At 42.2% G+C, this 124,984-nt stretch overlaps 19 protein-coding genes, 1 non-coding gene and 1 pseudogene across 24 annotated transcripts; 12 read left to right on the top strand and 9 right to left on the bottom strand.

Annotated features, from left to right (window-relative positions):
* Window positions 1–11,637: 11,637 nt before the first annotated feature.
* On the bottom strand, window positions 11,638–12,706 carry LOC112349032 (probable LRR receptor-like serine/threonine-protein kinase RFK1). The gene is made up of 4 exons (XM_024682614.1): window positions 12,445–12,706; window positions 12,281–12,341; window positions 11,949–12,087; window positions 11,638–11,895 (listed from the first exon to the last, which is right to left on the bottom strand). The coding sequence occupies exons 1-4, from the start codon at window positions 12,704–12,706 to the stop codon at window positions 11,638–11,640; spliced, it is 720 nt and encodes a 239-aa protein (XP_024538382.1).
* On the bottom strand, window positions 12,566–14,006 carry LOC112349086. The gene is made up of 2 exons (XM_024682815.1): window positions 12,724–14,006; window positions 12,566–12,658 (listed from the first exon to the last, which is right to left on the bottom strand). The coding sequence occupies exon 1, from the start codon at window positions 13,992–13,994 to the stop codon at window positions 13,071–13,073; it is 924 nt and encodes a 307-aa protein (XP_024538583.1). The 5' UTR covers window positions 13,995–14,006; the 3' UTR covers window positions 12,566–12,658; window positions 12,724–13,070.
* Window positions 14,007–38,714: 24,708 nt separating this feature from the next.
* On the bottom strand, window positions 38,715–41,272 carry LOC112349033 (pentatricopeptide repeat-containing protein At4g02750-like). Its single transcript, XM_024682615.1, has 2 exons — window positions 39,907–41,272; window positions 38,715–39,425 (listed from the first exon to the last, which is right to left on the bottom strand). The coding sequence occupies exons 1-2, from the start codon at window positions 40,956–40,958 to the stop codon at window positions 38,717–38,719; spliced, it is 1,761 nt and encodes a 586-aa protein (XP_024538383.1). The 5' UTR covers window positions 40,959–41,272; the 3' UTR covers window positions 38,715–38,716.
* Window positions 41,273–41,317: 45 nt separating this feature from the next.
* Window positions 41,318–42,364, top strand: LOC9657531 (disulfide-bond oxidoreductase YfcG). The gene is made up of 4 exons (XM_002977670.2): window positions 41,318–41,398; window positions 41,458–41,599; window positions 41,660–41,814; window positions 41,987–42,364. The coding sequence occupies exons 1-4, from the start codon at window positions 41,354–41,356 to the stop codon at window positions 42,290–42,292; spliced, it is 648 nt and encodes a 215-aa protein (XP_002977716.1). The 5' UTR covers window positions 41,318–41,353; the 3' UTR covers window positions 42,293–42,364.
* A 2,533-nt stretch (window positions 42,365–44,897) lies between these two features.
* Window positions 44,898–45,756, bottom strand: LOC112349034. Its single transcript, XM_024682616.1, has 2 exons — window positions 45,043–45,756; window positions 44,898–44,989 (listed from the first exon to the last, which is right to left on the bottom strand). The coding sequence occupies exon 1, from the start codon at window positions 45,754–45,756 to the stop codon at window positions 45,049–45,051; it is 708 nt and encodes a 235-aa protein (XP_024538384.1). The 3' UTR covers window positions 44,898–44,989; window positions 45,043–45,048.
* Window positions 45,757–46,093: 337 nt separating this feature from the next.
* Window positions 46,094–47,154, bottom strand: LOC9656809 (disulfide-bond oxidoreductase YfcG). Its single transcript, XM_002977833.2, has 4 exons — window positions 47,058–47,154; window positions 46,857–46,998; window positions 46,642–46,796; window positions 46,094–46,469 (listed from the first exon to the last, which is right to left on the bottom strand). The coding sequence occupies exons 1-4, from the start codon at window positions 47,100–47,102 to the stop codon at window positions 46,164–46,166; spliced, it is 648 nt and encodes a 215-aa protein (XP_002977879.1). The 5' UTR covers window positions 47,103–47,154; the 3' UTR covers window positions 46,094–46,163.
* Window positions 47,155–47,223: 69 nt separating this feature from the next.
* On the top strand, window positions 47,224–49,094 carry LOC112349035 (pentatricopeptide repeat-containing protein At2g22070-like). Its single transcript, XM_024682617.1, has 3 exons — window positions 47,224–48,072; window positions 48,205–48,442; window positions 48,556–49,094. The coding sequence occupies exons 1-3, from the start codon at window positions 47,224–47,226 to the stop codon at window positions 49,092–49,094; spliced, it is 1,626 nt and encodes a 541-aa protein (XP_024538385.1).
* Window positions 49,095–55,928: 6,834 nt separating this feature from the next.
* LOC112349036 (pentatricopeptide repeat-containing protein At4g02750-like) lies at window positions 55,929–58,645 on the bottom strand. The gene is made up of 3 exons (XM_024682618.1): window positions 57,800–58,645; window positions 56,122–57,667; window positions 55,929–56,008 (listed from the first exon to the last, which is right to left on the bottom strand). The coding sequence occupies exons 1-3, from the start codon at window positions 58,643–58,645 to the stop codon at window positions 55,929–55,931; spliced, it is 2,472 nt and encodes an 823-aa protein (XP_024538386.1).
* A 57-nt stretch (window positions 58,646–58,702) lies between these two features.
* Window positions 58,703–59,792, top strand: LOC9657533 (disulfide-bond oxidoreductase YfcG). The gene is made up of 4 exons (XM_002977673.2): window positions 58,703–58,801; window positions 58,861–59,002; window positions 59,063–59,217; window positions 59,390–59,792. Exons 1-4 carry the CDS (start codon window positions 58,757–58,759, stop codon window positions 59,693–59,695), a joined length of 648 nt encoding a protein of 215 aa, XP_002977719.1. The 5' UTR covers window positions 58,703–58,756; the 3' UTR covers window positions 59,696–59,792.
* A 9,435-nt stretch (window positions 59,793–69,227) lies between these two features.
* On the bottom strand, window positions 69,228–71,542 carry LOC9656812 (pentatricopeptide repeat-containing protein At4g02750; the record flags this gene model as incomplete). The annotated part of the gene is made up of 2 exons (XM_002977835.2): window positions 69,228–71,430; window positions 71,484–71,542. Coding segments are annotated over 2 exons (2,190 nt in total), but the record flags the coding sequence as incomplete, so codon positions are not given.
* A 27-nt stretch (window positions 71,543–71,569) lies between these two features.
* On the top strand, window positions 71,570–72,246 carry LOC9657534 (mitochondrial pyruvate carrier 1). The gene is made up of 4 exons (XM_002977675.2): window positions 71,570–71,749; window positions 71,821–71,875; window positions 71,938–72,070; window positions 72,138–72,246. The coding sequence occupies exons 1-4, from the start codon at window positions 71,627–71,629 to the stop codon at window positions 72,199–72,201; spliced, it is 375 nt and encodes a 124-aa protein (XP_002977721.2). The 5' UTR covers window positions 71,570–71,626; the 3' UTR covers window positions 72,202–72,246.
* Window positions 72,247–72,318: 72 nt separating this feature from the next.
* On the top strand, window positions 72,319–75,262 carry LOC9656813 (calcium-dependent protein kinase 1). Its single transcript, XM_002977676.2, has 8 exons — window positions 72,319–73,280; window positions 73,458–73,601; window positions 73,664–73,816; window positions 73,874–73,989; window positions 74,044–74,211; window positions 74,274–74,401; window positions 74,456–74,555; window positions 74,609–75,262. The coding sequence occupies exons 1-8, from the start codon at window positions 72,539–72,541 to the stop codon at window positions 74,735–74,737; spliced, it is 1,680 nt and encodes a 559-aa protein (XP_002977722.1). The 5' UTR covers window positions 72,319–72,538; the 3' UTR covers window positions 74,738–75,262.
* LOC9656814 (general transcription factor IIF subunit 2) lies at window positions 74,745–76,086 on the bottom strand. The gene is made up of 6 exons (XM_002977836.2): window positions 75,857–76,086; window positions 75,678–75,774; window positions 75,421–75,551; window positions 75,292–75,363; window positions 75,069–75,227; window positions 74,745–75,003 (listed from the first exon to the last, which is right to left on the bottom strand). The coding sequence occupies exons 1-6, from the start codon at window positions 76,073–76,075 to the stop codon at window positions 74,869–74,871; spliced, it is 813 nt and encodes a 270-aa protein (XP_002977882.2). The 5' UTR covers window positions 76,076–76,086; the 3' UTR covers window positions 74,745–74,868.
* A 1,173-nt stretch (window positions 76,087–77,259) lies between these two features.
* LOC112349037 (pentatricopeptide repeat-containing protein At1g62260, mitochondrial-like) lies at window positions 77,260–78,449 on the top strand. The gene is made up of 2 exons (XM_024682619.1): window positions 77,260–78,261; window positions 78,315–78,449. The coding sequence occupies exons 1-2, from the start codon at window positions 77,260–77,262 to the stop codon at window positions 78,345–78,347; spliced, it is 1,035 nt and encodes a 344-aa protein (XP_024538387.1). The 3' UTR covers window positions 78,348–78,449.
* On the top strand, window positions 78,370–79,134 carry LOC9657535 (pentatricopeptide repeat-containing protein At4g18840). Its single transcript, XM_002977677.2, has one exon. The coding sequence runs from the start codon at window positions 78,370–78,372 to the stop codon at window positions 79,132–79,134; it is 765 nt and encodes a 254-aa protein (XP_002977723.2).
* Window positions 79,126–80,204, top strand: LOC9656815 (vacuolar protein sorting-associated protein 2 homolog 1). The gene is made up of 5 exons (XM_002977678.2): window positions 79,126–79,226; window positions 79,278–79,408; window positions 79,493–79,597; window positions 79,653–79,913; window positions 79,978–80,204. The coding sequence occupies exons 1-5, from the start codon at window positions 79,190–79,192 to the stop codon at window positions 80,122–80,124; spliced, it is 681 nt and encodes a 226-aa protein (XP_002977724.1). The 5' UTR covers window positions 79,126–79,189; the 3' UTR covers window positions 80,125–80,204.
* Window positions 80,205–80,217: 13 nt separating this feature from the next.
* LOC112349090 (chromatin modification-related protein eaf-1-like) lies at window positions 80,218–84,388 on the top strand. Of its 4 annotated transcripts, none has more exons than XM_024682829.1 (11): window positions 80,218–80,486; window positions 80,548–80,608; window positions 80,662–80,810; window positions 80,872–80,952; window positions 81,008–81,169; window positions 81,217–81,315; window positions 81,379–82,019; window positions 82,069–82,301; window positions 82,354–82,529; window positions 82,587–82,625; window positions 82,682–84,388. In XM_024682829.1, exons 1-11 carry the CDS (start codon window positions 80,340–80,342, stop codon window positions 84,305–84,307), a joined length of 3,414 nt encoding a protein of 1,137 aa, XP_024538597.1. In that variant the 5' UTR covers window positions 80,218–80,339; the 3' UTR covers window positions 84,308–84,388. The 4 variants fall into 4 exon arrangements, with proteins under 4 accessions (XP_024538597.1, XP_024538598.1, XP_024538600.1 ...); XM_024682830.1 differs by having other exon boundaries at window positions 82,069–82,289; window positions 82,342–82,529; XM_024682832.1 differs by having other exon boundaries at window positions 80,569–80,608.
* LOC9656816 (autophagy-related protein 18b) lies at window positions 84,384–86,213 on the top strand. 2 transcript variants are annotated; one of them, XM_024682833.1, is made up of 11 exons: window positions 84,384–84,460; window positions 84,519–84,592; window positions 84,651–84,724; window positions 84,799–84,905; window positions 84,954–85,045; window positions 85,108–85,220; window positions 85,287–85,406; window positions 85,458–85,606; window positions 85,687–85,806; window positions 85,880–85,939; window positions 85,994–86,213. In XM_024682833.1, exons 1-11 carry the CDS (start codon window positions 84,411–84,413, stop codon window positions 86,136–86,138), a joined length of 1,104 nt encoding a protein of 367 aa, XP_024538601.1. In that variant the 5' UTR covers window positions 84,384–84,410; the 3' UTR covers window positions 86,139–86,213. The 2 variants fall into 2 exon arrangements, with proteins under 2 accessions (XP_024538601.1, XP_024538602.1); XM_024682834.1 differs by having other exon boundaries at window positions 86,043–86,128.
* Window positions 86,214–100,968: 14,755 nt separating this feature from the next.
* Window positions 100,969–102,714, top strand: LOC112349038 (annotated as a pseudogene).
* A 12,538-nt stretch (window positions 102,715–115,252) lies between these two features.
* TRNAR-CCG lies at window positions 115,253–115,325 on the top strand. The gene has a single exon. It is a non-coding gene; the product is annotated as a tRNA-Arg (tRNA).
* A 3,443-nt stretch (window positions 115,326–118,768) lies between these two features.
* On the bottom strand, window positions 118,769–119,311 carry LOC9656818 (pentatricopeptide repeat-containing protein At1g09900). Its single transcript, XM_024682621.1, has one exon. The coding sequence runs from the start codon at window positions 119,309–119,311 to the stop codon at window positions 118,769–118,771; it is 543 nt and encodes a 180-aa protein (XP_024538389.1).
* Between the last annotated feature and the right edge of the window lie 5,673 nt (window positions 119,312–124,984).

Consider the following 124,984-nt stretch of genomic DNA (forward strand, 5'->3'; position numbering starts at 1 on the left):
CTAAGTGTAAGCCAATAACATAAATTTCTCATTATTGTGTGAAGTATATTTGACTAAATAACAATTTAAGATTTCCTTTCTTCACATATATTGACCAATTTCTCAAATAGCTTGGGTGAAAATTAATGATAGGTCCAGTATAACTAATCTTTTGCCACTGTTGAAGTAAAAGAAAATATTTTAAAAAAACTTGTTGACATATAATTTTCAACACCCACAATCATATTAGTGATATAATCCCTTTTTTTTTTTTTGTAGAAAATCAATTTTTTTGTCAATGCATACTTGAATCTAAACCACCATCAATGAAACAACTCTAAAAAAATTCACAATATTCACACTTTGTGAGAAATGCATCAATTTAACTAAGTTATAGGATTACCTCTTTATCTAAAATGCACACCTACAAAAGTTGATATGCCCCTATATATAGATGATATAAAACCCTCCTAAATAAAATCCCAAACTTGTTAGTAAGATTTTGATAAATTATTGTAAATAAACAGTTCTCTTTTAATAGAATTAAGAATATTGAGAGAAAGGCTAGTCTATTGTAATTACCCTATAGCTAAAGATTCACCATGCATATGCAATGCTAAACCTAATTTGGCTTTATTGGCCTAATGAATAATATCAAAGTCATAGATAGATATATATTAGAGGATCAACAATACCTATGTTGCTAAAATAAGCATTAACAATATTTCAAACTCAAAAGATCAATTTAGAGAAAATTATATGATAAGGATTAACATTGTCAAGATGTATCCTATCAAGTGGGAGATCAAGTGTGGCTATCTTCTCGAAACTTGAATATTAAGGGATTTTTGTCTCGGAAGCTATTACCAAATATATTAAGCTCTATCAGGTATTGAAACAAATTGGTAATATATCTTATTAGTTAGATATTCCATAAAAGATGTCTAGACTTCATGATATATTTTATGTCAATTTATTGGCCCTTTATCATGAGGATCTTGGCCGCTCTAAGGATGTCCGTTTAGCTCTAGATGTTGTTGATGGTGAACCTGAATATGAAGTGGAAGTTGTTTTGGATACAGGTTTAAACATGTCAAACGTCGAGAGTATCTTGTTAAATGGAAGGGTTGCCCAACATGTGAATCTACTTGGGAACCCCTTAGTAACCTTATGCATGCTTGTGAGCTTGTCACGGAGTATGAGAATCGTAATAAAAAGTAGTTTTTGTAAACTTTGTAATAAATCTTGCAAATCAATAAAGTAATATATTTCTATAAAATCAAAAGTTCCATTTCTCTTGTTCATTTGTTTTTGGGTCAATTTTGGCAGGTTGATTTTTGGCACTTCGGTACATGGGTACAATCCATAATTATGGGGAACTATTATAGACTGATCATAAATCCCTACCTCTCTCTCATTGACTCATTTTTGAAAGGGGCGTAGTCATGTAAATAACTTTATCTGCCAACTTATAATAATTGTTTAAATCTTCTAAACAGAATTGATTTTTTGCTCATGGGAGTCAAGTCTCTGGCTCCCTCCTTATGTCCCTGCAAGTAGGGATGTATTATTCCTTTGTAAGTTGAGTGATACTCAGAGCAATAAGGATGTCTAACTCAATTAGTCATTTCCTTGTCAGTGATGGCTGGAGGGTGTTTAAATCTTAATGTCTTTGGACATAGAGGAGAGATAAATCTATAACTCATTTAAATCAGTGTGTTTCTTACATAATCTGCTTTCCGTTAATTTTCAGAGTTGTTTCTTTGATGGTTTGTTAGACTTAGGTATGCATCAATAAGGACATCGATCTTCCCTAAAGGGGGGGAGAGTGTTGTAAATGTGACTTCAAGTATAAAAGGAAACTTGTTGACTAGTCCTTATAGACACTCTCTTTACTGCTATGATGATAGGAAGTTGGTATTGCTGGTTCTTTTTATTAACCCCTTTTATCCAAGTGTTAGTAAACTAGAGTTAGCATCTATACTTGGCCAAATGAGCATAAGGAAGGAATTCTTAAGTGCCTATTTAGCGTAGTTTATTAGTTTTCTTTTGCTCTATCTTGCACTGGCTTAGCAAAAAACCCTCATATATTGAGTTTAATCCCTCAATATTGCTACATGATAGCTTATTATGTTTGCTAAACATCCTCGCTATCATGCCTTATGTGTTAGTTCCATTCCAGATCTATATGCTACTTATAGTAAGTATCTAGATTTGTCCAAAAAGTATATCTATGGAATGTAAAGATTGTCTTGAACCCTATGGTGTTACTCATACTCCTAGATTTGCAATCTAGCACTATTCCATATTTAATAAGTTTTCACGCTTGTCCCAGAAACTAACTCTTGGTACTAAGGGAGGCTAGGGGTGAAAGCCCAAAGCAAGGCTTGGTTTGTTTCCGCTCTGCCTTTGCCATCTCCCAGCAATCCGCCTCTATCCTTCGCTAGAACTGAGAAAAAGGCTCTGATACCAAATTATAAGCCTTAAATTTTTTCCTTTCCAATTTGCCAATTTACCTCGTCTATCCGACCAACACTACCTTGGTTTTTGCTAAGTTCCCTCGCCAAGGTTCCCACCTATTGTATCAGCTCCTACTTGGTCCTACTTGGTTTTAGCTACTCATTGCACAAGCAACGGAGCATTAGCCATCCATCCATAGATTCCCAAATTTCTCCTAATCCCCCTCCCTGGGTTAGACTGGACTTAAGGTTTGGCTACACTCCCTGCAAGCACAAGCAGCCAAGCACACCAAGCCTCCAGGTTCCTAACATCCCTTAGTACAACAAGACTTGATCATGGGACCCTCTAAATCCCAAGCCTTGGGTGCAACACTTGCTTTGGGATGCTAAGGCGAAACACCGTGGCTTAACAGCCCGGTATGGGTACCTCTACCCCCCCACTTCCATCTCGAAGGGAAGGCCCAAGCCCTTAGAAAGGGCGAGGACCAATGAACCACAAGGTACTCAAGTGGCACACCACTCCACATGAGTCGGGAGCACTGCAGTCGGTTTCCCTTTTGGGAGTGGGAGCTACTCTTGAGCACTTCCTTGGGTGGTCCCTCCGGCACTACCCGAGTCTATGCTCACTCCCACCCAAAGTCCCTCGACCCCAGTCTCAACCTCAAGTCAATTTGGAAGCACCACTGAAGAGTTCTTTCAAGACTGGTTCCTAGACCTCACTATCCCTACTATACTTTTGGAACCCCCTACAGCCCCCCCCCTCGGGAGACGCATGCTTTGGGCTTTCACCCCTTGACCTGTATTAGTACTCGGACTCGGTCTTGGACTTGATCTTGGACCCAACTTCGGACTCAGTCTCGGACTCAATCTCGAACCCGATCTCGGATCTCGAACTCGGTCTCGAACTCAGCCTCGAACTCGGTCTCCAAGTCAGCCTCGAACTCGAACCTGGACTCTATCTCGAACTCGGTCTTAGAGTTAGTCTTGGACTTGATCTCAGACTCGGTCCCATCCGATGAACTCTTTGTCATTTTGGTCATGCTTTCGGGGATCCTTTAGCCTACAACACCTTGGGGAGTTGATTCCTTACACTTACATGCCGATCATTGTTCTGTGTCCGGCTTGGGTCTAAGCCCAAGTTCCACACCATGCTAGTTGATGGAGTACCTATATCCTCACGTTAAGCCACTAGTATGCTAAAATTGAGCCAAATTCTATTTGGCTCCATTTTACATGTTTGTCCTAGAATTGAGATGCTAGATGCTCTAGAAGTGTTTCTACATTGCTTCGTGCTCTTGTCCCTTCACTCCTTGGGTTGAATGCTATACCATAGTCCCACAGTGGTGTAAGTGATTAAATTTTCCATTTTACTTTATTCATTTAACCACACCTTTGACCATTTGGAGGAATCCCACTCATGAACTCCATAAGTCTTATTCTTGACTTGGGGATATGCTAGCCTTTTGAATGATATATATACTACTTCACTCTTACACTTAGTTTAAGTGCTCCACATATCTAATCCCATAACTAACACCCAAAGGTATTATTGATATATAAAGCCATGGTTATTCACCCTTGTCACATTGGTAGTCCAAGACAACTTGCATCACAATCTCGTCTCTCAAAGACTAAGCTATCTGTCTATGAGTGATCATCCTTTGACCACACCTTAGCACCCTTAGGGTGCCTGGAAACATGGGAAACACCCTTCCCTAATATCCCTTCTTTGGTCCCCATTAACTCCTTCATCCATGGCTGTGTTTGCCAACCCCACTATTGGGTCAAGGCATAAAGGCCCAACCACTAAGTCCCACTATCCTCTGGGAGTTCCTCACCATATGATTATATTCTTGGTCACTACACTAAAGGATTATTCGTCAGTTTGGGATTTTTGGATGACATTTTGAAACATTATAGCTCTACATGTGCCTTGTGGGTACTTTTCCCACCTTCCACCCTTAGATGCCCTAGCCATGTGGCTAAAGTGAGGTTTTGAGGAGCCACGCTAAGTATCCAAGTAAGTAGTGCCACCCACACTTGGATTGGGAGTATTGACCATTTAATCTCCCGAGGGAGCTAGAGCTAACTCTTAAATACTTCACTAAGTTACCTCACTTATCTATCCATATTCACTCTAGTTGTGGACTCCTTAGTGGTTATATCATCACTCAATATATGGGTATAGGCTTCATTGGTCACACTCAACTTTTCTGGCTAAATTGACTCTACTGGAGTCTTCCCCCTACTATACTTTTGGAGCTCACTAAACCCCTCAGGGTTTGGAAGACGATTGCTTTGGGCTTTCACCCTCGGACTTGGACTCAAATTTAGACTCGGTCTCAGACTTGGTCTCAAACTCAGTTTCGAACTCGGTCTTGGACTCGGTCTTAGCCTCAATCTTGATCTTAGTCTTGGTCTCGGTCTCGGTCTCAGTCTCTTTCTCGGCCTTGACGTCAGACTCCATCTCGAGTCCATCTTGGATTTGACATCAAACTCCATCTCAAATCCATCTCAAGCTCTTCTTGGGTCCATCTTGGACTCCATTTTGGGTCCATCTCAAACTCCATCTCAGGTTCATCTCAAACTCTATCTCGGTTATGGGCCATTCATCCATGAGTGGTCATCCCTTAACCACACCTTAGCACCCTTAGGGTGCTTCAAGACATGGGGAACACCCTTCTTTAATATCCCTTCTTCTGTCCCCACCAAATCCCTCTTTATCCACAGCTATGCTTGCCAACACCGCCATTAAGTCAAGGCTTAAAGGTTCGACCACTAAATCCCACTATCCTTTGGGGCTTCCTCACCATGTAACTATATCCTTGGTCACTACATTAGAGGATTATTTCTCTTCCTTTCCACAATCTGGGATTTTATGATGACATTTTGAAACACCGTACCTCTACATGAGCCTTGTGGGTACTCTTCCCACTTTCCACCCTTAAATGCCCTAGCCATGTGGCTAGAGTGAGGTTCGAAGGAGCCACACTAGGTATCCAAGTAGGTAGTGCCATCCATATTTGGATTGGGAGCATCAACTATTTGATCTCCTAAGGGAGCTAGAGTTAGCTCTTGAACACTTCACCATGCTACCCCACTTGTCTATCCATATTCACTTTAGCCTTAGACTCCTTAGTGATTATATCATCACCCAACATGTGGGTATAACCTTTACTGGTCACACTCAACTTTCCTAGCCAAACTGACTCCACTAGAGTCCTTCCCCTACTATACTTTTAAAGCTCACCAAACCCCCTAAGGTCTGAAAGACGATTTTTTTGGGCTTTCACCCTCGGACTCGGACTCAGATTTAGACTTGGACTTGGTCTTGTACTTGGTCTCAGACTCGGTCTTGAACTCGGTCTTTGTCTTGGTCTTGGTCTTGATCTTGGTCTCAGTCTCGGTCTTAATCTCTTTCTCAGCCTCAACCTCGAATTCCATCTTGGGTCCATCTCAGACTCAACCTCAAACTCCATCTCGGATCCATCTTGGACTCCATCTCAGGTCCATCTCGAACTCCATTTTGGGTCTATCTCAAGTCCATTTTGGATCCATATCAAACTCTATCTCGAACTCCATCTCAAGTCCATATCGGACTCCATCTCGGACTCTATCTTGGATCCATCTCAAGTCTATATTGGATTCTATCTCAAACTCCATCTTGGACTCCATCTCAGACTCCTTTCTAATATTTCTATATGTCACGACATTCGTTATATGTCAATCTTTTTTGTGTCCCTTTTTAGAGACTCATTCACTGATTGTTCCATGCTCATCCCTCGAGCACTTCATTTAGAGTTTCACTCCTACTTTTGACTTTCTAAGTCAAAGCCTTTAGTTTAAACATGTTATGCTTATTAAACTTCTATTTTGACCACTATTATATGGCCTTTATGGTTTAGAAGTTTATATTTCACAACTATAGACAAAATTCAATGTCCTCATTGAACAATAAACCATTTTATAAAGTAACCCTATCATGGATTACCACTTTTCATCCTTGACACCCAGCTAATATTTGTCAATGGTTCAACATTGAAGGCTTACTATGCTTTGCCCATCCTCTAAGGAGCATAATCTCTCCAACTTAGAGACTCATTAAACCACATATACTGGTCCTTCCCCTTTTATTCGTTTAAGTCATGCTTAACTCATTAGAGACACCTTCTCTATTTCATTTTTACTACTTATTTAGGAGTAGTCTCAACCTTTATCAACATAAGCCACTCTAGAACTCTAATATTGACATCTTATATCAATTTTCTAGGTGTGTTTGACACTTTGCATTGTATTGTTTATGCAAATCCCACTTCCCCACTTAGGAAGTTCTTTACTAAAGGGCACCATCATTTTCTCTTTTATTTCATGCCATTCTTAACACTAAATTTCATTTATCCATAATTTGTGTTAAATTTATTCATATCCCTATCATTTAGCTACTTTACCACTCCATCTTTATTAAAGTTTTCACCTTTGCTAAATTGGAGCATTTGAGAATTCATTTTTGGAAACATATTTCTTTTCCCACAATCTATTAGCCTTTACCACGTGGGTGTTCCTTGTCTAACTTATCATTTAGATTCCTTCCAATGATTTCCATGGTCCATTTTTGGCCACTAGTCTTTTGCTTCTATCCTTTGTTGCACCACATAACATAAAATCACTACCTCCATCCTTAAAATATCTTTTCGATTCTATAGCAAAAACTCTATTTTGCCAAGTCCAAAGGGTGTTCACCCATAGTAAGTCTCTTTAGTATTCTTTTGTTGTAAGTTTTATCCACAGCCCAACTTTATTTTATAGGTCTTTCCTAAAGACTATTTTTTTGGACTCACCATACCATTGCATTAGCATAACTCATTTTCTTGAGGTGTCCTTCTCACTTGGTCACCTTGACTTAGTTATACCATTACTAATAGTTCAAATCAACATTTTGAACTAAGAATTTTATTCTTTAACCAAACAAGGATTTTATCCTAGTTTAACCACAAGATCACTTAGTAATCTCACTTTAACATCTTAACAAATTTGCCAATATACCATGTTTTCACATTAAGAAATCTAATTGTGTATCATGACTTTGAGGCATCCCCCACTTGGTGGTAGGCCCAAGTTAGTCTCTTTATTGAGAGTCTATGACCATTGAAAAATAAGTATTCTCATATTCTAAACCATCACGATGCCCTAGTGAGTTGAGACTCGAACCCAAGCACTAAAAGGTTGAGACTTCAACCCAACCTCCATATATGCATCTACGAATAACATCACTTAGGATGCCTAACATGACTCCCCATGCTAATGCACTAATTTATACCCAAAATACGGTACAGATCACTCTCTAAGAACTTAGCTCCTCTAATTTGCCAAGTCCTCTCACTTAACAAATTTGTGATTATGTATGAATTCCTTAATATTTAGCCCCATAGGCCACCTTTTTTTAAGTTAACACCTTCAATTAAGGTCTTCGTTTTTCTGACTTGCCAATCTTGCTTAGCAAGCACTTGACTAGCATAACATAGTTCTATATATAAGCGTGAAAGTCTTTAAATACCAACTTTTGTTCAAAGCCATATTTTTTAACACTCAGGAGCTACCTCCCCAACTTTGATAGCATCACCTCATGGCAAACTTCAAGACCACACTTCTGTTGCACCACTCTAATTTCACACAATCCGATAAATTATGTAAACTTGTCTTTTTAAGCACCAACCTACCCAAAATTGTCTTTTGGGAACATTGAAGGGACTCTATCCTTTAGTTTGTTAAAACCTCTCTTTTTGCAAGCTTTTTCATTGCTATATAGTCTAATATAGATATTTCCATACTTTAGATTTTATATGGCATCACAGTTGCCAATAGCAACACCTTCGAGCACCCACTTGAATCTCCACTTTTAACTTGCATATGCCTTTCGATTTCTATGGTTTTGTTTTATCCCCTTATTACTTACTTTCAACCTTACACATTTCCTTCGGTTATTTTTCCTTTAAGCTAGGAGAATAATTTTGCACTTTTTATCATGCTTTAGCAATTATTCTTAGGGATGAACCTACCCGATGGTCTAAGGAGTGATTCCTCAATTCGAATATACTCACGTTATAATCCTATATATTAAAATTAACTTTGCTATTTATGAGCCTTTGTGTGCCCATTATTAGCTTATCCAAAAAAAATTTTGGCTTTGTCTAATTTTGGATAAATAGACTTCTTTTGTCTCTAGCTTTTTGCAACTTTAGATATTAAATAACATTAAACACTAAATTTGCTTTCTTTCGGGAACACCTTTGCCATGACTTTAGTATGGCATATTCTACCATCAATAAAATATTCATTATTCTCATACTTGGATTTTATGATCTTCCCCATCCTTTGTAGGGTATAACACACTTCAGTCCAAATGCTTTCACAAATCTTTTAAGACCATTCTTTAACCCCACTTGAGTTATAGCTTTTGGACTTTGCTAATCTAATAATTAGTAAGGTTTTACTTTGAATTGTCAACTCACTAGAATACAACTTTTTATATTCATACTCTACTCATAAAGATCATTTTTACAAGTGTTACTCTAACACTTAATTATTCTTTGTTCCATGTGGACTACCTCTACCCCTTAAGACTATCTATCCATATGATAAGAATACCGACTTATCCTCTAAGTACACCCCGAACTCCTTGGGTTGTTCCAATATGTATTAAAGATAGCCTTGGCTACCATTTTAAGGATTTGTGTTCTCATCTGTATTTATCCTACAGTCACTAACTTTAGTCTCAATTCTTAAGAACTATCCTCAAGTGTATGGAGATAATCTTATGACTCTTTTATCGTTCAGAGTTTTCATCATTCCCGTGATCCCAATTGTAGTTGTATCCCACAACCACATTATCTAGTTTGCTAAGTCAAACACTTTTATAAATCACATTTTCAACTCTTTGAGGAAAACTTTGTACTATTCTCAAAATCCTAAAGTCATTCCTTTGTTGGCCCCTTTCTATCCACCGCATTGCCTATATGTTCACAAATGAACTAAAATAGAGAGTTATGCCTTCTTGACATGCTACTCCTTGAGGATAGGCCTACACTTGGGACATCTTGATGCCAATACAAGTGGTGATATACTTAAATACCAATAAAAGTTGGATTAAGGAATAGTTCCAATACCAAATTGTAAACAATAAAATTTTCTATTTTACTTTAAGCACTTAACCACATCTTTAACAATTTAGAGAAGTTTCACTCACGAACTCCATAAGTTTTATTTCTGACTTGGGAATATGCTAGCCCTGTGAATGATATCTTTGCCACTTAGCCCTTGCACTTGGTCTAGATGCTCCACATGTCCAATCCCATGATCGACATCCAAAGGTACCACTAACATATCAACTTGTTATGCTAAAGCCATGGCCATTCACCCCTATTACATCAGTAGTCAAAAACCACATGCATCACAGTCCCATTTCTCAAAGACTGGGCCATCTGTCCATGAGTGGTCATCCTTTGACCACACTTTAGCACCCTTAGGGTGCTTCAAGACATGAAGAACACCTTTCCCCAATATCCCTTCTTCCATCCCCACCAAGTCCTTTTTCATTCATGGCTATGCTCGCTAACACCGCCATTGAGTCAAGGCTCAAACACCTGACCACTAAGTCCTATTGGCCTTTGGGATTTCCTCACCATGTGACCATATCCTTGGTCATTACATCAGAGGACTATTCCTCTTCTTTTTCATAATCTGAGACTTTGGGATGACATTTTGAAACACTGTAGCTCTATGCAAGCTTCATAGGTACTCTCCCCACCTTCTACCCTTAGGTGCTCTAGCCATGTGGCTAGAGTGAGGTTGGATTAGGAACATTGACCATTTGATCTCTTAGGGGAGCTAGAATTAGCTTTTGAACACTTCATCAAGCTACCCTGCTTGTCTGTCTGTATTCACTTTAGTCTTGGACTCCTTAGTGGTTATATTATCACCAAATACATGGGTATAACCTTCTTTAGTCACACTAGCTTTTCCTAGCTAAATTAGCTCTACTGAAGTCTTCCCCTTATTATACTCTTGGAGCTCACCAAACCCCCCAAGGTTTGGGAGACGATTATTTTAGGCTTTCACCCTCGAACTCGAACTCAACCTTAGGTTCATCTCAAACTCAACCTCGAACTCCTTCCTGACACTTCCCTCATCCCTTGAGCACTTCATTTAGAGTTTCACTCCCACTCAAGCTTTCACCTTTGGATTTGAACTCAATCTTGTACTCAACCTCAGGTCTATCTCAAACTCGACCTCGGACTCCTTCTTGACACTTCCCTCATCCCTTAAACACTTCATTTAGAGTTTCACTCCCACTCTCAACTTTTTAAGTTGCCTTTATCCCTTAAGCACTTCCTTCATCCCTTGAGCACTTCATTTAAAGTTTCACTCCTACTCTCAAGTTTTTAAGTTGCCATTATCCCTTGAGCACTTCCTTCATCCCTTGAGCACTTCAATTAGAGTTTCACTCCCACTCTCAACTTTTTAAGTTGAAGCCTTTGGTCCAAACATGTTACGTTTATTGGACTTTCACTTCATTTTTCTTAAAAATTTATATCTCAAGATGGATTCCTTTCATTGTATAGACTAACTATTTCATGTGAAGCAATTAGTCATCCATCTATACTATAGTCTTATAATAGATACCTAATATATACGATTTTAAATTTAGGAAAAGGAATATACTTTGCTCAAAGGTATATTATATTTTAAATAACCACTAATCAATGAAAATTGACCATTTACTCCTATATTACATATAACATAGTTTATCTCTTTCCCCTTAAACCAACTAGAAAAAAAGTAATTGCTTAATAAGAGAGCCTTTAGTAGTTATTTTATTCCACATGTTTCTAAGGATTCATAGTGACAATATATTTAAATCTCATCCTATAATCACATACACTACAAAAATGATAAAAGACATTTTTAGAAAAGTGTATAAACTTTATCTAACTCAATTATTTAAGCCTCTTTTTCAAATAGTATCATATAGTTTCATCAAGTTGAAGAGTTGAGCTTGTTTTTATTAAATGTTTCATAATGACTTTTTAATGCACCTTAAATATTGACTTCTTATTCATTTCAAAATATTAACTGGATTTTTTATCCATTTCAAGTATTTAATTACCTTTTGCACTTTTGTTTCAATAAAGGGAAAAACAACCTAACTGATGCTGGTCTGCTCAGAGTTTTGCCTTAAATCACAGAGGAAGCCAGGCTTTGAGATGGTGCCACTGATGTCCATGTCACCCATGAGCATCCCCACCACTTTATACATCACTGGGCGCTTGTTTTGACTGGCTTGTGTGCAGTGGAGAGCAACTGTGAACACTCGCTTGATCTCGTGAATCTCTCGCTCACCCACCTCCAGTCTCTTGTCAATGATCTCTTGGAGATTGCCACTTTGGAATGCATTCCATGCCTGTGGTGATCACACAAATCTAGAAGATCTAAACTTTAAAACCACATACTCACCCATTCGAGCAAGAAAAACTCGCTGAAGTCCATGTTTTTTCTTCCACTTATGATCTCAAGAACAAGAATCCCAAACGAATAGACGTCGGCCTTCACGGTGAGCTGACCATAGAGAGCATACTCTGGAGCTAGATAGCCACTAAAGATGGAAAAGTTAAAACAATTAGATAGAGAATTGGTGGAATAACTCACGCTGTTCCTGCTGCTCGTGTGCTGATATAGCTTCGACTTTGCTGGATCAGTCTTGCCAATCCAAAGTCCGAGATCTTTGGCTTGAGATCGCTGGCTAGAAGAATGTTGAGGGCTTTGATATCTCTGTGTACGATGGTTACCTGCGATGTTTCTCCGTGCAAGTATGCCAAACCTTGGGCAACACCCACACAAATGTTGTATCTGGCAGTCCAATCTAGCTGCAAATCATTCCGCACTGAAATGGAAGAAACTCTAGTCAATAACTCTTCATGATTTCTTAAAAGATCTCTTTAGAGTTGCTAACCAAACAAGGCGTCCGAGAGGTTCCCATTCTCGACGAGCTCGCAGACGATGAGCTTGTGTTCTTTCTCGGAGCAAAACCCGAAAAGCCTGACAACGTTTTTGTGTTGGAGCAGGCAAATCGTGGACACCTCATTCTCGAAATCCAGCCTCGCTTTCTCCGATAGATCGGAGCTTGTCAAGTATTTCACCGCAACAACGTGACTGTCTATAACTCCCTGAGTGTGTGTATCAACAATGGAGTTTTTCTCGGTAAGAAAGACCATCGAATTTAGACGAATACCTTGTATACACTCGCAAATCCGCCGGTGCCAATCAAGTTCTCCTTGTGAAATCCTTTCGTAGCCTCCTGGAGCTCTTCGTACGAGTATTTCTTCGCCTTGCTACCGGGTGGTAGCCAGTTCAATGCTTCCCCACCAGCTCTTATACTGCGCGTTCTTCGTCGCAAAATCACCACGACAATTGCCACTCCAACAACGAGCGACACCGCTCCCAAGAAAAATCCAAGAATCTTTGATCGTTTGTTGGACGAGCTTGAGCTCGTTCCATTCGGCAAAGGCAGCGAAACTGGACTGATCGTCGTGCCATTTCTCCCAATTGAAGATGGATCTGCACAACAAAGGTATGATCTCATCGTAAGCTCTTCAAAAGCTCGCCTTTGAAAGTGTTTGAACTCCACACAGGCATGGGACTCTTCATATTGCTGATGGCGTAGATCACCATGTTTCGATCTTTCTGCATCGCAAACAAGGACGCATTCGTGGAGTTGTTCGTCCCAAATCTCGCTAACACAGTCCCGTTTCGATCATACACGCCCAGCGTCGCCGTCTCCTCGAGAACAAGCTCGCACTCCCGTCCACTCCCCTTCGTTCTCGACTGCCACAAGACCTCGTTGCTCGAACTGTCGCTAAACACCGCATTGCAATCCTCTCCCATCTCCAGAACGTACTCGGGCCTTCTCATGGATTTAATCCGGCAGCCCGGGTAGAGCCTGTCGAAAGCACTGAAGCTCAATCGCGTCCCCTCGTAGCCGTAGCAGTAGCCGATACTATCCGTGGTGTTTTCGATCCGGAGAGACGAGCACGATCCATTGGATCCTCGCAAGTTCATCCCCTGGATGTAGTATCCGGCTTGGAACTGGCCTTGCGTGACATAGGCGGCTCCATAGCTGCGGTTCATGAGACTTTGAAGATCCGGCAAGAGAGCCGTGAATCCTTCGCGAAGCTTGCTGCCACTGCTACCAAAATGTGGGCTAAAGCCGGGGCCGCAGTGGTCGACGTTGTAGAAGTAGAGATTGAGAACCAACGAGAGATTGGATTCCGGGAGAAACAAGGTGTCGCCAATGGCCTGGCCCCGGAAGTATGGATCCGTGGCTCCATCGTAGACGAGCTGGGCAGGGATTGTGGTGATGAGGGCTAAGAACCTGGCGTGGAGCTCGTTGCTGGCGGCATCGGTGAGGGTGTGATCGTCGTCTTGGGTGTGCATGAGGAGCTTCCCAGCGGCTAGAAAGTTTGCTCCAAGGATCATCAAGAGGGTCAGGAATAGCATAATCATGACAATAGCTGATCTGATCGATGGCTAGTTTGCATAATCCAGCCCCCCTCCCCTGTTTGCCCCAGCCAGAAGGAGCACCCAGCTCGCAACATCCTCCGGATTCAAGCTTCTGGTTGCACTTGATCAGCTCCAAGAGTGCTTGCTGCTAGCGAATATAACCGGGGAGACAGGAAACGCATTTGTGGTTCAAACTATGTTATTAGCTGAATATGCTCCCTGGCACACGAAGTCTTGTCCAACACGGAAATAAAGATGGCACGAAGTGTGTACCTCAAACTCTCCGCAGAGCGCACGAGAAAGAGAGGGGCCAGCTGGAGCATTCCATCTGTTTGATTTTCTTTGTTTTTTTTTACGGTCTAACGAGCGTATTGAGCTCTCTTTCGTGTTTCTCTGTCCACGAGCGGAAAGACTGGTGGAGATCGATCCAAAGAACTTGCGCTTTGCCTCCCTGCACGCGATTCCAAGTCATGGTCGCGTCAACAAAGCTAGTCGCAGAGGGCATTTACAGTCTCATCTTGACACAATGCCGCACCGGAACACAATGATACAAGCGGCTGCTGAGAAGGTGTTCGCCAAAAGTGGTAGACTGCATATACCACGGCCAGACATTTGGAAAGAGTCAAAACACGTTGTTGGCGTTGAGGCATACATTATGATGGAAATATTCTTAAGATAAAAACCCTGTTTGATGAAAGGGATATAATTTCATACACAACATGGAACGCTATACTCGTGGGATATGCTGAGAATCAAAAGCTAGAGGTGTTTTTAATTGCATGCCACAATGAAATCTGGTGTGGACAATAAGGATCTCTGCATATGCCAAGGCCAAGTGTAACACAAATGCCATGAGCTTGTTTGAAGTGGGATATAACTTGCTGTTCTTAACACAACTCTAAACTGTAAAGAGATTTGGAAAAGGCAAAAGAATTCTTTGACAAGATGCCGGTGCAGCATTTGTCCTAAAAAATATTTAATACTAGCAATTGCTCAGCAAATGTTGCGTGGTTGACAAATTTGATGCCATTTCAAGAGGTTTGCTAAGCTTAGCTATGTTTACTGTTTGATCAACTTCACAATTGAAAAACATTCTTTTGACCAAATGTGTTATTTGTAATCATAAAATAGTAATGCATTTACCATACTTGATTGTTGTCTAAACTCCTCAAATCCAAATTTCCTATGTTGGAATTTATGAATTTTTCCCATAAGCATTACATAAGCTAGATTAGATCACTATTAAGTTGCATTCCTCCATTTTGAATGCAAAGAGCCCAAAGAATACTTCCAAGTCCATCTTTGATGCAGGTGTTGCTACTTGCTCCACAGCCCATTAGAGAGGTTCCTCTTGGGATGAGCTGGGAACCATTATACTGCAATGAGAGTTGCACTCAAGAAGCAATAGGATGAAAACTGTACCTCTGCCATTAGTAGCATAATAGCATGTTGCCATAACCAAAATGGCACACCACCCAATGCACACCACTCAATGCTAGCTTTGTTGTGGTGTGCACTTCAAACTCATAACTGCAGGTCAAAGGTGGCTGAGTTAATAGCTTTGTGGAATCATGGTTGGATTTGGAATTGTGCCATATATTGGTCAGTCTACTTAAGAATTTTAGCATAGATTGTATTCACAATGTAAAAGTGTTGATTATGTGGTATAAGATTGCCTTGAAGGGGGGTTGTGAGCACTTGAACACGAAGTTGTTTAGGTGATTTACACCTTGATAGAGCAACATAAAGTTGACTATGTGTGAAAATAAGTTGAAGGAGGTAAATGCCAACACGATCATGATCGAAATTTTGGCCTTAAGCTTTAGAAATAGTTAAGCAATAACCCACACGAACTAAGAATTCTCTTCAGGACATCTTAAAAGGGATTTCAAGATCAGAAGGTGTAAAGGTAATACATAGAATAAAAACTCGTAATCCCTTGAATTGTCTTATGATAATTTCACAATCCAAAATGTTTTGAGATGCTTGAATGAGAATGAGGTGAGTGTGAAGATATACTCCTAAGAAGAATCAAAATCACATTTTGTTTTAGAATTAATTTGTGTGGTGTAGTCTCGATAGGGTGATTGAATTTAAAAATTCAATTGAGAACTCTTCAGGCTGATCTAAGTCAATTGTGTCAATGCTCAAGTAAATAAATGCTCAAGACTACGTAGTAGTCTTCCAACAATGTCATTATTTATTCTAAATATGTCATCATTGAGTGGGGTGAGAATAACCTTTGATGCAACTGTGTAAGTCTTTATAATATCATCGGTATTTGGGAAAACAAAGTTTATAACAAGTGTAGAGATAGATTATTCATGTGGTATTTTGATAATATCTGGTGGGAGATATGGCAACTACAAATTACTATCACCATTGCCAAGTTTGAGATGCCATTCAGAAAAATAAAGATTACTTGAATGTATGTTCTTTATTAGTGTTAGTGTTGTAGAGAGTGACTATAATCTATTTATTTTAACTGAGCTTGAAATAATAGAAGTTCTATAGCCATAGGGAACAATAAAAAGGGTTTGACAAAAGTCAACACTTGTAACCATTATAATGCCTCCAAATAGTACATTTGAGATGCTTTAAAAATTTATCAACTGCAGAAAAAGCATGTGTGTGGACCATATTAATTTCATCCCATATGAAAATATTTTCTTGTTAATGGTTTTTCTAGCAATACTATTAATTGTTAAAGTAGAAATAGAAGTTTCATTGAAAGGAACAGAAAGCTTAAAAGTTATATGTGTCATTTAACCATATTTTAGCAAAATGCCTGCAATTCTAGTTCATGCCATATTGATTACTTTTTATTTTTTTAATTGTAATGTTGTAATGATGGTATTAAGTAGAAAAGTTTCCCAGTACCACTAGATGTAGCAAAAAAGAAACATTGATGATGGTTAGTGTCATAATGAATTCAAAAATATAACGTTGTTCATGATTGAATTGATTTATGTTTGCATTGATTTGGTTTTGTGATGGATTAGAGATTTATGTATTAAGCATGTGTTCGACAATGGGAGTAAGAGTTGGGAGTGGTAAACAAAAATCACAATTAGATTTATTCTGTAGTTGGAATTTTTAGTTAATATTGAGTAAAGCAATATCAAAATAGTTTATATAATTTCTAGCATAATCCTTAAATATATCAATTTGAATTGATTCTATAATAGATTTGGATCTTTTAGTGAATAATACAAACAAATAAAAAATAATAATTGTCTTAATTGGGATGGCATTTTAAAAGTAGAAGCTTCTTATATACAATATTGCCATTTTGAATCATCTGTTAGAAGTTCTATTGCCATAGCTACTTGTTTAAAAAAGGAGAAAATAACACCTTTGACAATATGTATATATCCTCAAATGATATAACACCTTTTTTATGGAATAATAAAATGGTACAACTCACTATTAGAAGAAGATATAGAATACATTCTTGGTATGAATTTAGCTTTTCATTGGCATAATTGCCATTTATGAAAGGATTTATTATATATATAGTATAATGGAATTTGAGCATATGTGTATTACCTTGCATTAGTATCTTGCATGTTTAAATTGAACCATTGTGTAAGCATTATTCTATTTTGAGTGGTTCTTTCTAGTGCTTTTTTTTCATGACCTGGTATGAAATAGACATTTTAAAAATTAGGTAAATGAACTAGAAAGCATATAATAGTTAGTGATTTATCATGCATATGAAACTTAAATATATGCCACATGGCTTTGGGAGCATAAATATATCAAACATTGACAAAACTTGAGATTTCGTCCCAATTTAAAGTTCCTCATTGGTCAAATGTAGTTAGGAATTCTAATGTCACATAGTCATAACCTTTGTATACATATTAAAATAAATACTTAATACTTTTAATAGAAGCACAAATTTCTACATTGAGGTGTGCTTTATATTTCTTACAAAGGTATTTATTATAAAGAACAACTCATCTATTATCAATAGTACAACCATTTTTTATGAAAGTGCGTATATTATTGAGTCGGTAGTAATAAGGATAACCATCAATACAATAAATGGTTTCAACATTAAATTCTTTTAGATAATTCTTAGAGCATTTGTTATTTTCCATGCAAGGGCTTCTAGAATTTATATTACCATATGGACCATATATCATATAATTTGTAATTATGTTATGCAATTCTGGTTTTAGCAGTGGGTGTGGCAACTGTGCAGTGGTAAATTTGTCAACCGAGTCATGGTTTCTTATCTTGTCTTTGCTTAATAATATTGCTAAGAAATGACAATGAGGCAAACCTCTTTTCTGGAATTTAATAACATAAACATATGCAATGCACTTCCTAAAAATTCCTTTGATACTTATGTCATGTAGAAATTCTTTAAGTTTTAAGTTGAAAACTCTTGAAATAAGATCAGGTCAATCCTCAAGTGATTTATTGGATTGTAAATTTTACACAATTTCAAGCCACTTTGGGTTGCGTGTAAATGTAATAAATAAGTCAGATTTTCCAAAATATGTAACAATAGCAATAGCATTTTGATAATATTGTTGCATTGCTCATAGGCTATTAGAAAATACAGAAGGTAAAATTATAACTTTTCTAGACTGAACGTTATTAGTAGCACCTCTATTGCTAATATAGTCCATAAGACCTATGTAGCAATCCACTTTTAAATATTTTTGATGAGTGCTAAAGAAAGTAAAGTTGCTAGGTTCAACTTTTACATAAGCATCAACCATAAATTGTTAAATAAACTTCCCAACATGTAACAAAGGAAAGAGTTGCCAATGCTATTTTGTTGAGATAATTAATATACATAGTATTGGAGTAACGTTACATTGGACTCATTGTGGTAGATTTTTTCATGCTAACCTTTATCACCAAATGGTAAAAGTAAAGGATAAACTATAGAATCACAATTTTCATTAAGAATAGATTTTTTTTTTGGCTGTGAGTTTTATGGATGTATGTGTATTTCTTTGTCAAGAGATGGCTCACCCTCATCAATAGCAAAAGCAACAGCAACATCATTAGTTTGTGGCAAGTCATAATAATGTAAATTAGTACTTTCACTTCTAACAATCATATAAACATCATGTTTCGGAATTCCATTGCAAATTGAGCGACGTTGTTCTTGTGATTCAAGATTATACATCATTTGAAAAGCTTTTGCATATGGGTTTATTGGTCTTAGCAAGTGATCTAATTGTAATAACAAATTAGGACCACAATTTGTGTTGAATGGGTTTTGCTTTCTAATATTTGTACCCTCAAATGTGTCAAGCATGTAAAGTTTTTCATATGATGGTGGCACTTTAGCAGCAAGATATGCTAAAGCAATACTTTGATATATTTAACCATGTATTTTAAAGCAATATGGGCCTTTACCACTTAAATTATTAACATTAGCACCCATTGATGCAAAAGCTAAAGCACTATTAAAATTTCTTATGTTAATTTTAAAGTTGAAGTTTTTATTTTCATTAAAAAGCATACGCAATATAATAGGTAAAGATACAAGTTGGGGAAGGGAAACCTTTCCATTTTAGCAGCACATTGATCTTGACTCATTTTCAAAATGTAATGCACTACAAAAGACACATATGGATGACATATTTCCAATATTAAACATATATATTATATGGTCATTATAATTCTTTTGATGTGCTAATTTGTAGATAGTGTAACTATGATGATTGCATGCATTTGTATTACTTTCATTAGCATTTTCAAGGTCTATATTTGTATGACCTTCATCAGCATATGCTATATTTGTATTAGCATCATCAAGATTTAAAGTAATTTTTGCATGTTAAATTAGTTTCTTCATTACCATATGCAAGGTTGTTGTAAATATGAATATATGTGCTAGTGTCAATAGTTGGAGGTAATTGGTGACATATGCCTCTTAGTACTCTGCGAAGCCAAGGTATATTTGCTAGGGAGGAAGTTTTATTTGATAAATGAAATGAAATAACCTATTTAGTGCAAATTTAATCTTAAGGCAAGAAGTAGATGCGAGTGATGCATCAATCTAAAAGAAAATCAAAACACTTATCTTATAAGTTTTAGAGATTCTAAGTAAAAGCCAGAACTCGCATTCTTACACTAGAAAAAAAATAAAAATAAAAATAATCGAAGATTATACAGTGAGAGCACAATCTATATACACCTTAAGCTATAAACAAAAGAGACTAATCTACTAGCACACCTTTTCCAAGGCATGGTGAGCACTCAAAAAGCCTCTCATGCTTTTTAGAATACAATGACACTTGAGCTATGAGAGGTGAGTGGGCTTTGCAAGTTTGAGAACTCACATTGGGCTTGTTCTCTCTTGTAGAAGGATAGGGACTGCAAACTCTCTGATGGTTCTAGCCATGAAGGCTGGCTCTAGCTCCAACTTTGCTGCTTAGTGGCAACCATAGGGGGGTTCTGTAGGGGTTGTTGCCAAATGTATAGTAGGGATAGTGGATAGGTTAGGCATGACCTAAAGTGTAATTTAGGTCTTGTTTGTATGCTTATCTTTGTTTTGCATCTGGTATGAGTTTAAGCCCAAGCTCTATACCATACTAGCTGGTGGAATACCCATATCCTCACGCTAAGCCACCAGTATGCTGATATAGCACTAAACTTGGTTTAGCTTCATTTTATATATTGCTTTTGGCATTGGATGTTAGATGCTTTAGGACTATTCCAACATTGCTTTCTACTCCCATCCCTTTGCTCCTTGGGCTGAACACTCAAGAGTCACTCTGTGCTTCAGTTTTTTTATGTTAATACCTATACTATAGCTTTGTCTATTAGGATGTTGTGTACCATATGAATCCATCTCGTGATTTTCACTTTAGTTTTGGATGAGTGTTGATTATGTATGGCTAGCCTCTTTGATTATGCTTGAAGTTGTTGGCTATACGTATTAATGGGCTTATTGGAGTTGAATTCGATTCGAGTAGTTATTTTGTCCATACTTATCCATGTTTCTATATATTATACCTAGTGTGTTACCTTCTTGTTAAACAAGGGGGTTCCAAATGTATATTAGGGATAGTGGGTAGGTTGGGCATGGCTAACCAATCTAAAGCATAATTTAGGTCCTATTTGCATGCCTATCTTTGTTTTGCATCTAGCTTGGGTCTAAGCCCAAGCTCCATACCATATTAGCTAGTGTAATACCTATATCCTTGCATTAGGCTTCCAGTATACTAAAATACTGCCAAACTCCATTTGGCTCTATTTTGCATGCTAGCTTTGGCATTGGGATGTTAGATGCTTTAGGACTATTCCAACATCATTTTGTGCTCCTATCCCTTTGCTCCTTGGGCTGAATGCTCAAGAATCACTTCGTGCTCCAATTCCTTCACTCCTTGGTTGCAAACTCAAGAGTTAGACATAAATCCCTAAGCCTCAAAGTTGGTAGTGGTTGATGTAAAAGTCTAACAAGTATAATATGTTTGGACCAAAAACTTCAACTCAAAAAGTTGAGAGTGAGAGTGGAACTTAAAAAAAAATGCTCGAGGAATGAACATAAAGTGATCAATGAATGAGTCTCTAAAAAGGGACACAAAAAGGACCGATACATAGCAAATGTCATGACATATGGAAGTGTCAAGACCGAGTCCGAGATGTAATTCAAGAAGGAGTCCAAAAAGAAATCTAAGATAGAATCTGAAATGCAAAATGACCAAGAGGAACATATAAGGCCAAGAGCTAGTAATAAAAGGATTGAACTAAATCATAGTAAGGATAGTGGATAGGTCAAGTATGGCTAACCAACCTAAGGCATAGTCTATGTCCTGCTTGCATGTCTATCTTTGTTCTGCATTTAGCTTAAGTCTAAGCCCAAACTCCATACCATGCTAGTTGGTGGAGTATTTATATCCTCACGTTAAGCCATTGGTATGCTGAAATAGCACGAAACTCTATTTGGCTCCATTTTGTATATTGTTTTTTGCATTGGAATGTTAGATGCTCTATTGCTCTGAGGAATAAAAACCCTGATTGAAGGTGTCGACTTCAAAAAGAGCAGCCCATGGGGCTAAGCATGGAGGAGTCCATGTATGATCATAAGCTGATCAACTAATTTGTCAAGTGAAAGGACTTGGAAACTCAAAGGAACTAACTATCTAATTTATGATCTATAGTGTGTATTGGGTATAAGTTGGTGCACCAGCATAGGGAGTCATGCCAAGCATTCTGGGTGATGCCATCCATAAATGCATATACAAAAGTTGGGTTTGAATTCTAACTCTGTAGTGCTTTAGTTTGAGTTCTAACATACTAGGGCGTAGTGATGGTTTGGAATATAAGGACACTCATCTTTCAATGGTTATAGACTTTTAGTAAGGAAGCAGGGGATGTCCTAGAATCATGATGCATAATTAAAGTGTTTAGTGTAAAAGTTTGGCATATTTAATTTGAACACTCTGGTGCAAGTGGCACTGAGGACGTGGTGAATAAGATGGGGACACCCAATCTCAATTGCCATAAACTCTTAGCCAAAAGGTGTCGCGAATGTGACTTCAGGTATCGAAAGTTACTTGTCAGCTAGTCCTTACGGACACTCTTACCTTACTACCACGATGGCAGGAGGTCGGTATTGCTGGACCCTTTATCAGTCTCCGCCTAAGCTAGTTGAGAAACTGGTCCTCGCGTGTGCACTTGACCAGATGAGCATAAGGACGGAATTCCTACGTGCTATTTGTCAAGCATACTTGACCTGGTTAGAGAAACTCATTCGTTGACTTGCACTTGCTAGTGTTGGGAACCCCCGCGATATTGAGTTTGGTCCCTCAATATCGCTAGAAGATAGCTTACCGTGTCTGCCAAACACCCTCGCTATCATGCCCTTTGTGTTGGTCTCATTTCGGTCCCAAATGCTATTTATGGAAAGTGTCTAGATTTGCTCATTTGGCATATCTACGGAATGTAGAGATCGGCCTGAACACAATGGTGTTCGTCCCGTGTCCAAATTCGCAATCTAGCGCCATTCTATATTTAGTAAGTTTCGAGCTTGTCCCAGAGACTAACTCCTGGTACTAAGGGAGGCTTGGGGTGAAAGCCCAAAGCGTGTGTTCCTCAACGGGGGGGGATATGGGGGGTTCCAAATGTATAGTAGGGATAGTGGGTAGGTCGGGCATGGCTGACCAACCTGAGGCATAGTCTAGCTCCCACTTGCATGCCTGTCCTTGTTCTGCGTCCGGCTTGGGTCTAAGCCCAAGTTCCATTCCATGCTAGCTGGTGGAGTACCCATGTCCTCACGTTAAGCCACCAGTATGCCGAAATAGCGCCAGACTCCGTTTGGCTCCGTTTTGCGTGCTGGTCCTGGCATTGGGATGCTGGTTACTCTAGGACTGTTCCAAGTTGCTCCGGGCTCCTGTCCCTTCGCTCCTTGGGCTTTATGCTCGGGAGTTGCTCCGTGGTTCGGTTCCATCACTCCTTGGCTCCATGCTTGGGAGTTTGGCACCGTTCCTTTGTTCAGTGGCCCAAGGCCCTGAACCTTGGGTTCCTAAGTACACGTGGCATGGACACGTGGCATGTGACACGTGGCATCCGTCACGTGGCACAAAGAGGGTTTAGGTTCCGCTTCGTGGTGTTATCCTATGGTAAATCACCATAGGATAAAGGGTCAAAACCACGTGCGCTACATTTGGTATCAGAGAATATGTCTCAGCGAGTACTATACAATGAGATTGGGCAACTAGTCTTGTTGCATACGCAGAGATGAAATGATGATCCGAGTGGGTACACGTCTGGGTGCAAAGGCTTCGCAATCGTTCATTGGGTATAGATTTGGTTACCTTGTTGTACCATATTTTGTGAGTTTGAGCTTGGGCTCACAAGAGGGATTAAGTTGTTCCGTTCGCACGAGTTTAAGCTTGGGCTCGTGAGTGAGGCACATTAGCAACTTGAGGTTACACTTTGAGTTGGCAGGATTAATGTTAGCCTATCAGTGGTTCCATGAGTTGTTCCTTGTACCATGGGTTTAAGTAAACTTTCCCTGGGTTTGCTATGAGTGGCAAATAGGCTGGTCCGTAGTTGTTTAGCACGGCACTAGTGGATCCTTCCTAGGCATGGTTACAAGTGGATCAATCAAGATTGTAGGGATAAGTCTATTGATTTCAAGTAATTGTTGCTGTGCTCTCTCATAAACTTTTCTTGGATTGGACTGAAGGCAGTGCGAAAGCAAGCTTGAGGTTTAGTCAAAGATGAGACCGAAAAGAGAGTCATCGGGGACGAAGGATCAAACACGTAAATCATCTTCTCTTCTTGGAGAGATGATTTGCAACGAGGTGTGACTCATTGCTCGTATTCACATTATGCAATCAAGAGTCCCTATCTTGATGCATGTTGATTATGATGGTCTTACAAGTGGTGAGTCGTGGGATGAATAGCGGTGAAGCGCTAAACCATTTTGTCTAGGCTTGCTATTGGAAGACTTGGGTTGCAATGCTCAATTCTTTTCTGGGGAACCTTGCTATTGCTCCTTGAGTAGCTTGGTGTTGGACTAGTTTTGAGTTTGGTTGGAAAAAGAGTGGCATGAGCTTGTCCGTGTTGTGAACAAAAGTTAGTGGTGTTGGGTGTTGTAAATCTCTATCGGTGGAGTGTGGCATTTGTGTTGCATTTTGTCGAATTGAGTTGGCACTTGATAGTCACTTAAACCTTTGTAGTAGTGACATGGGCATTGCTCGTAGTGTTGCTTGATTGATGATCAAGTCATTGTGATACTTATATCATATCCATGTGAGAGTGAGCAATGTGTTTACGAAGTTGCTTAGGTAAACGATGATCAATCCCAAAGTGGTTGATGGTGAAGCTAGTCTACTTGTATGATGTAGCATTGTAGTAGCTTTGACTAAATTCTTAATGGTGGTCCATTATGCTAAGCTTAAGTTAGTTCCTTGTTCCTTGAGGATTTGCCCATGAGGTGTTGGGAAAGGTTATAGCATTCATTTGCTATGGCTTATTGGATGATCTGTTAGCACTTGGAGTAGATTGTTGGATGGAGAAAGTGTGTAGTTGAGGCATTGACATCATTAGTACTTGTGTTAGTGGAAGTGGCATTGTTGTTCAAGTGATGAGGAATTTTCCTTAAAGCTTGATTTTCCATGTCATTTTTCTTGTTAGTGTTTTGGCTTTACATTGGATCTTGAAGATGGTTGAAGAGAGTGTTAATGCAATGTGGATATCTAAAGATGTGGTCTTCGTGATCAAGCCTTGGATATTCACTTTGCATTTTGCGGATGTCGGTGTAGATATCAGAAAAATGGGCAAAAAGATGTTCGATGCTTAAACATGCTATTAGGTTTTGAGAATTTGTGTTGAGGTGAACTTATGTGAAATTGTTAGTAGGAGGAAGCTGGTTGAGTCTTGGAAGTTTGTATTTCTAGACTAAGAGTCATTCTTTCTCTAGGATGGAAATTTTTCCACAAATTTTCTTAGGCTTTTCCAATGGCTGATCTATTGATCACTTTGTCCGAAAACCATTCCGTTTTTGTAAGCCGATACAAACTAGTGAAGGGGTTGGAGTTGACTTCGGTTAGCTTAAACCTTAGTAGGTAGTTGTATGATGCAACCCGAAAGGGATGTTGACTTTTGGGGCTAAAGCAATTGAGTTGGATAGAGTCTGGAGTTGGTGTAGAAAAGTGGTTGTTGCACTTTTCTAAGAAAGGTGACCCTTGTGCCTTTCTTTTGTAGCGTTATGCTTGGTGGTAGGTTGCACCCTGCATTTCGTTAGACTCTATAAGAGTAGTGAGCTCTCACTGATCTTGACTTAGTCTTGGTAGCCCTGCGCCTTGGCTGAGGATGGTGATGTCCAACTTAGTTGTTTGAGGTTGAGATGTTAATACCCGTACTATAGCTTTGTTTATGAGGAGGTTGTGTACCGATATGAATCCTTCTCATGGTCTTCACTTTAGTTTCGACTTAGTGTTGATCATGTGTAGCTAGCCTCTTCAAGGCATGCTCAGAGCTATTGACTAAATGTGTTGGTGAGCTTATTGCGGTTGAGTTGGATTCGAGTGGTCATTTAGTTTGTGCTTGTCTATGAACCTTTATCTCGTCCATGAGGTATTACGTTCATGTTGGACAAGTATATGACTCGATGGCATAAGTTTAGTGTTTGGGTCTCGTGAAAGCAAGTTGAGAAAGTGATAGTTAGTTGCTTTGCGACTAATGGTTGCTTGTAGACTTTATCAAGGACTGTTAGACACTTGCTTCGCTTAATGAAGATTTAGTAGTGATGGGTTTACTTTACCGGATGGTGTTGCAGAGGATCGTGTCATTTGACTTACATGGGTTTTCTATGTTGGCATGTCGACTCTACCTCTGTTGATATTATTTGGTTGCGTTTAGTTCATAATGTTGGATTTCATTGAGTCTTGGACGTGGTGATGCACTCCTTGAGGAAGTGTTATCTGTACCTGAGTAATGTTGAAGAACTAGTCTCGGATACTGACTAAAGTATCTTTGACTTTAGTTAGCTTGGTTGCAAGAGAGTTTTGAGAGGTGATTCACTCTTACTTTCTTTTAGCTTTGTTCTGATGTTGATGGCATTGAGGTGATGCCTTGTCATTGATATTATTGATGTTGAGATTCAGGTGAGATGATATATCTATCCTTAGGATTGATATTGAGTTTCATTGTTCTCGATGAAGATAGTGTTGATGATTTGGCTATAGCTTTGTGTTATTAGCATTTGTGCATTTGCTAGTTAGCAACTATATTGACGTTCAAATGAACTGAGTGGCAAGTTTGAGTTAGTTGTGTTCTAGACGAGATTATTTAGTAGAGGTTGGGCTTTAGCTTTTCCTTGAAAAGTGATTCAGTCGTGAACTATGCTAACTCTACAAGTGGAAGAGTCAGTGATCGATATTGGAAAGTTTGAATCCTTATTGGATTTGAGTTGGAATATATCAATCATTGATGAATCTTCTTGTGCTTGTTATGAAGTGAGTTACGTCTTGCTATAGATGGATTCATGGAGGATCATTTGGTGATCACTTGTTGAGCATAGCTTTGTTATGCTTAGCTTTTGGATTGATGCAGATATGCTCTTCATTAGCTTTGGCATTATGAAGTTTAGCTTATGGATGTGTTGAGGAGGATATTGTGGGTTACACCATGATTTCTTCTTTAGCATTGAAGTTAGTTCATGCAAGACTTATGATCATTGTTAGGCAAGATTTAGCTATAGACTTCTTCAAGATTTTGGTTCTTTGAGTTTTATGCTCATTATGCCATTTGCTAGAAGTTGTTGGGGAAGGCATTTTGGCTCATTAGCTTCAATGTTGAAGTTGGCTTTTGCATGTAGCAATCATTGGTGATGATTGACTACCATTTAGGATAATTGATTATTCTTGTCAAAAGGTTTTGTTTGATTATTGTTGGTATAGAATGATTTGCCGTTCTTCGGGATGGTAGATTGTTTCTTCGACGATGATTATGCATCTCCTCATTGGTGGGATGATTGATGTTCTTTCATGATAGTTAGTTATTCTCTTTGATAGCTTATGGCTTTTCGCAATACCACATGTTCTTTGTGGTTTGCTCTAGATTGGTTTTTTGGGTTTGAGATATCAATAGGATGTTGCTGACACTTGCTTGAGCAACTTTGGTTCCTTGGTATTATTGATCGAGATCTATTCGGATTGGCTTTTATGATAGTTGGCATGAATGGGTGTTTGTTGGTCTTACCACATTCATTCTATTGTGTTGATTGTTGCTTGAGCTAGTTTTAATAGATTGGGATGTTCTTTCTTTTGGGTGATACATTCGCGAGCATTTTGCTTGTCAGTCAATAATACCTTGTGTTCTTTGAGTTATCTTTAGTCAGTTGTTTGGCATACTATCTGCCATCTTTAGTAGTTAAGTTTCATCATTAAATTTCCTTGATGATATACTTACTATTGAATTTTGTTGGATGGTAATTCCTATGTTTACCATTTATAATGATCTTGGTGGTTCTTATACTCTACTATTGGTTTATCGGATGATACTTTACTTGGAATACTTTTGTGTTCTAATCTAAGATATATTCACTGATAATTAAAACTCTAAGATATCATTGTCTTTGACTTTGATATTGTCCATCTCTTGATCTTTGAGTTTGGGCCAGTAATGGGCAAACTGGCTTCGGCACTTCGTGTGCATGTTGAAATCTCTAGTCATGGGGTAGCTACTGTCGACTGGTCACATAACCCGCCTCTTTGTCGATGTTCCTTATTCCGTTGAAAGGGCGTGACCATGTAAACAACTCTAACTGCCTGTTTACAGTAGTCTATCTAAACCTTACCGACGGGTTTGGTTTCTTTGCTCAGGAGGGTTGGGGCCTCTGGTTCCTCTCTCTATGTCTCTGCGGGTAGGGCATATCACACTTTTGTAAGCTGGGTGACTCCCAGAGTAGCAAGGGTGGCTAACTCCGTTGGTCATTTCCTTGTCGGCGACAGCCGGAAGGTGTCTGAGTGGGTAGTGCATCCGCGTTAGACAAAGAGGTTGTCTCCTAACTCATTTAAGTTGGTGCATTTCTCACATAGTGTGAGTACCGTGAACTTTTTCTGGAGTTGTTTCCTTGGCGGTATTCTAGACTCGAGTGTGCATCGACGAGGACGTCGATCTTCCCTAGGGGGGGAGAGTGTCGCGAATGTGACTTCAGGTATCGAAAGTTACCTGTCGGCTAGTCCTTACGGACACTCTTACCTTACTGCCACGATGGCAGGAGGTCGGTATTGCTGGACCCTTTATCAGTCTCCGCCTAAGCTAGTTGAGAAACTGGTCCTCGCGTGTGCACTTGACCAGATGAGCATAAGGACGGAATTCCTACGTGCTATTTGTCAAGCATACTTGACCTGGTTAGAGAAACTCATTCGTTGACTTGCACTTGCTAGTGTTGGGAACCCCCGCGATATTGAGCTTGGTCCCTCAATATCGCTAGAAGATAGCTTACCGTGTCTGCCAAACACCCTCGCTATCATGCCTTTTGTGTTGGTCTCATTTCGGTCCCAAATGCTATTTATGGAAAGTGTCTAGATTTGCTCATTTGGCATATCTACGGAATGTAGAGATCGGCCTGAACACAATGGTGTTCGTCCCGTGTCCAAATTCGCAATCTAGCGCCATTCCATATTTAGTAAGTTTCGAGCTTGTCCCAGAGACTAACTCCTGGTACTAAGGGAGGCTTGGGGTGAAAGCCCAAAGCGTGTGTTCCTCAAAGGGGGGGGGGCTATGGGGGGTTCCAAATGTATAGTAGGGATAGTGGGTAGGTCGGGCATGGCCGACCAACCTGAGGCATAGTCTAGCTCCCGCTTGCGTGCCTGTCCTTGTTCTGCGTCCGGCTTGGGTCTAAGCCCAAGTTCCATTCCATGCTAGCTGGTGGAGTACCCATGTCCTCACGTTAGGCCACCGGTATGCCGAAATAGCGCCAGACTCCGTTTGGCTCCGTTTTGCGTGCTGGTCCTGGCATTGGGATGCTGGTTACTCTAGGACTGTTCCAAGTCGCTCCGGGCTCCTGTCCCTTTGCTCCTTGGGCTTTATGCTCGGGAGTTGCTCCATGGTTGGATTCCATCACTCCTTGGCTCCATGCTTGGGAGTTTGGCACCGTTCCTTTGTTCAGTGGCCCAAGGCCCTGAACCTTGGGTTCCTAAGTACACGTGGCATGGACACATGGCATGTGACACATGGCATCTGTCACGTGGCACAAAGAGGGTTTAGGTTCCGCTTCGTGGTGTTATCCTATGGTAAATCACCATAGGATAAATGGTCAAAACCACGTGCACTACAAAAGGGTTGGATTAGGTGCACTGCCAAGTGTGGGGGATGCCCTTGGGGTCGTAATCAATAACTTAAAGGTCTAGTAGATATAGTATTTATTAGTAAGCCCATTAAGATGCTTATGTGGGATTACTAAGTAATAATCAAGGATAAGCTCCTTAGTAGATTAAGGAATGGTGTTCCTAATTCAAAGTGTTAATTTAAACTATTAGTAATGGTGAAACTTGGTCAAGGTAATTAAATAAATAGAAATGAGTTGTGACAATGCAATGGTATTGTGAGTCTAAAAAAGTAATCTCTAAAAAAAGATCTATAGGATGGTCACAAAGTAGGGTTATAGATAGAGCCCCTAACAGAAAATGGTAAAAGAGACTTATTAAAAGTGAACACTCTCTAGATTTGGCAAAGTAAAACCTTTGCTATGGAGCTGAAAGGATACCTCAAGAATAGAAATACTAATCTTATATTGCTTTGTGTAAAGATCAAAGGATAAAAGCAAAAAACTAGTGGCCTAGAATGGGCTATGGAAATTATTGAAAAAAATCCAAATGATAAATTAGACGAGGAACACTTATGTCGTGGATGCTAATGGATTGTGGGAAAGGAAATATGTTTTTAAGGATGAATTTCCCAAATGCTCCAATATGGTGAAAGTGAAAACTCAAAGAAATAAAGTTGTAAGGTAACTAAATATTAGGGCTATAGAAGGCCCTAACACAAATATGGATAATTGGAACTTAATGCATACATGAAATAAAAAAAAGGATGATAGTGCCCTCAAATAAAGAACTTTCTAGGATGGAGAAGTGGAGTTTACATAATATGTGCAATACAAGGTGTCGAAGGCACTGAGAAAATTAACTCGAGAAGTTAATATCAAAGTTCTAAAGTATGATGGTGATATTGATAGAGGTAGAAATTACTTTGGAATAAGTAATAAGATTGAGATATAGAAAAGTGTTTGTAACAGATTTAGCAAAAACTAAATAAACAAAAGAAGAGAACCACCACATGTGATTTAATGAGACTCTAAATTGGAGAGATTATGCTCCTTAAAGGATGGGTAAGGCATGGTGAACCTTTGGTGTCAAACCATTAAAGAATATTGGTTTGGTGCTAAAGATGAAAATAATAATCCGTGACAAGGTTATTTTATATGGTTTATTATTCGATAATGACATCAAACTTCATCTATGGGTGGTAAAGTTTTGAGACACAAATCTTTAAGCCCAAAAGTGGAGCCAAAAGTGTGCCACATAGTAGTGGTTGATATAGAAGTCTAACAAGCATAACATGTTTAGACTAAAAGCTCTAACTTGGAAAATCAAGAGTGGGAGTGGAACTCTGAACAAAGTGCTTAAAGAATAAGCATAAAACAATCAGTGAATGAATCTTTAAAAAAAGATATAAAAATACAAGTGTTATGATACATGGAAGTGTCAAGATTGAGTCTAAAGAGTCTGAGATGGAATTCGAGAAGGAATTCGAGATGGAGTTTGAGATGGAGTCTGAAAAAGAGTCCAAGATGGAATTCAAGAAGGAATTCGAGAAGGAGTTCGAGATGGAGTCTAAAATGAAGTCCGAAAAGGAGCCCAAAATGGAGTCTGAGAAGGAGTCCAAAATGGAATTCAAAAAAGAATCCAAGTTAAAGTCCGAGAAAGAGTCAAAGATGGAGTCTGAGAAGGAGTCCAAGATGGAGTCCGAGAAGGAGTCCAAGTTAGAGTTCGAAAAGGAGTCAAAGATGAAGTTCGAGAAAGAGTCTAAGATGGAGTTCGAGAAGGAGTCCAAGTTGGAGTTCGAGAAGGAATCCAAGGAGTCTGAGATGGAATCCAAGATGGAGTTTGAAAAAGAGTCTGAGATAGAGTGAGAGAAGGAGTCTGAGATGGAGTCCAGGATGGAGTCTGAGACCGGGATCGAGACTGAAACCAAGACCAAAATTAAGACCAAGACTGAGACCGGGACCAAGATGGAGATCAATACTGAGACCAAGACTAAGGTTGAGACTAAGATTGAGTCTGAGTACATAGGTTTCACTTCAATGTTTAGAGTGATGTATCAACTCTTCCCATAGTTATACTTGTATTGTGGATTATTGATAGCTAATTGGTGGTGGATGACAATACATAAGACTTTGAAAAGGGTGATAAAACATGCCTTAGATGCTACATATGGTGAGATCTTGATGTTTCAGATCCTCGTGTCCAAGATGCAACTCGATTGCCCTTGCACATTTGCTTTGCTCCATAGGTTTGGAACGAGTGCATAAATATAGCACACATCACCACTCCACTATAGGTAGTGTTCGCTAAACTCTATGTGGAGTGTGTTACATAATAATATATATGGCTAGTGTATCCTTGGGACAATGTAGGTTGGCACTAGGTATATGCATCACACACTCTTTGTAAAATTGGAGACAATTACCAATAATTTATGCACAGGCTTTTACCATTGTATGATATCCACCACAATGCCTACTAGCACTCAGTTTGTGGACATCATAAAAGACATTTGTGACTTTGCAGCAAGTTAGTCTCACCCTTTAAAAATCATCACATCTTTCATATTTGCTTACAAGCACTCGGTGGTGAAGATGAGTATGGTTCTGTGCTTTTTTTAAGGTAGTAGTGATTATACTTCATCACTTTGTGGTCTTTGCTAGCGGCCCAATAGATTGCTATTAAGGTCTTCCCTTATCAAACCACCATTACCACCACATATGGAGCCAAGATGAAGATCTGCTCCTCTACCGTATGAGAGGTTCATTGTGATATGGAGCAATTTTGTGTACAAGATAAAATATGTAATCACCCCTCTTTAAATGGTTTGACATAAAAGTCTATTTTAAATATATAATATAAAAATAGATATATCATGAACTATTCACAACTTCAAGTAGCATCCTGCCTGCTTCCAGTTCCAAAAGTCATATGGTATTACTCCAAGGACATAAAGGAAGGGTGCTTGGGATGCTCATTCAACCTCTAGCATGTATGTGTGGTAAACATAGTATGTTTACTAGGTTGATGTTATGGTAGGCATGTGGGGATAGAGAAAAATGCAACACTTGAGTCTAGGGCTTTATGTCTGATCATCATACTCCGAGGAACTAGGATGAGAAACATGGGCAATTGAAAGGGCTTGATCGATTTGGTTTGCAAGCTATTTGCATTGTGGAATATTATGTTTCTTTTGTGCATTTTTGCTTGCAGCTGCACAAAGTGGATAGATCATTGGATTTAATTGTGCTAAAAAATTCGAATAACCACTTTAGTGGGGTTTGGAAGGAAATTACATAAATTTTTTAGGTGTAAATTTGCTTTTTCTCTCTTTGCTGTGTGGATAAGAAGAGTTTATCTGGGTGAGAAATTGTTACTTTATGTGACTCGTTGAGAACAAAATACTGTAGATTTTATTTTTCTTTTTCACAATTTTTTATGAGCAGCCAGCTTTATTTTGTAATGTGCTTGGAGCTCCATGCTAGATAGGGTATAAGCAGTAAAAAGTAAGGGAAGAGCAGAAAATCCCCGGGATTTCCTCCCACGATCTGCTCTGAAGATCATACAAGGGTAAAAACATACCCTCCTTACACTTAATGAACTTAATTATAAAAATTCTTACAATTAAATTCTCTAGCTTAATTGTAATTGGCAGGATCTTTAAATTATGCAGTTAGATTTAGCCTAATTAAATGGTCCATTAATGGAATTATGCGGAAAGACACATTAGGCAATTAGCCCCATTAAACTACTTTAATTTTAACTTAATGTAGGTTCTATTTCAATTTAATTTTCTTGGAACACAATTCAGTGTCAATTAAAAAGGCTAGAACAAAAGCCAGCGAGGCTTTCAGATCAAAATAACTTTCGAGCTGGACCTAATAGATTTATCAATTTCCAGTTAGGACACCTTATATGTTAGCACTTCAATTCTCTACTTAAAGCTTTTTCTTCCTAGGCCTTATTTCATAGTACTTATATCTATATCATGGCTTTTCCCATAATCAAAGGTGTTTTTCCATGTCATATAAATAAACATTTCCATCATCTTCAGCCATCAATACCAACTTACTGTGTCTGTTCTTCAGTGCAAATCTCCATACCTCTTTCACCGAACTGAAAATGTATAATCCACTTGATCTTAAAGATAAGTAACAACCTTCACCTCTTCCATTTGTGTCTGCCACCCACAATACAACATGAACTTCATAAAAAACCAGATTGCAATCTTTTTGCATAATCAGTTTAAAAATTCCGTTTGGTGATATGATTGTATTACCTTCCATTATGTAATTTCCAAATGCTTGTGATTCTTCAAAAATGGAACTCATAATGCTTGAACTATATACCTAGCAATCAACATCACCATCATATACAAATTGACTCTGTAAGTTCAAAGGAGAAGGAAAGGTTTTATTTTGGATTGATGAAGGAATTCGATATCTTGAACGTTTGGAATATTCCAGTGATACATGTCTAAAAGTTCCAATTACAGTTCCAAAGTTTCTTATAGAACCATCTTGAATAACAGCAGCTGCAAGACCCATAAGAAGTCCTTTAATTAGATCACCCCAAACATACCCTAGGACACGATAAGCACGACAAACACGACAGTTCCATGGGCATCCTAATGATTGTGAAAAAATTGAAAATGTATATTGTATAGTTGTTAGCGGAACTGTGTTCGACCAACTACCAACACGTTGAGGACCATCTGGTATAGTTTGAATTACAGAATCAACGTGTTGACGAAATGATTCAATGCCTTCAACACTGATCCCTAATGGATCTGCAACATAATTAATGGTTTGACAATAGAAAATATATCATTATTACAAAGGAAAATATTGTGATTATTTTCACTTCAAACAAATTATCAATATAATTAATATCCAGCCTAACCCTCTATGTATATACAAACGTTGATGACAAGAAAATTCATATGCTGGGAGCATAGTCGATTTCTTAGCCATCAAGAAGTGACGGAGTCTGAGATTTGAGCTTTGTTCAACCTGAAATAAAGGTTCTGATCTGAAAAAACACATTCATCTTATTTTTGTCCTGTATTTGTTTCAAATATTTGACTCAGCTAGTCCATCTGATTTGTTTTATACTTTTGTTAAAACCTAAATTATAACAATAAGCTAAATTAATAATAACTTTAATGAGAATTAAAGGCACTAACTGCAGCTACAAAAAACTAGCCTAAACAAACTCGTGTTCGCTGTTGGAACGAGTGCTAATACGTATGTGTCATCGCAGCCCCATTGCAGCTCAAAATCCCATGCTCTTGAGCGACCAATCCCTATTCGCTTCTTCTTCCTTGCACAATCCTGCCTGCTGCTTCTGAATTTGAATGCGAAGGAGATGAAGCTAGCAGCAGCTAACAAGTGAGGAGGCACTCATCGCAACGCCCTGCAGTGTGCCTTGGCACTTCTTAACAAAGTACTTGTTTATGAGGTCTTTGGTTTGATGCGGAGTCTCGTTAGTTAAGAGGTTTAGCTAGAGAGATACATTTAGAAGCAAAACAAATTACATTCTGCAAAATGTTAATCGATCTCAAAAGTTTGCCACATGGAATATTTCACCGAATCCGGAGCGTTTATCCCCAAAATGGATGTAAAACAATCCACTGTCACCATAGCTCTCACCGTGTGAATTTAGCAAAGTCCATAGCCGCTCCTTCCACTTGAAGCCGACAACAAGAAGACAATGCTTGAACTCTTGCTCGTAGTCTCCAACATACACGTAGTTGTTATCCAAACTGTCTCGTCCCCAATCACGGCACTTCACAGCAGTTACTGCAGGCCCACGGTGAGTCAACCAGCTGGCAAACGCAAGGATCGCAGACTCATCAACAAGATTACCAATGTCCACTCCCATATTGGCCACCCTTTTGAGCCGAAACTTCTCAGGGTCCCCATACAACCACTTGTCATAAGCGATCTCCAACCTCGACCGGTTACGTGCCTGATACTGCCGGTAGTTTGCAGCCCTGGGAACTCCAACGTTGGTAAGGAAGTCCAAGCAAGCTCCGGGAGATCCGCCCTCACAAGAAACTGTAAAGCCAATGGAGCCGAGGAACTTAGTCTTCAAGCTGTCTTTAGCCTCAAAGCCTGGCTCACAAAAGTCATTACAAAACTGGATGCTTAACAACTCATTATGCCCTGCGATTTTTATCAGACTTTCCATCAGGCCAATCGAACAAATCACCCAACAATCCCGCAGCCCCAATGTAGTTTTCCAGTTGATAGATGGCGCTGCAACTGCCACGTCAACCGATGAGTCAGCCACCAGAAGCATGAGACTAATGGATCCAAAAATGCAAGTTGGATTATCATTTTTGCATCAGTGGTGTCCTTGTTGTTGTGGTGATTCCGCTCACTGGCCTTGCCTTCTTCTTTTCTGCGGCCATTCAAGGTCTCTGATTATGGTTGCCTTCATTGCATGTGTGATGCCATCACAACTCCATGTATTTCAGGTAATTGGCGAGGGATGAGGTTGTCTCCTTGATTGCGAGGATTATATGTGTTTCCTGTCCTAGTCGATCTGGGGCAAGATTTGTACTTTGAGCCCTTACTTTTTACTGCTCACACCCTATTTAGCATGGAGCTCAGCTACGTCAAGGATCCCACATTACAAAAAGCTGGCTGCCCATAAACAAATGCGAAAAAGAAAAATAAAGTCTGACAGTATTTTGCTTCAGTAACCCAATTTAGCTAAGAGACACAAAAAGGCAAATTACACCTAAAACATCTATGCAATTTCCCTCTAGTCCCAGCTAAAGTGGTTGCCATTCAAATGTTCTAGCACTATTAAATTTAGTGATCTATCCACTGTGAAAAATGCACAAAAGAAACATAAATATTCTATAGTGCAAAGAGCTTGCAAACCAAATTGATCAAGACCTTTCAACTTGTCTCGGTTTCCAAATATGATGATCAGACATAAAGCCCTAGACTTGTGTGCTGTCACATTTTTCTATTTCCCCACATGTCCAATAACAGTTTCAGATTCTCATTAGCAGATTTATTTTTTTAGAAAAAATAAATATTTTATAGAAAATTAAATATAAAATATTAATGGATATTTCCTAATTATCCATAAGCTCTATATTATTTTATAACTTACATATGTTATTATACTTACACTATAGTTAAATCAAATATAATTTAAACATATACATATATATACATATACATATATACATATATACAATTAAACTTAGTTTTAGTTTAGGGAATACGTAATAAAAATATTGGGGAGAAAATAATACTTTAAATTACCAAGAAATGAATGAAATATTTAGATCAGGCTTTCATGAAATTTTGATGTGTATTAATACATCTATTGAATATAATTCAAATGATATCTATTATGATTTTCAAGCAATAGATTTTGGTAGAGGCTCTAATAGTAAAGGATAAAATGGTATATTTCATGGTTATCAAATAAGAGATAGTTTAAAACATTTAATATGTTTAGAAAACATATGTATATTGCAGGTTCTAGTTTATTTAGTGTTACTGGTCTACATTATTCCTTTGCATATAATGCTTTTTATTGGTGGAATAATTCAACAACTTTAAATTCTTTACAAGAAAAAATTAGATATATTGAATCAAATAACCTAAATTGCTACATAAAATTAACAACTTTATATGGTGGATTTCCTAATAATTTTCTCATGACAGATTCTTTACTTGTATCTCCAAATGGTAAAAATATTTTATTATTAAGATCAAATTGTAAACTTGAGCTTTATTCTGGAAAAATCTCTATATGAGTATCCCCAAATAAAGAAGAATATTATAGTTTATGTAAGCTAATACTTCAAATTGATGGAAATTTAGTTTTATATAATGAAAAGAAAAAGGTAGTCTGGTCCATTAATAAATATTGTAAGCATTCATATTGTTTACAAATTACATATTTAACTATACAAGATGATTGTAATATTGTTATATACAATGGAAGGGTACCAAATTATCCTTGGTGGGATTCAAAAACTTATAAACATCCATATTGTATAAATAATTATAGATTTATTTTAAATTTATAATAATAATAATAATCATTATGATAAGATTTATTAATATTTAATTTTAAGCTTATAGGGAAATGACTAATAGGGAAAAAAGGAAAACTATTCTTAGTATCCCTATTGCCAAATCTTATTACCCATTCCTTATATGAGAACCTACTATAACTTGTATTCATGCCTCACCTAAAATAAGCAACTTCAAAATTAGTATTGAGGTCAATTAAATATTCTTAGTTGGAATAGGATGATATATTACATTTTTTATGTAAAATAAAAAATTGAATTTAAAAAGGTTAATATACTCCTTTTGGAGCTAATTAACAGTCATATCATCATGATGAACTAAAAGTATTTATCTACATAGAGAAGTAGAGTTAAAATAAACATGATAGAGTGACTCACTCTATTCAGTGTTTCATTGTCTTTTTAACTTCTGATGCAGAAATGTTTAAGCTGTCTGGTTGTTGGAGAAGCTCCTCTAGCACCCAGATCAAGCTCCATTGAAACACCTCTGCCACTTTCAAGCGGATATGGCCCTGCAGCTCCGGCGTACTGATTCCCAGCCTGGAGATACGCGATGACGGGATCCTCGGAATTTCGCATTTGTCCTGTCTCTCGCCAAGTCTGGTGTTGGGCTTTAGCTGCCATGGTGGTTGTGGGGAATTTTTATGGATACATAGACTACCGCCAACATCTTGGTTGCTCTTGACCACCTTAAGCTGCCACTGCCAGTAGAGTTTGCACGGGACATGGAGCGTGATCGAGCAAGAATGGGAGATCAAGCTTGGCAGACAGGAAGATCATCGTCAAGGCCATCGTCCAGAGAGGTCTGGAAATCATCTCGAGGTGAGCAGGCGCTCATCGCAGGAGCCGCATCGCATGCGATTCTTCAGTTTGAATTTAAGTTTTGCTAAAATATACTACGAAATTCTAGGTATATCCACTATCGTTAGACCTTTACTTATTTTTCTGGAGAGAATCTCTTGGACTCTTGCAGCTTTCCCTCGCTCTCCTAGGACGCTGTAAACATTAGAAAGCAGCACATAAGGCCCAGCTTCGTCACAGCCCGGCATGTCAATTATCAAATCACCAATGCTCGAGGCTCTAGTGAGATCGCCATGTATGCAACAGGCATTCAAGAGTGCCGTCCAGCTGCTAGAATCCGGCAAAAACGGCATGCACTTGATCAATTCCTGTGCAGCTTCCAACCTCCCAGATCGGCCCAGCAGATCGATCAAGCACCCAAAATGCTCGCAGATTGGATCAATCATGAAGTCCACTTGCATCGAGAGAAAGTAGCCTCGAGCGGTCTCCACAAGCCCCGCGTGGCTGCAAGCTGATATGGCGGCCACAAACGTCACGGCATCCGGTATGAAACCCTGCTGCTGCATGAGCCCAAAGCACGTCAAGGCTGACATGTTATGCCCATTCTGGGCATATGCCGTTATCATGGCGCTCCAGGCTTTGTGCGCATGCCATGAAAGATCGTGGTAGCCTCGGATATGTTGCCACATTTCCCGTAGACGTTTACAAGCCCAGTGGCGACGCTCACGTCGGAGAGGAATCCACTCTCGAGGATCATCGCGTGGAGAGCTCTCGTCTCTCGCAGCGATGAAATCCCTAAGAGGGCTTCCAGTGCACCAACAAAGGTGAAGTTATTCGCATGAAAGCCATCCAAGTTGAGAGTTCTGTAAAGCAGCCATGCGTCGCTGTAGTGGCCATTTTGGGCAAATGCGAGAATCATCGTGTTCCATGACACGATGTTCTTCTCTTGCATCTTGTCAAAGATACACTTTGCTTGCTCCAGCTTGAGAACCTGGGCATATCCCAGCATCATTGTGTTGTTTGAGACAACATCCCGGTCTGGCATTGTCGAAAGCATCTTCTCGGCGTCATCTATGAGCCCGTTTTGGACGTTCATGGTTATCATCAGGTTGAAAGAGACTGTATTTTTTTCCTTCATTTGTGAGAACATCCTCTTGGCTGCCTCAAGATGCCCGTTTTGAGTATACGCATAGAGCATAGAGTTGCATAGCATGACATCGTGTTGATCCGCATTGTCAAACACAAGTTTGGCGCTGTCCAGATTCTGGCACCTCGCCATTGCCACTAATGCGGTAGCAATCGCAACTTGGTGTGTAAACTCCATTTCCTCGACAATTGAGAGGACCATTCTTCCCAGATCGGTGTTTCCGATGTTAGAACAGCAAGAAGTGTCACTCGGTTTGGACGAAGTCCCTCGACATCCATTCTCATCAGCAGCTTGATGGAATTCTCTCCACGCCCGTTTTGGGCATTTGCAAAGATGATGGTGTTCCAAGATATCAGATTCGGCAGCGGCATTCGATGGAACAAGTCCGTGGCTTCCTCCAAATCCCCGCTCTGGCCAAACGCCGCAATCAGCGTGTTCCACGTAGAAGCGTTTTGCATGGGCATAAAATCAAACATTGCTCCTGCTTCATAAATCCGTCCACCCTGCACGAAAGCCGCCAACATTGCATTCCACGTAACATCGTTTCGCTGTGGCGCCCGTTCAAATATTTCTCTCGCTTCTTCAAGATGCCCATTCTGGGCATATGCTGCAACCATTGTCGTCCACGACACGACATTCTTTTGCGGCATTTTGTCAAAGATCTCAGTGGCTTTCTCGACCCGACCAAACTTCCCGTACATGCTAACGCAGGCAGTGGCCACGGAGACATGCGCCATGAGGCCCAAATCAACGACATCATCATGGAGCTGTCGCCCCGTCACCTGGCAGCCGACAGTGGAACAGCAATTTATGCTGCTGATGAATGTTATGTTGTCGAGCTGAAGGCCCTCCAAATCCATGTTTCTGAGCATCTCAAGATCCTCGTAACAATACCCAGCTTGGGCATATGCTGTGATCATCGCGTTCCATGAAATCCTATCCTTTTCGGGAATTTCATCGAAGATTTCTTTCGCTAGCGAGACTTCCCCGGTGGATGCATAAGAGTAAATCATGGCAGTCCACGACACATCTGTTCTTCCAGGCATCAGATCAAAGAGATTCCTTGCGCCGTAAAGATGCCCGTTTTGGGCAAGTGCGCCAAGCATGATGTTGTATGAGAAAACGTTCCTGGGACGAATTCTCGCAAAGAGACTCCTTGCTTCGTCCAATCCACCGCAAGCGCCAAACATCCTCACGGCTAGATTGTTGAGGACCAGCTCTGAGTTGTATCGATCGCGTAGGATCAAGGCATGGATCCGCCGTGCCGCGGCGAGGCATCTGGCGGCGCTGCATTGAGCTAGGAGCGAGCTGTAGAGGGTGAAATCTCCTCGGATCTCGCGGATTTTTGGATTTTTGGTCGAGGGATTTTTGGAGCTGGGTCTTTGCGAGATCTGGCACCGATTGATCCTTGGAAGAGAGGTGGATCCCGAGAGAAGGAAATCGTTGCTGCGGGTTTCTCTTCTTCTTCGAGCCAAGAACAAGGATCATTCAAAGGATTCGTTGAAACTTTGACTCTAACACGTGGCAGTTTGACTGTGAGATGTGGACTTAAGATGAAGCCTAGCGGAAGAACAACACCGCGGCTATGGCGATCCAGCTCTACAGCCTTGCCACTCCAAATGGCAGGAAGGTATTGATCACAGCCAAGGATTTTCTCTTGTTTGATCGGAGTTTGATCTAAACGATCAGGTGAGCATTGCGCTCGAAGAAATGGGGCTTGACTACGAGCCGCACACAATTAACATCCGAAACAACGAGCAGTTCCATCCGGACTTCGTTGCCATCAATCCCAACTCCAAAATCCCCGCAATCGTCGATCCAAATGGCCCAGGTTTGCTGCTCTTTTGATCGCTTGTCTTTTCGATCTTTCTAATTTGGATTCGCTATCCAGATGGAAAACCCATGAATGTCTTCGAGAGTGGAGCGATTCTTCTCTATCTGGCGGAGAAGACGGGCAAGTTCATCTCGCAAGATCCCAGGCTAAAGTGGGAGACAATCCAGTGGGTCTTCTTCCAAATGGCAGGCGTTGGCCCAATGTCCGGCCAGGTTAGAGAAACTTGTGAATTCCTAGATTTCATGGATCATCGTTGTGTTCTTCGTTGATGCATGGGTTTTGTTCTCGTATCTTGGTGTTCTTGGTGTTCTTGGCCTTGTTTATCTTGTTTGGGATTTTGTTCTTCATGTTCTTGAGCTCTCATTTGTTTCTTTCTTTCATTAGTTTGGGCACTTCTACTTCCATGCCAGGGATAAGTGCGATCATCCATACCCCCTGGAGCGTTACTCCACCGAGGTGAAGCGCCTGATGGGAGTGCTGGAGAAGCGGCTTGAAGGGCGAGAGTTTTTGATAGATGGCGGCTACTCCATCGCAGACATGGCCACTTTCCCATGGATCTACTGTATCGAGGTTTCCTACAAGGGGGCGGAGGTCATAGGCCTCGAGAACTTCCCAAACGTCATGGCTTGGAAGGAGCGTTGCATGGAACGCCCGGCCACTGCCAAAGGTATGAAAGTGTGTAAGTTCTAAATAGTAACTAGAATAATTTGAAGGTGTTCTGTTTAATACTAAGAATTTAATCAATAATTGTCCAATACTAAAGTATGTTAAATAATATTCAGTAAGTACTAACTCCCATATTGCTAAAACTGATGCAAATCATCATGCCAGCCATTGCCCTACGTGATTTTTAGTTTGCATATGTCTACCATCTTTAATAATGGAGTTGGATAACAGAGGAAAAGCTCCTGTCGAGATATGTTTTTCTTCCACAAAAAGGAAGAACAATAAATCTGGCCTATCGCAATTGGAGCAAAGGATCTCAAGCAAGCAATAAAAGTGTTTACTGTGCCACCTCTAAATCAAAAAGGAAATATTAAAAATCTCAACTCAAAGCTAAGGAAGAAAAAGGAAAATCGGGTCCATATGCTGTTTTGATAATCTTGTGGTGCCCAATTGGAAGCATGAGATTGATGGATGCAAAAATGTAAGTTGGATTATCATTTTGTATTAGTGGTGTCTTCGTTGTTGCTGCGATTCCACTCATTGGCCTTGCCTTCTTCTTTTCCACGGCCATTTGTGTATTTCCTGTCACAACTCCATATATTTCAGGTAATTGGCGAGGGATGAGATTGTCTCCTTGATTGCAAAGATTATATGTGTTTCATGTCCTGGGAGTGGCTAAATCTAACAGCCTAATTTAACGAAATTTTCTTCCCGCCAATTACAATTAAGCTAGAGAATTTAATTGTAAAAATTCTTATAATTAAGTTCATTAAGTGTAAGGAGGGTATGTTTTTACCCTTGTATGATCTTCAGGGATCTTCTGCTCTTATCTGGAAGAGTGATTCGAATTCTCGCGAAAGATTTGAATATCGGCTGCGGCGGACGGGAAGATCTATGTTGCGACGAGAACAGGAACGCGCTCAAGAGCTGCAAGAGACTCGATCCAGCTCGCAACGAGTGGGAGGCTATGGCGGATTTAGGTCAAGAACGCAGGGGAATCGTGATGAATTGCAGCCAGTTTGCGGTTATGAGCGGATAGAACGGATTCGCAAGGCGAGTTCAGTTCCAGCTCCGAAAGTTTTGACGGTGATTCCTCATGGCAGATTGGCAAGGGATCTGCAAGCGGGGCAGTGTATTGCTTCCCTGTCACTAGGAAGATCATCTCTGCTTGCCTTGGTAGTGAGCGATTGCAGCAGGAGATTGTTGCTGTGGTTCAAGATCAAGGCGGGGAGTGTGTTACAAGCCGGATTGTAAAGATTCCTGAAATCTACTTAACTTGGTTAGGCAATTAGTCCCATTAATCTAATATTTAACTTAATAGTAAGTGAGACTCCTCATTAGTCAAATCATAACTGTTTCCTAGTTTAAAGCTAACGAGTGATCAGGTAATTTAATGAACGAGTGGGAAGACACTATAAATTAATTAGTTAAATTAGACTAATGGTGGATAGTTTAGGTCCTAAAGCAGGTTAAGCATTTAAATAATACTGCAAATTAGCATGTTCCTCTTAAAAAATAGAATATGCTAATCGTCACTAGGGTTCATCTAGTGATTTGCTCACAGCTAGCATCTTCTTTGAAATTGAGAACCCAGGAAATTGTAAGAGATCCTGCTTGTCTGAACTTAATAATGTGATCAAGTTTATTTATACAGTAAAACAACAACTGAGCTGGATTTCCTCCCAGAGTCCCATTGGCGGCTTTGCTGTGCCTGAATGGGAATCTACTGCACAAAGAGTGTGATTTATTCCTATGATTAATATTGAGCACTACAGATTGAGCGGCGAGGAAGAAGAAACTGAAGATCATGACGATCTTACTAACAATTTCATCCATAAATAATTATTGATGATTTTCATGCATTCATCAGAAAAATAAAAAAAGAGGATCGCTTTCACTCCATTTTAGGTATATATATAATTTTATTGGACCCTAGTGATATCAAAGACTATGTGGCGATGGCTAGTGCAGGTAAGAGTTAGGATCTAATAGATCCTTGCTTAAACAATAACCTTGCTTATCTTTGGAAAGAGGTGAGATAGGATCATGATGCTCATCACTGGCATGCTCAACCATGTCATCACCATGGGTTGCAGACTTGTTCCCACAGATCTCATGCTGCTACTGATGAAACCATCTAGTTTGCATCGCCAAGAGGGCAGTGCCAACTTGGCACGATTATGGGCCCCGACGTGTTATTGCCTGGGTGCGACAAGTGGAGATAATTTTGAAGTACAAAAACACCGGCACTCAAGTATGAAACTGGACGATTCCGTTTCTAATTTTCCGAAGAATGTTTTTTTTCGTGGTGGACAATTCGTCCACTCGCAGACTTTTTTGAGTTAGGCCAGGATCGATTCACACTTCAAACTTAAATCACCAACTTAAAAGCATATACTCACAGCATAGACCATTTCTGATCGATAAACCTAACAGGTCTTCTTTTAAGTCTTTTTTTATTTGCCCTTGTATTTGCTACCCCTTAACCTTATACATATTGTTTTTTCTTTGTGAATTTGCCCAATGAATAAACGAACTGCAGAACTTTGCCGAGTGATGAATTTTGCCGAACTGCAGAACTTCACTGCTGCAGTGCACTATCTAGTCAAATCCTAAGAGTAGGCATCCATTTGGGAATAGGGGGAGCTGTAATTTCAAGATTTCAAGCTTACGTTTTACAAAATGATTTGTTTTGTGTGCTTTTATATGAGCAGCGCAAGACTATCAAAACAGCATACAGATAGATTAAAGCCAAAAAACAAACCAGCACAAACCTTGTATCACGTCTCTTGCACTAGAGGAACTAGTATAAATTCCCCCACTCCATTTCTTCGGTTGCGGGACTCCTCCCTTCGGAGCTTAAAGTAGAAACTAAAGGCGGGATCAAACAGAGTCCAAAAGGTTCTATCATATCCAATCAGTAATGCACAGCTTGGGATGCGATCAAGGTCATACATCCCGCCGTAAAGCGGCTGTGGATTATATCCCAGTTTTCGAACCAGGGATGCATCTTCCATCCACACCAAGCTGCGACGATCTGTGCATCGAATGCTTGTCACCACCGGATGCTTGGCAACCATTTCCAAAAGCAACGCTTCACTGGCCTTGTGGATCCTCACTATGGATCCCGGCATACCTTCCAAAGCTGCCCTTTCCTCATCCAAAACTATTAACTCTGAGCTGGTTGAGGATGATATTTTGGATACGAGCAATCTTTCACCAATCTTGGCCTGAATGGCTGCACAGAGCAAGATTGAGTCCAGCCAAGAGACATTGCTCATCTCGACGGCCGAAAAGCAAGTTTGGACGAGGTCGCTCCAGTCGACCCTGCTGCTTGAAATGAAGTCGCCACCACTAACAATTCTCACCTGATCCATGCGCTTTACCCGCGAGAGAAACTCTTCCTCGTCGCGCCACTTAGAGCCGCGGATATTCACCCTCTCCGGGAGTATGACACCCGCTTTTGGCCGTGACGAAAACACTCCCATACTGCGCTATTAGGGATTAGGGATTAACCATTTAAAAGCCCTAACCCTAAATTTGTCCTGCTGCCTCGTCATCGTCGGCCGTGTTTTAGACTAGGAATTGCAGAGCGCGGAGGCGCTCTACGAGTAGCGCCGGCGGCCGCTGATGCAGATCTTGCGTCGGTAGGCTTGGTAGGCGCCTCGTTAGGCGATGTGGTGGCTGACTCATTAGGTGACGTGGCGCCTGCTCGCCAGGCGACGTAGTTGGGCACCAGCATATAGATAGATAAAATAGAATACTTTCCAGATTTTCCTTTTTCTTCTCTTAGCTTGAGATTTCTTATATTTCCTTCTAGGTTTGGAGGTGCCACACTAAACAGTTAAATTCTTATCATAGAACACCTTTAAATTATTCTAGTTATACACACTATTTAGAACTTACACACTTTCATACCTTTGGCAGTGGCCGGGCGTTCCATGCAACGCTCCTTCCAAGCCATGACGCTTGGGAAGTTCTCGAGGCCTATGACCTCCGCCCCCTTGTAGAAAACCTCGATACAGTAGATCCATGGGAAGGTGGCCATGTCCGCGATGGAGTAGCCGCCATCTATCAAAAACTCTCGCCCTTCGAGCCGCTTCTCCAGCACTCCCATCAGGCGCTTCACCTCGGTGGAGTAACGCTCCAGGGGGTATGGATGATCGCACTTATCCTTGGCATAGACGTAGAAGTGCCCAAACTAATGAAAGAAAGAAACAAATGAGAGCTCAAGAACATGAAGAACAAAATCCCAAACAAGATAAACAAGGCCAAGAACACCAAGAACACCAAGATACAAGAACAAAACCCATGCATCAACGAAGAACACAACGATGATCCATGAAATCTAGGAATTCACAAGTTTCTCTAACCTGGCCGGCCATTGGGCCAACGCCTGCCATTTGGAAGAAGACCCACTGGATTGTCTCCCACTTGAGCCTGGGATCTTGCGAGATGAACTTGCCCGTCTTCTCCGCCAGATAGAGAAGAATCGCTCCACTCTCGAAGACATTCATGGGTTTTCCATCTGGATAGCGAATCCAAATTAGAAAGATCGAAAAGACAAGCGATCAAAAGAGCAGCAAACCTGGGCCATTTGGATCGACGATTGCGGGGATTTTGGAGTTGGGATTGATGGCAACGAAGTCCGGATGGAACTGCTCGTTGTTTCGGATGTTAAATGTGTGCGGCTCGTAGTCAAGCCCCATTTCTTCGAGCGCAATGCTCACCTGATCGTTTAGATCAAACTCCGATCAAACAAGAGAAAATCCTTGGCTGTGATCAATACCTTCATGCCATTTGGAGTGGCAAGGCTGTAGAGCTGGATCGCCATAGCCGCGATGTGGTTCTTCCCCTAGGGTTTATCTTACATCCTTGACTTTTATCCACGTGGCGCGCACCTCACGGTCAAACTGCCACGTGTTAGAGTAAAAGTTTCACAACGAATCTTTTGAATGATCTTTGTTCTTGGCTCGAAGAAGAAGAGAAACCCACCGCAACGATTTCCTTCTCTCGGGATCCATCTCTCTTCCAAGGATCAATCGGTGCCAGATCTCGCAAAGACCCAGCTCCAAAAATCCCTCGACCAGCTCGAGAGCCGCGAGATCCGAGGAGATTTCACCCTCTACAGCTCGCTCTTAGCTCAATGCAGCGCCGCCAGATGCCTCGCCGCGGCACGGCGGATCCATGCCTTGATCCTACGCGATCGATACAACTCAGAGCTGGTCATCAACAATATAGCCGTGAGGATGTTTGGCGCTTGCGGTGGATTGGACGAAGCAAGGAGTCTCTTCGCGAGAATTCGTCCCAGGAACGTTTTCTCGTACAACATCATGCTTGGCGCACTTTCCCAAAACGGGCATATTTACGACGCAAGGAATCTCTTTGATCTGATGCCTGGAAGAACAGATGTGTCGTGGACTACCATGATTTCCTCTTATACATCCACCGGGGAAGTCTCTCAAGCGAAAGAAATCTTCGATGAAATTCCCGAAAAGGATAGGATTTCATGGAACGCGATGATCACAGCATATGCCCAAGCTGGGTATTGTTACGAGGCCCTTGAGATGCTCAGAAACATGGATTTGGAGGGCCTCCAGCCCGACAACATAACATTCATCAGCAGCATAAATTGCTGTTCCACTGTCGGCTGCCAGGTGACGGGGCGACAGCTCCATGATGATGTCGTTGATTTGGGCCTCATGGCGCATGTCTCCGTGGCCACTGCCTGCGTTAGCATGTACGGGAAGTTTGGTCGGGTCGAGAAAGCCACTGAGATCTTTGACAAAATCCCGCAAAGGAATGTCGTGTCGTGGACGACAATGGTTGCAGCATATGCCCAGAATGGGCATCTTGAAGAAGCGAGAGAAATATTCGAGCGGGCGTCTCAACGAAACGATGTTACGTGGAATGCGATGCTGGCGGCTTTTGTGCAGGGTGGACAGCTCTATAACGCAAGAGTAATGTTTGATTGTATGCCCATGCAGAACGCTTCTACGTGGAACACGCTGATTGCGGCGTTTGGCCAGAGAGGGGATTTGGAGGAAGCCACGGACTTGTTCCATCGAATGCCGCTGCCGAATCTGATATCTTGGAACACCATCATCTTTGCAAATGCCCATAACGGGCGTGGAGAGAATTCCATCAAGCTGCTGATGAGACAATGTTTGCGAGGTGCCAGAATCTGGACAGCGCCAAACTTGTGTTTGACAATGCGGATCAACACGATGTCATGCTATGCAACTCTATGCTCTATGCGTATACTCAAAACGGGCATCTTGAGGCAGCCAAGAGGATGTTCTCACAAATGAAGGAAAAAAATACAGTCTCTTTCAACCTGATGATAACCATGAACGTCCAAAACGGGCTCATAGATGACGCCGAGAAGATGCTTTCGACAATGCCAGACCGGGATGTTGTCTCAAACAACACAATGATGCTGGGCTATGCCCAGGTTCTCAAGCTGGAGCAAGCAAAGTGTATCTTTGACAAGATGCAAGAGAAGAACATCGTGTCATGGAACACGATGATTCTCGCATTTGCCCAAAATGGCCACTACAGCGACGCATGGCTGCTTTACAGAACTCTCAACTTGGATGGCTTTCATGCGAATAACTTCACCTTTGTTGGTGCACTGGAAGCCCTCTTAGGGATTTCATCGCTGCAAGAGACGAGAGCTCTCCACGCGATGATCCTCGAGAGTGGATTCCTCTCCGACGTGAGCGTCGCCACTGGGCTTGTGAACGTCTACGGAAAATGTGGCAACATATCCGAGGCTACCAGGATCTTTCATGGCATGCCCTGGTATCCTGGAGCGCCATGGTAACGGCATATGCCCAGAATGGGCATAACATGTCAGCCTTGACGTGCTTTGGGCTCATGCAGCAGCAGGGTTTCGTACCGGATGCCGTGACGTTTGTGGCCGCCATATCAGCTTGCAGCCACGCGGGGCTTGTGGAGGCCGCTCGAGGCTACTTTCTCTCGATGCAAGTGGACTTCATGATTGATCCAATCTGCGAGCATTTTGGGTGCTTGATTGATCTGCTGGGCCGTTCTGGGAAGCTGGAATCTACGCAGGAGTTGATCAAGTGCATGCCGTTTTTGCCGGATTCTCGCAGCTGGACGGCACTCTTGAATGCCTGTTGCATACATGGCGATCTCACTAGAGCCTCGAGCATTGGTGATTTGATAATTGAGATGCCGGGATGTGACGAAGCTGGGCCTTATGTGCTGCTTTCTAATGTTTACAGCGTCCTAGGAGAGCGAGGGAAAGCTTCAAGAGTCCAAGAGATTCTGTCCAGAAAAATAAATAAAGGTCTAATGATAGTGGATATACCTAGAATCTCGTAGTATATTCAATAAATTGCTATGCGTTGCATGTAGCTACGCTTAGTTTGCTTTAATACTAGTGTTATTATTACTTATTAATCCAATTGATCAAATCAAGTTTATAATTATAAGCATGTTTGTAATTTATATATACAAGATTAATTTTATTGCATATCAACTGTTAGATGGTAGAATAAAAAAGAATATACTAGAAAAGGTTTAAGAAAGTTTATAAATTATAAACATGTTTATAAATTATAAATACAAGATTAATCTAAATGAATAACAACCGTTAGATGGTAAAATATCCTAGAATATTCAAGAATATTCTAAATATATCCACTACCATCCCAGTTCCCTATAAATTTGCTTAAGCAAACCAAAAATAGTTAGACAAGTTTTCTTTTTAGCAAAACTTCCTTCAAACTAAATTCAAACTGAAGAATCGCAATGCGATGCAGCTCCTGCGATGAGCGCCTGCTCACCTCGAGATGATTTCCAGACCTCTCTGGACGATGGCCTTGACGATGATTTTCCTGTCTGCCAAGCTTGATCTCCCATTCTTTCTCGATCACGCTCCATGCTGCGTCCTTGTCCCGTGCAAATTCCACTAGAAGTTTCATGTAAGCCAGTGGCAGTGGGAGCTTAAGGTACCAAGACGTTGGCGGTAGTCTATGTATCCATAAAAATTCCCCATAACCACCATGGCAACTAGACGTGGCGAGAGACAGGACAAATGCGAAATTCCGAGGATCCCGTCATCACGTATCTCCAGGCTGGGAATCGGTGCTAGAGGAGCTTCTCCAGCAACTGCCTCGAACAGACAGCTTAAACATTAATAAGGGCGTCCTCCACATCAGAAGTTAAAAAGACAATGAAACACTGAATAGAGGGAGTTGACATTACCGGAATTTATGATGGATCCTCGACCATCTGGGACTTTTTATTATAGGATTTAAATCATTATCACATCACGATCTTGTATAAGAGTTTCATCAAGGAAAACGATGCAATCAGGGCCTCTTTCCCAAAATATTGCAAGAGAAACACCAAAACGATCATCAAGAACAGTTTCATGAAGAAATTCCATGCAGTCTGGGCTCCTTTTCCCAACATTTGCAAGAGAAACACTGACACGATCGCCAACAACTTCATCAGCTCCAACAGCAACACAAAGAACACCTTCCGGATTTCCAAGACGGCAATTTCCATGAAAACCCTTGAGAGTCAGAGGGTTTATATGCAAGAGAACAACCTTTTCGCCACCTTTTTCCATACAAAAACCTTAATGAATCTTCCTGGACAATCCATGTGCATCCAGGTGGCAGTGAAGCTTGAAACCTCAGATCTCACCTAAACGCAAAATCGATCAGTAACCTCCTTGGCAAGAGCCCTTTCAAACGCCTTCTTGATAACTAATGTGTTTAGCATCATAAAGTTTATTTGCTTCATATAAAAGATAGATAGAATTACTAATTCTGTATGTATCTTGCAATAGTTTCCCTGATTGTGAGGCCTAATTACTCCAAATCAAATATTCTGCAACTGACAAGCAACAACGGAGGATCATTTGGATGATGTAAATTAGACCTTATTATTATTTTTGTGAGGGTCTAGAGCTTTTGTTACAAATGTGTGTTTCTATTTAGGCTAATTATGAATGCAAGACCTTCACTGAGAAGATGTATTTATAACATGGCGCCGCACTTCACAATACAGCATCCAGGGAGTGCAATGCTGCGCTTTGAAAACCATAGGTTTAATTGTGCCGTGAAAAATCACTTTGTCTAATGGTGACTGACATGAAACGAAGTACTTCATGCTTGACTGAGCGCATGAATCTATCCACATGTTTATAGGCCTATCTTATCTTCAGTGACCAACGATGAGGACTTTGGGCAAGCACAGTGCGCTCACGTGATCGACCAACGCCAGAGATTACGAGTGAGACTTACAGTCTGGATGTTTAGCCAGGGGTGCAATGGCGCATTTTGAAAGAAAACGAAACAAAATATCAATCCCTCGATTTGTATCGTTACCGCCTTGTTCGGATATTCTATGGCATATTTTTTAACCACCCTTGCTTTTTAAAGGAAGAGCCCTAAAGGCACTTTATTCATTTTAGAGGAAGAGCCCTAAAGGCACTTTATTTCCTTTAACATAAGGATTCATTATTTTAAAGGAAGAACCCTAAAGGCGCTTTCCTTACATTTGTCTCAGGGTTTTGGCTATGGTGCTCCACACCGCGGTGATGCTCCGCCTCGCCCACGTGCCAAGGGCGGCACCGATTCTTTCACACCATTCCTTCCCTAGGATGTGTTGCGCTCGGATCCGCTGACAATGCTTGCTTCGATGCTCCTCCAGCGGGCACACGGCATTCCCTCCGCGGCGATCTCCACCATAGCTCCTGTCCGGATTGGAGATCTAGAGCCGGAATCGCGCGCGGTGGGGCGTGTTCTTCATGGATTTCTGGCCGCGGACGCGCTCATGATCGACGGCAGCGTCCAGGTACTCACAATGCTCGAGGATTCCAGCGGTGAATCGGTGCTGCTCGCGATCAAGCATCCGGTGGTGAGCAATGCCTCGGAGGTGGAGGTCCGGGCGAAATTTCCTCGGGGGTCAAGGAGCCGACGCTGGTGCGGCCGCTGGACGATATGGGCGCGATCACGGCGATGGTCTCGGGGTTTCTCGGCGATTCAGGGCTGGATCCGAGGTCCTACTGGTCCATCGCGCTTGACAATCCCGCGAACGTCGAGGTGCTCTCTTTCCTTGGCGAGGATTTCCTCCATGGACTTCAAGGTATGGGCCCCGCGAGGATCAGGATGGAAGGGAACAAGCTCTTCAAAGACGAGAGCTTTGAGGCTGCTGCTCAAGCCTATGGCTAGTGGCGCCGGCCAGGACGATCGCCAGAATCGGGTTCTAGCTCTCTCCAACCAAGCCGAGTGCTACCTCAAGCTGGGGTGATTTGAGGCTTGCGTCAGTGCTGCCAGTGCCGCTCTTGAGATGGATCCCAGCCATCTCAAGAGTGTGTATCGCAAGGCGTTGGTTTTGCTCAAGCTTCATCTCTACGACTGGTCGTGCCAGCTCTTGAGAGATTTCGCTGGGACAGACCAAACCATCGACCAGCTATTCGAAAAGTCCCAGAAACTTGCCAGGCAAAGCCGGGACAGCAGCAGCGTCGCTCAGGAGATTTCCAACTCTTGTTGCCCGTGGAGCGATTCCAACAGCGAGACCAAAGCGCCAGAGCTTGCCGATTACGTTGGCCCGGTGTGAAGATGTGTGAAGACCCGGCTTGCGACCGAGACGCTGCTGCTCGGCTGCTTGAGATGGCCATGAAATCTCCACGGGTATACAAGCAGCTTCTCAGCCTCGTTTGCGAGGTGGCGGGCGACGAGCGAGAAGTCCCCGGCATGGAAACCTTCCGGCCGAACTGGACAACTGCCGAGGATTGGCCGATTTGCAGCACTGACAGCAGCGGCAGAGAAGCACTAGAAGGCATTGAAGTGAAGCGAACCTTTGAGATCGTCACCAAGGCATCCTACCATCCGAGCTCCTCGCGCGGCTTCGTCTACCTCGCAACATGGATCCTGCCGACCATTCCTGCGTTCCAAACGTCTGCAAAACGGACCTTGGAAAGGTGACCTGCTAGGTCGCGGCCCGAGATATCGATGCTGGAGAAGAGCTCGTTCTCTGCTACATCAATGGTGGCCATCCTTACAGGCGCAAGAGGCTGGGTTTCGCGTGCGACTGCAAGAAGTGCTACCTGGAGACGCTGCTGGACAAGGATCTCGCGGAGGTGAACGGCTACTACAGGGACTTCGCCGAGGCAAACTTCGAGTTCAGGCTCAAGGGGGAGGCCGACCCGATCGAGATGGCGAAGACGCTGGAGACAGTTCTCGCGAGCAGGCTCAAGGACGAGGAGGAGCGACAGTGCTTGCGAGCGATTCACTGGTCGCTCTCCTTCTATTACCAGAGGCTGCAGAGTGGGGAGGCGGTGGTGGTGCCTGACGTCCCGGCGGCGGAGGTGGTGATGGAGGCCATGGAAAGGTTCACGACGGCCAGCGACGCAAATCTGGCATACATGATTTCTCTGGCGAAGTTTGCACGGGACAAGGACGCGGCAAGGAGCGTGATGGAAAGAGCGTGGGAGAGCAGGCTTGGGAGACAGGAGGATCATCGCATTGTCGAGGCTTTTGTCGAGAGAGGTCTCGAGATTCTTGGAGCTTGGGGGTGGGCTTGAGTTTCCCGTTTCTTCTTTTTCTTAATATGTTTAGGGAGGAGGTGAAAGTTTGGGATTTAAGGGGTTTTATGATGTTGTACCACAAATTTAAAGGCTTTGTGTGTTTAATTGTTTGGGCATATGGGGATTAAAAGAGAATTTAAGAATTTGTGAAGAGTGAATTTGTTATAAATAGCTAAACCTAAATAGGATTAAGCAAGAGTTGTATAAAAAATATGCCATCCGAACAAGGCGGTAACGATACAAATCGAGGGATTGATATTTTGTTTCGTTTTCTTTCAAAATGCGCCATTGCACCCCTGGCTAAACATCCAGACTGTGAAGGACCACCTATTAGACGTGTGCCGTCAAGTGTTCAAGGGGAGCGTGAGATTCGCAACATACCACACAGGTCTAAATCCACAAGCTAAAGGTCGTTTCTCCAGTGGAGTGGCACTGGATGCTTGAAGCGGCAGCTCTTGAAAGTACTACAACTCGGCTGTAAGTCTCACTCGTAATCTCTCGCGTTTTTATCACGTTGGAGCGCACTGTGCTTGCCCAACGTCCTCATCGTCAAGAAAGTAACAAGGTGGCGAATGGTCGCTGAAGATAAGATAGGCCTATAAACATGTAACTGCTTTGGGATAGATTTATGCGCTCAATCAAGCATGAAGTACTCTGTTTCATGTCAGTCACCATTATACAAAGTGATTTTTCACGGCACAATTAAACCTATGGTTTTCAAAGCGTAAGAACGTTGTCAGCATTGCACTCCCTGGATGCTGTATTGTGAAGTGCGGCGCCATGTTATAAATACTTCTTCTCAGTGAATCGACAAAGGTCTTGCATCCATAATTAGCCTAAATAGAAACACACATTAACAAAAGCTCTCCCTCACAAAAATAATAATAAGGTCTAATTTACATCATCCAGATGAACAGCATCCTCCTTTGTTGCTTGTCAGTTACAGAATATTTGATTTGGAGTAATTAGGCCTCACAATCAGGGAAACTATTGCAAGATACATATAGAATTAGTAATTCTATCCATCTTTTATATGAAGCAAATCAACTTTATAGAAACGCATTAGAAGCTCCACATGCTAAACACATTAGTTATCAAGAAGGCGTTTGAAAAGGCTCTTGCCAAGGCGAGAGCGGAGCAACTTGCCAGGGATTGCAAATTCATCCAGGTTACTGATCGATTTTGCGTTTAGGTGAGATCTGAGGTTTCAAGCTTCACTGCCACCTGGATGCAGATTGTCCAGGAAGATTCATTAAGGTTTTTGTATGGAAAATGGTGGCGAAAAGGTTGTTCTCTTGTATATAAACCCTCTGACTCTCAAGGATTTTCAGGGAAATGGGTGCCGTCTTGGAAATCCGGAAGATGTTCTTTGTGTTCCTGTTGGAGCTGATGAAGTTGTTGGCGATCGTGTCAGTGTTTCTCTTGCAAATGTTGGGGAAAGGAGCCCGGACTGCATGGAATTTCTTCATGAAACTGTTCTTGATGATCGTGTTGGTGTTTCTCTTGCAATATTTTGGGAAAGAGGCCCTGATTGCATCGTTTTCCTTGATGAAACTCTTATACAAGATCCTGATGTGATAATGATTTAAATCCTATAATAAAAAGTCCTAGAGCAATTCTGCATATTCAAGGGAGTAAGTTATATGTTGGCTCGCCATGTCCAGATGTGGTCGAGGATCCATCATAAATGTCAACTCACTCTATTCAGTGTTTCATTGTCTTTTTAACTTCTGATGCGGAAATGTTTAAGCTGTCTGGTTGCTGGAGAAGCTCCTCTAGCACCCGGATCAAGCTCCATTGAAACACCTCTGCAACTTTCAAGCGGATATGACCCTGCAGCTCCGGCATACTGATTCCCAGCCTGGAGATACGCGATGACGGGATCCTCGGAATTTCGCATTTGTCCTGTCTCTCGCTGTTGGGCATGGTGGTTATGGGGAATTTTTATGGATACATAGACTACCGCCAACGTCTTGGTTGCTCTTGACCACCTTAAGCTCCCACTGCCACTGGCTTACATGAAACTTCTAGTGGAGTTTGCACGGGACAAGGACGCAGCATGGAGCGTGATCGAGCAAGAATGGGAGATCAAGCTTGGCAGACAGGAAGATCATCGTCCAGAGAGGTCTGGAAATCATCTCCAGGTGAGCAGGTGCTCATCGCAGGAGCTGCATCGCATTGCGATTCTTCAGTTTGAATTTAAGTTTTGCCAAAAAGAAAACTTGTGTAACTATTTTTGACTAATAAAAATATACTACGAAATTCTACACTATCATTAGACCTTTATTTATTTTTCTGGAGAGAATCTCTTGGACTCTTGCAGCTTTCCCTCGCTCTCCTAGGACGCTGTAAACATTAGAAAGCAGCACATAAGGCCCAGCTTCGTCACATCCCGGCATCTCAATTATCAAATCACCAATGCTCGAGGCTCTAGTGAGATCGCCATGTATGCAACAGGCATTCAAGAGTGCCGTCCAGCTGCTAGAATCCGGCAAAAACGGCATGCACTTGATCAACTCCTGCGCAGATTCCAGCTTCCCAGATCGGCCCAGCAGATCGATCAAGCACCCAAAATGCTCGCAGATTGGATCAATCATGAAGTCCACTTGCATCGAGAGAAAGTAGCCTCGAGCGGCCTCCACAAGCCCCGCGTGGCTGCAAGCTGATATGGCGGCCACAAACGTCACGGCATCCGGTACGAAACCCTGCTGCTGCATGAGCCCAAAGCACGTCAAGGCTGACATGTTATGCCCATTCTGGGCATATGCCGTTATCATGGCGCTCCAGGATACCATGCTCTTTGTGGGCATGCCATGAAAGATCCTGGTAGCCTCGGATATGTTGCCACATTTTCCGTAGACGTTCACAAGCCCAGTGGCGACGCTCACGTCGGAGAGGAATCCACTCTCGAGGATCATCGCGTGGAGAGCTCTCGTCTCTCGCAGCGATGAAATCCCTAAGAGGGCTTCCAGTGCACCAACAAAGGTGAAGTTATTCGCATGAAAGCCATCCAAGTTGAGAGTTCTGTAAAGCAGCCATGCGTCGCTGTAGTGGCCATTTTGGGCAAATGCGAGAATCATCGTGTTCCATGACACGATGTTCTTCTCTTGCATCTTGTCAAAGATACACTTTGCTTGCTCCAGCTTGAGAACCTGGGCATAGCCCAGCATCATTGTGTTGTTTGAGACAACATCCCGGTCTGGCATTGTCGAAAGCATCTTCTCGGCGTCATCTATGAGCCCGTTTTGGACGTTCATGGTTATCATCAGGTTGAAAGAGACTGTATTTTTTTCCTTCATTTGTGAGAACATCCTCTTGGCTGCCTCAAGATGCCCGTTTTGAGTATACGCATAGAGCATAGAGTTGCATAGCATGACATCGTGTTGATCCGCATTGTCAAACACAAGTTTGGCGCTGTCCAGATTCTGGCACCTCGCAAACATTGCCACTAATGCGGTAGCAATCGCAACTTGGTGTGTAAACTCCATTTCCTCGACAATTGAGAGGACCATTCTTCCCAGATCGGTGTTTCCGATGTTAGAACAGGCATCAATGACCGCAAGAAGTGTCACTCGGTTTGGACGAAGTCCCTCGACATCCATTCTCATCAGCAGCTTGATGGAATTCTCTCCACGCCCGTTTTGGGCATTTGCAAAGATGATGGTGTTCCAAGATATCAGATTCGGCAGCGGCATTCGATGGAACAAGTCCGTGGCTTCCTCCAAATCCCCTCTCTGGCCAAACGCCGCAATCAGCGTGTTCCACGTAGAAGCGTTCTGCATGGGCATATAATCAAACATTACTCTTGCGTTATAGAGCTGTCCACCCTGCACAAAAGCCGCCAGCATCGCATTCCACGTAACATCGTTTCGTTGAGACGCCCGGTCGAATATTTCTCTCGCTTCTTCAAGATGCCCATTCTGGGCATATGCTGCAACCATTGTCGTCCACGACACGACATTCCTTTGCGGCATTTTGTCAAAGATCTCAGTGGCTTTCTCGAGCCGACCAAACTTCCCGTACATGCTAACGCAGGCAGTGGCCACGGAGACATGCGCCATGAGGCCCAAATCAACGACATCATCATGGAGCTGTCGCCCCGTCACCTGGCAGCCGACAGTGGAACAGCAATTTATGCTGCTGATGAATGTTATGTTGTCGGGCTGGAGGCCCTCCAAATCCATGTTTCTGAGCATCTCAAGGGCCTCGTAACAATACCCAGCTTGGGCATATGCTGTGATCATCGCGTTCCATGAAATCCTATCCTTTTCGGGAATTTCATCGAAGATTTCTTTCGCTAGCGAGACTTCCCCGGTGGATGCATAAGAGGAAATCATTGCAGTCCACGACACATCTGTTCTTCCAGGCATCAGATCAAAGAGATTCCTTGCGTCGTAAAGATGCCGGTTTTGGGCAAGTGCGCCAAGCATGATGTTGTACGAGAAAACGTTCCTGGGACGAATTCTCGCGAAGAGACTCCTTGCTTCGTCCAATCCACCGCAAGCGCCAAACATCCTCACGACTAGATTGTTGATGACCAGCTCTGAGTTGTATCGATCGCGTAGGATCAAGGCATGGATCCGCCGTGCCGCGGCGAGGCATCTGGCGGCGCTGCATTGAGCTAGGAGCGAGCTGTAGAGGGTGAAATCTCCTCGGACCTCGCGGCTCTCGAGCTGGTCGAGGGATTTTTGGAGCTGGGTCTTTGCGAGATCTGGCACCGATTGATCCTTGGAAGAGAGATGGATCCCGAGAGAAGGAAATCGTTGCTGCGGGTTTCTCTTCTTCGAGCCAAGAACAAGGATCATTCAAAGGTTCCGTTGAAACTTTGACTCTAACACGTGGCAGTTTGACTGTGAGATGTGGACTAAAAATCAAGGATTTAAGATGAACCCTAGCGGAAGAACAACACCGCGACTATGGCGATCCAGCTCTACAGCCTTGCCACTCCAAATGGCATTAAGGTATTGATCACAGCCAAGGATTTTCTCTTGTTTGATCGGAGTTTGATCTAAACGATCAGGTGAGCATTGCGCTCGAAGAAATGGGGCTTGACTACGAGCCGCACACAATTAACATCCGAAACAACGAGCAGTTCCATCCGGACTTCGTTGCCATCAATCCCAACTCCAAAATCCCCGCAATCGTCGATCCAAATGGCCCAGGTTTGCTGCTCTTTTGATCGCTTGTCTTTTCGATCTTTCTAATTTGGATTCGCTATCCAGATGGAAAACCCATGAATGTCTTCGAGAGTGGAGCGATTCTTCTCTATCTGGCGGAGAAGACGGGCAAGTTCATCTCGCAAGATCCCAGGCTCAAGTGGGAGACAATCCAGTGGGTCTTCTTCCAAATGGCAGGCGTTGGCCCAATGGCCGGCCAGGTTAGAGAAACTTGTGAATTCCTAGATTTCATGGATCATCGTTGTGTTCTTCGTTGATGCATGGGTTTTGTTCTTGGATCTTGGTGTTCTTGGTGTTCTTGGCCTTGTTTATCTTGTTTGGGATTTTGTTCTTCATGTTCTTGAGCTCTCATTTGTTTCTTTCTTTCGTTAGTTTGGGCACTTCTACGTCTATGCCAAGGATAAGTGCGATCATCCATACCCCCTGGAGCGTTACTCCACCGAGGTGAAGCGCCTGATGGGAGTGCTGGAGAAGCGGCTTGATGGGCGAGAGTTTTTGATAGATGGCGGCTACTCCATCGCGGACATGGCCACTTTCCCATGGATCTACTGTATCGAGGTTTATTACAAGGGGGCGGAGGTCATAGGCCTCGAGAACTTCCCAAACGTCATGGCTTGGAAGGAGCGTTGCATGGAACGCCCGGCCACTGCCAAAGGTATGAAAGTGTGTAAGTTCTAAGTAGTGTGTAAAATATAACTAGAATAATTTAAAGGTGTTCTATGATAAGAATTTAATGACCCAAACCTAAAAGGAAATATAAGAAATCTCAAGCTAAGATCTATATGCTGTTCAAGCTAAGATTTTATCTATCTATATGCTGTTTTGATAGTCTTGTGGTGCCCAACTGGAAGCATGAGACTAATGGATCGAAAAATGCAAGTTGAATTATCATTTTTGCATCAGTGGTGTCCTTGTTGTTGTGGTGATTCTGCTCACTGGCCTTGCCTTCTTCTTTTTTGCGGCCATTCAAGGTCTCTGATTATGGTTGCCTTATACATGTATTTGCCATCAGAACTCCATGCATTTCAGGTAATTGGCGAGGGATGAGGTTGTCTCCTTGATTGCGAGGTTTATATGTGTTTCCTGTCCTAGTTGATGTCTGGGGCAAGATTTGCACTTTGAGCCCTTACTTTTTACTGCTCACACCCTATTTAGCATGGAGCTCCACTGCATCAAGGATCCCACATTACAAAATAAAGCTGGCTGCCCATAAACAAATGCGAAAAAGAAAAATAAAGTCTAATGGTATTTTGCTTCACACAAAGTAACCCATTTAGCTAAGAGACACAAAAAGGCAAATTACACCTAAAAAATCTATGCAATTTCCCTCTAGTCCCAGCTAAAGTGGTTGCCATTCAAATGTTCTAGCACAATTAAATCTAGTGATCTATCTATAGTGCAAAGAGCTTGCAAACCAAATTGATCAAGACCTTTCAACTTGTCTCAGTTTTCAAATAAGATGATCAGACATAAAGCCCTAGATTCGTGTCCTGTCACATTTTTCTATTTCCCCACATGTCCAATAACAGTTTCAGATTCTCATTAGCAGATTTCTTTTAAAAATAAATAAATAAATAAATAAATAAATAAATATATTATAGAAAATTAAATATAAAATATTAATGGATATTTCTAAACTATTCATAAGCTCTATAGGATTGGCCTGCTCGATGTCATGCCGAACCTCATAAACTTGTGGTCCAACTTGCTGCAACACCCGATACAGTCCTTTCCACTGTGCAATAAGCCCCTTAAATAAACCATGTACCGTAAGATGGGAAAAATAGACTATCCACTTTATACTCTGTTGGTGGACGATGATAAGAGTTATACCGCCATTGTTGTCCCACTTGTATGCGGCCTAAGTGTTTGGCAAATTCTGCTCGGACAAGTGGAAGAATGCTCATCAAATACTAATCCCCATGATCTAGCATCCACAACTCGTGGCAATTGCGAAGGTAAACCCAGCTCCGTTGGTAATATTGGATCATGACCATATAAGAGTTTATATGGTGAAGGACCAACAGAACTCTGCACCCCTGTGATATATACATACCGAAGAGACGACAAATAACCATCCCAATCCGAATGCTGAAAGTTCACATACTTCATAATCATCCCCTTGAATGTTTGAACGAGCCGTTTCACCAGACCGTCTGATTATGGATGATAATCACTCGTGAAAGTGTGGCGTATCCCCAACCGAGACATCAAGACATGAAATGCCTTAGCCATAAATGCGGGATTATTATCCGAAAGAATTCGCTCTGGACAAGAATGCTGAAACACCACTCGATTGAGGAGGAAGTATCTAACAGCAGTTGCAGAGGCACTAGCAAGAGCACCAACTTCCACCCAACGAGTCAAGTAGTCAGAAGCAATAATAACATACTCATTGCCAGCAGTTGATTGTGGAAAATGTCCCATAAGATCAAACGTCACCAACTCAAATGGACGGGAAACTGCAATTGACTCCAACCGTCCTTCTGCAGCCTGAGGGGGAGTATTACGAGTTTGGCTCCAAACGCAGCTACGCACATACCGGATAATATCATGTCGCATCTCCGGCCAATAGAAAGACCTGCACAACTTCTCGGTTATACGACAATGTCCCATATGCCCATCTAGAATAGGAGAATCATGGTAGGCATGGAGAAACCGTGGAATAAAGATAGAAGGCACCACCAGCCATAAATGATTATCAGGATCTGTCCACATAAAATAAAGAAAGCCATCTTCAAGGCGATATTGAGAATGTAAATGCCAGAAAGGCAAGTCATTAGCAAGTGATGCAGGATTCTCAAACCCATTTCGAAGCCTTCGAATCCATGGCTCAATCTTTTGAACCTCGCGAGCCTCATCAAGAGAAGGTAGATCTTGCTCTGCACCTTGTGGACACTGAATGTCAAGTACAGCAACCGCCGACAGCACAGAATCCTGGTCTAGAAAATCCACAGAGGCTGGAACAACAAGCTCATCAGAAACATGAGAAGAGAATGGAGAAGGAAGAGGAGATTGAGAAAGAGCATCAGCATCAGTCATAGAACTCCCTGGGCGATAAACAACATCAAAATTATATATCTGAAGCTTCAAAACCCATTGAGCAGTACGACTAACCAAGTTCTTCCACTTCAATAATGAAGTAACAACAACATGATCACCTTCAAGTAACGTTCGAGAACCATGTAGATATGCATGAAGTTTCTCAAAACCGCAAACTGCTGCTAAACACTCATTCTCTATCGTGGAGTAGTTCATTTCCGTTGGTTGTAATGTACGGTTTATATACGCAATGGGATGGCATTGACCAGGCACACTCGAGCTCCCTTGCATCAACACACCTCCAAGGCCAATGTTAGAAGCATCGACGCGCAAAATAAAAGGTCGAGTGTAGTCAGGATATGCCAAAACCAGAGGAGTCGTCAACAGGTTTTTGAGATCCCCAAACACCCGCTCACAATCCAGAGACTAGATGAAAGATGATGTTGATGACTTCAGCAATGCTCGCAACGGTGCAGTGCAATTAGAAAGATGATCCACAAAATGACCGAGATACTTCACCTTGCCCAAGAAGCGCTGCACATCATTCACACACTTTGGAGTAGGGAACTTTAGAATAGCCACAAGTTTGTTAGGATCAACTTGCAAACCCTCACAAGAAATATGGTATCCAAGATAAGTTGTATCCTTAGACCCAAACACGCATTTCGACTACTTCAATTTTAAACCAACGTCGCGTAGTCAATCCAACACTTTACAAACATCACAAACGTGCTCCTCCCACATCCCCTCCGAGTGAATCAAAACATCATCAATGAAGTCAGCAGTCACCTCCGGCATATTGCAAAAAACCTTGTCCATCATCCACTGGAAAGTTGCTAGAGCATTGTTCAAACCAAACGGCATACTAAGAACTTGTATAAACCAAATGGTGTACGAAAAGCAGTCTTAGGAATATCTTCTTTGGCCATCGGTACTTGCCAGTACCCAAAAACAAGATCTAGCTTGGTGAACCAACGACTTCGGCCCAGACGATCTAAGACATCAGCAGTGTGAGGAAGAGGGTACACATCTGGGATCGTCACTTCGTTTAATGGACGATACTCAATGCAGAAACGAATACTCCCATCAAGCTTCGTCACAAGATGAGGTTCACATGCCCAATGACTCTGTGACTTCTGAATAACACCCTTCTCCAACATCTCCTTGGCATTTGCACGTAAAATCTAGATTTCCTTGGGTGACCGACGACGAACAAGAACCTTGATTGGACGAGCATCCCCGGTTGGAATTGGATGACATGTGGCAATCTTGGCTCCAGACGAGAGGTCAAATTCAAAGAGATCAGAATACTCCTTCATGAGCTGATCCACCATTGCAACACAACGATTGTCGAAGGGATCGGAAAAGAGAAGAGCAGAACAAGATGGAAACATAGGAGGAAATAATGGGGGAATAAAAGTAATGGAAGCGGATGTAGAAATAGAGGGACAAAGAGGTACAGAAGTGAGAGGAATGAATGAAACATAAGGAAGTATGAGACAAAGGGGAGAAGCTTCAAAATCACACTTGGCATGATTACGCTACAACCAATCCATACCAAGAATGAGGTCAAAAGTTTGACTCGGCACCACGTGCAATGATTGCAACTCAAGCTCGAGATCGCCCACATGCACAACCAGGTCCACCTCATCCCGTGCACATGCATGTGTACGGCCGTTGCCATAAAAACTGGTTTGAAAACTAGTTTTGCCGCAGGACGCAAGTGTAAACGGCAATGTGTGGCAACAGGTTGAGCAATAGAAGATAAACTCAAACCTGTATCAACCAAAATGGAGAAAATAATAGGAGACCTCTTGTTATAAAAACAAGCTTGGAAAGTAAACATTGGATGAACTGGTGCCGAGTGAACCCCTTGATGATACTCCCGAAAGAAAGATGGAGGGGTCACTGACTTATTCGCGCAAGGTCCCTCCGTTACTCGCACGACTCCTCATTTTTCAAATGTATCTCGGTGTCCAAACCATCCACTGCAGCAGCGCCAACGGGATGTTGCTGACACCAAGGTCGCCACCTAGGAAATGGAGGTCGCTAATCCGGAAACCGCCGACAACTCCGATAAGTATGACCAACTTCATCACACGCCCAACAGTGAACATCATAGCCATGACCTCATCCTCGACCTTATCCTTGGACGCGAGCAGCAGCAGCATCAACCTCCATTGGAACAGGACCATCACCCATAGGAAGGGGAGCTGAAGGACAGGCAGCAAGAAGTGGAAGATGCGACGTCTCATAACGTTGTGCCAAGCGAAGAGCGTCATCAAGGGTGGCGGGAGCAAGTGCATGCACAAGTTCGACAAGATCTTGACAAAGTGCTGGCCACAACATTCCTAGCTTGATCCGTTCTGACATATTTGGCTCCGCACGAAGCAAAAGACTTCGGAAACAAACGCCAAATTGCATCACCGACTCAGACGGCCCTTGGCGAAGACGATGCAATTGTTGGAAGGCATCATCACAGCCGTCAGCATATCCGAAGGCGTGTTTGAAGATGTCCAAAAGAACACTCCAATCCCCACGAGTGGCCGTGCTCAGACCATTGTACCATTGCAATGCCATCCCTTGGAGACACGTGGGAAACTCACACAAACATCGAGCATCATCCCAAGAATGATATGTGGCAATCACTGTGAAGTGATCGAACCAATGGTACATATCATCCCCAAGATTCCCGCAAAAAAACTCCGGCCGAACGCGAGGATTAGCACCAAGAGCAGGAGGAGTTGTACCACGTGCTGTGAACGCTGCCATCAACTGAGTTTGGTTGTTCAATTGCAAGCACATAGCATCAAGCAATTGTACCAACTACTGCTCCAAAGTCAAAGGAGGAGATTGCTGATCTGCCATAAAGACGGATGAAGAAAGAGCAAAAAAAGAGAAATGACAAAAAGTTAGAAGAAAATGGTAGATCTAGACAATGCAAAAAGTTAAATCTAAACCAAAATCCCAAATCTAAGCACTCCTCAGGGACAATCAAAGGTGCCCCTCACCTCCACTAATGTGAGTGTTTAGAATATGGAAAGGGAATACAGAAATGTGCATATCAATTAACCCAAACATCCTAGTTTATATACAGGATCGAGTGGTCCAGATTGAAACCAATCCGACGGCTACCAAAATCCCATTACAGTAATATTAGTATACGGCATTGTAGCTGTACACTTGGCCCTCACACCTTCAAATTGATGGAAATTTAGTTTTATATAATGAAAAGAAAAAGGTAGTGTGGTCCATTAATAAATATTGTAAGCATTTATATTGTTTACAAATTACATATTTAACTATACAAGATGATTGTGATATTGTTACATACAATGAAAGGGTACCAAATTATCCTTGGTGGGATTCAAAAATTTATAAACATCCATATTGTATAAATAATTAATAGATTTATTTTAAATTTATAATAATAATAATGATTATGATAGGATTTATTAATATTTAATTTTAAGCTTATAGGGAAGAGACTAATAGGGAAAAAGGGAAAAATAATCTTAGTATCCCTATTGCCATATCTTATTACCCATTCCTTATATGAGAACCTTAATTGATTATACTATAACTTGTATTCATGCCTCACCTAAAATAAGCAACTTCAAAACTAGTATTGAGGTCAATTAAACATCCTTAGTTGGAATAGGATGATATATTACATTTTTTATGTAATATAAAAAATTGAAATTAAAAAGGTTAATATACTCCTTTCTGAGCTAATTAACAATGATGAACTAGAAGAGTTTATCTACATTAAAAAATGATAAGAAATAGAGTTAAAATAAACATGATAGAGTGAGTCTAGGGCATGATGAGGTTATAAATTGTAATGTATATAATTATAGAATGAGGTTTGGATATACTATCATTGTTGATGTTTAAAATTTTAGGGGATAAATGAGGATAAAATAACCACTAATAGCTTTCTTATTAAATAATTACCCTTTTTCTAATTTACTTTGTTTATTCGACCATATTTATTTTAACTTTAATTAAGTTTCATTACCAAAGTTCACATACCTTGCTTTTTAAAAGAAGAACCCTAATGGCACTTTATTCATTTTAAAGGAAGAGCCCTAAAGGCACTTTATTTCTTTTAACATAAGGATTCATTATTTTAAAGGAAAAACCATAAAGGCGCTTTCCTTACATTTGGCGCGCGACCGCAATGGTGCTCCACACCGCGGTGATGCTCTTCCTCGTCCACGTGCCTAGGGCGATTCCTCTGGGCCGCGGCGACACCGATTCTTTCACGCCATTCCTTCCCTAGGACGTGTTGCGCTCGGATCCGCTGACAATGCTTGCTTCGATGCTCCTCCAGCGGGCACAAGGAGATCACGGCATTCCCTCCGCGGCGATCTCCACCCTAGCTCCTGTCCGGATTGGAGATCTAGAGCCGGAATCGCGTGCGACGGGGCGTGTTCTTCATGGATTTCTGGCCGCGGACGCGCTCATGATCGACGGCAGCGTCACGGACGATATGGGCGCGATCACGGCGATGGTCTCGGGGTTTCCGGCGATTCAGGGCTGGATCCCAGGTCCTACTGGTCCATCGCGCTTGACAATCCCGCGAACGTCGAGGTGCTCTCTTTCCTTGGCGAGGATTTCCTCCATGGACTTCAAGGTATGAGCCCCGCGAGGATCAGGATGGAAGGGAACAAGCTCTTCAAAGACGAGAGCTTTGAGGCTGCTGCTCAAGCCTATGGCTAGTGGCGCCGGCCAGGACGATCGCCAGAATCGGGTTCTAGCTCTGTTTGCGTCAACGCTGCCAGTGCCGCTCTTGAAATGGATCCCAGCCTTCTCAAGAGTGTGTATCGCGAGGCGTTGGCTTTGCTCAAGCTCCATCTCTACGACTGGTCGTGCCAGCTCTTGAGAGATTTCGGGCAGATCAATTCATCGACCAGCTATTCGAGAAGTCCCAGAAACTTGCCAGGCAAAGCCGGGACAGCAGCAGCGTTGCTCAGGAGATTTCCAACTCTTTTCGCCCTTGGAGCGATTCCAACAGCGAGATCAAAGCGCCAGAGCTTGCCGATTACGTTGGCCCGGTGGAGGTGAAGATGTGTGAAGACAAGAGCACGAGGCGTGGCCGCGGGCTGTTTGCGACGAGAAAGATCAACCGAGGCGAGGTCGTGCTCGTGAGCAACGCGATCATCTTCGAGCAGGGTGAAAACAAGTCGGCTTGCGACCGAGACGCTGCTGCTCGGCTGCTTGAGATGGCCATGAAATCTTCACGGGTATACAAGCAGCTTCTCAGCCTCGTTTGCGAGGTGGCGGGCGACGAGCGAGAAGTCCCCGGCATGGAAACCTTCCGGCTGACCTGGAAAACTCCCGAGGATTGGCCGATTGACAGCAGCGGCAGAGAAGCACTAGAAGGCATTGAAGTGAAGCGAACCTTTGAGATCGTCACCAAGGCATCCTACCATTCGAGCTCCTCGCGCGGCTTCGTCTACCTGGATCCTGCGGAGCTTCATCAACCATTCCTGCGTTCCAAACGTCTGCAAAACGGATCTTGGAAAGGTGACCTGGTACGTCGCGGCCCGAGATATCGAAGCTGGAGAAGAGCTCGTTCTCTGCTGGCCATCCTTACAGGCGCAAGAGGCTGGGTTTCGCGTGCGACTGCAAGAAGTGCTACCTGGCGACGCTGCTGGACAAGGATCTCGCGGAGGTGCTACTACAGGGACTTCGCCGAGGCAAACTTCGAGTTCTGGCTCAAGGGGGAGGCCAACCAGATCGAGATGGTGAAGACGCTGGAGACAGTTCTCGCGAGCAGGCTCAAGGACGAGGAGGAGCGACAGTGCTTGCGAGCGATTCACTGGTCGCTCTACTCCTATTACCAGAGGCTGCAGAGTGGGGAGGCGATGGTGGTGCCTGGCGTCCCGGCGGCGGAGGTGGTGATGGAGGCCATGGAAAGGTTCACGACGGCCAGCGACGCAAATCTGGCATACTTGATTTCTCTGGCGGAGTTTGCACGGGACAAGGACGCGGCAAGGAGCGTGATGTGGGATAGCAAGCTTGGGAGACAGGAGGATCATCGCATCGTCGAGGCTTTTGTCGAGAGAGATCTGGAGATTCTAGGAGCTTGGGGGTGGGCTTGAGTTTCCCGTTTCTTCTTTTTCTTGATATGTTTTGCTTGATATGTTCGTGTGTGTGCGTCTGTTAGCTCGCGTTTTGTCATTGTCTTAGTGAGTCCTTTTTTACTTTCTTTTCATTTTTGTGTTTGTGTGCTTTTGTCGAGAGATGTCTAACGTTTACTTACAGGCAGAGAAAGTCTTCCAAGCATGTAAGCAAATATTTCTCTTTCGGTTCTTAGAGAACTCTCCTTTCTTTTTTTTGGTCTCAGGTGCTTGATCCGCCGCCACCTTTCTGATACACTCCATGAAGTGGAAGTGTATGTAGAAGGTCAAACGCATCGTCGTTCTCATGGAGAAGAATCGCCCCGAGCTCGACTCTATCGCCAGCCGCAACGCCAACAGAATGGCCGTGTCTGCGCTCCGACGTCGGCCGGTTGCCCGTTGTTCCTGGTCATGTCCTTGGAACTCGCTTGTAGGCGTTGAAAGCTATCTTAGAGAAGCAGTAGTAGCGAGCTCCTCGGCGACCCGAGGTACTCCGTGACGATTTCGTCGATGGCTTCCATCGACAGCTCGAAGATGTTTGAGATCTTATGGGTGAGAGTTTGGCGGCGATGATCCTGGATGCGTCGCCAACTTTCTGACTTTGCTGCCTCGAGTCCGGGATGGTGCTGTTTGGCAGCGCGGGATCGCTCCAGACTTCAGTGTTCTCATCGATTGGCTGCTGGTTTTTGCAGTGCAGGAGTTAGAGAAAGATCTTTGGAGGATTCAAGCTCGACAACATCCAACCGGCTTGATCTCACGTTGAAGATGCGGGCGATGGGCGCATGAGCGAGATCAAACTCTCGGTTAGCTTTCGAACTGCGAGGTAATTCGTGTCATTCACGGCTTCGGAGTTCCCAAGTTTGTAATAACTTCCAAGCCATGCACCCAAGCATAGATGTTGAGTCATTTGCCCAATATGTCAAAACTGTAAAATTAATTAATGCTTATTCTTGGCCAGGTTCAGTCTCATCTTGCACACAGGTGAAATGCAGTTTTTCAAAATATTCTCTTCTTTTTGCTTAATAGGAGTTTAATTAACACTTGTTTTTTATATTAAGTTTTAATAATTATAGAGAATCATTTAAATAAATTAATACAAATTAATTATACTCTTACCAGTAATCGTTGCAGGAGCAAACACCATCCTCAAAGTGATGGAACCGGTTGCAATCCCTCACCACAATCCTTCTGCCGCAAATCCTCGAGATAAACTTGATGGCGGTGTGGCAGTCCGAGCACACTCTCAAGTTCTTCACCACTCGCAGCTCCGTCCCCGGCCGAGTGGTGACGAGCCCCAGCCCAATCGCCAGCTTCTCGCTGTGGTACGTGAGCAAATTCTCCTTCTCCTCCTCCTCCAGATCGTAGCTCACAAGCCTCGTGTCACGAACGTAGCCAGCTTCCACCATCTTCCTCTGGATTTGCATCAGCTCGTAGAGGATGTCCCGGTGTCTGGGATGCGAGACTTCGCCAGCTTTGAATTCGTGAACTCGATCGTGGACTTCGATATAGCTGCACCCGGCTTGCTTCTTGATCCCACGCTCCTCCATTGCCTTCCTCACGATTCTCATCTCGTTCACCCGCTTGGCCTCTGCGTAGATGCTGGAGAGCAGTGCGTAAGGAGCTGAAGTATCCGGATCAGTGGCAAGGAAAGACTTTCCTACCCGAGCTCCTCGCTTGAGATCACCTTGCATCTTGCAAGCGGCCAGCAGCGTCAGCCAGGCAGATCCGTGAGGCTCGTAAGGCATCGTCTCGACGAGTTCTTCAGCGGCACCCAGTCGACCGGAGCGGCAGAGAAGATCCACCAGGCAGACGTAGTGATCCAGTCCTGGAACCAGGGCGTAGTCTCCAACCATGTCTACCAGATGGCCCCTGGCATCGCGAAGAAGTCCAGCGTGAGCACACACTGAGAGAATGCTTACGAAAGTTAGCTCGTCGGGAGTTTGGCCGTCGAGGTTCATCGCCAGGAACGTCTCCAGCGCCTCGGTTCCGTGACCATTGTGAGCAAACGCCGAGATCATGATCGACCACGAGACCGCGTCCCTCTGGAGCATCTCCTGGAAAGCCGAGCTCGACTCCTCAACGCTGCCGCATCGCCCAAACATGTTGACGATCCCGTTCTGCAAGACAATGTCCCACTTTAGAGCGCTATTCATGATGCTCGAGTGGAGAACTCGGCCTTCTCGCAGCGCAGAGAGCTTACCGCACGCGTCGACAGCGCTCATGAAAGTAAATCTCGTCGGCTTGTAGCCCTCCACGTCCATCTTCTTGAAGAGCTCCATGGAAGTCCTGTGCTGGTTGCTCTGCGCGTAAGCTCCCACAAGAGTGCTCCACGAGACATCGTCTCGGTCTCTCATCCTGTCGAAGATGGCCTGGACCTGGTGTGGATCGCCGCTTTGGCAGTAGGCCGCCATCAAGACGTTCCAAGTCACGGTGCTCGGCCGGGGAGCAACGTCAAAGAGCTTCTGTGCCTCATCGAGAAAGCCATTGTGCGCATAGACCGAGATCATCGTCGTCCAAGTCACAGTGTTCCTTTGGATGGCGCTGCTGTTGAAAATCTCTCGGGACTTCGCCACCATCCGGCACTTGCCAAAGAAGTTGATGAGCGCCGTCGCCACGGCCGTGTCGGTCTCGCAGTCGTGCTCCAGCACCTCTTCGTGGATCGCCGAGCCCTCTGGCAGAGCTCCCAGATTCCCAGCCGCGTCCAGAGCGCTCACAAAGGTCACCTTGTTCGGCTGGAACCCCTGGAGATCCATGGCCTTGAAGAGCTTGAGTGCCTCTTTGGAGAAGGCGTTCTGCGCATACCCGGCAATCATCGAGTTCCAGGAGACGATGTTCTTCTCTGGAATCGTGTCGAAGAGCTTCCTGGATTCATAGAGGTCGCCGTGCTGAGCGTAGGCCGCGATCATAGAGTTCCAAGACACCACATTCGTCTCTGGCACTCGCTGGAACACCGATGCCGCCTCGAGCAAATGCCCGTTTTGGGCGTATGCCGCGATCATCACGTTCCCGGAGAAGACATTGCGGCTGTCGATGCGATCGAACGCCTTCTTGGCCCGATCGACGTCGCCGCAGCTGCCATACATGGTGATCAGGGTATTTCCCAGGAATGTGTAGCCATCGAACCTCCTCCTCGCAATCTCCTCGTGGAGGAGCTGCCCGAGATCCAGAGCCCTGGCGCTCGCGCATTGCCGGAGGAGCGATGCGTAGGTCTCGAGATCTGGCTTGCTGCTGGGATCGTCGCCGCTGTTCTTGCAAAGATTGACAATCGGCGCCTTGAGCAAGCCTGGATCGCCTACCTTGTCGGAAAGCTTGAGAATCTCTGCTGTCCTGCTTGGAATCCTCCACAGCGAAGCGCTCAATCCCGCGGGCATGAATGGCACCACATTAGGGTTTATAGCCTAGATAGCGCTATTCTCTCCTTTCTAGCCATAGATCGATCATGGCGGCCGCGAAGACCACCGGGAGATTCTCCGCGCAGCTCAAGAAGATCTGGAACAGCGAGGTCGGCCCCAAGACGACGCATTTCTGGGGTCCCATCGCGAATTGGGGCTTCGTCGCGGCTGTGAGTGGATTTCTTCTCCTAGATTCTCGAGGTTTTTGGGGAATTGCTTCTCAGGGATTGCGCAATCGCAGGGTCTGGCCGATCTAAGCAAGCCGCCGGAGCTCATGTCTGGAAATATGACCTGCGGTGAGTGAATTTCGATGGATTATCTTTGCTTTCGATCGATCTCCAGAGGGAATTTCTTGCAGCGATGTGCATCTACTCGGCATTGTTCATGCGATTCTCCATGGCGATCAAGCCCAAGAACTACTTGCTCTTTGGCTGCCACGCCGCCAATGAGACCGTCCAGCTCTATCATCTCTCGAGAATCTACAAGTACCAGTTAAGCTCTCTCTCTCTCTCGATTCTCTCGCTCGCGATCTCCTCTCTCACACTGTGTTCTTCCCAGCTCCTCGCGAAAGGAGGAAGAAGAGGCAGCCAAAAGCGTGGAAGAAGAAAAGGTCGTTCGTTAGCGTTAAACATGATTTGGTCATAATCACGGATTATTCCTTTAAAAATGTTTTTAGGGCCACGTCATCTACTAGGTTTTACCACGTCACGCATGTCATAGCGTGCTAGGAAAAACGCGTTCTCCACGATTGGGGCGAGAATACGCTCGTCGCGAAGGAATAGAAATGGTCATTCACGATAAGTCCGAGAGGAGGAGGAGATCGAGCTGCCGCCGGTCAAGATCCACGCTCAACACCGCGTAATCCTTCTCTCGAGCGCGCCAGGTGAGCGAATCGATCCAATCCAGCTCTAGCGCCGCGCGCTCGAGAAATCGATCGATCGTTATCAGGTCAGGGGAGAATGGGGAATTGCCTGGGACACGGATCCAGGGAAAATATCCACCATCACAGGCGCGATGACAAGAACAGCGCCTACGATTTCCCTCCCAAGGCCAACAATGCCGCCACTGTCACGGCCGCCCCGGCGCAGCCACCGCCGCCCTCCAACAAAAACAATCGCGAGCAGCCGACGAGCTCTCCGCTGCCACAGCCCAAGCCGAGCAGCCGTCACGCGCCGACGATCCACTCCATCACCGCCAATGTGCTGGGAAAGCCGCTCGAGGACGTGAGAGCCATGTACGTCCTGGGCCGGGAGCTCGGGCGTGGCCAGTTTGGGGTCACACACCTCTGCACGGACAGGGCCTCCGGGAAGACTTACGCTTGCAAGACCATCGCCAAGAGGAAGCTTATCTCCAAGGCCGATGTGGAGGACGTGAAGAGGGAGGTCCAGATCATGCACCACCTTAGAGGCAACGAGAACATCGTGGAGCTTCGAGGATCGTACGAGGACAAGCACTCGGTCCACTTGGTGATGGAGCTTTGCGAGGGTGGAGAGCTTTTCGACCGGATCATCGCCAGGGGACACTACAGCGAGAGAGCTGCCGCTGCGCTGTGCCGGACGATCGTGAGGGTGGTGTATATATGCCACTCGCTCGGGGTGATGCACCGGGATCTCAAGCCCGAGAACTTTCTCCTGGCGGACAAGAGCGAGAGTGCTCCTCTCAAGGCTACGGATTTTGGACTCTCGGTGTTCTTCAAGCATGGTAAGTGCTGCATTTTTCTCTTTCAATTGCTGGCAATGCGTCTTTGCGTCTTTGTTTGCTTTGTCTTGATTTGTTTGTTTTTCTTTCTGGCACTGTCATTCGCTTCGGTTTTGCTTGTTTTGCTGTTTGTTTTCGTGTTGCTTTTGGAGTCTTTGGCTTAAAGTTTTGGTTTTTTAGGTGACAAGTTCACGGATCTGGTTGGAAGCGCTTACTACGTAGCTCCGGAAGTTCTTCGCCGCAACTACGGACCCGAGGCCGACGTGTGGAGCGCTGGAGTGATCTTGTACATTCTTTTGTCCGGAGTACCACCGTTCTGGGCAGGTGAGTGTTCGATGCAGTAATTAATGTCTGAGACTCGGCTGTATTTGCCTATCCAATGGCAGAAAGTGAGCAGGGAATTTTCGATGCTGTCCTTCGCGGCCAAGTGGACTTTGTAAGTGATCCATGGCCGTCGATTTCGTCATCGGCCAAGGATTTGGTGAAGAAAATGTTGACGCAAGATGTGAAGAAAAGGGTCACTGCGGCAGAAGTTCTCAGTAAGTTTGATTATATCGACCCTTGGATGTTTCTTAACTGACTTTGGATATTTCCAGGCCATCCTTGGGTGAGAGAAGATGGTGATGCTCCAGATGCACCACTTGACAATGCGGTATTGTCGAGGATGAAGCAGTTCACCGCAATGAACAAGCTAAAGAAACTGGCGCTCAAGGTAACTTGGCATATTTTTATTGCTCACTTTCGATACTCACACAACTCAAACCAGGTCATTGCAGCAAGCCTCTCGGAAGAAGAGATCACAGGACTCAAGGAAATGTTTAGCAGCATGGACACAGACGGCAGTGGCACCATTACATTCGATGAGCTCAAAGCTGGTCTTGAAAGGCTAGGATCCAACCTCAGGGATGCGGAAATCCGCCAGATCATGAACGCTGTAGGCTATAAGACTCTCGTTTCTCTTCAGACCATTCTTACATTTGTCTTTCCTGTTTCAAGGCCGATGTCGATGGAAACGGGACGATTGACTATCTCGAATTCATCACAGCCACAATGCAGATGAACAAGATGCAAAAGGAAGATCACTTATATTCCGCGTTTCAATTCTTTGACAACGACAATAGCGGGTACGCGCTTTCTTTCCTTAAGCTTTTCATGGATGACTGGCTTCTTCGTGACAGCTACATCACGATGGAGGAGCTCGAAGAAGCTCTAGTTAAATACGGTATGGGCGACCATGAAACAATGAAGGAAATTCTTAAAGAAGTGGACACAGACAACGTAAGCATTTACTCTTACAGAGATCTAAATCTAATGCCTGGCCTGCTTAACAGGATGGAAAGATTAACTACGACGAGTTTGTAGCCATGATGACTAAAGGAGCTGCGCCAAGCAGCGAGCAACAAAACAATAGAAGAAAAGGCCAGGAACTTCCCGTGGGAGCTCCAAGGCACAGGAAATAAGTACCTGTGAGAAAAACTTGGGTTCGCTTTTATTTTCTTTTTGCCTTGAGCTTTGGATTTTTGCTAATCAAAATAAGTCGCAGAGAGAAATTACAGTCATCGTACTTGTTACGATCGATCGATCGATCGATTCAAGGTGCTGCTGCGTCGGCAGGCTTTTCCTCTACTGGATTCTTCCTATACTCGGGTTTAAGCTCGTAAGTCCCTTGGTTGGTTCCCCTCTTGTTGTAAGTGCAGAGATCGTTGAGAATCTCCTTCAGGAAGGCCTGAGAAAGAAGAGCTCGTGAAAACGATATCACAGTAACGAAGAGAAGAGTTTGCTTTTACGTACCACAGGCTGGTCGGTTCTCTGGACGAGCTGCTTCAAAGCCCAGTTGGCCTGTTGCTCGAAGAGCTTGAAGACATGGTCTTCCAATTCGCCCCTCTCTCTCCTCGTTCTCTTGCCGTCATTGTTCTTGGCATTGACAGGCGCTTTTCTCTTGGCAGCATCCTTCAAAATAAAAAGTAAAGAGATTGATTTTCGTATAACTTCTCATAGTTTGTGGGTGGATTACCTTGGATGACTGCAACATAATCGTCGGTGGAAGAGCTGGTCTCATCAGGTTTCCACGATCGTCTTTCAAGACCTGGATGGATCAAAGAAACACTGTATTGTATCAGTCCCCATTGCGAGCTTCACTTACCTGTATCGTTCTCGTTTTCATGTTAAACTTTCGATCCCTCTCTCGGCAGAGCTGCCTGTACTCCTCGCGAGCTTTGCTGTTTGGTTTGATATCAAACTTTCGCTCGACTTTACCCTCCACGGCAAGCCTCCCTGCCATGGCAGAAAGAAAAAAAACACGGCGTCAATCAGCTCGTTCTCTGCAGATAATAAAACGCAATGCATTCTAATGCACACGAAGGAACGATCAAACAAAACTAAGAGAGAAAATCCGCGCACCCTGTGTGTCGGAAAAGATGTGCGTTGGCACGACATCTTTCTGGAGATTGAGGCTATAAGCTTTGATGTCATCTGGCCCCGAAAGTTCCATTGTGAACTTAAAACAGCAAAGAAGAAGAGAAAAAATTTCAGCAGGGAGAGCAAATTCTCTACGCCGAGCAAAGGAGCGCAGCGCTCACCTCTAGTGCGGCCTCCGGGTCTGGATTGAGAGGATCGAATGTGCAAGTGACTTTGGCGAGCGTCGGATCCGCTGGCCCCGCGCCAGCGGCAACGCTCTTGCCGCTGGAATCTTGCGCGTTCCACGCCGTGGCAACGATCGCTGGGAGCTTGAGCAGCCATACCTGACCCTCGGCCTGCGCGACATCGAGCGGGACGCTCCCATCGTCTGCTCCAGACATCTCTCCTTCCTTTTATGCCCTAATATAATTTATGCTAATAAAACGATTAGATTAACCTGTTTTATATGGATCCAACTTTGAGTTTATGGGAGCCACAAAAACGGACTTCCACCAAATGTGAGTGTTAACATAACGCAAAGCTTGTTGCAGTCCTGAGTCAATCTTTAATACACCGGCACTGAAATTGCGATCCCCACCCCCCCCAAAATAAATTTTAAAATCTTTTAGAACAATTATATCATTATAAAAGAAGTATTTAAAAATATTCTTTAATCAATGTTTGCTCTAATGGAGAAGCTTCTCCAATCTTCCCACTCTCGATTTTGGCAAACTTATTATACTTGATCACGTTATTGATAAAGGCATTTTATCCACATATATTCTAGGAAGCTACACTTCATTCAACCTTTGTAGCTCCATAAGTGTTGAATACTTTCACTATGGAAGAAACTTTTGTGCAATAGAAATTAGTCTTGAGTAAGTTAATCAGCACTTCTCTAGAACCTTTAAATGTTGTTGAGTTATAGTAGCAATGGAAGCTTGAACTCCATCTCTGACCTCAGCTTTACAAATGGAGTGTATGACATGTATATACTCTTTGGTCTCAGCATGAGCATGGAAGCTAGAAGTCTTTATGTTAGTTGAATTAGATAAAGCAAAGACTTCTGAATTGCTTGCTGGATGTATAAAGATTTATAAATAGAATTAGAATAAAGTTACCTTTTTCCTCGTCAAAAACTACCACCATTTCTTTTTCCATTCTGATAACATTTCTTCATCCATCTCATCTTCTCTTCAGTTTAAATCCCCTAGTAGGCTCTCAACCCTGCCTGCTTGCGTTGCCCTTATCACCTTGCCGAATTGGCAATTTCTCAATGCTTACACATCATGCATATTACCTGTTTTAACTAATCCCAACCCTAAACATGAAATTGTCCTACAAAGGCACCTAGGACATAATGGTACATGAAACCAGCTGATACATTATATGTTGGAAAACTCAAACATTCTAAAATTTGATATAGTTTTGGAGGAAATAAAAGTAGGTTTGCTAAAATATATATTATTGTATTAAACTAAAATTAAACCAGAAATAAATATTTCTATAAACAGAAATGTTAAAAATTTCAGAATATCAAAGAATATCCTTAAATATATGAATAAGATACCAGTTTGCCCTAAAAATGGGGAAGCTCCTCCCAGTAAAGCGCAATGTCCCCCGGGCCTCGATTTTGGGCATTCTTGAGAGGTTTGGAGATGGATTTGTCGTCCAGGAGGAGCTGCAAGATCGGGCGGAGGCCCGGCCACTCGAGCAGCGCCTCCAGCTTCTCAAGGACACGCTTCGGATCAAGAGAACAGTGGCTCTGCTCGAGCGATGGGAGCTTCAAGCGCTGGATCCTCTGCTGTATCGCGCGTTCATGAGGCTGTGCGCCAGATCAAAGGCGCTGGAGGAGGGCCAGCGGATTCACGCGCATCTAGCTTCTCGCGGCTACTCTGGTCACCGATTCCTGGCCAGCGAGCTCGTGATCATGTATGGGAGATGCGAGCGCCTGGACCTTGCCAAGATCGCTTTCGAGAGCATCAAGGATCCCGACACGTGGTCCTACAATTGCTTGCTCGCGGCGCTGACGAGCAACGGGCATCTCCACCCGGCGATCGAGCTGTTCGAGCGCATTCCAGATCGGGATATTGTCTCTTGGAACACCATGCTCCAGGCGTTCGTGAGGCTAGGGTTCTTCCAAGAAGCGCGGGATCTCTTCCTCGAGATGCCGGACCGCAATGCCGTGTCATGGACGATCATGCTCACGGCGTACGCGCGGAACCAGCGGCTTGACGAAGCCATGGAGTTCCTGGATGCGATGCCGGATAGGAATGCCGTGTCTTGGAATGTGATGATCGCGGCTTTCGGCCACAGCGGCGATGGGAATCTCGACATGCCGATTGAGATTTTCAGGATGATGCTGCTCGATGGAGTTCCTCCAGTGATCGGTACGTTCGTCACGATTTTCGGTGTTCTTGGATTGCTGATGGATGTGAAGCTTGGCAGCGAGATCCATGGTCTTGTTCTTGAGAGGGGCCTCGGCGCCAACCTCCATGTCATGAACGCGGTGCTTAGAATGTACACGGCGTGCCAGAGCTTGGAAGATTGCGAGAGAACGCTGGAATCTATGGAAGCCAGGGACACGGTAACTTGGAGCTTGATGATCACTGCTTACTCCCGCGATGGAGATATTGGCAGAGCTGTGAGAGTGTTCCAGGAGATGGCGTCTAGAGACGAGATTGCAGTGAGCTCCATGGTCGTGGCGTATGCCCAGCACGGGTATCTGGATCAAGCCCGGATTCTCTTTGAGGATTTGCCAGAGAAAGAACACCAAGTGAGCGGTGAGTTGATCAGAGCCTATGGTGCTGCTGGTGATCTCGTTGGTGCTGAGGCCTTGTTTGATTCTTTGCAGCATCGCGACGAGCGCTCCTGGAACTCTATGGTTTTTGCGTATGCTCGGTGCGGGCATGCTGGAGATAGCATCACTTTCCTCGCCGCGATGGTGCTCGAAGGATTCCAGCCTAGCGACGAAGCTCTCACTGCGATTTTCCGAGCGTGCTCCACCAGCGCGGAAGGATTCTCTCGAGGTAAACTCGTCTATCGAGAACTTTGCAGAGATTTACTCTCCAGTGCTCCAATCCAGGCAGAAGCTCTCGGGATGTTCTCGGCGCAGGGAAGTCTTGCGGAGACGTGCTCGGTGTTTTCGGAGATGAGTGCTCGAAGCACTGCTGCCTGGAACATTATCATCGCCAGATACGCTCGCGAAAGGTTGCAAACTTCGATGATCTTCCATCTCATGAACAGGGAGGGATTTTTACCCGACGATTCAACGTTTCTCAGCGTTCTTCCGCGGAAAAGTCCCGAAGAGTGTGGAAAAATCCTTGCCTTGATGGTCGAGAGCTTTAACATCGAGCCAAGGCTGGAACACTACGCTTGTCTTGCGGACTCGCTACGATATGCCGGTGATGCCAAAGATGCCCAAGAGGTGCTACGAAGATACCAGGTACGTCAGCCCTAATGCCACGATCTCTTAGGTTTTGCTCTTTCCTTTTCCTTCCTCTTTAGGCGCAACGATGAGTTTTCTCTTTGGGAAGAAGAAGACGCCAGCAGGTGGGTGATGGTTGTTTGAGTGGAATTTGAGCTCACGATGTGGCGGGGCAGAGCTGCTGCGCGAAAACAAGCGCATGCTGGATAAATCGATCCGGGAGATCGAGAGGGAGCGGCAGAATCTCCAGACTCAAGAGAAGAAGCTGATTGCCGAGATCAAGAAGACTGCAAAGCAAGGGCAGATGGTATGTGAATTTGCGAGAGTTTTTTCCTTGGCGGACGCGTTTTCATTCAAAGTTCCTTTTTTTGTTTGCCGCGTTTGTTTCTAGAGTGCTGTGAAGGTCATGGCGAAGGATTTGATCAGAACCCGGCACCAAATAACAAAGTTTTACGGACTTAAATCGCAGCTTCAAGGCGTGTCTCTCCGAATCCAGGTACTCGCTAAGTCGCACCGTATGTTTTTCTTCTATAAAGGAGGATTTTTTACAGACACTGAAATCGACGCAAGCTATGGCGGATGCAATGAAAGGCGTGACAAAGGCGATGTCACAGATGAACAAGCAGCTGAATCTACCGGCTCTCCAGAAGATCATGCGTGAATTCGAGCTCCAGAACGAGAAGATGGAGTTCACTTCGGAGCTCATTGACGACGCGTTCGAGGAGGCGTTTGAAGGGGACGAGGAGGAGGAAGAAACCGAAGAGCTGGTGAGCCAGGTCCTGGACGAGATTGGCATCGATCTGGATCAACAGGTACCTTACTCACCTCTCGCAGCTCAGAGCAAGTCTCTCATCTCTGGATGAAATTTTCTCGCAGCTTGTTCGTGCTCCTGCGAATTCCACCGCTGCTCCAGTGGAAACTTCGGCTCCAGGAAGAGTAGCCCAGCCCACTGGAGCGTCCGGAGACGATGCTGGAATCGACAGTGATCTCCAAGCTCGCCTGGATAATCTGCGAAGGCTATAAGATCACCTTATATTCTTTGGTGTACATACATATACTTTTACTACGACAATAAAATTTTGGTACGGACAAGGTGCGAAGTAGTACGGATCCCGCCACTAGGGTTTCTAGGGTTCTTGTTTGCCCATGGCGCTGGCGAATGCTAGCGCCAGAGGACCGCCGCGGCGCGCTGGGGGTGGATTGGCGATCGCCTGAGCTGCATTGCTACCGTCGTCGACATGGTGATCGCCTTCAAGCTCAACAAGAATGGATCGCGCTACATGCCCAAGCTGGAGAGGAAGGATCCGGCGGCAGCGTCGGCAATTTCGAGAGGCGGAGGCGATGGAGGCAGCAGCAACAATGGAACGAAGCTCAAGCGGGACGAGGTGAGGATTTTGCTTGGAATTTCCCCCCTTTGGTGCCAAGAGCCGGGTCTGATTATGGTAGATGTTGCGTGGGAAAAACCAGGGAAGCACGACGACTTCCGAGGGAGAGGATTCCCATTGTGGTAAGGAAATTTCTCTTTCTCTCTGACTCACTTCTCATTGTGCTGTTGCTTAGATAATTTTGATCCATCGTTTTCTGTGAATTTATTTCCTGATGGATTCTCGATTGGAAAGCCCACTGAGGACGGAAAGCCTCCTCCATTTGGATACGAGCTTCCAGAGCTTGTCTATCCATATGATCGCACAAGTGATAGCTTCCTAAGGGTATTGCCGATTTATTTATTTTTCTCTCAAGAGCTTTTCATGGAATTTTTTTGTGTACCAGGCAATTGATTGTGGATGGCTTCCCAGTGAAATGCTGGAAGACATTCCCTGCACATATATGGATGGCTGCGTTGCTTGCGAGGTCAGTCAGCCATCTTGGATTGGTTTTGGTGTTCTACTAACAAAACATTTTCCAGTTAAGGGATTATCGGGACAGTGTACCCTCGACTTTTGCAAGGCAGGAACTGATAAACTGGAAGCCAAAAGTGCATAAAGTCTTACTTCGTCCATCTACGGAGACAATTGTCAAGGACGTCGTCGCCATGAGCGATGAAACATGGTCTTACAGGGATCTTCTGGTACGCATTTGGTTGTTTGGAACATGATGATCACTTTGATGGTGCAGGAAGTGGAATCAAAAGTACTGAAAGCAGTGAAGCCATCTCTTTGTCTTGATCCTTCACCAGCGGTTGCTGCCAGAGCTCATGTTCATACATACAATCGGGTAGAGTTTTTGTTTCAAAATTGTCCTAGCATCCTCTTTACAAGTTTTGTCATTTTCTTGCAGCTGAAATTCAACATCGGCCTTGGATCTCGCCGTTATAGGACTTCTAAAACTGCACTGATGGATAGGCGTGTTCGTTTGGCCGCTACAAGGTCTTTGCTAAGACACGAAAGCTTTAAAAGCCCCGACAAAGTAGACACGCCTGCAGGGGAGACAAAGTCGGACCACTCTGTGGAAATCATTCAGGATCTGGCCGCCGGTGGCGTGCAATCGAAAATTACAAACGCTTCTCAGCCACCAGCGCCTCCACCTCTATTATACGACGTTCTTGGGAAGAGAGAAAGGGAGCCGGTCGTGAAGCTGGAAGCAAATAAGAAACCGAAACCTGCAGCCTTTGATTTCAAGAATGCCAGGAAAGATGACATGTTCAAGTGGAAGAGTGCAGCCTATCAGAACAAAGCAGCTGCGTCAAAAGCTACTGGAAACATGGCTTCGCCAAATGTGAACAGCCCGAGCACTCCAGTGAAAAGTCCAGGACCCGTCAAAATTGAGCAGCCTCATGTTTATCAGCCACAGCCACCTCAGGTTCCTCCAGTTCCGGCATCTGTTCCAGTTTCAGTTCCACTTTCGGCTCCTGTCGCTGCTCCAACTCCGGAAAGGGAGGCTTTGGATAGGCTTTCTCTTTTGGTTTCGTCCATTCAAAGGTGCCTTGCTTTTCCTTGTTTACTTAGTGGCACTAAGCCTGTTTTGCAGACACGGTTTGCATAAGAGGGAAAAGAAGGTTGATCAGCCTCCACAGCCATCGACGAAGACGCCTTCTTGGCAGTTGCTGTCTGTGGCACTGGCGGACACATCGGATGACTACCAAGAGCCTAAAGGGAAGAAAAGTCTGGCTAATTCTCTGGTGGCTGGTAATGTCAACGGAAAGAAAACTCGTTGTCTAATGTTTGAGCGGACGGAACGTTTTTACCAAAGTAAGTACCAAAGTAAGTTCATTTCCAGGTTTATGATCACCTGCTGATATAGTTTGTGGAGCAGTGCTGGGAGGTCAAACGTATCCAGTCATTGTACACACTACAAAGCTGAGGCTTCTACTTTGCGGGCGTGCCAAGGACCCCATGGTCGAAGCTGTTGTACAGATAGATGACGGCCAAGAAGATGACGTAAATAATGCCCAACTTCCATATACTGTTCTTCCAACAATACCTAACGCGGTAAGTTGCTATGGTTTCTTGAAATGAGACTGACCTCTACTTTTGTTTACAATGCAGGACATGGCAGACCTTTTTGCCAAGCAATACATAGATACGGTAACTATTTGTTTTCATTTTGGAGCCAAGTTCTGACTGTTAGATTGAAATATTAGCTCGAAAAGGAAGGTTTTGTACTGATGGACGACAATATACAAGCTCCGTCGGGTCCCCGTGGTTCCGCAACAATGACCGCAGCTATGGCTCGGCCCATGCCCGCTGGAGCGTCAACCTTTGGTCAGCAGCAGCTAGCTTCTCCACGGATGATGATGAGCCAGCAGATGGCTCAGATGCAGCAGCAGATGTCCGCAGGCGGAGCCATGGCAGCAGCTGCGAGAATGCCACCTCCAAACATGGCGGGCAACCGACTTGCATACAACTTGCCTCAGTCAACAGCCGCTAAACCACTGCAGCAAATCGACTCGCAGCTTGTAGCTCAGCAACAGCAGCAAATGCATTTGCAGCAACAGCAACAGTTCCAGCAGAGGCCGCAACTTATGAACCAGATCACGTCGCAGCTGCCAGGATCAATGATGCCGTACCAGCTCATTCGCAACAATCCCGCTCTACAACGGAAAGTTATGCTCCAGAACAGCATGGGGAGTATCGGGCCTGGACAAGCCAACCTCAACATGGTGGGGATGAATCCCATGAACAACGTGCCTGGCATGGGTGGGATTGGCAACATTGGCGCGGCTGGAATATCGGGACTGGGCATGGGACAGGTTCCAAACTTAATGAACCAGCAGCTCCGTCCGGGCAACATGACTCACGCTCAAGCACAGTATATGCAGCAAAAGCGCTTCGCGGCCGCGGGGAGAGCTCCTCGGCTCATGGGGAACAGCATGACCGCGGGCCTCGGTACGACGGGGGGATTGAATATGCTGGCATCACAGCGGGGGAACTTGGGTGTTATGCGAGGCGCTGTGCCGAGTCCGGGCATGGGACCTCCGAAAACGCCAGCTTCCAACATGGCTGCGCAGTATTATATGAACCAGCAGCTCCTACAACACCAGCAGCAGCAGCAACAGCAACAACAAGCCGCCGCACAACAGCAGCAGTTTAATCAGCAGCAGCAGCAGCTCCAACAGCAGACGCCACAACAGCAGCAGCAGCAGCAGCACTTGAATGCTCAGCAACTAAACACGCAGCAGCCACAGCAGCAGCAACAACAACAGCAGCAGCAGCAACAGCAGCAGCAGCAGCAGCAATTGACACAGATGACTTCCCAGCAACAGATGGCAGTGAATTCTCTACAACCAGTCGGACAGCCGCTAAACCATCCCAGTCCACAGCAGCAGCTGGCACAAGCGCAGCTCACGAGCGTTCCACAAGTAACAGGCCTTTCTCAACAGCATCTCATCAACCAGCAGCAGCAGCAGCTCCAGCAGCAGCTAACTCCCCAGCAGCAACAGCAACATTCCCAGCAGCAGCAGCAGCAGCAACTAAGTTCTCAAGCACAACTTAGCTCTCAAGCACAGGTTCTCAACGCCCTACTCTCCTCGCAAGTTGGGACGAACAGTGGTGGAGGAGGGGCCGCGTTCTCGGTTGGAACTCCACTGGCTGGAACTCCAGGGATGGTGGGAACTCCAGGCATGGTTGGAACTCCGACTCCTTCGAGCCCGCAAGTGAGCTCACAGACGATTGGATCCGCGGCTGGTGCTAGTGCTACGATCCCGAGCTCGCCGATGGAGATCAACCAAGTTCGAGCTTCTCCATCACCAGCGCAAACGTCGTCCTAGACAAGGAATTTTTTCTCTAACAGTGTTTCTCTACAGATAAACGTTTCCAACGATAGAAATAGACACGTTAAGTAACCCTTTTTTAGGGGCTTAGGGCTTGGCTATGGCGGACGATCGCGCGCTCTTGTGCTGCTCCTTCAACCAAGATCGCAGGTAGGGGGACTCTTGCGGGCGGATTTTCTCGGGATTTAGCTCTTGTCTTGCTTGGCAGCTGCTTCTCTGTTGGAACCAGCGAAGGATACAAGATTTTCAATTGCGACACTTGTAGTTGCGTCTACGAGAAACGTGAGGGAATGTTTTCTCTTTCGTTTATCTCCTGCTTGATTCTCGCTTGTTCTTCCAGTCGATGGAGCTGTGAATCTCATCGAGATGTTTTTCACGACGAGTCTCTTGGCTTTGGTTGGAGCTGGCAAACAGGCACTGGAAAAAAAAAAATTCCTTCTAATTTCTGGCATTAGCATGCGGTGATATTTGTTTCTTCTTTCTTGCAGCCTGAGCTATCGCCTCGAAGGCTCTTTATTTTAAACACAGCAACGCAAGTGAAGCGTGCAGTGGATTTCGTTTCATCGGTTCTGGCCGTGCGTTGGAACAAGAAACGGTGAGCAAAAGCATTTGTTCTGTCAAGATCTTCACAGTCCTTGCGCAGGATAGTTATTGTTTTGGATAGGAAGGTCCACATTAACGAGCTTCCTCACTTGAATTGCCTCCAGATCCTTGACACTGCTGAAAACAGGAAAGGTAGTTCCTTGTTCTCTTTTCTCATACTTGTTTTGACTAGTGCCATGAAAAGCTTGTTGCAGGCGTCTGTGCGTTTTCTTCCAACACAGAGAATTGCTACCTTGCATTACCAGCGAGCTCTACAACAGGGACGGTGTTTGTGTATGACACTCTACACTTGAACGCATTGGGCGAAGTTAGTGGCTTTCTGTGCATTGTTTTTGTTTGTTATTCTCATGAGAAACATCTCATTTCTGATCAGTTTCAAGCTCACAAATCGCCCCTGGCTGCCATGGCATTCACCCCAGACGGTTTGCTCCTCGCAACAGCATCAGATCATGGGACAGTAATTCGTGTCCATGTTATTCCGCAAGCAAGCAAGGTTTAGTTTTAGTTATCTCGTTTCTTACTTTCCTTAGTTTTCTCAAAACAGGCATTTACCTTTCGAAGAGGGAGCTACGCAGCTACGATATATTCATTGTCGTTTGGGCCGCAGTCTCTGTCTCCCCAGTTGCTGGCTGCCACGAGCTCATCAGGAACGCTACATGTTTTCAGGCTTTGCTCGCCTCCTGCAAGACAAGGGTAATTATGGTAGGCTTACAGAATCGAGCATTTCCTTCACTTTTGTGTTACTCACCCTTTTGTTTTTCTACTTTTGCTAGAACGAATAAGAGGGTCTCGGATCTTCTGGCGGCAGTGATCCCAGAAACTGTAAGCGACATTGTGGAACCGGATCTTCATTTTGCCACTGTGAGGCACGGCTTCAGTCCAGGAGTTAAAAGGTAAACGTTACCAACACTTTGTCATAATACATCACTAAGTTCGTGCTTTTCTTTCGTTTTTTACTTGATACAGTATTTGTGCAATAGCAGCACCACTAGAGGAAGAGTTACCATCTTCTTCATCAGCAGACAGGTATCAATTTAGAACTTATGGATGTTTAAGCTTTTATGATATTTAATTTTGCAGGGCACGAATCTTTGTGGTTACTTTGAATGGGTTTTTCAATGAATATCAGGTGAGTAGCACTCCAAATGGAGGAGTGTGTTCCTTGGAGCGTGAGTGTAGCCTCATGACAACTGGCTCTGATCAGATATCTGCACGCTTTGTCTGAATGTGAGAATGTTCTATTCTTTACACATGTACAATGTTATGCTCATTAAATTAAAAATTGTTAATTGCTTTACTATTTAAACTCTCAGAAAACTGAATTTAAACACTTCTCTGCATCAAATATAGAAAGAGTACATGGAATATAAAAATGGAATACAAAAATGTGCATATCAATTAGTTTAAAACTTTAGTTTATATTATACATAAGGATAAATGGTCCAAATTGATACCAATCTAATGGTTATTAAAATCCCACTATATTAATATTAATGTACGATCATTATACACTTCCCCTCCTTTGGGAAGGATGGAAGGTAATCAGGGTTTTTTAATTGACGGGCCAGGATCTTGAGAAGCATTAGGGGGAGGTATCAGTGGATTTATAAGTGGTACTAATTGTTTTTTATCCTTTTGTACGAAAAGTTTATTGCATATATATTGCATATATATAATTTTTAAAAGATCAGCTTATTGAACATCATATTGAACTTCATAAACTTTCACTCTAACTTCCCTTCCACTAGGCAAGAAGCCCTTTAAACAAATCACATACCATAAGATTAGGAAAATAGACTAACACTATATCATCCACTTTGTATTTTACAGGTAGATGATGATAGAATTTATAACATTGTTATTGTCCCATTTATTTGTGGCTCAAGTGTTCAATGTACTCTACTCGAATAAGTGGAAGAATGTTTATTAAATACTGATCCCAAAACTTAATATTGCTAGCTCGTGACAATCATGAAGGTAAACTTAACTCCATTAGTAATATTGGATCATATAACTATATAAGAGTTTATATGGTGAAGCACTAACAAAACTCTATACCCCTATGACATATATATATCAAAGAGATGGCAAATAACCATCTTAATCCGAATACTGAAAGTTCACATACTTCATGATTATCTTTTTTAAAGTTCAAATAAGTTATTCCATGAAACCATTTATCAATAGATGATAAGTATAGCCATAAATGCGAGACTGTTATCCGAAAGAATCCACTCCAAATAGAAATGCTGGAACACCACTCGATTAAGGAGAAAGTATCTAACAACAGTTGCAGACACACTAACAAAAGCATTGATATCCACCTAGCGAATCAAGTAGTCAAAAGCTAGCTACCCATAAAAAAGTCCCCATCAGATCAAATGCCACCAACTCAAACAAACACATTTGACTCCAACCATCCTTTTGCAACACAAGAGGGAGTATTACGAACTTAGCATTAAATGTATTACACACATGCTAAAGAGCATTTTGTCCCATCTCCAACCAATGGAAAGACATATGCAACTTTTTAGTCACATTATCTCATATACCTGCCTAAAATAGGATAATCATAGTAAGTATGGAGAAAATGTAGAATAAGGATCAAAGGCACCACCAACTGTAAATGATCATTAGGATCCATCCTCACAAAAAAAAAAAAGGTCATCCTTAAGATGATATTGAGAATATAAATGCCGAAATGGCAAGTTATCAGCAAGTGATGCAAAATTCTTAAACCCATCACCAAGCCTTTGGATCCATGGCTTAATTTTTTGAGCCTCATGAACTTCGTCAAAAGAAGGTAAATTTTGTTCTAGACATTGTGGATATCGAACATCAAGTATAGCAACTACTGATGGCATGCAATCCTCATCTAGAAAATTCAAAAATATTAGAATAATAGGCTTCTTAGAAACATGATAAAAAAGCAAAGAAGGAAGAGGAGTTCAAGAAAAGATGTCAACATCAATTATAGAATTTCTCAGATAATTGTAGCATACGTGGTTTTTACCCTTTATCCTATGGTGAATTACCATAGGATAACACCATGAAGTGGAACCTAAACACTCCATGTGCCACATGTTATATGCCATGTGTCACATGCCACGTGTCCATAGGATAGTGGTGTGGAACCCGAGGTTTAGGGCCTTGGGCAACTGAACGAAGGAATGGTGCCAAACTCCCAAGCATAGAGCCAAGGGGTGACAAAACCAGACCATGGAACAACTCCCAAGCATACAACCCAAGGAGCAAAGGGACAAGAGCCCGGAGCGATTTGGAACAGTCCTGGAGCAACCAACATCCCAATGCTAGGATCAGCATACAAAACGGAGCCAAATGGAGTCTGACGCTATTTCGGCATATCGGTGGCTTAACGCAAGGACATGGGTATTCCACCAGCTAGCATGGTGTGGAACTTAGGCTTAAACCCAAGCCGGATGCAGAACAATGACATGCACGCAAGCGGGAGCTAGACTATGCCTCAAGTTGGTTGGCCATGCCCAACCTACCCACTATCCCTACTATACATTGGAACCCCCCATATCCCCCCCCCCTGAGGAACACACACTTTGGGCTTTCACCCCAAGCCTCCCTTAGTATTAGGAGTTAGTCTTTGGGAGAAGTTTGAAACATACTAAATATGGAATGTCTTTAGATTACGAATTTGGACATGGGACGAACACCATTGTGTTTAGGACAATCTCTACTTTTACTGCCACGACAACAGGAGGTCGGTATTGTTGGACTTGTTATCAGTCTCTACCTAAGCTAGTTGAAAAACTGGTCTTTGCATGTGCACTTGACCAAATGAGCATAAGGAAGGAATTCCTAAGTGTTTATTAGTCAAGCATACTTGACCTGGTTAGAAAAATTCATTTATTGACTTGCACTTACTAGTGTTAGGAACCCCTGCGATATTGAGATTGGTCCCTCAATGCTAGATGATAACTTACCATGTCTGCCAAACACCCTCGCTATCATGCCTTTTGTGTTAGTTTCATTTTGGTCCCAAATGCTATTTATGAAAAGTGTCCAAATTTGCTCATTTAGCATATCTACAAAAGAAAGAGTGTTTGTAAGGATTGGTCAACAAGTAACTTTTGATACTTGAAATTCATGACACTCTCCCCCCCTAAGGAAGATCGACGTCCTCATTGATGCATACTCGAGTTTAGAATACTGCCAAAGTGTAGCGCATGTGATCATGGGATGAGATTTGGATATACTGTCACCGTGGATCCTTGGAACCTTGGGGGATAAATGGGGATAAAATAGCCACTAAGGGCTCTCTCATCAAGCAATTGCCCCTTTTCCAGTTGGCTTAAGGGGAGAGAGATAAGGTGCGCTACAGTTGGTATCAGAGAAAATGGCACGGGTTCGATTCCCATTGATTAGTGGCTACCTAAAATATAATATACCCTTGAGCAAGGTATATTCCTACCCCTAAATTTGAAAAATCGTATGTATTGGGCATCCATGCGTATGTCCTTCCTCTTGTGTGGAGTATCCACAGACGAAGGTATCCACCGTGGGACTGCAGTACGGGTGGATGACTAGTTGCCTCACATGGAATAGCTAATCTACACAATGGAAGAATTGGTAGATTGAGTGCGGAAATGGAGGTGCTGGTTCCCCTTGGCTCAGTAGGGGTTGCTAGTCAATAGTCAATGAGGACATTGACATCTCTGAAGGGGGGGTGAGTGTAGCGCATGTGATCATGGGATGAGATTTGGATATACTGTCACCGTGGATCCTTGGAACCTTGGGGGATAAATGGGGATAAAATAGCCACTAAGGGCTCTCTCATCAAGCAATTGCCCCTTTTCCAGTTGGCTTAAGGGGAGAGAGATAAGGTGCGCTACACAAAGAAACAACTCCAGAAAAAGTTCATGGTATTCACACTATGTGATAAATGCACCAACTTAAATAAGTTAGGAGGCAACCTCTTTGTCTAACGCAGATGCGCTATCAACTCAGACACCTTCCAGCCATCGCCAACAAGGAAATGACCAACAGAGGTAGCCACCCTTGCTGCTCTGGGTGTCACCCAGCTTACCAAAGTGTGATACGCCTTTGCCCGCAAGGACATAGAGAGAAAAGCCAGAAGCCCCAACCCTCCTGAGCAAATAAACCAAACCCGTCGGTAAGGTTTAGATAAACTACTGTAAATAGGCAGTTAGAGTTGTTTACAAGGTCACACCCTTTTAACGGAATAAGGAACATCGACAAAGAGGCGGGTGATGTGACCAGTTGACAGTAGCTACCCCATGACTAAAAATTTCACCATGCACATGAAGTGTTGAAGCTAGTCTGCCTATACTAGCCCAAACTTAAAGATCAATAGATGGACAATATCAAAGTCATAGACAACGATATCTTAGAGTCTTAATTATCAGTGAATAAATCTTAGATCAGAACACAAAAGTATTCCAAGTAAGTTATCATCCGATAAACCAGTATGATAATATAGGAACCATCAAGATCATCATTTTTGGAAACATAGGATTCACCATCTAACAAAATTCAATAGCTAGTGTATTATTAAGGACACTCAATGACAAAACTTAACTATCAAAGATTGCAGATAAAATGTCAACAACTTACAAAAGATAACTTAAAGAACACAAGGTAACATTGACTGGCAAGCAAAATGCTCGCGAATGTATCACCCAAAAGAAATAACATTTAAATCTATTAGAACCAACTTGAGCAACAATCAATAGAACAGAATGAATGTGGTAAGACCAACAAACACTCGTTTATGCCAATTATTACACTAACCAATCTGAATAAATTCCGGTCAATAATACCAAGGAACTAGAGTTGCTCAAGCAAGCGTTAGCAACATCCTACCGATGTTTTAAACCCAAAAGACTAATCCAAAATAAACCACAAAGAACATATGGTATGCAAAAAGCCATAAGCCATAAAAAAAAACAATTAATTATCATAAAAGAACATCAATCATCCCACCAATGAAGAGATACATAATCATCATCGAAGAAAGAATTTACCATCCTGAAAAACGGCAAATCATTTTATACCAACAATAATTAAGCAAAACCTTTGACAAGGATAATCAACCATTCTAGATGATAGTCAATCATTATCAATGATTGCTAGATGCAAAAACTAATTTCAACATCGAAGCTAATAAGCCAAAATGTCTTTCCCAACAACTCTTAGCAAATGAAATAATAAGTATAAAACTCAAAGAACCAAAAACTTGAAGAAGTCTATAGCCAAGTCGTGCTTAGCAATAATCATAAGTCTCACATGAACTAACTTCAATGCTAAAGAAGAAAATCATGGTATAACCCACAATATCCTTCTTAACATATCTATAAGCTAAACTTCATAATGCAAAGCTAATGAAAAACATATATACATCAACTCAAAAGCCAAACACAACGAAGTTATACTCAAAAAGTGATCATCAAACCAATCCTTCATAAATCCATCTATAGCAAGACGTAACTCACTTGATAACAAGCACAAGAAGAACCATCAATGATTAATATATTTCAACTCAAATCCAATAAAGATTTAAACATTCAAATATTGATCACTAACTCTTCTTCCTATAAAGCTAGTATAGTTCATGATTGAATCACTTTTCATGGAAAAGCCAAAGCTCAACCATGACTAAGCACTCTCATCTAGAACACAACTAACTCAACTTGCCACTTAGTTCATTTGAATATCATAGTTGCTAACTAATAAATGCACAAATGCTAAGAACATAAAGTTATAACCAAATCATCAACACTATCTCCATCAAGACTAATGAAACTTAATATCAATCCTATAGAGAGACATCTTATTTCACTTGAATCTCAATATCAACAATGTCAACGACAAGACATTACTTCAATGCCATCAACGCTAAAACAAAGGTAGAAGAAAGCAAGAGTGAATCACCACTCAAAACTCATTAACAACCAAGCTAACCAAAGTCAAAGATATTTTAATCAATATCCAAGACCAATCCTTCAACAAAACTCAATTATAAATTACACATCATCAAAAAGTGATTCACCACATCCAAAACTCAATGAAATCCAACACTAGACTAAATGCATCTAAATGATATTGACAGACGTAGAGTCAACATACTAACATGGAAAACTCATGTAAGTCTAATGACATGATCCTCCTCAACAATATTCGGTAAAGTAAGTTTATCACTACTAAATCCTCATTGAGTGAAGCAAGTGTCAACAGTTCTCAATGAAGTCTACAAGTAATCACTAATCATAAAGCAACTAACAATCACCTTTCAACTTACCTTCACAAAATCTGAATACTAAACTTGTGTCATCGAGTTATATATTTGTCCAACATGAACGTAATACCCTAGGCACGAGATAAAGGTTCATGGATAAGCATAAATTACATGACCACTCGAATACAACTCAACCACGATAAACTCATTAATACATTTAGCCACTAGTTTTGAGCATGCCTTGAAAAGGTTAGCTATGCATGACCAACATTTAGTCAAAACTAAAGTGAAGACCATGAAATGGACTCACATCGGTACACAACTTCCTCATAGACAAAACTATAGTACGGGTATCAACATCTCAACCTCAAATAACTAAGTTGGACATCACCATCTTTAGCCAAGGCGCAGAGCCACCAAGACCAAATCAAGATCAGTGAGAGCTTACTACTCTCATAGAGTTTAACGAAATGCAAGGTGTAACCTGCCACCAAGCACAACGCTACAAAAGAAAGGCACAAAGGTCACCTTTCTAAAAAAGCACAACAGCCACTTTTCTATACCAACTCTAGATTCTATTCAACTCAATTTCCTTAGCCCCAAAAGTCAGCATCCCTTTCCAAGCTACATCATACAAACTACCTACCAAGGTTTAATCTAACCAAAGTCAAATCCAACCCCTTCACTAGTTTGTATTGGCTTTTGAAAATGGAATGGTTTTCGAGCAAAGTGATTAACAAATCAGCTATTGGAAAAGTCTAAGAAAATTTGTGGAAAATTTTCCATCCTAAAGAAAGAATGACTCTCAGAATGTAAAGTTTCAAGACTCAACCAACTTCCTCCAACTCGCAACTTCACATAGGTTCACCTTAACATAAATTCTCGAGACACATAGTATGCTTAGGTATTGAACATCATGCCCATATTTTTAATATCCAACACCAATATTTGCAAAATGCAAAATGAATATCTAAGTTTAATCACAAAGACCATATCTTCAAATATCCACATTGCACTAACACTCTTCTTCAATCACGTTCAAAATCCAATGTAAAGCCAAAACATTAACAAGAAAAAAAATGACATGGAAAATCAAGCAACCAAACTCAAAACTAATCCAACACCAAGCTACTAATAAAGCAATAGCAAGGTTCCCTAGAAAAGAATTGAGCATTGCAACTTAAGTTTTCCAATAACAAGCTTAAATAAAATGGTTTAGCGTTCACCGCTATCCATCCCACGACTCACCACTTGCAAAACCATCATTTTCAACATGTATCAAGGTAGGGACTTTTGATTGCATAATGTGAATACAAGCAATGAGTTAACACCTCGTTGAAAATCATCTCTCCAAGAAGAAAAAATAATTTACGTATTTGATCCTTCATTCCTGATGACTCTTTTTTCAGTCTCATCTTTGACTAAACCTCAAGCTTGCTTTCATACTGCCTTCAGTTCAATCCAAGAAAAGTTTATGAAAGAGCACGGCAATAATTCCTTGAATCAATAGACTCATCCCTATAATCTTGATTGATCCACTTATAATCATGCCTAGGAAGGATTCACTAGTGCCATGCTAAACAACTATGGATCAGCCTATTTGCCACTCATAGCAAACCTAGGGAAGGTTTACTTTCACCCATGGTACATGGAACAACTCATGGAACCACTGATATGGTAACATTAATCTTGCTAACTCAAAGTGTAACCTCGAGTTGCTAATGTGCCTTACTCATGAGCCCAAGTGAAAACTCATGCAAATGGAATGTTTCACATCCATCTTATAAGCCCAAGAGCAAGCTCGCACATTACGGTACAAAAAGGTAACCAAACTCCATACCCAAGGAACAATTGCGAAGTTTTTGCACCCAAACGTGTACCCACTCGGATCATCATTTTCATCTCTGCGTATGTAATAAGACTAGTTGTCTAATCTCATTGGATAGCGCTCGCTGAGATGTATCCTCTAATACCAAATGTAGCGCATGTGGTTTTTACCCTTTATTCTATAATGAATTACCATCATATAACACCACGAAGCGGAATCTAAACCCTCCATGTGCCACGTGTTATATGCCATGTGTCATATGCCATGTGTCCATAGGATAGTGGTGTGGAACCCGAGGTTCAGGACCTTGGGCCACTAAACAAAGGAATGGTGCCAAACTCCCAAGCATAGAGCCAAGGAGTGACGGAACCGGACCATGGAGCAACTCCCGAGCATACAGCCCAAAGAGCGAAGGGACAAAAGCCCAGAACGATTTGGAACAGTCCTGGAGCAACCAACATCCCAATGCCAGGACCAGCATATAAAATGGAGCCAAACGGAGTCTGACGCTATTTCGGCATATCGATGGCTTAATGCAAGGACATGGGTACTTCACTAGCTAGCATAGTGTAGAATTTGGGCTTAGACCCAAGTCAGACGCAGAACAAAGACAGGCACACTTAGACTATGCCTCAAGTTAGTTGGCTATGCTCGACCTACCCACTATCTCTACTATACATTTGGAACCCCCCATAGTCCCCCCTTGAGGAACACACACTTTGGGCTTTCACCCCAAACCTCCCTTAGTATCAGGAGTTAATCTTTGGGACAAGCTTGAAACTTACTAAATATGGAATGTCCTTAGATTGCGAATTTGGACACAGGACAAGCACTATTGTGTTCAAGACAATCTCTACTTTCCGTAGATATGCTAAATGAGCAAATCTGGACACTTTTCATATATAGCATTTGGGACCAAAGTGAGACTAACATAAAGGGCATGATAGTGAGGGTGTTTGGCAAACACGGTAAATTATCATCTAACGAATATTGAAGGACCAATCTTAATATTGTAAGAGTTCCCAACACTAGCAAGTGCAAGTCAACGAATAAGTTTCTCTAACCAGGTCAAGTATGTTTGACTAAATAGACATTTAGAAATTCCTTCCTTATGCTCATCTGGTCAAGTACACACGCGAAGACCAACTTAGGCGGAGATTGATAACGAGTCCAGCAATATCGACCTCCTGCTATCGTGGCAGTAAGGAAAGAGTGTCCATAAGGACTGGCTGACAGGTAACTTTTGATACCTGAAGTCACATTCACGACAATAATAAACAATCTTAAAATCATATATTTGAAGTTTCAAAACCCATCAAGAAAAATGAACAACCAAATTATTTTGCTTTAATAATAAAGTAAATGCAGCATGATCACCTTCTAGTTTATTTAGTGAATTAATGACTTCTCTCTAGACAATCCAGAAAATCAACAGTATAAGGAAGAGGGTACACATCTAGGATAATCATTTTATTACAAACGATAGTTGATGCAGAAACGAATACTCCCATTAAACTTTGTGATAAGATGAGGTTCACACACCCAAGGACTCTGTAACTTTTGAATAACACCTTTTTTAACATTTTCTTGACGTTTACACATAAAATCTTGATCTCCTTTGGTGACTAACAATGTATAGAAACCTTGATTGAACAAGCATCCCCAATTGGAATAGAATGCAGTGTTGCAATCTTAGCCCCAAACAACAAATCAAATTTGAAGAGATCAACATACTCCTTCATAAACTAGTCAACCACTACAACATAAAGATTGTTAAGGGAACTAAAGAGGGAATAGAGGAACAAGATGAAAACATAAGAGCAAATAATGGGGAGACAAAAGTGATGGAAGCAGATGTAAAAGAAAAGGAATGAAGAGAAATAAAAATGAGAGGAATAGAAGAAATATAAAAAAGTATAAAACAAATAGGAGAAGCATTAAAATCACACTTGGCATGATTATACCACAACCAATTTATATTAAGGATGAAGTCAAATGCTTGATTCAGCACTACTCGCAATAATTGAAACTCAAGCTCAATATCACTTACATACACAACTAGGTTTGCCTCATCCTATGCATATGTATATGTATGCCATTGCTATAAATAATGAAAACTAACTTTGCTACATGACACAAATGTAGATGGCAATATGTGGCAACTGGTTGAATAATAGAAGATAAACTTGAGTCTATATCAACTAACATGGAGAGAGTAATAAAAAACCTCTTGTTATAAAAACAAACTTAGAAGTAAACACTATAGGAATTGGTGCTGAGAGAACCCTTTTATGATACTCTTGAAAGAATAATGAAAAAGTCATTGACTTATTCGCACAAAGACCATTCACTACTCATATGACTTTTTTATTTTCCAAAAGAATCTCTATATCAAGATCTTCCACTGCAATAACACTAATAAGATGTTGATGCTAATGCCTACACCCAGGAAATGAAGGATACCAATTTGGAAAATGCTAAGAATGCATATATATGTGACCAACCTCATCACACACCCAGTAGTGGACATCACTGTCATAAATGTGATTGTGGGTATCAAAAGTTACTTGTCAACAAGTCCTTTTGGATATCCTTTCCTTATTATCACGACAATTTATACCAAAATGCTACTTGTGGTGATAAGTTGAAAGTGCATAATGCCATGGTAAGGCTTATTTCTCTCTATATTCTATAGCTTGCTAGATTCAGACTCATGACTAATCACGTGGTGACTTTATAGCAAAGTGCTATGATAAGTGGATTAATATCGCAATAACATTATAGCAAAATGCTACTTGTGATGTGTGATGATGAGCTGATCTCTTTTTTCCACAGCATGTTGGATTCAGACTCTGGACTAATCACTTAGTTACATTATAGCAATATACTGTTTATGGTGATGAGCTGGAAGTGCACAAGGCCATGGTAAGGCTTGCTCCTCTTTATTTTCTACAACTTACTGTACTTAAACTTGAGATTAGTCACTCATCCACTTTATAGCAAAATGTTACTTGTCATGATGAGTAGAGTAATCATATGACGAATTTACAGCAAAATGCTACTTATGGTGATAAATTGGAAGTGCATAAAGCCATATGTAAGTAATTAAAGAAAATGACTTAAGAAACAATTCATAAAGGTTTAAATATAAAAGGAAAGGGCTCATAAATAGGAGTGCACCCCCTTTTCCAATCAGTTAAAGGTTTTGGGATATTTAAGGTTAAGTGTCTTTGGGTTTGAATAGTATTGGGCAGGGTTAAACATCTTTAAGCTTGAATAATATTGAGCTGGATAATCTTTTAAAAATTCCAAATTCAAGAGTTTACATTTGGTATTAAAGGGGTCTTAAGTCTGACTCTGTTAGTTAGCTAAAGGAATCACTGTTAGTTAGTTAGGGGAATCACACCACATATTGATATTGATATCTAGCAAATCCAATTTACCTAATCCGAGAGGTAAAGTGTCAAGAGAGTGGGGCTCTTGGGAGAGCTGTGGCTCTTAACTTTTGTTTAGGGAAGCATAGTGGATTCTAGATAACCAATGAGAATAATTTGAGACACAATCCCTAAAGGTTTAAATATAAAGGGAAAAGGCCCATAAATAAGAATACACCGGTTAAGGGTCTTAAGATATTTAGGGTTAAGTGTCTTTATATTTGAATAATATTAGGCTAGATGTCCTTTTGGGAAGTCCAAATTCAAAAGTTTACATCATGGTAAAGCTTGCTCCTCTATTTTTTTCCAACTCGCTAGATTCAATCTCAAGACTAATCATTTAGTGATATTACAATAATATGCTAATTATAGTGATGAGTTGCAAGTGCATAAGACCATGGTATGGCTTGCTCCTCTATATTTACTGCATTCAAACTAAGGATTAATCACTCATTCACTTTATAGCAAAATGCTACTTGTGGTGATAAATTGGAAGTGCACAAGGCCATGTTAAGGCTTGATCCTTCCTATTTTTTGCAGCTTGTTAGATTTAGACTCATGAGTAATCACTCAGTGATGTTACAATAAAATGCTACTTATGGTGATGAGTTGGAAGTGCATAAGGCCATGGTATGGATTATTGCTCCCTATTTTTTGCAGTTTCCTAGATTCAAACTCTAAAGTTAGTAGTTAGTGGCATTACAGCAAGATATTGCTTATGGTGAAAAGCTAGAAGTGCAAAAAGCCATGGTACGGTTTGCTTCTCTATACTTTCTGTTGCTAGCTGGATATAGATTTAGGACTAATGGCTAGGTGATGTTATCGCAAAATGTTGCTTGTGGAGAGGAGTTGGAAGTACACAAGGCTATGGTAAGGTTTGCTCCTCTTTTTTTTTGCTCACTACAAACAGCATTTTGCTATAACATCACTAAGTGATTAGTCTCAAGTTGGAATTCAATGAGCTTGAGCTGGAAGTGCACGAGGCCATGGTAAAGCTTACTCCTCTCTATTTTCTGCAGCTTGTTGGACTCAAACTCATGACCAATCACTCATTCTCTTTATAGCAAAATATTACTTATCATGACGTAGGGATTAATCACGTAGTGACTTTATAGCAAAATGTTGCTTGTGGTGACAAGCTGAAAGTGCATGATGCCATGGTAAAACTTTCTTCTCACTATTTTCTATAGCTTGCTGTATTTAGACTTAGAACTAATCAAGTGGTTACTCTATAAGACAATGCTGCTTATTATAACAAGCTACTATACTCAAATTCAATGACATTTAACCCTAAATATCCCAATACCCTTAACTGATTAGGAAAAAGAGTGCATTTTTTTTCATAGACTTTCTATTTTTGAACCTTTATAAATTGTATCCTGAATTTTATGTTTATTTGCTTGCAATAAGCTAAAATTGTATGAGACCATGGTAAGGCTTGCTCCTCTCTATTCTTTGGATTCAAACTCTAAATTAATCATTTAATGACTTTACAGCAAAATATTGCTTATGTTGACGAACTAGAAATGCATAATATATGGTAAAGCTTTTTACTCTCTTTTTCTGTAGCTCTCTAAATTTAGAGTTGGGATTAATCAAGTGGTGACTTTACAACAAAATACTACTTGTGGTGATGAGTTGAAAGTGCATGAGGCTGCAACTCTCTAGATTCAAACTCGGAACTAATCACTTGGTAATATTATAGCAAAATGTATAAGTGCACATGGCTATGGTAAAGCTTGCTCCTCTATTTTTTCTACAACTCATTAGATTCAGACTCAAGACTAATCATATTGTGCCTTTAAAGTTTAATTACTATTTATGGTGACGAGCTGAAAGTGCATGATGTCATGATAAGGTTTGCTTCTCTTTATTTTCTATAGCTCACTTGTTACTGGTGATTTTACAACAAAATGCTACTTGTTATAATGAGTGAACTAATTTAATAGTGATATTACAGCAAAATGATGGTTGTGGTGATGAATTGAAAGTGCATAATCTCATGGTAAGGCTTGTTGCTCTCTATTTTTTACAGCTCTCTAAATTCAGACTTAAAACTAATTATGTATTGAATTTATAGCAAAATCTTGCTTCTTGTGATCAGCAGACGAAACATACAATGATTTTTCAACAAAATACTATTTATTGTGACTAGCTAAAAGTGCATAAACCCAATATAAAGTTTATTTTTCACTATTTTCTGCAACTCATTAAATTCAAACTTGGGACTAATCACATAATGACTTTATAATATAATATTGTTTGTGGTGATGAGTTAGAAGTGCATAAAGCCATGGTAAAGTTTACTCCTTTCTATATTTTACAGCTTGTTGTACTCATGCTCAAAATTAATCATTCATTCACTTTAGAATAAAATGTTACTTGTGGTGACAAACTACAAATGCACAAAGCTATGGTAATGTTTGCTTTTTTCTATTTTCTGCAACTCATTGGATTTAGATTTGGGATTAATCACTTGATGACATTATAGCAAAAAATTGCTTGTGGTAATGAGCTGGTATTGCACGAGGCCATAGAAGGCTTACTCCTCACTATTTTTTGCAACTTGCTAGATTCAAACTTGGAACTAATTACTTGTTAACTTTATAGCAAAATGTTAATTGTCGTGATAAGTGGACTAATCACACAGTGACTCTACAGAAAAATACTACTTATGGTGATGAGCTGAAAGTGCATGACGCCATGGTAAAACTTGCTTCTTACTATTTTCTATAGCTTGCTGGATTTAGACTTAGAACTAATCACATGGTGAATTTACAAAAAATTGTTACTTGTTATGATGAGTAGACTAATATGGCATTAACATTATAGCAAAATGCTACTTATGGTGATAAGCTGAAAGTGCACGAAGCCATGGTAAGGCTTCCTCTCTATTTTTTTTCAGCTTGCTGGATTCAGACTTAGGAATAATTACTCATTTGACTTTATAACAAAATACTCCTTGTCATAATGAGTGGACTAATTTGGTAGTGACATGACAGTAAAATGATGCTTGTGGTGACAAGCTAAAAATGCACAAAGCCATAGTAAAGTTTGTTTTTCTATTTTTGGATTGAGACTCGGAACTAATCACTTACTTGTGATGATAGCTGAAGCCATAATAAGGTTTGCTCCTCTCTATTTTTCTGCAACTTGCAAAATTCAAATTTTAGACTAATCATATGCTGACTTTACACCAAAATGCTACTTAAAGTGATGAGCTGAAAGTACACAAGGCCATGGTAAAACATACTCCTCTCTATTTTTTTCAGCTCATTAGATTTAGACTCAAGACTAATCACTCTGTGATGTTATAGCAAAATACTATTTGTAAGCCATGGTAAGACTTATTCCTCCCTATTTTCTTCAACTCACTGGATTCAAACTCAAAATTAATTACTTGGTGATGTTACAACAAAATGCTGTTTATTGTGAAAGTGCACGGCCATGGTAAGTCCTACTCTCTATTTTTTTGAGCTCACTAAATTCAGACTCAAGATTAATCACTTCAAGTGACTATTTGTGGTGACAAGCCAGAAGTGCATCAACCCCGACCCAGACACCAATGGCTCCAGCCTTTGGAGTTTCGATGCAGGCATTTGGTAGCAGCACTCCAGTTTTTGGAAGTCTTGCATTTCCAGCTTTTGGTAGCACGACTCCATCAGCTGCTGTGGAGGCTGACCAAAGACAGGAGTTTGGCCAAACTGCAGAGCTGGAGTTCCAAACATGGACAAAGAAAGCTGTGCTTGGCCGAACAAGGGACTTCTTTGAGTTTGTCCAACAGTGACGAGGAGCCTGAAGAGTCCAAACTGTGAACAAAGAGAAGGAGGAAGAAAAACATACATACTTGGTGTGCCGAACAAGGACGTGCTTCCAAATGCTGGTGTGCTGCTCAAACCAAACGCTGGAGTGGGCCAGTTGACAGCACCTTTGGCAGTACCCCTTCCGGAGAGGGAAGGATTAGACTTTGTTTAGCTACTTTCTTACTCTGACTAGTGCTTGCTGGTTCTACAGGCAATTTGTGATGCCTATGCTAATTTTCGTTATGCATTCAAGGTAAGAGAAGTGTATTATGCTGTGAGACTCACCACCATTTTGTATGCAACATCTTTTGCTTAGTGTCATGGCGCCTTCTCAGCAATTCAAACCTCCAGGCGTTTCTGATGTAAACATGAATCATGATTTAGAGTATATGTGTAACTTTTTGCTTCTCTTTTTTCCTAGACCATGTGGGCCGAAGTGATGAGCAAGCTTGAGAAGATGGGAACCGAAGATAGGGAGTGGCTATACCCAGAGCTGCTGTTGGGATTCAAAGACCTTTCAAAGCGACTTCAGGTGAGGTTTCCCTTGAGTTGAACTTTCTGTTACAATCGTTTTTAGGCTGACATGTGTCATGAGGCAGCTGCAAGACGAGGCAATCTCTTCAGATACGAACAGGCTGCAGGCTACTGAAAGCAACATGAAGCTGGTGAGCTTTGGATGCCACTGTGCCTTGTATCTTAGCTCTCCCGTTTTTTTGCAGTTGCAAAGACATTTCCAGGTCATCATATTACCTTGGCTCCAACGGTTCAGACTCAAGGAGCAGCAGCTGCAACGGAAGCTGTTAAAGGTCTGTTTCTTTTTCCAAGAGCGTGGTGGTTTTCTAGCTTGTTTTCTTTTTCACAGCTTACGAGAATAATCGAAAGGCTTGAAGCGAAGGGCTTATGGATGCCTTTGACAAGGTCTGAAACACTTCTGGAAGAAAAGTTACGAACGCTGGCACGACAAGTAAGTCTTTCTTTGATACAACATAGGAACTTAAGCGTACCCTTACTTTCTCAACGACAGAGCTTCCAAGGAAAGTGGACTCGGTCTTGTCGATTTCACGCCTGTGCGCAGGTGTAGGAAATGCATCGTTTCTACCAGGCCAACTCGATGAGCAAAGCTTGACTGACATTCAAGAGGTGCAGTCTTTTGTTTCCAATGGTAGCTCTCCATTCTTATCAGAGCGTGTTTGTATCTCAACGACAGAACTTCCAAGCAAAGTGAACTCGGTCTTGTCGATTTCACGCCTGTGTGCAGGTGTAGGAAATGCATCGTTTCTACCAGGCCAACTCGATGAGCAAAGCTTGACTGACATTCAAGAGGTGCAGTCTTTTGTTTCCAATGGTAGCTCTCCATTCTTATCAGGACGTGTTTGTATTCCAGGTTCTACGCAAGCAAACTGAAGCTATATCACGTCTTGCTGGTGTGCTCAATGAGAGACATCGAGATTATAACTGAGGACGAAGGTCGCCTAATGGGCACCGACTTAAGCAGAGCCAAGGCCTGAGCAGCCGTGGGCTTTGCTTCCTCCAATAGGTATTTTTGAGAGCTTGTACCGTAATTTCTGGATCCCGAGCCCGGGTATTTTTGTAGATCAATCTTGCACGATATCTTTCGCTCTTTGTGTTAGCTAAATGAAAATCTAACAACTAATTAACGTGTAAAGCGCAGTGGATAGAGCGTCTGTTTTCGGAGCAGAAAGTCACAGGTTCGAACCCTGTCCATCGCGCTCGCTCATATTAGCTCAACTAGTGCTAATACCAGGTCATGGGCCAAATATTTTTCTTGCAATTTAAAATTTCAGTTGTATTGGTAGTTTTTTCAAGAAAACATTTTTATTTTTTAATTACAAGAAAAATAAAATAAAATTGATCAGCTAAAAAAATCAGATAAAATGAAAGCTGGGCATTTTGCTCGCAATTTAAAATTAACTGTTGTTTGTAAACATTGGTAGTTAACAAGCCTTTTCAAGAAAAAGGGAGAGAAAGAGTTATTAATGTATCACCATTGGTAGTTAACAAGCCTTTTCAAGAAAAAGGGAGAGAAATAGCTATTAATGTATCACACTTTAATCTCACTATATTTCACAATTTCACAATCGCTGGTCGACTTACCAGACCTTTCTGCATGGAACCACTGGATCTTCCGCCCCTCGAGTTGGCGCCCTCTCCTGGCGAGCCCGTCCGCTACATTATTCTCATATACCTTGTCGTGCGCCTTGACTTTGCACAGCCGGATCTCCATCCCGCTCTTTGCTGCCGCACCAACGATGCACTGCAGGAGTGGCTTGAGCTGGATACAGTCGGGGTGCTCAGGCCGGCACTGCGCAAACTGCAACAGCTTCAGCGACTGCAAACTGTCCGTGTAGATATTCAGCTTGTTGGACTGCCAGTAACCTCGAGCCCTGTACAGCTGCACCGCCGCGATGGAGTCGTGTATTGCAAGAAGCTCCATGTTGAGCGAAGACACGATGAGGCTGTCGACGATAGGGTTGCACCAGCCGTTCTCCTGCGGGACTTGCACCGCCATGCCCGTCCCTTTGTGGGACTCCTCTGCCGACAGGAAGTAGACGCCGTACCCTGCCGAGAGCGACTCTTTATCGAAGGATCCATCAGTGAATACATTCCAAGGAGAAGATGCTTTTATTTCATCAAGTCCTCGCTCACGAGTACAAATGGTAATGGCCCATTTCTGCCATGGCTTTCCTAATCTGACTCCTACACCACCAAACACCTTCTTGTTTGCGATGGACACTTCATCCTCGCCAGCTTTGCACTTGAGAGCCATCATCTTGTGCGTCTCGGAAGATTACCCTAAGTTTCGAGGCCTCAATTTCCAAATGTATAGATGGCTTTGGTCGTACGAAAACATTTTCGTACTAGGTAGATGCGAACTCGCCACCCTGGAGAAACAGATAAAAGAAAAGCATGCAATTGTCCAGCAAGATGAATTGATCGACTAGCCAACTATGACTGCAACAGCAATGAAAAAGTGAAAGAGGCATTTTCTTCACTGGATGAAAGCCTTCCACTGTAGTGTCCCTTTCCGCAGCCTCTCGGGAACAGCCTGAGACCACTGTATGAGATTGGGGAGGGGACCTGTGAAAGCCATCTTGTTACGAAATGATCTATAGATGAGAGAGATTGCTCACCTGTTTGATCCAGCAGCTGCACTCTAGCTCCCGTGAATCAACTGGGTGAATCCCTGGGCACCTCGAGAATCGCAATGGCATTGTAGAAGCTCATCAGCCTCCAAATCCCATTGCTCCACCGAGAAATCTCTCTCCCTTTTCGACGAGGACGCGAGGACGCAACATGGGCTGCTATCGCAATACAAGTGGATTAGACCTAACGAGAAGATATAATTCCAACCAATGGATAGTCACTTAAAGTTTAAGGCTTCGTCTTGTTTTGCTTCGAGATGTTGGCTGGGCTGCGCGTTTGCCTCACCTTTTTGTTTCCTGACAGTTTCATGTGTGGAGCTACCTGACGAGTGTGTCTGCTGGATCTTGGTGTGGCTCCCCATTCCAGACCTTGTCTACTGCAAGGTTGTATGCAAGTGCTGGAAGTCACTCATTGAGGATGCCACTCACTGGAGAAGCTTGCCCCAGTTGCATGAGTTTGGAAGCTACTCACCAAACAAAATCTGTTGCGTAAGTGTGGCCCTAACGGCTTGGTCAGCTGGCATGTCCTGTGTCCTGAGATGTTGGACTACCAGGGTGCCACCTTCAACCAACTCATGCACATAGTGAAGTTGGACTTAACGTGCTTGAGTGAGCATGGTGGACGGGGTTCTTGGACATGGCAATGCTGCTTCAGTTATTGCACCAAGAAGTAGTGGGGCCAGCTTGTGCACATCCCAGCTCAACAAGTAACCCCCAGGCCCAGACCACATCCCTGCTACCAGTAGTGAGTGTGACGTACTCTACTTCTGCACTAGAAAGTGCCACCACAGATTGTTGTTTGGAGGCCCATGTGATGGGCACCTCCTGAGAAGGAAAAGCAAATGCCAGAAGTCGAGTGATGGCCTTTGTTGTTGGCAAAGCTAGCATCTGTGTAGCATGTCAATAATGCATTATCCCCTGAATAAGCAATGCTGCACTTCATAGTGCCCCGGAGGTATCTGACAATACACTTGGTAGCTTGCCAATGTATGGTGGTTGGCAATGTGTTGTAGTGACTCAAGGCAATAGTCACATATGTGATAAGTCATCAGGGCCAAATATATGGGACTCCCTATTGGCATCTCATTAGTTGCCTCAGGCTCACTAGACTGCTCAACTGTGAGATTGATAGCACCAACAACCATTGGGGTCTTGATGGGGTGGCAATCATGCATACCAAACCAATCCAACAAGACTTTGACCTTACGTCATTGGTTAAGCATATAGCCACCAAGCTCAGGATTGCATATGACCTCAAAGCCAAGAAAGTAAGAGTCTTGGCCAAGGTCCTTCATCTGGAATTGCTGGTTGAGAGCAGCTTTTAGAGCAGTAATGGCATTGGTGTTATCACCCATGATGAGCAAATCATCAATGTAGAGGGCCAATAAGCATGCTCTCAGCATGATCATTCACATACACATTGTGATTAGCATGGTAGCAATGAAAGCCTTGAGCACGTAGGGTGGCATAAAAATTTTCATACTAAACACAAGAAGCTATACAAAGCTTTCCATAATTGCTATATAGTGCCACTAGAGGCAACATCATCCTCAAAACCAGGAGGTATATACATGTAGATGTCCTCTTGCAAATCCCTATTTAGGAATGCTGTTTTGACATCCATATGGTGGACTTGCCATTTGTGAGCAATTGCAAGTGCAAAAAGGGTACGGAGGCTGGCCATTTTTACAATTGATGAGAATGTTTCATCATAGTCAAAGCTATATTCTTGGCAAAATCTGCAAACAACAAACCATACCTTATAAAATACCACCTGACTATCTTTCCCATACTTTTTGGAAAAAATCCATTTTGGATCCAAAACACATCGTCCCGATAGTGCTGAATCCACTAGAAACAAGTGTCATTAATCTGAATGGAAGCAACTTCTTCCTCAATGGCTTCCATCCAAGATGGAGCCTCAGGTCCTGAGACAACCTCATCATAGGTCATGGGGATGCCAACATCAACAAGGCTACAAAACTCATTAAGCTTTGCAGCATCTTCTTCAACATTTTCTGGGACTTTCAACGAGGGCTAATGTTCCTGGGGGTGATCAAGAATTGGCATTGGATCAAGCATGCGACAATGTTGACAAGGTGGTGGAGGTGTCAGAGGCCTATCCTTGATTGGAGGAGAGCGTCAGTTGATTCAAGCATGTCTAGAATGGAGGATTCCCTAGTGAAATCTCTAGTGGCAACGATCTAAAGGCAGAGGCAAAAGTGGATCATTTCCCATAAGTGGGATCAAAGGAACAAAGTCAAGTCTTAGCAATGAAAGAAAGATTTTGAAAAGCCTTTATATGCATGGGAAAGTCATTTTTGTTGAACATGATGTCCATGCTTCCTTGTGAGATGCAAGATCCCATAGCTTGTAAGCTTTTTTCCTGATGGTGTCATTCTATGCATATCCCATAAAGTTGAATTTTTTTTACTTTTAGGATCTAGCTTTTTCTGAATTTGATTAGAGGTATGCATGTATGCTGCACAACTGAAGATCTGAAAGTGGGACACATCAAGAGTATAATTTGTCCAAAATGCTTCAATGATTTTTCCATCCAAAACAGCTGTGCAAAACGATTTTGGACATGCATTATTGTGGCTATGGCCTCTTGCCAAAATGACTTGTCAAGATGTGTATCAACTAACAAAGCACAAGCAACATTGATAAAAGTGTGAATCCTTCCTTTCTGCAACACCATTTTGCTAAGGGGTGTAATAGGCTGTGGCTTGTAGTTGTATGCTTACATCATGACAGATGTCCCAAAGCTCATTGTTGAGGTATTTACCACCACTATCAACTCAAAGAGCTTTTATCTTTTGGCCAAGGAGGTTTTCAACATAGGCCTTATATGTTGAAATGTAGCAACTACATCACTCTTGTGCATCAAGAAGTGGATGTATGTCTGATGGCTATAGTCATCAATGAATGTGATGAAATTGTGAGGATGTAGTACATCTGAGATCACCATATTGCTAAGACATATGGTGACACATAGTGGATCTGGAGAGTCACAACTCTCACCTATATATATATATAGTGATAATGATATATGAGCAATAGAGTTTTTCTCTTCTTCCTTGGTATCGGAGGTCAGGGATTAAATCCTGGGCTGAATGGAGGAGGAAGAGGAGGAAGACAATAAGCCCCTTGATCTGGAGCGGCTGTGAATTGCAAATATCAAGATGGAGGTTTTCTTGTTTATTTTGTCTTATGCAAGCAACCCTAAAATAGAGGTGGTTCTTGATCAAGACTTGGATTTGAATTGGAAGGGTTGCAGCATTGCTTGCTACCACTAGAGATAATCTGATGCCCCTATTGCTACAAGGGAAGGCTTCCTTGGGCTGGAGATTTGCTGATGCTGCCAAGAGACTTCTCTTCTTGCTGGGCACTAGACGTGGAATTGCTGTGTACAAGAGCCTTAAAGCTGATGGAGAGATCACATTTGAGTGGAAGATATGGGCATGATATCTACATTAGCATGGAACAATATTAGCAGCTGTATGCTAGTACCTCAAACAAGAATAAAAATTCTAGGAATAAACAAAGTGATCATAAACAAAGGGTGGAAAGAAGGTTCTGCCCTAGAGGCTCACAAGCAATGGTTAACAAAATCCTAGGCCCTCTATTCCTCCTTCTGGTGGGTACAAGCAATAGCAACCTATGAAACCTACTCCTAGCAGAATAGGTAGTATGAGTCATTGCTTACATTGTGAAGAGTTAGAACATAGGTCCTCGAAATGTCCCAACAAGCATAAGACAAGGTCTTGTGTTAATATCATGAGGGAAGACGATGGTGGTGAAACTGAAGGGGTTGATGAGTTGGTCAATGCAGATTATGAGGAAGAGGAGGTGAATTACTTTTGTTACTTTCCTCAAACTTTTCTCGCAGTCAATGCAAACACTGATCCGTTAATGTATCTAGTAGGCTTTGTCCGCAGACACTAAATTCGAGTGATGATTGACACGGGAGCTACACACAACATGATATCTGAAGACATAGTTAAGTTGTTAGAATTGAATGCTGAGCAAATGTCGTAGGTACACTTCTAGTTTGCAAAAGGTGGGCAAGTAGCTAAACAATTTGTGAATGATGTTCCAATAAAAATATCCAAGTGGAAAGAAAGAGTGAACTTGGTAATGTTGAAAATACCAGATATTCAAATGGTGTTTGGTATAGACTTCTTCAACAAATATATTAAAGGGATTTATGGTGCTGGACAAAGTTGCATCACTTTGAAGTTAAAAGGACATCCTTATGTGTTCTTCCAATTGCAAAAGTGCTCCTCAAAGGATTGGGATGTTAGGTTTTTTACTGTAAGAGGCACTCAGAAAGTAGCTAAGAAGGGATGTCAGACTTTTTGGGTTCAAGTGATGGAATTTGAGGGTGATGGTGACTTAATTCAAATCAGTGATGGGGTTGATTATGTACCAAAGAAGACATTGGAGTTGTTGGCAAAGAATCATGATATCTTTCCAAAGGATTTGCCACTAAAACTACCTCTTAGCCATGAGGTTAATCATTGGATTAAGGTCACTTTAGGTTCTAAACCACCTACAAAACCTTTGTATTGTTTGAACATCAAAGAAATGGCTAAACTCAGAAAGCAACTCATGGAGCTTCTTAACAAAGGTCATATCTAACCAAACAAGTCATCTTATAGAGCGCTGATCCTTTTTGTTATGAAAAAGGATATATATTAATTATCAAGCACTCAACAAGATCACAGTTAAAAACTATTATCCTTTACTTCACATTGATGACTTGTTTAACCAACTTTTAAGGCTTTTAAGACTTGATATGAATCTTATGAGTTCCTTGTTATACCATTTGGGTTATGCAATGTTCTAGCAACATTCAACACAATGATGGATAGAATATTTGGAGATTATTTGGACACGTTTGTTGTTTTATATATCAACAATGTTCTAGTCTTTAGTGAAATGTTGGAGGATCATTCGAAACACTTGGAGCTAGTGTTTTAGAAATTGTATGAACATAAACTATATGCTAAAGAAAGTAAATATGCTTTTAGACAATTACATATAAACTTTCTTGGACATATAGTTAGTGGTGGTGTAATTAAGGGGATTCAAAGAAGGTGGAAGCGGTGAAATCCTGGGAAGTCCTGACTACTGTATCAGATGTTCATTCTTTTCTCGGTTTGGCGGGATACTATTGCAAATTTGTCCACAATTTTGCAAGAATTGCTCTTCCGTTGACTGAGTTAATGAAGAGTAGTGTACCATTTCATTGGACACTAGCTTGTCAGTGTGCTTTTGTACAGTTGAAGGAAATTTTGACTATGATTCCTATTTTTAGGATCTTAGATTTTGTTAAACCCTTCAAAGTGAATTGTGATGCACTTGGCTATGCTATTGGTGTTGTGTTGCAGCAAAATTGTGACAAAATGGTTGATATTATGCTAAGGCGACATGGTTATCCTATTGCATTCTATTCCAAGAAATTGGATGAAACTCAACGAAGATGGCCAACACATGAGAAAGAGATGTTTACTATAGTGTCAACGTTGGAACACTAACGACATTATTTTGGTGGACATACCAAGGTTTATACAGATAATAACACACTGAGCTACTTTTCTACATAACCTAAATTTATGCTAAAGCAAGCTCATTGGCAAGAGAAGCTTGCTAGATTTGAGCTTCTTCCTTTGGTTAGCAAAAAAGTTATAGGATCTTGCTTTTTGCCTCAGCTTTAGGCAATATTGGCAATTAATACAGACTGGTTGGAGGATGTTTGGGCTTCTTATGATAGTGATCCATTGGCGAAGGCAATCTTGCACTATGTGGAATTGTCAAAGCAAAACCTTGGTAGTGAAGCGAAGAAAGTTGCTAATCAAACTAATGTGAAGCTTCACTACTCAGTTCAGGATGGGCTTATATTCTATAAGAAAAAAAGATTATATCTTCCCTTTAAGGATTTGTAGTAGTTGTTTCTGTGGGAACATTATGATGTTCTAGCAGTAGGACATGGTGGAAAACGCAAGACTCTTGTTTTATTGGAAAAGGGATTTTTCTGGTCTAGTATAGAAGGTGATGTAGCGAACTATGTCCATTCCTGCCCTATATGCCAACAATGTAAGCACATAATTGAGAAGCAGGCTGGAAAGTTGTAATGCATTTCAGCACTAGCATAGCCATTTCAGAGTGTGGCACTTGATTTCATCACTTGCTTGCCAAAGTCTAAAGGTTATGATATTTTGATAGTGGTTGTGGATCGGTTGTCGAAGATTGCACACATCATTCCAGGCTAGGTGCCTTGCTTGTTAACACCCATGCATGGTATACTAGCATATTGTGGGTTGTGGCACTGTGTGGGGCAGGGCATGGTGGCTACAATGTTGTGTAGGGTGTGCCGCACATGATCATAGAATGAGATTTAGATATATTTTCATTGTGAATCTTTGGAACTTTGAAGGATAAATGTGAATAAAATAACCACTAAAAGCTCTTTTATCAAGTAATTGCTTATTTTTCGGTTGCCTTAAGGAGAGCTATTAATTTAGGAATCAAACTCATGCCATTTATTCCGATACTATATGTAATGCACTTTATTTCTCCCCCCTTTTCAAAGATGTTAATGGCCTCATTAACTATTGATTAACAACTTTTATTAAAATAAGGGGAATTAACATCTTTATTTCTATACTAAATCTACCAATCCATCTATACTATAATCCTATGGTGGATACCTTCATCTGTGGTCCACAAGAGGAAAGATGTACACATAGATGCCCAATATATACAACTTGAGTAGGAATATACCTTACTTAAAAGTATATTATATTTTAACTAATCGGGGGGTTATGTGATCAATTTAGATATATTATTACTGTAAAACCTTAGAACCAAATGGGATAAAATAGCTATTAAAGGTTTTCTCATCAATTGCCCTTTTTTTTACCCTTTTTCCAATTGGTTTAAGGGGAGTGTAGCATACTTGAATTTAGAGTTGAACTTTAAGCTTGTTGCACTACGAAACGAGGGTCCAGTACAATCCCATGAGCACTAACTCCTCATATCTAACACTTGCATGCAAAATGGTGTTAAATAGTGTCTGGCATAATTTTAGTATACCAATAGCCTAACACAAAGAGAAGGGTACCCCACCGACTAAAGTTATATGGAGTTTAGGCTTAAATCTAAGATGGATGTAGAACAAGAAGCCACACAAGCCAAACTAATGTCTTAGATGGTTAGACATGCATTGTAACCACTATAATTACTATATATTTATCCTCCTCCCACCCTCCCTTGAGGAACACATGTTTTGGGCTTTCACCCCAAGCCTCCCTTAGTATCAGGAATTAGTCTTTGGACAAGCTTGAAACTTATTAAATATGAATATTCTTAAATTGAGCATTTGGACATGGGATGAACACCATTGTGTTCAAGACAATCTCTTCATTTTATAAATATGCCAAATGAGCAAATCTAAACAATTTTCATAAATAGCAATTGAGACTAAAATGAGACTAACACAAAAAGCATGATAACGAGGGTGTTTGGCAAACATAGTAAGCTATCATTAGGCGATATTGAGGGACTAGTCTTAATATGCAAGGGTTCTTGCCAAGCTAGTGCAAAATAGAGCAAAAGAGAACTAAAAGCTCAGGTAGAAATACATAAAAGTCCCTACCTTATGTTTATTTGGCTAAGTAAAGATGCTAAACCTAGTTTACTAATACTTGGACAAGAGGGGCTAATGATGGGAACTAGCAGTACCGATATCTTGCCGTCATGGTAGTAAAGAAAGAGTGTCTATAAGAACTGGCTGATAAGTATCTTTCAATACTTGAATTCACATTCACAACACTCTCCCCCCCTTAGGGAAGATTGATGTTTTCGGTGATGCATACTTGAGTTTAGTAAACTGTTAAGGAAACAACTTTGAAAGTTAACAGAAAACACATTATATGGGAAACACACCAACTTAAATAAGTTATGGAATTACTTCTCCTTTACGTCCAAAGACGTTAAAACTTAGACACCGTTCGGTTGTCATCGAAAAGAAAATGACTAACAGAGTTAGCCACCCTTTTTGCTTTAACTACCACTTAGCTTACAAAAGAATGATACATCCCTGCCTGCAAGGACATAGGGAAAGGGCTAGAGGCCCAACTTCCTTTGAGCAAGAAATCAACCCCATCAGAAAGATTTAGACAGCTATTATAAATTGGTAGATTAAATTGTTTATATGACCATGCCCCTTTTCAATAATGAGTCAACAAGAGAGAGGCAAGGACTTGTGATCAGTCTATAATAATTATCCCCATGGTTATAGATTGAACTCATGCACTGAAGTGCCAAAGTTAACTTACCAAAACTGACCCAAGTACTACAAACAAACTTTGATTTATAGAATAACATTACTTTATTGATTTGCAAGATTTATTACAAGATTTATAAAGTTATTCTTTATGACGATTCTCATACTCCATGACAAGCTCATGAGCATGTGTAAAATTCTTAAGAGGCTCCCAAGTTGATTCACAAGTTAGGTAACCTTTCTATTTAACTAGATACTTTTGACATTTAGAACGTTGAGTCCAATAATTATCCAAAATAACTTTAGCTTCATACTCAAGTTCACCATCAATGAGCGTTGGTGGAGGACGAATGTCCATAGAGTGTTCCCTAGCAGTGTGATATGGTGCTAGTAAACTAACATAAAACACATTATGTATATAGGACAATTCATCGGGAAGATAAAACTTATAGAATACATCACCAACTCGCCTCAACACCCAATAGGGTCCAACATATCTTGGTAATAGCTTCCGAGACAATGAGCCTTTGACATTTAAGTTCTAGGAAGATAGCCACACCTGATCTCCTATTTGATAGGATACATCCCAATGATGTTGATCCTTATCATGTTGATACCTATCTTGAGCTTTGCTTATTGCCTCAATAGCTCTAAACCAACCTTGGCATAGCTGCTCCGCATAAGTCTCAATGGCCAAGACTAACACTTCGGACATTGGTTTCGGTACAACAATCTATTAAGGCACCCCATGAGCATTCCCTTGCAGCATCTCCTATGAAGAACAACTAATAGCACTATGAAATGTGTTGTTATAAAAACTTTCTGTTGTATCTAAATGCTCAACCTACTTGCATTAGTCCGCCGGGATATAGTTATGTAGATAATCCTCAGCTTGAGCATTCACACGTTCCATTTGCCCATCAATTTGAGGATAATAAGCCGTATTAAACTTCAACTTGGTACCGAGCAACTAGAATAATGTGCCCCAAAACTTCCCTATAAATCTTGAATCTCTATCTGAGATCATCTCTTTGGGAAGACCATAAACCCACACTACTTCATGGAAAAAAAACTTTGTTACTTGCTTCACATTCACTATTTCCATGCTGGCTAGGCTAGGACCATAGGGCACAAGGGCCACAACATCATGCCCTGCACGGTACACTGTCCCGGCCCGACACGGGCTGGGCACTCAGCTGCACCTATTATACTAGCAAACTAGCCTGACATGGGCCAGGCACCTCCAGAGAGGGAAATCCAGGCAAGGATTAGACTCGGTTTAGCTACCTTCTTACTCTGACTAGTACTTACTGGTTCTATACAGGCATTTGTGATGCCTATAGGGAGGACCCTGCTAATTCTTGTTACACATTCAACATAAGAGAAGTGTATTATGCTGTGAGACTTACCGACATTTTGTATGCAGCATCTTTTTCTTAGTGTCACGGAGCCTTCTCAATGATTCAAACCTCTAGGCATTAAAGATGAATCATAATTTAGAGTATATCTGTAACTTTTTGCTTCTCTTTTTTCCTAGAGGGCCAAAGTGATGAGCAAGCTTGAGACAATGGGAACTGAAGATCAGGAGCAGCTATACCCAGAGCTACTGTTGGGATTCAAAGACCTTTCAAAGCAACTTCAGGTGACGTTTCCCTTGAGTTGAATTTCTGTTACAATCGTTTTTAGGCTGACATGTGTCAGAAGGCAGCTGCAAGACGAGGCAATCTCTTCAGATACGAACAGGCTACAGGCTACTGAAAGTAACATGAAGCTGGTGAGCTTTGGATGCCACAGTGCCTTGCATCTTAGCTCTCCCATTTTTTCACAGTTGCAAAGACATTTCCAGGTCATCACAGCACCTTGGCTCCAAAGGTTAAGACCCAAGGAGCAGCTGCTGCAACGGAAGATGTTAAAGGTCTGTTTAGTTTTTCCACAAGTGTGGGGGTTTTCTAACTTGTTTTCCTTTTCCCAGCTTACGAGGATAATCAAAATGCTTGAAGCGAAGGGCCTTTGACAAGGTCTGATGCCTTTGACAAGGTCTGAAACACTTATGGATGGGAGAAAAGTTACGAACTCTGGCAGGACAAGTCTTTCTTTGATACGACGTAGGAGCTTAAGAGTGCCTTTTACCTTCTCAGCTCCAGCCAACGACAGAGCTTCCAAGGAAAGTGAACTCAGTCTTGTCGATTTCACACCTGCGCACAGGCATAGGAAATGCGTCATTTCTACCAGGCCAACTCGACGAGCAAAGCTTGACTGACATTCAAGAGGTGCAGCCTTTTGTTTCCAATGGTAGCTCTCCATTCTTATCGGGATGTGTTTGTATTCCAGGTTCTACACAAGCAAACTGAAGCTATATCATGTCTCGCTGGTGTGCTCAAGGAGAGACATCGAGATTATAACCAAGGATGAAGGTCGCTTAATGGGCATCGACTTAAGCAGAGCCAAGGTGGACTTTGCTTCCTCCAATAGGTATTTTTGAGAGCTTGTACCGTAATTTCTGGATCCCGAGCCCGAGTATTTTTGTAACGATATCTTTCGCTCTTCGTGTTAACTAAATGAAAATCTAACAAATAAATGACGTGTAAAGCGCTTGTAGCTCAGTGGATAGAGCTTCTGTTTCCGGAGCAGAAAGTCACAGGTTCGAACGCTGTCCAGCGCACTCATTACCTTGCGCTCTTAAATTCTAAATCTGATTCCATTCCAATCATCATTCACTGTTTAAGGCCTATTAGCTCAGCTGGTTGGTGCTAATAATGCCAAGGTCGCAGGTTGACCTGCATGGGCCAATTATTTTTCTCGCAATTTAAAGTTACCTGTTTTCTTTCCCTTTTTTGTGAAAAGGTTACAAAACATAGTTATTAATTTATAAATAATTTACAAGCAAAACTTTGTTATTTACTAAATTGAGCTAGGATAAAATGAAAGCCGAAACCTGCATGGGTCAAATATTTTTCTCGTAATTTAAAATTAACTGTTATTTGGTAGACATTGGTAGTTAACCTTTTGAAGAAAAAGGGAGAAAAATGTATCACACTTTAATCTCATTATATTTCACAATTTCACAATCGCTAGTCGACTTAGCAGACCTTTCTGCATGGAACCACTGGATCTTCCGCCCCTCGAGTTGGCGCCCTCTCCTGGCGAGCCCGTCCGCTACATTATTCTCATATACCTTGTCGTGTGCCTTGACTTTGCACAGCCGGATCTCCATCCCGCTCTTTGCTGCCGCACTAACGATGCACTGCAGGAGCGGCTTGAGCTGGATACAGTCGGGGTGCTCAGGCCGGCACTGCGCAAACTGCAACAGCTTCAGCGACTGCAAACTGTCCGTGTAGATGTTCAGCTTGTTGGACTGCCAGTAACCTCGAGACCTGTACAGCTGCACCGCCGCGATGGAGTCGTGTATCGCAAGAAGCTCCATGTTGAGCGAAGACACGATGAGGCTGTCGACGATAGGGTTCCCGTTTTTGCACCAGCCGTTCTCCTGCGGGACTTGCACCGCCATGCCCGTCCCTTTGTGGGACTCCTCTGCCGACGGGAAGTAGACGCCGTACCCTGCCGAGAGCGACTCTTTATCGAAGGATCCATCAGTGAATACATTCCAAGGAGAAGATGCTTTTATTTCATCAAGTCCTCGCTCACGAGTACAAATGGTAATGGCCCATTTCTGCCATGGCTTTCCTAATCTGACTCCTACACCACCACACACCTTCTTGTTCGCGATGCACGCTTCATCCTCGCCAGCTTTGCGCTTGAGAGACATCATCTTGTCGGAAGATTACCCTAAGTTTTGGGGCCTCAATTTCCAAATGTATAGGATCCTTGGCTCAAAAGGTTCCGTGGCTTTGGTCGTACGAAAACGTTTTCGTACTAGATGCGAACTCGCCACCGCTTTCAATCCACTGGAGAAACAGATGAAGAAAAGATAAAAAACTGCACTTATCCAGCCAAAGATGGATTGATCGATTAGCAAACTATGACAGCAACAACAATGAAAAAGTGAAAAGAGGCATTTTCTTCACTGGATGAAAGCCTTCCACTGTACTGTAGTGTCCCTTTTCGCAGCCGCTCGGGAACAGCCTGAGACCACTGTGTGAGATTGGGAGGGGACCCGTGAAAGCCATCTTGTTATTCACTTGATCAAACTTCCGCCAGTTCACCCGGTTCCTCAAATCGTAAGCGCTTCAAGTATTAGGAAATGGAGAAAGAAAAAGTCTTACATCCATGAAGATGATCATGTGATTTTTGTCAACAAGGCTGCCGATATGGTATGTAGTCGAGAGGCTTTCGCTTTGGGCCTGGCTAAAAACAAGTTTTCGCAGGTTGTGCATCCGGCTCCTGGACATTACGGTGGGACTTTGGTGAATGCTATCCTCCATCACTGCGGCCTTCCTGCTGTCGAGGTTTATCTTCCAGTAATGATGGACGAGGAATCCGATGACGATGAAGGAGAGGAGCTGAGTGAAAATGGAGATCAAGACTATGAGAAAGATGAAGTCGAGGTGCACAAAGTTAGAGGCGAGACTCCTTCAAGATTTTGGGGTCCGAGACCGGTGATAAGGCCTGGTATTGGGCATAGACTGGACAAAGGTACCAGTGGACTCATCGTCATTGCAAAAGTAAGGTAAGACACGTCTTGTGTTATCAGGTGATGAGTATGCCTTGATATTTTCAGGATGAACAGTTCCAGCTGAGTTTGAGCGAGTTTAGTATCAGAGCTCCTGAAAAAGAATACGAACTTGATGAGTTCTCCCTGTCTCCAGCTTCCACTGAACAAGAGCCACACCACCATTTGCGAGAACGTCTGGAACCTTGTACCTGAAATGATAATGAAATGAAAATACAGAAGAAACTCGTTGCTACATACCTGCTTGCAGCAAAACGCACATTTTGGGCGGATGGAACAGTATCTGACGTCGTCATGCGTTTCCGATCTCGCGGATCACGAAGGATTTCAGCCTCAATGCGGCCGCTCGTCGTTGAAGGTGTACCGCACGAAGGTTCTTCGGACTTTATGAGATTTAAATTCCTAAACCTTCCAGATAAGAGTTCATGCACGGTACATGTTTCCCACTGCTTGGGGATGATGTTTATGGAGGAACAGTGGGAAAAGCGAATTCAACACTATTTCCCGCTCTAAGCGCCACTAAAACGAACAGCCGAAAGAAAATTCAGGAGTACATTCGTCGCCCTTGTCTGCATGCCTATAGCCTCGGGTGAGGTTTAGTATAAGTCCGAGACAAGCCTAAGTTTTCAGCGTTGGTGGCCTTGGACAACACCGAAGCCTCTCTGGACCATATCATCTAGCAGCTCGAGAGCGTCCTCATCGCGATTGGTCTTACCAAACGCAAACGCGAAACGCATCAATGAGAAGGTTATAAGTCCCGATGTTTGGAACACAGCCCTTCACTACGAGCTAGATCAAGCATACCAACATTATAAAGGCCAGTAATCAGTGTGGAATACGTTATAGAGTTTGGCAAGCACCCAGGCTCCTCCAGCATCTTTCTATACACTTGACAGGCCTCGTCGACTTTCTTCTCTCTGTGAAGGCCATCGATCACAGTGTAATCATACATCACCACGTCTAGATTACAACGTCTTCTTCGGGTGTTTCGACGAGCTCCATGGCATCGGTGGACCGGTTAACTTTACACAGTCCCCGTATCATGATATAACGTTAGGACAGTCCATCTCCTCCAGCATGAACTTTCGGGCCTCCTCCAACTGGTTTGCTGTGCAGTAGCCATCGAGGATGGATAGACTTTGGGCGAGCAGCTCTACCTCCTCATTTTACCGAGGACATGCACAGCGTCACTAAGCCGGTTCTCTTGACAGAGCCCGTCCATCAAGCTCGTCAAAGCCGGGGTGAGCCGCCATCCTCTCCAGCAGGTTCATCGCCTCTCCCATCCTACAGAAGCCGCTGATGAGGGAGTCCGTGTGCGGCATACAGCTGCCGTTCTCGACCATCCGGCCAAAGAGATCGATCGCCTCCTTGAGCCTGCCTTCCTCGGGATGGAAGCCTCTGGCAACCAGCTGCTCGAAAACTCGGAGAGCATCATCCGACTTCTTTGACTTGCAGAAGCCGGTGATGAGCCTGGTTTACGTGAAGATATCCGGAATGCAGCCGCTGTACACCATCTCCTCCAGGTGGTCGTAGGCCTCGCTCGCCCGCTCAGCCTTGCAGAGACCGCTTACCAGGCTGTTGTAAGTCACAGCCGTGGGGACGCACTTCTTCCGCATCTTGGACAGCAGCGCCACAGCCTCGTCGACCACCTTTGTAGAACCCGTCGATGAGAACCGTGTACGTGACAACGCTTGGAGTGAGGTTCTGGTTGGCCATCTCTTCCAGAAACTTTCGAGCTTCTGGAGCCGGTTCTCGATGCACAGGGCGTGGATGACGGCAGTGTAGGTGTAAACGTCCCGGTGGAAGCCTTTGGAGACCATTTTCCCCAGGAAGACCAAGGCCTGCTCCAGCAGCTTCACCTTGCAGAGTCCCTGGATCAGGCTGGTGTAGGTGACGAAATCAGCCGAGCAAGAGCCTACACGGCCACGGCAGCATCGAGCTTCTTCCCACGAGCACCAGACCTCGAGGAACTTCTTCCTCGGATGACTTTGCCGGCGTGAGATCCCCGCTCCATGCATCTAGCGCTTCGGCCTGGAGGATGTGGAGGAGGCTCTCGATTTGGAGCAAGAGGTCGGGGAACTCGCCTGCGCCACCCATTCGTGAGAGTCGATTTGGAGGCCTGAGCTTGTGCTTGCTCGAGTGGGAGATGGAGATTGAGATGGAACTATCTGTGCAATGGTGTTGCGAGGGCGAAAAGAACTGCAGTGGAAGAATGGAATGTTCTTGGTCAAGGAGGGCAATGGTGATAAGATTAGACGAGATGAGGATGTGAAGATAAAGATGGCAGCCATGGAACTAGAATTGAGTGAAGAACAGGTAGCCTGCCAATGTGTTTTTGTTTTTTAAAAAAGTAAAATTTTAATTTACATTGCAAATGAAGTGTAGTTTATAAAATTCAAAAGTAAAATTCGTATATTATTTTATATAGTACAGGTATATGTCTTTTTTTATATATAATAAAATATGCCTGAATATTTTGAATGCTTAGGCCAAACAAAGTGACACATTTTTGTCTATTATACTATTAATAAAATAGTATTTTAGTGAAAGAGTTACTAATATTGCTGTTGAAAAGAAAAAAAAGATGGCTTATAAAGCACCATGGCCATACACTTTAAACATATTTTGGTGTTAAAATTACTGAAGATATAACTTATTTCAATAGTTCTTCAAGTTCTTCAAGACCCACATAGACTTTATAATATCTATGGAATTATTTTCAAAAAATTCTGATGGAATGTAATTTCATTTTTTTGTATATTGTTTTGCTTTTTAGGGTACTTAGTTATCAAATACAAATATTATTTGGAAGTTAAGAAGTCAAATATATTCACAAATGAAGGTTTTTACTCTTAGTTGGCATAAACAATAAATATGTTTACTATTTAAGCAACAGTATATAATATTTATACAAGAAACTTGTAAAATCCAATTGTTAGATTCAAACTCCAGATTAACCATGTGGTGACTTTATAGCAAAATGCCATTTGTTATGACATACAGACTAATCATATGATGACTTTTGTAATGCACTTGAATTTAGAGTTAAGTTTGTAATGCACTATGAAAGAAAGGTTTGATACACTCTTAATCTTACAAACACCAACTCTTAAAATGTTGCTATGGTAATGAGTTGGAAGTGACAAAGCCATGGTAAAGCTTGCTTTTCCCTACTTTCTACAGTTTATTAAATTTAAACTTGGGACTAATCATGTAGTAACTTTACAAAAAAAGAGCAGACTAATCTGGTGGTGACATTACAATAAAATGCTGCTTGTTAGATTGCACAATACCATATTAAGGCTTGCTCTTCTTTATTTGCTGCAGCTCTCTGAATTCAAACTTGGGACTAATCACATAGCAATGTTAGAGCAAAATGTTATTTTTAATGATAAACTAAAATAACATAACACCATAGTAAAGTTTGCTTTTCCCTATTTTTTGCAGCTCATTGGATTTAGACTTCAGACTAATTATATGGTGATTTTATAACAAAATATTGTTTGTCGTGATGAATGGATTAATTTGGGGGTGATATTACAATGAAATGCTATTTATGGTGATGTAGCACATGTGATCATGGGATGAGATTTAGATATACTATCACTGTGGATCTTTAAAACTTAGGGGATAAATAGGGATAAAATAGCCACTAAAGGCTCTTTCATCAAACAATTGCCCCTTTTTCAATTGGTTTAAGGGGAGAGAGATAAAGTGCGTTATAGTTGGTATTAGAGCAAATAGCACGGGTTCAATTCTCATTGATTAGTGGCTACTTATAAATATAATATACCCTTGAGCAAGGTATATTTTGACTCCTAAATTTGAAATTATACATATTAAGCAAGGTATATTCTTACTCCTAAATTTGAAATTATACATATTAAGCATCCATGCATACGCCATAGGACTACGGTACGGGTGGATGATTAATTGCCTCACATGGAATAACTGGACACCATGGGACTGCGGTACGGGTGGATGACTAGTTGCTTCATATGGAATAATTGATCTACACAATAAAAAAATTGGTAGATTTAGTGCGAAAATGGGGGTGTTGGTGCTCTAGGGGATAAATGGGGATAAAATAGTTACTAAAGGCTCTCTTATTAAGCAATTACCCATTTTTCAGTTGGCTTAAGCATGAAATAGCTAGTCTACACAATGGAAGGATTAATAGATTCAGTGCGAAAATGGGGGTGCTGGTGCTTTAGGGGATAAATGGGGATAAAATAACCACTAAGGGCTTTTTCATCAAGCAATTACCCTTTTTTCAGTTGATTTAAGGGGAGAGAGATAAGGTGCATTATAGATGGGTTAAGGGGAGAGAGATAAAGTGCACTACAAGTGACGAGTTAGATTGCACAAGACCATATTAAGGCTTGCTCTTCTTTACTTTCTGTAGCTTATTGAATTCAAACTTCAGATTAATCATGTAATGACTTTAGAGAAAAATGTTACTTATGGTGATAAGCTGAAATAGCATAACACTAGGTAAGGTTTGCTTCTCCCTATTTTCTATATCTTATTGGATTCAAATTTGAGACTAATCATGTAGTGACATTATAACAAAATGTTGTTTGTGGTGACAAACTAAAAGTGCATGAGGCCATGGTAAAACTTGATCGTTTCTATTTTCTGTAGCTTGTTAGATTCAGACTCTGGACTAATCACTCAATGACTTTATAGAAAAATATTACTTGTGGTGATGAGCTAGAATTGCATGATGCCATAGTAAAGCTTACAACTCTCTATTTTTTGTAACTCTTTAAATTTAGACTTGGATTTAATTGTGTGGGGACTTTTAGTAAAGTTTTGCAGTTTATGAGAAGTGGACTTCACAGTTAAAGAGTAACAAAAGAGATGAGTCTAAGTAATGCCAACTTGACAATGCAGTAAAATAGCATCTTTTGTCAGAGTTTATTGGTGGCAATGGTGGTTAGGTTTTGGATCATCCTCTAAGTACACCCCCAACTCCTTGGGTATGTTCCAGCATTTATTAAAAGTAATTCAACTACCATTTCAAGGACTCGTGTCCTTATCCATATTTGATGGTTACAACTATACTGATATGCCGGGCCTCGGATGTGTCTAGCCCTGGATATATCCGAGTTTTATTTTGACACGTGGCATGGCTTTTGGTTTGATCTCATAGAGTTTTATGGTTTTCAATGTGTGCCACATTGACACGTGGCATGTGCTTTGGTTTGTTTTGAGTTTTATAGTTTTCAATGTGTGTCATATTGACACATGGCATGCCCTTTGGCTTGTTCTCATTGTTAGAGTTTAGTGTCCTTGTATGCCATGTGACATATATGTTTGGACTTGCTTGCCATGCCATGTGGTGACAGTCATAACACATTTTTTGTGACTTATATCCTAGTTAATAACTAACTAATGACACAATTTGGCAAATACACCTTACATTGACAATTGTAAGTAGTATTTAAGGACCATACACTTATATGCTATGGAAAAATACTCAAAGTTTATATATTAAAACAGTAATCTTACAAAAATAAATGACTTGTAAGGAAAAAAAAAAAAGAGGGGGTCACTTGGACTTCCTGGGTGGTCACCCAGCCCAGTACTATTCAAGTAGTATTGGGCTACTTGAATAGCCCAATATAATATAGGGTTTTGTATATTTTGGTACTATCTTGTTGGTTACAGCAAATTAACTAACTTTACAGCAAAATGGTGCTTGTGGTGACAAATTAGAGTTCACAAATCCATGGTAAAGCTTGTTTTTTTCTATTTTCTATAGTGCATTGGATTTCTAATTATGTAGTGACTTTATAGCAAAATATTGCTTGTGGTGATGAATTGGAAGTGCACAAGACCATTGTAAGACTTGCTCCTCTCTATTTTTTGTAGCTTGATGGATTCATAATCACTCATTCATTTTATAGCAAAATGCTACTTATTGTGATGAGTGGATGATTAGCAGGAGGTTAATATTGTTAGACCCTTTATTAGTCTTCACCCAAGCTAGTTGAAAAACTAGTCATTATGTATACATTTATGCTGGATAAACATAAGATAGGAAATTCTAAATGTTTCTTCTTGAGTATACTCAGCCCGGTATGAGAAACTCATATATTGGCTTGCACTTGCTAGTGTTGGGAATCTTTACAATATTGAGTTTAGTCCCTCAATATTTGCTAAATGATAGGTTACCATGCCCCCCAAGGCACTCTCACTATCATGTTTTATGTGTTGGTTTTGTTCGGTTTTATTAGCTATTTATAGAGTGTCTAGATTTGTTAATTTGGCATATCTATGGAATGTAAAGATTGTCTTGAATACAATAGTGTTGATCCCATATCCAAATTCGCAATCTAACATCATTCCATATTAAATAGGTTTTGTGATTGCCTTATAGACTAACTTCTAGTATTAAGGGTGAAATCCCAAAGTATGTATTGAAAGGTGGCGGGGGGGGGGGGGGGAGGGGGGGTGGTGGCTGTAGGGTGGGTGGCTATAAGAGGTTTCAACCAAATATATAGTAGGGATAGTGGGTAAATTGAGCATGGCCGACTAACTTAAGGCATTGTTTAACTCCCGTTTATGTGTTTATCCTTATTTACATCCCATTTTGGGTCTAAACTTAAGCTTTTATGCTAATTGATAAAGTACCTATATCCTTATGTTAGGCCATTAGTATGCTGAAATAACACTAAACTTTGTTTGGTCTTGGTATTGGGATGTTGAAAGCTTTAAAACTATTTTAATGTTACTCCATGCTCTTGTCCTTTTACTCTTTGAGCTAAATACTTAAAAGTCACTTTGTGCTTTAATTCTTTCACTCTTTGGCTATAAACTTAGGAGTTTAGCTTCATTCCTTCATTCAGTGGCCCAAGTCCTTGAAACTTGGGTTTTGCTCCATTGTCCTTGGATATGTGGCATGTGGCACATCATATATAACACATAGCATATAGAGGGTTTATGTAAATCACCACAGGATAAGGGGTGAAAACCACATGTGCTACAATCACAACCACAACAATATCCTCACCCTTATCCTTGAACATGAGCAATAATAGCATTAACCTCCATCAAAATATAACCATCTTCTATAAGAAGTGGAGCTAAAAGATTTGTAATGAGAAATAAAAGAGATGATATTTTATAATATTGTGTTAATCTAAGAGCATTATCAAGGGTGGTTGGAGCATTTGTATGCATAAGACTTATAAGATCTTGATGAAGTGTTAGCTATAACATTCATAACTTAATTTGCTCTAAAGATTTTGGAAGTGAATGCTAAATTACATCATTAATGCAAATGACCCTTGATGAAGATGATGTAATTGTTGGAAGGCATCATCAAAATTGTTGGTATATCCAAATATACATTTAAAAACATTTGGGAGAATGTTCCAATCCGCACAAGTGACTACATTCAAACTATTATACCATTGCAATGCCATCTCTTGAAGACACGTGGGAAACTCATACAAATGCTAAGCATCATCCCAAAAATGATATATGGCATTCACTTTAAAGTGATTGAGCTAATGGTACACATCATCCTCAGAATTCCTACGGAAGAATTCTAAGCTGACGCAAAGATTAACAACAAGAGAAAGAGGAGTTGTACTATATGTTGTGAATGCCACTATCAATTGAGTCTGATTGTTCAATTACAACTATATAGCATTGAACAATTGCATCAATTATTGCTTCAA

This window comes from Selaginella moellendorffii, unplaced genomic scaffold (genome assembly GCF_000143415.4).
Source record: "Selaginella moellendorffii unplaced genomic scaffold, v1.0 SELMOscaffold_35, whole genome shotgun sequence".
NCBI classification, from domain to species: domain Eukaryota; kingdom Viridiplantae; phylum Streptophyta; class Lycopodiopsida; order Selaginellales; family Selaginellaceae; genus Selaginella; species Selaginella moellendorffii.

What these genes read in the sequence shown, in the direction of transcription:
- LOC112349032 (XM_024682614.1), bottom strand. Translation starts at nt 12,706, where the DNA reads ATGGTCTTTCTTACCGAGAAAAACTCCATTGTTGATACACACACTCAG. An exon ending in CCTCTCGGACGCCTTGTTTG is followed by an intron (nt 12,342 to 12,444) that starts GTTAGCAACTCT and finishes TTGGACTGCCAG; the next exon opens with ATACAACATTTGTGTGGGTG. An exon ending in TGCACGGAGAAACATCGCAG is followed by an intron (nt 12,088 to 12,280) that starts GTAACCATCGTA and finishes TTCCATCTTTAG; the next exon opens with TGGCTATCTAGCTCCAGAGT.
- LOC112349086 (XM_024682815.1), bottom strand. Translation starts at nt 13,994, where the DNA reads ATGATTATGCTATTCCTGACCCTCTTGATGATCCTTGGAGCAAACTTT.
- LOC112349033 (XM_024682615.1), bottom strand. Translation starts at nt 40,958, where the DNA reads ATGTTTGGCGCTTGCGGTGGATTGGACGAAGCAAGGAGTCTCTTTGCG. An exon ending in TTGCGATTGCTACCGCATTA is followed by an intron (nt 39,426 to 39,906) that starts GTGGCAATGGCG and finishes GTGCACTGGAAG; the next exon opens with CCCTCTTAGGGATTTCATCG.
- LOC9657531 (XM_002977670.2), top strand. Translation starts at nt 41,354, where the DNA reads ATGGCGATCCAGCTCTACAGCCTTGCCACTCCAAATGGCAGGAAG. An exon ending in CCACTCCAAATGGCAGGAAG is followed by an intron (nt 41,399 to 41,457) that starts GTATTGATCACA and finishes CTAAACGATCAG; the next exon opens with GTGAGCATTGCGCTCGAAGA. An exon ending in CGTCGATCCAAATGGCCCAG is followed by an intron (nt 41,600 to 41,659) that starts GTTTGCTGCTCT and finishes TTCGCTATCCAG; the next exon opens with ATGGAAAACCCATGAATGTC.
- LOC112349034 (XM_024682616.1), bottom strand. Translation starts at nt 45,756, where the DNA reads ATGGGAGTGTTTTCGTCACGGCCAAAAGCGGGTGTCATACTCCCGGAG.
- LOC9656809 (XM_002977833.2), bottom strand. Translation starts at nt 47,102, where the DNA reads ATGGCGATCCAGCTCTACAGCCTTGCCACTCCAAATGGCATGAAG. An exon ending in CCACTCCAAATGGCATGAAG is followed by an intron (nt 46,999 to 47,057) that starts GTATTGATCACA and finishes CTAAACGATCAG; the next exon opens with GTGAGCATTGCGCTCGAAGA. An exon ending in CGTCGATCCAAATGGCCCAG is followed by an intron (nt 46,797 to 46,856) that starts GTTTGCTGCTCT and finishes TTCGCTATCCAG; the next exon opens with ATGGAAAACCCATGAATGTC.
- LOC112349035 (XM_024682617.1), top strand. Translation starts at nt 47,224, where the DNA reads ATGATCTTTGTTCTTGGCTCGAAGAAGAAGAGAAACCCACCGCAACGA. An exon ending in ACAAAATCCCGCAAAGGAAT is followed by an intron (nt 48,073 to 48,204) that starts GTCGTGTCGTGG and finishes GCTTTTGTGCAG; the next exon opens with GGTGGACAGCTCTATAACGC. An exon ending in GATGAGACAATGTTTGCGAG is followed by an intron (nt 48,443 to 48,555) that starts GTGCCAGAATCT and finishes ATCTTGAGGCAG; the next exon opens with CCAAGAGGATGTTCTCACAA.
- LOC112349036 (XM_024682618.1), bottom strand. Translation starts at nt 58,645, where the DNA reads ATGATCCTTGTTCTTGGCTCGAAGAAGAGAAACCCGCAGCAACGATTT. An exon ending in ACAAAATGCCGCAAAGGAAT is followed by an intron (nt 57,668 to 57,799) that starts GTCGTGTCGTGG and finishes GCTTTTGTGCAG; the next exon opens with GGTGGACAGCTCTATAACGC. An exon ending in CTCCAGAAAAATAAATAAAG is followed by an intron (nt 56,009 to 56,121) that starts GTCTAATGATAG and finishes AATGCGATGCAG; the next exon opens with CTCCTGCGATGAGCACCTGC.
- LOC9657533 (XM_002977673.2), top strand. Translation starts at nt 58,757, where the DNA reads ATGGCGATCCAGCTCTACAGCCTTGCCACTCCAAATGGCATTAAG. An exon ending in CGTCGATCCAAATGGCCCAG is followed by an intron (nt 59,003 to 59,062) that starts GTTTGCTGCTCT and finishes TTCGCTATCCAG; the next exon opens with ATGGAAAACCCATGAATGTC. An exon ending in TTGGCCCAATGGCCGGCCAG is followed by an intron (nt 59,218 to 59,389) that starts GTTAGAGAAACT and finishes TTCTTTCGTTAG; the next exon opens with TTTGGGCACTTCTACGTCTA.
- LOC9657534 (XM_002977675.2), top strand. Translation starts at nt 71,627, where the DNA reads ATGGCGGCCGCGAAGACCACCGGGAGATTCTCCGCGCAGCTCAAGAAG. An exon ending in ATTGGGGCTTCGTCGCGGCT is followed by an intron (nt 71,750 to 71,820) that starts GTGAGTGGATTT and finishes GCGCAATCGCAG; the next exon opens with GGTCTGGCCGATCTAAGCAA. An exon ending in TCGAGAATCTACAAGTACCA is followed by an intron (nt 72,071 to 72,137) that starts GTTAAGCTCTCT and finishes TGTTCTTCCCAG; the next exon opens with CTCCTCGCGAAAGGAGGAAG.
- LOC9656813 (XM_002977676.2), top strand. Translation starts at nt 72,539, where the DNA reads ATGGGGAATTGCCTGGGACACGGATCCAGGGAAAATATCCACCATCAC. An exon ending in CTCGGTGTTCTTCAAGCATG is followed by an intron (nt 73,281 to 73,457) that starts GTAAGTGCTGCA and finishes TTGGTTTTTTAG; the next exon opens with GTGACAAGTTCACGGATCTG. An exon ending in AAGAAGTGGACACAGACAAC is followed by an intron (nt 74,556 to 74,608) that starts GTAAGCATTTAC and finishes CCTGCTTAACAG; the next exon opens with GATGGAAAGATTAACTACGA.
- LOC9656814 (XM_002977836.2), bottom strand. Translation starts at nt 76,075, where the DNA reads ATGTCTGGAGCAGACGATGGGAGCGTCCCGCTCGATGTCGCGCAGGCC. An exon ending in ACCCGGAGGCCGCACTAGAG is followed by an intron (nt 75,775 to 75,856) that starts GTGAGCGCTGCG and finishes TGCTGTTTTAAG; the next exon opens with TTCACAATGGAACTTTCGGG. An exon ending in AGAGAACCGACCAGCCTGTG is followed by an intron (nt 75,004 to 75,068) that starts GTACGTAAAAGC and finishes CTTCTTTCTCAG; the next exon opens with GCCTTCCTGAAGGAGATTCT.
- LOC112349037 (XM_024682619.1), top strand. Translation starts at nt 77,260, where the DNA reads ATGGGGAAGCTCCTCCCAGTAAAGCGCAATGTCCCCCGGGCCTCGATT. An exon ending in CTATGGAAGCCAGGGACACG is followed by an intron (nt 78,262 to 78,314) that starts GTAACTTGGAGC and finishes AGATATTGGCAG; the next exon opens with AGCTGTGAGAGTGTTCCAGG.
- LOC9657535 (XM_002977677.2), top strand. Translation starts at nt 78,370, where the DNA reads ATGGTCGTGGCGTATGCCCAGCACGGGTATCTGGATCAAGCCCGGATT.
- LOC9656815 (XM_002977678.2), top strand. Translation starts at nt 79,190, where the DNA reads ATGAGTTTTCTCTTTGGGAAGAAGAAGACGCCAGCAG. An exon ending in CTGCAAAGCAAGGGCAGATG is followed by an intron (nt 79,409 to 79,492) that starts GTATGTGAATTT and finishes GTTTGTTTCTAG; the next exon opens with AGTGCTGTGAAGGTCATGGC. An exon ending in GCGTGTCTCTCCGAATCCAG is followed by an intron (nt 79,598 to 79,652) that starts GTACTCGCTAAG and finishes GATTTTTTACAG; the next exon opens with ACACTGAAATCGACGCAAGC.
- LOC112349090 (XM_024682829.1), top strand. Translation starts at nt 80,340, where the DNA reads ATGGTGATCGCCTTCAAGCTCAACAAGAATGGATCGCGCTACATGCCC. An exon ending in CAAGTGATAGCTTCCTAAGG is followed by an intron (nt 80,811 to 80,871) that starts GTATTGCCGATT and finishes TTTGTGTACCAG; the next exon opens with GCAATTGATTGTGGATGGCT. An exon ending in TTGGTTTCGTCCATTCAAAG is followed by an intron (nt 82,020 to 82,068) that starts GTGCCTTGCTTT and finishes CCTGTTTTGCAG; the next exon opens with ACACGGTTTGCATAAGAGGG.
- LOC9656816 (XM_024682833.1), top strand. Translation starts at nt 84,411, where the DNA reads ATGGCGGACGATCGCGCGCTCTTGTGCTGCTCCTTCAACCAAGATCGC. An exon ending in TCCTTCAACCAAGATCGCAG is followed by an intron (nt 84,461 to 84,518) that starts GTAGGGGGACTC and finishes CTTGCTTGGCAG; the next exon opens with CTGCTTCTCTGTTGGAACCA. An exon ending in ACTTGAACGCATTGGGCGAA is followed by an intron (nt 85,221 to 85,286) that starts GTTAGTGGCTTT and finishes ATTTCTGATCAG; the next exon opens with TTTCAAGCTCACAAATCGCC.
- LOC9656818 (XM_024682621.1), bottom strand. Translation starts at nt 119,311, where the DNA reads ATGCATGGAGCGGGGATCTCACGCCGGCAAAGTCATCCGAGGAAGAAG.